General features: G+C 45.8%; 2 protein-coding genes across 2 annotated transcripts; one reads left to right on the top strand and one right to left on the bottom strand.

The window, feature by feature from the left end:
- Positions 1 to 9001: 9001 nt before the first annotated feature.
- On the bottom strand, positions 9002 to 23805 carry LOC115476901 (C3a anaphylatoxin chemotactic receptor-like). Its single transcript, XM_030213475.1, has 2 exons — positions 23779 to 23805; positions 9002 to 10233 (listed from the first exon to the last, which is right to left on the bottom strand). Exons 1-2 carry the CDS (start codon positions 23803 to 23805, stop codon positions 9124 to 9126), a joined length of 1137 nt encoding a protein of 378 aa, XP_030069335.1. The 3' UTR covers positions 9002 to 9123.
- Positions 23806 to 27925: 4120 nt separating this feature from the next.
- Positions 27926 to 91636, top strand: CDK5RAP1 (CDK5 regulatory subunit associated protein 1). Its single transcript, XM_030211185.1, is given in 15 exon segments — positions 27926 to 27998; positions 37728 to 38072; positions 38580 to 38683; positions 41192 to 41226; positions 43632 to 43729; positions 56844 to 57054; positions 59165 to 59285; positions 61083 to 61313; positions 65362 to 65459; positions 70458 to 70513; positions 73955 to 74085; positions 78784 to 78933; positions 91349 to 91445; positions 91448 to 91482; positions 91580 to 91636. Coding segments are annotated over 14 exon segments (1731 nt in total). The 5' UTR covers positions 27926 to 27998; positions 37728 to 37765.
- Positions 91637 to 105895: the final 14259 nt, after the last annotated feature.

Raw genomic sequence — 105895 nt, 5'->3', positions numbered from 1 at the left:
AGTGGCCTAGCCAGTCACCAGACCTTAATCCCATTGAAAACTTATGGAGGGAGCTGAAGCTGCGAGTTGCCAAGCGACAGCCCAGAACTCTTAATGATTTAGAGATGATCTGCAAAGAGGAGTGGACCAAAATTCCTCCTGACATGTGTGCAAACCTCATCATCAACTACAGAAGACGTCTGACCGCTGTGCTTGCCAACAAGGGTTTTGCCACCAAGTATTAGGTCTTGTTTGCCAGAGGGATTAAATACTTATTTCCCTCTGCAGAATGCAAATAAATTCATATACTTTCCACAATGTGATTTTCCGGATTTAATTTGTGATGTGCTATCTCTCACTGTTACCAATAACCTACCCTTCAATTATGGGCTGCTCATGTCTTTGTCAGTGGGCAAACTTACAAAATCAGCAAGGGATCAAATACTTATTTCCCCCACTGTATAGACAATTGAAATTGCGGATGTTCCTGGAATTGGCATTGATTGTGCTCTTATTATCTTAGATCCAGAGACGCCGAGAGAGGGGGGGCAGGGGGGACAAAATTCCCCGGGCCCGGGCCTCCAAGGAGGGCCCAGCGCCGGGGTCAGACCGCCAGTGCTGCAGTCCACAGTCTCACCTGCCTGCCTCCTCGGCTCCGGGCCCCCTGCATTCGAAGCGGCAGTCACAGATCGCCTCCCTTCGGGCCTTCCCTCCCTGTGACCCGCCCTCGCGGAAACCGGAAGTTACATCAGATGAGGGCACAGGGAGGGAAGGCCAGAAGAGAGGCGATCTGCGACTGCCGCTTCGAATGCAGGGGGCCCAGAGCCGTGGAGGCAGGCAGGTGAGACTGGGGACTGCAGCGGCAGGGGGAGCGACGGGGGGGGGGGGGGGGGGGCGGCAGCAGCAGGGGGAACGACAGGGGACGGCAGCGGTAGGATGGGAGCGATGGGAACGGAGGCGGCAGCGTCGGGGCAGGGTGGCTTTGCCCCGGGCCTGGCCTAGTCTCTCGGTGGCCCTGCTTAGATCCTCTGGATAGGGGATTGACAGGGACCAGGAGAAGACTGGAAGGCATTTGGGGGGGGGGGGGGGTTGATGGGGCAGGGTGTGAGTGGAATTTTGTTTGTTTTCATTTTATTTCATTTTTAAAAAGAAATGGAGGAGTGTGGTAGCCGTGTTAGTCCACTCTTAAGGTTATCAATAGAAATCAAACAAAATAAAACATGGAAAACAAAATAAGATGATACCTTTTTTATTGGACATAACTTAATACATTTCTTGATTAGCTTTCGAAGGTTGCCCTTCTTCCTCAGATCGGAAAAAAGCAAATGTGCTAGCTGACAGTGTATATAAGTGAAAACATTCAAGCATTACTATGACAGTCTGACAGGGTGGGAGGATGGGGGTGGGTCGGAGGTATGCATGGGGACATCAAAGCATATCATTGATATTCTAACAGGATGGGTGTGGATAGGTGAGGGGTGGGGTGATCAACAGAGACATACAGCTTTATGGTTTATAATGGGCCAGGAACCCCAGATCCTTGTTAAGTCCTTTCTGTTGGGTGTTAAAATATTCAATCATTCTGACTTCAAAGGTCTTAGGTCTTGTATGGTTTTAAAGTTACCTTTCAGGATTCTCACTGTGAAGTCACTGGTACAGTGTCCTGGTCCTGTAAAATGCTGACCAACAGGGGTGGGAGCCCTACTGGCACCAGTATTGTTCATGTGATGTCTATGTAAATTGAAGCATCTGGCCTGTTTCTCCAATATAGCATGTGTGTTGATCACCCTCCCCTCACCTATCCACACCCATCCTGTTAGAATATCAATGATATGCTTTGATGTCCCCATGCATACCTCCTACCCACCCCCATCCTCCCACCCTGTCAGACTGTCATAGTAATGCTTGAATGTTTTCACTTATATACACTGTCAGCTAGCACATTTGCTTATTTCCGATCTGAGGAAGAAGGGCAACCTTCAAAAGCTAATCAAGAAATGTATTATGTCCAATAAAAAAGGTATCATCTTATTTTCTTTTCCATGTTTTATTTTGTTTGATTTCTATTGATAAACTTAAAAAGAAATGAAACAAAAGAAGAAATGCTAAGATTTCCTGCTTCGTTTCCAACAAAACTAAACCGTAGCAAGAACCCTGATTCTTATCCTTTATGGGAAATTAACTTTCTGAAGTTTCTTTCAGAGGAAATTCACAGGTGTACTTTTCCAATGGGGAGGGGCAAGGCAAACAGAAGCTTTCTGTGGTCCCTGCCAGCTCCGATTGCATATTGATGTGCAGAGCTTTTCACCCCAAAAATAGCTAACTTTTCTGCATATACCGTGTTTCCCCGAAAATAAGACACTGTCTTATATTAATTTTTGCCCCCCAAAATGCGCTAGGTCTTATTTTCAGGGGCTGTCTTATTTTTTGGGGAAACATCGAGGTTGGATCAGGGTTGGCCCGCCCGCTCTCCGTCGCTCCCGGAACTAACCTTAAACACCTCCTTTCACCTTTGCAGCAAGCAGCAGCAGGGCAGGCCACTCCTTCCTTCCATGTCCCGCCCTGGCCTGATGTAACGTCCGTGAGGGCGGGGCACGGAAGGAAGGAGAGATCTGCAGTGCTGCTGCTTGCTGTGAAGGTGAAAGGAGGCATTTAAGGTTAGTTCTGGGAGCGATGGAGGGTGGGTGGAGGGGGGGGCCTGGCGACCTCGGGTGGGGGGGGGCGGCCTGGGGGTGGCCTTGTCCGGCTCTCGGCGGCCCTGCTTTCAAACAAAAATTTGCTAGGTCTTACTTTCGGGGGAGGTCTTATATCTAGCAATTCAGGAAAACCTTTACTAGGTCTTATTTTCGGGGGATGTCTTACTTTCAGGGAAACAGGGTATTAGCTGTTATAAACCTTAGCTAATCTTTGTGCGAGTACTGCCATGTGCTTGTGGACTTCCTTTTCACTGTCCAAGCCTCAACAACTGACATGCACTATCTCTCTCTGCACGTTTGCAATCTTACTGGTTTTCTTTCCCCAGCAGGTCATGCTTGACCGTTTGAGCAGTCACAAGCTCTTGCTCAATATTAGGTCATCATTATTTTATTTCATTCAATTTCTGCAGTTGACCGACCATTGCATGCGTCAAATGACTTACAGTCGTCATAACAACATAATTATTAAACTATGTAAAACACGTAAATGGGGTTTATGTGCTCAATAGCACAAAGGCTTTGCATAAAATACTAAAGCATTGATAGCCAAAGGTAAAGCGTGTTAAACGCAAAACCTTGCGCCAGGGGTGTAGCCAGACTTCGGCGGGAGGGGGGGTCCAGAGCCCGAGGTGAGGGTGCACATTTTAGCCCCCCCCCCCGGCGCCATGACCCCCCGCAACTTTTGACACCCCCTCCAGCACCGCCGTCGCCCCTCCCCCATCCCTTTCGACCATCCCCCGCCGCCGCCAACCCTCCCCCGCCACCGCCAGGTACCTTTGCTGGTGGAGGTCCCCAACCCCTGCCAGCCGAAGTCCCCTTCAGCGCCGGTCTCCGAGTCCGGCGCGTTCGCTGACCTGGTTTCTGAGAGTCCTGATGTCCTGCACGTTCAGGACTCGCAGAAACAGAATCCAGATCAGCAATGCGCCGGAGACCAGTGCTGAAGAGAACTTCGGCTGGCGGGGGTTGGGGAACCCCCACCAGCAAAGGTACCTGATGGCGGCGGCGGGGGAGGGTTGGCGCCGGCGGGAGGGGGGGTCTAATGTGGCGGAGGAGGGTCAGTGGCTGGGGGAGGGTTGGCGGTGGGCGGGTGAAAGCAGGGGGGCCAGGGCTAAATCTACGGGGGCTCATGCCCCCGTGGCCCCACCTAGCTACATCCCTGCCTTGCACAAACAGAAGAAAGAAACCTCTACGGATAGGATGCACAAGGTGAAAAACAGTAAAGGAACAAAAAGGAAAACCTCTCGCAGATGGTGTCCAAAAAACTGCTTTATTTCAGTAAACTTCAAGAGCAATAAAGGAGTCCCAGCACGACTCATGTTTCGGCCCTACTGGCCTGCATCAGGGGTCTAGGAATTTGTCATATCATACATATTCCCAGAAAGATCATCGGAAAAAAGTCTCCACTTGGTAATTTCTGAATGCAGATGAGCAAATTGTGTAGAAACCCTACTGAAATGAGATGCACTAAGGTTTTCCGCTTGCCCTAACGCTGGAAAACGCCAGAAAAGCTAACGAGAGGTCTGTACCTCTTGTTAGCTTAAATGTTAAAAAACTTAGATGTCAATAAACTTAAATGTCGAAAACAAATATAGGGAGGGGGCAAAAACGCTCGTCAGGAGCGTCCTTTATAGACGGCCTTGCCCCCCCCCCCACCCGAGGTGGTTTTATTGACAGCCTTGCCCCCCCCCCTTGAGGTCGCCGCTGCTCCCCGCTCCCCCCTGAATTGAAATCATAACTTTAGGCAGCCCCGGCCCCCCTCCCTTCCTTGAAATGACAGCTCCCGCCAGATGAGGGCAGGCCCAGGAGGAAAGGAGGGAAGTCCGAAGAGGCGATCAGCTGTTCTTGCCGGTGCAGCGCCTTCACACAGAGGTGAGAGGCGCTGTGAGGGCCCGGTATCAGACGGAGGGGGGACCGGTGGAGGGGGGGAGTGGCGGTGACGACCTCAGGGGGGGCGGTGGGGGCAGGGCCACAGGGGCGGAGGATGGCGGGAGCTGTCATTTAAAGGAAGGGAGGGGGGCCGGGGCTGGCCAAAGTTATGATTGCAAAGCAGGGGGCAGCGGCGAGTGGCGACCTCAGGCGGGGGGGGGGGGGGCAAGGCCGTCAATAAAGGACTTTTAGGCATATTTTCAAAGCACTTAGCCTTCCAAAGTTCCATAGAAACATAGTAGATGACGGCAGAAAAAGACCTGCACGGTCCATCCAGTCTGCCCAACAAGACAACTCATGTGTGCTACTTTTTGTGTATACCCTACTTTGATTTGTACCTGTGCTCTTCAGGGCACAGACCGGAAAAGTCTGCCCAGCACTATCCCCGCCTCCCAACCACCAGCCCCGCCTCCCAACCACCGGCTCTGGCACAGACCGTATAAGTCTGCCCAGCACTATCCCCGCCTCCCACCACCGGCTCTGGTACAGACCGTATAAGTCTGCCCAGCACTATCCTTGCCTCCCAACCTCCAGTCCCGCCTCCCACCACCGGCTCTGGCACAGACCGTATAAGTCTGCCCAGCACTATCCCCGCCTCCCAACCACCAGCCCCGCCTCCCACCACCGGCTCTGGCACAGACCGTATAAGTCTGCCCAGCACTATCCCCGCCTCCCACCACCGGCTCTGGCACAGACCGTATAAATCTGCCCAGCACTATCCCTGCCTCCCAACCTCCAGTCCCGCCTCCCACCACTGGCTCTGGCACAGACCGTATAAGTCTGCCCAGCACTATCCCTGCCTCCCAACCTCCAGTCCCGCCTCCCACCACCGGCTCTGGCACAGACCGTATAAGTCTGCCCAGCACTATCCCCGCCTCCCAACCACCAGCCCCGCCTCCCAACCACCGGCTCTGGCACAGACCGTATAAGTCTGCCCAGCACTATCCCCGCCTCCCAACCTCCAGCCCCGCCTCCCAACCACCGGCTCTGGCACAGACCGTATAAGTCTGTCCAGCACTATCCCCGCCTCCCAACCACCAGCCCCGCCTCCCAACCACCGGCTCTGGCACAGACCGTATAAGTCTGTCCAGCACTATCCCCGCCTCCCAACCTCCAGCCCCGCCTCCCAAGGGCGTGTTTTTTTTCTGACATCCTTGGCATGCGCAGAGCAGCCAGCATAACGCTTGGCTGCCCTGCGCATGCTCTACCGTCCGATTATCCGACGGTTTTACGAAGGGTTAGAGAATGCAAGTGAGCTGCAACGAGCAGCTCATTTGCATTCCCTTTCCTTCGTGCATAGCCGTTCCGTACCGATTCGCTATGGAATTCGGTACGGAAAGGCTCTAACCACAACTTTTGTGCATCCCCCCCCCCCCGAGAGTAATTCTCTGAAAAGCTGCCCAGATTTAGGCTTCAAGAATATGTTTATTTATTTACACATTTATGTACCACACAATCCATAAGTTCTCAGCGGTTAACAAATTCACATACATAAAAATAACTGTTCATAAAAACATACATTTCGAACAAACTAAAACAGGATAAAAATCAAATAGGAATCTCATGATCTCTGCCAACTCAATTTTGATCTTCTGCCACTCCAAAGCCTTTGATCTTCTGCCACTCCAAAGCCTGCATAAAAAGATGAGTTGCCAGCTCTCGTTTAAATTATTTTACTTCCTGCTTTTTTTTTTTTGAGCTGCCATGGTAAACTATTCCACATAACAGGACCTGCTACAGAACAAACAGTAGCTCTGTACTCATTCAGTCTCACAACCCCCTATGATGGTACATCTAGCTACAGTTGCTGTGCAGATCTTAAAGATCTCGAGGGATGATACACACGCAGTTTTGCAGCCAATACTTCTGATCCCTGACCGGTCAAGATTTGAAATACTAAGAGCAAGATTGTGAATTTAATATTATCAATAGAAATCAAACAAAATAAAACATGGAAAAGAAAATAAGATGATACCTTTTTTATTGGACATAACTTAATACATTTCTTGATTAGCTTTCGAAGGTTGCCCTTCTTCCTCAGATCGGAAATAAGCAAATGTGCTAGCTGACAGTGTATATAAGTGAAAACATTCAAGCATTACTATGACAGTCTGACAGGGTGGGAGGATGGGTGTGGATAGGTGAGGGGTGGGGTGATCAACAGAGAAATACAGCTTCTGCTGGCGGGGGTTTGGGTGGAAGGGGCCTGGCCCGGAGGCGGGTGGAACTATGGCGCTGGGCCCCCCTTAGGGGGGGGGGTGATGACAACCTGGGGCGTGGCAGTGGGGCGGGGCCCGGGGCGGGGACGGGGGCCCGGGTGCAGCCTTGTCCCGGGCCCGGCCCAGCCTCTCGGCGGCCCTGCCTATACACTGTTCCTCTGTGCGAACCATCATTACTTGTACACTGAGCACCTGTACCCGTTGTCTACTTACGGGTAGCGTACGAATACTTCCCCCCCCCCCGCAGTTACTTAAGCTATTCCCATACAAAAATAAGTATCTGCCAGTTTCATTTATGCGCCAATCTGTGGTACAAAAACTTTAAACATTTAACTATGTAACCATATCACAAAACAATCAAAACTCGCCACCCGCCCAAACTAATATACCAACACTGCACCCAGTGAACTACAAAGTGCAGAACCAGATGTTCCCCATCCCCCCCTCCATCCCCCCCCCCCATCCCTACCCCTCACCCTCCCTCCCCGCCTTCCCTAGCTAAGCAGGAGTCTCGAACAAACCTCTGGGCCCCTCAACTGGTGTTAACGAGCAAGCTTCTCCCTCTCGGACTCAGTATTTGCAGATAAGGGGCCCATACTTGAAGGAATTGCTTTCTGCGTTTGTACCGGCACCTTTTATTGTCTGATAAAATTGAGCCATGGACCTCAAGTTTTAATGAAAGAGCTTAGGCTCTACACATGAATTCTGCCTTGCCATAGATTCTGTGACTGGTTACAGAGGGCCTGGCTATTATGGGATGGGTCCCTTAGTGATCACCTCACCCCTGAAGGGTGGCCTAGCATTTAAGTACCAGAACCTTTTTTGTTAGAAAACAATGCACTGGGAGCATACATGGAGGGGCATAATGGAACAGAAACGCCTATCTCCATGGGCGTTAATCTCCGAGAACGGGTCCGTGAAGGGGCGGGGCGGATCGTATTTTTTAAAAGAAAAAGACGCCCATGTTTTATTCGTCAAGGTGTGAGCTGGGCGATTTTGCTTTTCAGCGATAATGGAAAATGAAATCGCCCAGCTCAAAAACGAATAAATCCAAGGCATTTGTTCGTGGGAGGGGCCAGGATTCATAGTGCACTGGTCCCCCTCACATGGCAGGACACCAACCGGGCACCCTAGGGGGCACTTTTACAAAAAACAAATAAAAGGTAAAAGAGCTCCCAGGTGCATAGCACCCTTCCCTTGGGTGTTGAGCCCCCCAAATCCCCCTCAAAACCCACTGCCCACAAGTCTACATCATTACTATAGCCCTAAGAGGTGAAGGGGGGCACCTACATGTGGGTACAGTGGGTTTGGGGGGGGTTGGACGACTAATAGCATTAAGCAGCACAATTGTAACAGGTAGGGGGGGGGATGGGCCTGGGTCCACCTGCCTGACGTCCACTGCACCCCCTAACAACTGCTCCAGGGACCTGCATACTGCTGCTTGGGAGGAGGGTATGACATTTGAGGGTGAAAGTAAAAAGTTGTGAAACATCATTTGTTGTGGTGGGAGGGGGTTAGTGACCACTGGGGGAGTCAGGGGAGGTCATCCCCGACTCCCTCTGGGGGTCATCTGGTAATTTAGGGCACTTTTGGGGGCCTTATTCGTAAAAAAACAGGGTCCAGGAAAAGTGTCCTAAATTCTAGCTCAAAACTGTTCCATTATCGGCGAAGGGCGCCCATCTCTGTTCGCCCGATAACCACGCCCCAGTTCCTCCTTCGACACGCCTTCGACACGCCCCCGTCCACTTTGTCCGCATCCGCGACGGAGTGCAGTTGAAAGCGACCCAAATTCGGCTTTTGATTATACCGCGTTATTCGTTTTTGTGAGATAAACGCCCATCTCCCGATTTAGGTCGGAACTTGGGCGTTATTCTCGTTCGATTATAAGCTGGATAGTAACATAGTAGATGACGGCAGAAAAAGACCTGCATGGTCCATCCAGTCTGCCCAAGACAAACTCATATGTGTATACCTTACCTTGAATTGAATTTGTACCTGTCCTTTTCAGGGCACAGACCATATAAGTCTGCCCAGCAGTATTTCCCGCCTCCCAACCACCAGTCCCGCCTCCCATCACCGGCTCTGGTACAGACCGTATAAGTCTGCCCTCCCCTATCCTCGCCTCCCAACCACCAACCCCTCTTCCCCCCACCTGCTCCGCCACCCAATTTCAGCTAAGCTTCTGAGGATCCATTCCTTCTGCACAGGATTCCTCTATGCATATCCCCTAACCTTACATTACAGGGTCTGGCATCTCTGTTCAATACGTTGCAATATAATATCTACAGTGAGTAAGTATGGATTTATTGGGGTGATAACGTTTTGGCGTGCCAAAACTTTCGAAATTCTCTTCTGACATTCTGACCAACTAGTACATACAGAATGGGGTTTAGGCAGCTGTGGAAGTAGGTGATGCTGACAATCAAAGGAATGACGGCAAGCAGGTTGAACATCATGTTAAAATCCATCTTACGAAATGCTATCATGAATGCAATTACCAGAACATTGGCTGGCGTCCAGGCGAGGAAATATGCAGTCACCATTGCCACAATGACCTTGTACAGGTTAGAAGATTTTCTGGACTTCATAAACTTGGATTGTTTCACATACAGAGTCATAATGATATTGGATGTTATGATAATGATTAATGGAATGAAGTAGCCCACAATGATTAGTGTGATACAGATGAATTCTGATGAAAATACCGTAGCGTTCCAATTATCAATGTCTTCATCGGTCATTTTGTCTTCAATTAGGCTTTGGACGTTCTTGCTCTTACAATCCCGACGCTGAAATTCTACTGTTTCAGAAGCAATCGCGTCAGTGTTTTTCACTATTCTGTTCTGATTTTGGTTTAGCATTCCTATAGGAGCTGTGCGAAATTGGACCTCTTCTGAAGTCTGTGTTGCCATGGGTTTGAAAAAGACAGGAAGGATGTTGGTGATGTTCAATGAATTCTCCAGTTGGAAGCCCACAAGGCAATATGATGCGTTACCATAGTTTCCTACAAAAGCATGAATTAATATGGGAATGCTCAGTAATCCTGTCAGTATCCACAGCACTAAGCAGACCCAGAAGGAAAAGCGTCTGGTCATATTCTGGTGATGCCAGAGAGGTGTAACTACCGAGATACAGCGATCGACAGTCAGGGCCATGAGGGTGAAAATACTGACATACATATTTACAGTAGAAAAAAACATGAAGAGTTTACAGAGGTATTCCCCAAAAGGAAAGCTGTCCAGGTAGAAGGAAATCGCCTGAAATGGCAAACACAGCAGGAAAATAAAGTCAGCTACCGCTAAGTTTAACACCCATATGCCAATTTCAGACCCTTCAGTTTCAGGCCAACAATAATAATAACGAGAAGGTTGCCCACGAGCCCCACAAGAAAAGCTATTGTCGATAGGATGAGGCTGCTGTATTTAATAATCTCAGCGGATCTGGCGTGCCTGGTCCGATCATGAGTCTCAACGAATTTTATCAGATTCCAGATGTAGTTGCATAGATGCTCAAGACCTATCTCCATCTCCAACACTTTAAATAAAAACAAAATGTCAGTTAGAAACAAATCAAACAGACGTTAGAAGCCAAGGGGCCCTTTTACTAAGCTGCGTAGGTGCCCTACGTATGCCCGATGCGCACCAAATTGTACTTACCGCCCGGTTAGCGCATGGCCCTTGCGTTAATTTCGATTTTGGCGCATGTCCGCTATGTGCGTCCGAAAAATATTTTTTTGTTTTCTGGCGCATGGCAGCTACGCACGCCAAGTGGCATTTGACGTGCGTAGACCATTACCGTCTGCTTAGCGCGTGAGACCTTACCACTAGGTGGTCAATGGCTTGCGGTAAAAGGTCTCAGACCCAAAATGGACGTGCGGCAATTTTCATTTTGCAGGTCCATTTTCGGCAAACATTTTAAAAAAAAAAAGGCATTTTTGTAGGTGCGCTAAAAATTAATTCTGCGCGCACTCAAATTACATGTCTACACTACCACAGGCCATTTTTCAGCGCACCTTAGTAAAAGGACCCCTAAATGTGCCATCATATTCGTGCATTTTGTATTCTTTTCAAGAAAACTCAAACTGAAAGCAACAGTGTTAAAGGAGCCCTTTTGCTCTGTTGTGGGTGCTCCAATACAGTTACCACACAAAAAAGTTCTTTACCATGTGAGAAGTGTATTGATAATTAGTGTGGATCACTTACCATCTCCCCCCTAACTGCAGTACTTCCAGTACACAGTAACATACATAGAGGGGCATAATCGAACAAAAACGTCTATCTCCATGGGCGTTTATCTCCAAGAACGGGTCCGTGAAGGGGCGGACCGAACCGTATTTTGGGAAAAAATAGACGTCCATGTTTTATTTGATAATTTGTGAGCTGGGCGTTTTTGTTTTTCAGCGATAATGGAAAATGAAAGCGCCCAGCTCAAAAACGAATAAATCCAAGGCATTTGTTCGTGGGAGGGGCCAGGAGTCGTAGTGCACTTGTCCCCCTCACATGCCAGGACACCAACCGGGCACCCTAGGGGGCACTTTTACAAAAAAAAAAAAAAAAAGGTAAAAGAGCTCCCAGGTGCATAGCACCCTTCCCTTGTGTGTTGAGCCCCCCAAATCCCCCTCAAAACCCACCACCCACAAGTCTACACCATTACTATAGCCCTAAGGGGTGAAGGGGGGCACCTACATGTGGGTACAGTGGGTTTGGGGGGCGGTGTGGAGGGCTCCCATTTACCAGCACAAGTGTAACAGGTGGGGGGGGGGGGATGGGCCTGGGTCTACCTGCCTGACGTCCACTGCACCCCCTAGTAACTGCTTCAGTGACCTGCATACTGCTGCCAGGGAGGTGGGTATGACATTTGAGGGTGAACATAAAAAGTTGTGAAACGGCATATGTTTGTGGTGGGAGGGGGTTTGTGACCACTGGGGGAGTCAGGGGAGGTCATCCCTGACTCCCTCCAGTGGTCATCTGGTCATTTAGGGCACTTTTTGGGGCCCTATTCATGGAAAAACAGGGTCCAGGAAAAGTGCCCTAAATTCTCGCTAAAAACGCATATTTTTTTCCATTATCGGCGAATGGCGCCTATCTCTGATCGGCCGATAACCACGCCCCAGTTCCGCCTTCACCACGCCTTTGACACGCCCCCATCAACTTTGTCCGCATCCGCGATGGAGTGCAGTTGAAAACATCCAAATTCGGCTTTCGATTATACCGCTTTATTCGTTTTTGTGAGATAAACGTCTATCTCCCGATTTGGGTCGCAATATAGGCGCTTTTCTTTTTCAATTATAAACTGGATAGTAACATAGTAAATGATGGCAGATAAAGATCTGAACGGTCCATCCAGTCCGCCCAACAAGATAAACTTATTTTACATGGTATGTGATGCTTTATATATATACCCGAGTTTGATTTGTCCTTGTCATTCTCAGGGCACAGACCGTACAAGTCTGCCCAGCACTGTTCTTGTACTAAGTTCTGAAGATTCTGGAATCCTAAAGAGTTACAAGATTCCGGAATCCCAATTAGTAGCAACATTCCATGTAGAACCCCAAAGAGTAACATAGTAAATGACGACAGATAAAGACCTGAACAGTCCATCCAGTCTGCCCAACAAGGCAAATTCATTTTACTTGATATGCGATACTTTATATATATACACCCGAGTTTGATTTGTCCTTGCCAATCTCAGGGCACAGACCGTAGAAGTCTGCCCAGCACTGTTCTTGTACTAAGTTCTGAAGCTAACGTCGAAGCCCCTTAAAATTTACACTCCAGCCCATCCCTATCTATTCAGTCACAATCAGGGCGTAAACTGTAGAAGTCTGCCCAGCTCCCATTTTGTTTCCTCAATTACTTAGCCACCCAATCTCTGCTAAGATTTCATGGAACCATTCCTTCTAAACCGGATTCCTTTGTGTTTATCCCACGCATGTTTGATTACTTGCCTATTCATATAAACTTACATAAACACATATAAACTTAAGATAAGCACCGGTGCATTCTCACTGCAGCTTTAAAGTGGCAGTAAGGGCTCACCCACTGATTTTGCTCACACATGCATTCTCAAGTTTTATTAAAGGCTTACTATCCCACCTACGACAGAAAAATGTCTAGGCGCCTTACACACTAATGTTACATCAAAACAGTATAAACACATATGCATGGATAAAACAAGACACAGTTGCTTTGTGTACTAAGCAGGGCAGCCGAGAGACTGGGCTGGGCCCGGGGCAAGGCCGCCCCCGGGGCCCCGCCCCCAAGGTCGTAACCACTGCCACCCCCTGAGGTCGCCTCGCCGCAGTCCCCACCCTCCCCCCCTCCGTCCGCAACAGGGACGGGCCCCCTGCATTGAAATCATCACAGCGCCTCAACTGCCACCTCTGTGACTGAAAGCGCAGCAGCGCGGCAGATCAGATACGCCTCCCTTCGGGCTTTCCCTCCCTGTGTCCCGCCCTCGTGGAAGTTACATCAGATGAGGGACAGACACAGGGAGGGAATGATGATCTTAATGTTCTTGGATTGCAATATGGGATTAAAAGATGAGAAAGGTACAGTCAGTGACGATCCTAGGTTGGCTGCCACCTGGGGCGGATCGCCGATGCGCACCCCCCCTCCCGGGTGCAGCACGACACCCCCCCCCCCCCCCGGGTGCACGCCGCTGGAGGGGTGCAGAGAGCAGCCGTGCGCCTGCCGGCTCCGCTGGCTCCCTGCTCCCTCTGCCCCGGAACAGGAAGTAACCTGTTCCGGGGCAGAGGGAGCATGGAACGAACGACGGACAGGAGCGCGCCGCACTCCCCCCCCCCAGCGGCGTGCACCCGAGGCGGACTGCCCCCCCGCCCCCCCTAGGAACGCCACTGAGGCAGAGGAAGCCAATGAGCCATTTTCAAAGGCGGAGTTTACGTGGTTGAGTTTCTTTTTTTTTTTGAGTATTAATTTTGATGGCAGTATTTTGTATGTTGAACATTAGGGTGTTGTTCTGTGCTGTTGTAGTGGTATTTTTATGGTGCTATTCGGAACAGTGCCAGAGTTTTGAGCATCGAGGCCTAACTGCATTGCAAAGTACATGCCCATTTTCCACCCATGATCCATTGTTTTCCACTTCATAACTCGCTGTGCAGTTAGCATATGAATTAGTGCATGTATCATGCCAGCAGGGAGATGTTTACTGCATTCATGTGCTAACTGTTCACTAAACCAAGGGGAGCGAAATGGGGGGGGGGGGGGGGTCCACGCCTTCCACAAAGAAAGTACACTAAGCAGTTAGGTCATGAATTAGCAAAAAGCACAACACACAAGGGTGGAGGCAAAACCAAGTCCAAATGACCAGCCCAAACAGGAAGTAAGCGCGTCAAAACTTCCTGACCAGCCCAAACAGGAAGTTTTGACGCTCTTACTTCCTGTTTGGGCTGGTCATTTGGACTTGGTTTTGCCTCCACCCTTGTGTGTTGTGCTAACTGTTTGCTAATTCATGACCTAACTGTAGCTTCCTCGTCCAAGAAGGCCCTGCAAGCTCTACTATTGCCCGTGGCCGAATACCTCAAGCCTGCAGTTCACCTCTGAGCTCGGAGACAATTAAACTAACCTCGCCTCCAAAGTACTAGACCATGGAAGGGAAAGAAAACTAAAAGGATTTTAAGACCCAGTAACCAGACAGATGGTAAGTACAAGTTACTGGTTGTTTATTTAAACCCAATTTGGGGTACGGAAAAATGGTGTTAACACATTAGGTTCTTTTGTAACATAAAAATACATCCTATATAATAAAACGCACCTCCAACATTCTGAAGCTGACTGCATGGCTGAGGCATTTCTGCTCTCTGTATCCATCTCCTGAATTGACATCACGTACTTCCGGGTTCGTCACAAGCAGAAGTGACCAACCACACGAGGTTTCTCGGCCTCAGAATGTTGGAGGTGCATTCTATTAAATAGGATTGGTCAGTTCCTTGAAGCACAGCCAGAGCTCAGAGTCCTGCACAGTAATGCTCAGACACCAGAGAGAGGGGGGGGGGGGGGGCCTGACACCAGAGAGAGGGAAGGGTGAGGTATCTCTCTCACACACACACTCTCTCTCACACACACTCTCTCTCTCTCTCTCTCTCTCTCTCTCTCTCAGTCAATGTCTTTCTCTCACTCTCACACACTGTCTCTCACACACTCTATGTCTCACACTGTATCACATTCACTCTCTATGTGTCACACAGTCACTCACACACTCTCTTGGTCTCATACACTCAGTCTCACAGAGAGTCTGTGTCTCACACACACACTCTCTCTTGCACACACTGTATCTGTGTGAAACACACTCTCTCTCTCACACTGTGTCTCACATACGCACTTGCACACACTCTCATTCTCACACACACACACACTCTCTCTCTCACAGACACACTCGCACCCAGACTCACTCTCTCTCTCACACACACACACACTCGCATATTCACTCTCTCTCTCTCTCACACACAGTCACTCTGACATACACTCTCTCAAACATACATACTCCGAGGAAAACCTTGCTAGCGCCCGTTTCATTTGTGTCAGAAATGGGCCTTTTTTACTAGTTTATACATAAACTAATAGCATAATTTTTTCCTTACAGGTGCAGCAGTAGAACAACAACAACAGTGAAACCAACAGATAAGTATTAACCAAAGTATAGGGTTACCATACGTCCGGATTTACCCGGACATGTCCGGACGGATTTGGCCAGCCTGCCCGTTTGTCCGGATTTCTGGACAAACGGGCTGGCTGGCAGGCGCGGGACTCCTCTCCCCTACTCTACTCTACTATCCCTGGTGGTCTAGAGGTACCTCTTCGTCTTCGGGGCAGGAAAGAGCCCCCTCTTTCCTGCCCGGAGTGCTTCTGCTAGCTGCCTTGCATACTGTGAGTCCGGCTCTCGGCGTTTCAAAATGGCCGCCAAGAGTTGAAGTAGCCACGCGAGACTTCAACTCTCGGCGGCCAAGGGACACTGGGTCTCTGAATCCCCAGCTGACCTCTGCTGGCCAATAAAGTGTCAAAACACAGGGTGTTTTCCTCATGGACACTAATTAACATTTTTTCACAATCTCCATTTTGGAAAATAAATTTCCATAGGAAATAATAGAAAAAAGTTATATTTTTAGACAATCAGATCAAACTATCTTACAATCATTGGTGCCATCAAACTATATATACAGTGCATTGTTTATATGTTTAAACACACATTTCAATATATTTACAAATCTCTTATAAAACTAGAAATGTTCACTCAAAAAAACCCCCCAAATCCAACACTCAGAGCAACAATCTCTGGGAGCCCAGGTAAAAATTAAAAAAGTAAATATAACCAGTGATGTGCTGGAGCCAGCTCGCAAGAGCCGGTTGTTAAATTTTCTTCCGACTTGCGAGCCGGTTGTTAAAAAGCACTAGCCGGCTCTGGCTCTCCTCCCTCCCTCCTCTCTCCCTCCGGATCCGGTCCCTCACCGACTCCTTGTCCTTTGAATTCTTCAGGGCAGGCAGTCTTGCCTGCCCGCTGCCAGAGCTGACTCTCCCCCGCTGCCGGTTCGCGCTTTAAAAATGGCCGCCGAGACTTCCAGAGGCGGCCTCGCGAGACTTCTGCTGAAGTCTCGGCGGCTACTTTCAAGCGCGATCCGGCAGCGGGGGAGAGTCAGCACTGGCAGCAGGCAGGCAAGACTGCCTGCCCCGAAGAATTCGAAGGACAAGGAGTCAGTGAGGGACCGGATCCGGAGGGAGGGAGGAGAGCCAGAGCCGGCTCGCGCTTTTTAACAACCGGCTCGCAATTAGATTGGAACCTGAGATCATTTAATTTTTTTTTCTTGGAGTAATGCATTGCCATCCCCCCCCCCAGGCTCTCTCCCCGGCTATAGCCAGCTCTGCAATTTGGGGGGGCGCAGAGGGGGATTGGGGGGGCGCAGAGGGGGACCGGGGAGAGAGCCTGTTGTTAAACATTTACCAGCACACCACTGAATATAACCCACTGAGTTACATAACTACTTAGTGTACTTTCTTAAGGCCCTTAAATGATTGCATGATTTGAATTGGGGAATGATCAGGTGTGCTCTGATCAGTCTGTCACAAGGGGTGGGCAATCAAAATGAGAACTCTGGCTGCCAAGCTGGTGGGGTGGGGGGACTCATGCTACTCTGAGACAATCGGTGAGTCTACAAACACCTGAGCCCAAAAGGAAAATGAAAAGAGAATATTTGCATATGTGTTGGTTATAAAATTACCCCATACGCAGAGGTGAGATTGAAGCATGGTTAGCATTTAGCTGGGCAGTGCAAAATATCAACACTGGAAGGGGTAAGAAAAGCAATACTCCACTGACTAGCAACTACTGTAATGTACTTTTCTGTCACAATGGCATAAGCATCGAAACGGGGGGGGGGGGGGGGGGGGGGGTGCAGAGGTGCCATGGCACTCATAAACTTTCCTTCCCTCCCTTTCCCATGAGGTGTTCAGCTTCTTAATACCCTTCTCCTGGAGGGGGGGGGGGGGGGCAGTGACTCAACACTCAACATTTATGAAGGACACGGAGAGAGTAGTGGATGCTTGGAATGCTCTCCCGCGGGAGGTGGTGAAAATGAAAACGGTAACGGAATTCAAACATGCGTGGGATAAGCATAAAGGAATCCTGTACAGAAGGAATGGATCCTCAGGAGCTTAGTCAAGATCGGGAGGCGGGGCTGGTGGTTGGGAGGCGGGGATAGTGCTGGGCAGACTTATACGGTCTGTGCCAGAGCCGGTGGTGGGAGGCGGGGCTGGTGGTTGGGAGGTGGGGATAGTGCTGGGCAGACTTATACGGTCTGTGCCAGGGCCGGTGGTTGGGAGGCGGGGCTGGTGGTTGAGAGGCGGGGCTAGTGCTGGGCAGACTTATACGGTCTGTGCCCTGAAGAACATAGATACAAATCAAAGTAGGGTATACACAAAAAGTAGCACATATGAGTTATCTTGTAGGGTAGACTGGATGGACCGTGCAGGTCTTTTTCTGCTGTCATCAATTATGTACTATGTTACTATGTTACATTGCAGATGGCAGATCCATACATGCTCAAAGCCTGCCAGCTTCTGCTCTCTCCAAAATTCAGAGGGGGTGGGAGCTGCAGGCCTTTAGCATGTGCAGAAGCTCAAAGACCCATGTTGGCCAGCTAGCCATAATGCATCACTTAATTGCCCTGGGGGAAGGCAGATAAGTAGCTGAGCACCTCTTAGGAGAGAAGGGAGGTGAGAGGAAAGACTTGCTGGAGACCATGAGGGGGAGGGGGAAGGAGAGAGATCCTGGATACCATGGGGAGAAGGGGGCAGAATGGAGGTAGAAAAGGAGAGAAATGCTAGGGGTGGAGGTGGGGGGGGGGGGATACAGCGTGAGATTTTGACAATAACTCATAAAGTTCTTCACAGAGGGATCCTCTCCTATCTCTCATCACTGATCAACCTAGATAGACCTACGTCTGCCCTGTCTCCAGCCACAGACTGCGCCAGCGCTAAACGGACTGCACCACCGCAGCCAGAAGGGATATTCAGCAGTATTGCCCAGTTAAATGCCGCTGAATATCCCCTCCTGGCTCGCTGACTGGGGTTTAAATGGGCAGGAACTTCTCCTACCCAGTTCAACCCCTTTGAATATACAACTAGATGGAGCCTGATTGCTGAAAAAAGTAATAAATAAGCGTTCAGTGCGCCAAAACGCATACGCAAATGCTGGAGAACTTTGCAATTCATTGAGATAACTAGGATCATTCATTTAAAAAGAGCTTTGAACTGATCATTCATGTTTATCTTAAGCTGTTTGTTATTGCACCATCTGTTCTAGCCCAAGTGCTTTAAAAATGTTCAGGTCAATATATTAAACCCAAGTCATAAGTACATAAGTACAAAAGTAATACCATACTGGGAAAAGACCAAGGGTCCATCGAGCCCAGCATCCTGTCCACGACAGCGGCCAATCCAGGCCAAGGGCACCTGGCGAGCTTCCCAAACGTACAAACATTCTATACAATCAAGCCATTGTGACATCACTAATGAGGTTGGCTCTTATTGGTGGAATGAGCCACTATGACATCACAATAGGTTAAATCACTGCTCTATGTAATAAAAGTGAGCCAAGTAGAGGACATAAGTACATAAGTAATGCCACACTGGGAAAAGACCAAGGGTCCATCGAGCCCAGCATCCTGTCCACGACAGCGGCCAATCCAGGCCAAGGGCACCTGGCGAGCTTCCCAAACATACAAACATTCTATACATGTTATTCTTGGGATTTTGGATTTTTCCAAGTCCGTTTAGTAGCGGTTTATGGACTTGTCCTTTAGGAAACCGTCTAACCCCTTTTTAAACTCTGCCAAGCTAACCGCCTTCACCATATTTTCCGGCAATGAATTCCAGAGTTTAATTACACATTGGGTGAAGAAATATTTTCTCCGGTTTGTTTTAAATTTACTACACTGTAGTTTAATCGCATGCCCCCTAGTCCTAGTATTTTTGGAAAGCGTGAACAGACACTTCACATCCACCTGTTCCACTCCACTCATTATTTTATATACCTCTATCATGTCTCCCCTCAGCCGTCTCTTCTCCAAGCTGAAAAGCCCTAGCCTCCTTAATCTTTCTTCATAGGGAAGTCGTCCCATCCCCGCTATCATTTTAGTCGCCCTTCGCTGCACCATTTCCAATTCTACTATATCTTTCTTGAGATACAGCGACCAGAATTGAACACAATACTCAAGGTGCGGTCGCACCATGGAGCGATACAACGGCATTTATAACATCCTCACACCTGTTTTTCATACCTTTCCTAATAATACCCAACATTCTATTTGCTTTCCTAGCCGCAGCAGCACACTGAGCAGAAGGTTTCAGTGTATTATCGACGACGACACCCAGATCCCTTTCTTGGTCCGTTTTGTAAAACACTAGCAACCAGCAGTATCTGGATACCGGCTGGTGCTGAATATTCAAGCTTCATCAGCGCTATTTATCTGTGTATCGTCAATAATCAGCTCAATACTAGGACAGGTAACTGGATAAAGTTAGGACACCTGCCAGCTTATTTTCAAAAGTGATGGGCGCCCATATTTTGACCCAAATCGGGAGATGGGCGCCCATCTCGCAAAAACGCCCAAATCGTTATAATCGAAAGCCGATTTTGGGCGCCTTCAACTGCAGTCCATCGTGGAAACGGCCAAAGTTGACGGGGGCGTGTCGGAGGCATGGTGAAGGCGGGACTGGGGCATGTTTATCGGCCAAGGAGAGATGGGCGCCTTCGGCCGATAATCGAAAAAAAAGGGCGGCAGAAGCGAGAATTTGGGTCGCTTTTGCTGGACCCTTTTTTTTCCACAACCCAAGTCCCAAAAAAGTGCCCCAACTGGCCAGATGACCACTGGAGGGAATCGGGGATGACCTCCCTTGACTCCCCCAGTGGTCACTAACCCCCTCCCACCACAAAACAAGAACTTTAAAAACTTTTTTTTGACAGCCTGTATGTGAGCCTCAAATGTCATACCCAGCTCCCTGACAGCAGTATGCAGGTCCCTGGAGCAGTTGTTAGTGGGTGCGGTGGACATCAGGCAGGCAGACCCAGGCCCATCCCCTCCTACCTGTTCCAATTGTGCTGGTTAATGTTGAGCCCTCCAACCCCCCCCCCCAAACCCACTGCACCCACTTGTAGGTGCTCCCCTTCACCCCTTAGGGCTATGGTAATGGTGTAGACTTGTAGGCAGTGGGTTTTGAGGGTGATTTGGGGGGGCTCAGCACACAAGGGAAGGGTGCTATGCACCTGGGAGCTATTTTAATTTTTTTTTTAATTTGTAAAAGTGCCCCCTAGGGTGCCCAGCTGGTGTCCTGGCATGTGAGGGGGACCAGTGCACTACGAATCCTGGCCCCTCCCACGACCCATTTTTGAGCTGGGCGCCTTCGGTTTCCATTATCGCTGAAAACCGATAGCACCCAGCTGAAAAACGCCCAAATCCTAGGCATTTGCCCCGCACAACCCGTATTATCGAGAAAAGATGGGCGCCCATCTTTTTTCCAAAATACGGTTTGTCCCTCCCCTTCGCATGGCCGCCCACCGAGATGGGCACCCACTTTCGATTATGCCCCTCCTGGGGACCCTTTCACAATACCGTGACATTGTCATGCACCAGTGCAGTACTACCGCTGGCCCACTGGGGGAGCTGGCGCTGTGGGGCTGGCTAGTGCCGCTCACTGCAGGAGCTGGGGCTGGGGGCTAGCTAAAGCCACCCCCAGCATGTGCCGTTGGCGGCCCGACTGGAAATATTAGCATGGGAGCCCTTAGGAGACGGGAAGGGCTCCTCCGGGAAATGCCTGCGTGGCAAGTTTGTAGTTACTGTGCAGTCATTTCCTTTTAAAAAAAAAAAGAGCCTGCTGCAGTGAAAAGGGCCTCGGTGTGCGGCAAATCCACATGCCGATAAAATCACGGCTTTGTAAAAAGGGCCCTTAGTTTTCTGTCCTACCTTCACCCCCTAATTCTACAATTTTTCATGTGCATTCAAATTGCACGCAAAAGTTATAGAATACTGCCAGTTTCATGCATAAATTAATACATAAATTAGGTTCTAAAAAAACGCTAATTGCTGATAATTGGGGTTAATTGGTAGTAATTAGCACAAATATGCAGTTATGCGTGTAACTGCACTTAGTCACTATTTTAGAAAATAAGCATGCTTGCTCTGGCATTACCTGGATGGTCTGACTGGATTTTCAGAGGCATTAAGTATGGACCTGGTCAGAGGAACGTTTTCCAGGTAGAAGCTGCTCCCACCCAGTATATCAACCCTGTTAATTAGGAAAAGTGTGCAAGGTACAAAAGCATAGGATACAGTTTAACATAAGAACAGCCATACTGGGTCGGACCCGTAGTCCATCAAGCCCAGAGAATCCTGTTTCCAACAGTGACCAAGTACCTGGCAGAAACCCAAATCGTAGCAACACTCCATACTACAAATCCCAGGGCAAGCAGTTGCCTCCCCATGTCTGTCTCAATAGCAGACTATGGACTTTCCCTCCAGGAACTTGTCCAAACCTTTTTAAAACCCAGATACGTTAACTGCTGTTACCAGGAGCAGAAAATATGAAGCAGTGTGCAAATGAAGATCAGCTGCCCCGTCCCTCCTCAGCTGAAATTCTTACCTGGAAGCTCTTGACGTTAAAGGCTACAGATGTTGCTCTGGCTGCCAACTTTGCAATGCTAGCTAAGAAGATGAGTACTTTATTTTCTGCACGATCTGAGCATCCTTAAATCTTTATGCCTGCTTTCTTCATGGTACAGGACGTCAAAGACCATCAGCAGATAGGATTATCATTACCCCAGAAGGACAAAAATATGATCATTATCTTTAACTGCAATATTTTTGTAATGCAACAAAGTTCCGTTGACCATCTGCATGACTACTGATAACGAAAGAAAGCCTCAGCTAAGCGCAGTGCTGGCTGAAGTGTTGCAAGCTCCTTATAGTAAGGATATAAACACAATTTCTTGAGAAAAGTTGTAATAATCCTAGATCGTTTATTTAATCTGATATACCACCCACCTTGTAAACAAATTGAGGCGGTTTACAATAAAATCTAAAAATTTAAGGTAGGAGAGGAACTGAAATAAAATGACAGGAAAGATTCGCCAGCCACACCCTGCACTCAAACGAAAGGTAAAACGCTAGAATAAACCAACCAAGCTGCATACTACCACAGAGGCACACACACATAAACTTAAAATCTTAGGGGTCCTTTTACTAAGGCACGCCGAAAAATGGCCTGCGCTAGTGTAGGTGCGTGTTTTGGACTCGCGCAGGTTCATTTTTCAAGGCGCCTATAAAAAAGGCCTTTGGGGGGGGAGGTCCCGAATATGGACATGCAGCAAAATAAAAATCGGCACGCATCCATTTTGTGCCTGAGACCTTATCGCCACCCATTGACTTGGCAGTAAAGTCTCACGCGTTAACCGGGAGGTAATTGTCAGCGCTCCACTGCCAATTACCACCCAGTTAGTGCCGCATAACAGAAAATAAAACCTTTTTTTTTGCTGCGCGTATTGAATGTGCGTAAAAAATGGAATTACCGCCCGGGGTACGCGGTAGCCAGGCGGTAGTTCCAAATTGACGCATGTTGGACACGCGTAGGTGCCTACACGCCTTTGTAGAAGGGTCCCTTTATGCACCAAAAGGTCGATTATACCAACAGAGCTAACTTACCCGATTACAGGAGACAACCCACTGAACTAGCCATCAAAAGCTAACTGAAGGAGATGGGTTTTGAGGGCCGCACAAAATGAACGATCAAGCCAAAGATACTGTAGAACAGAATTCCACACTGCAGCAGAAAGTGAGTTAAAGTAAGGACCTTGGAATTTAACTCAGAATTCTATGGGCAGCCAATGCAAATGTTTAAGGAGAGGTGTTACATTATCATAGCAGTATGCCTGACAGATGAAGCGAACAGGGAGAAGGGAGGAAAGGCTAAAGCGGCTCGTGCTCTTCAGCTTGGAGAAAAGGCAGCTGAGGGGAGATTTGATAGAGGTCTATAAAATAATGAGTGGAGTTGAACGGGTAGATGTGAAGTATCTGTTCACGCTTTCCAAAAATACTAGGACTAGGGGGCATGCGATGAAGCTACAATGTAGTAAATTTAAAAAGAATCTGAGAACATTTTTCTTCACTCAACATGTAATTAAACTCCGGAATTCGTTGCCAGAGAATGTGGTAAAGGTGGTTAACTTAGCGGACTTTAAAAAAGGTTTGGACGACTTCCTAAAGGAAAAGTCCATAGGCCGTTATTAAATGGACTTGGGAAAAATCCACTATTTCTTGGATAAGCAGTATAAAATGTTTTGTACTTTTGGGATCTTGCCAGGTATTTGTGATCTGGATTGGCCACTGTTGGAAACAGGATGCTGGGCTCGATGGACCTTTGTCTTTCCAAGTATGGCAATACTTATGTACTTACGTAAGGGATGCTAATAGGTCTGGTCATGCTTGAAAGAATAAGGGTGATTTTATGAAAACATTTTTGTATGTACATTGCCGGCATATGTGGGTAAAAGGCCTCATGTGAAATTTCATTGTGCGGATATGCACGTTTGTAGCTGTGTTCTGGGGGTGGAGATTGAGTGGAGTGTGGTTGGAGTCACGGTTTAGGTTATATAGAGGGGCATTTTCGAAAGAAACGTCCAAGTTGCGATTTGGACATCTTTGCAAAACGTCCAAATCCAGGGGTGGGGAAACCTGTATTTTTGAAAAAAGATGGATGTCCATCTTTCTGGACGTCCCTAGACATGGACATTTCTTACTTTCGAAACCAAAGTTGTCCATGTCAAAAACAGCCAAATGCAAGCCATTTGGTCATGGGAGGAGCCAGTATTTCTAGTGAACTGATCCCCTGACATGCCAGGACACTAACCGGGCACCCTAGGGGGCACTGCGGTGGACTTCATAAAATGCTCCCAGGAACATAGCTCCCTTACCTTGTGTGTTGAGCCCCCCAATCCCCCCCCCCAAAAAAACACACTCCCCACAACTGTATACCACTACCATAGCCCTTACGGGTGAAGGGGGCACCTATATGTGGGTAGAGTGGGTTTCTGGTGGGTTTTGGAGGGCTCACTGTTTCCTCCACAAATGTAAGAGGTAGGGGGGGGGGGGGGATGGACCTGGGTCCGCCTGTCTAAAGTGTACTGCAGTACCCACTAAAACTGCTCCAGGGACCTTCATGCGTTGTCATGGACCTGAGTATGACATCTGAGGCTGGCATAGAGGCCCATATGTTTTAAAGATGTGTTTTGAGGTTGGGAGGGGGTTAGCGACCACTAGGGGAGTAACGGGGGGTCATCCCCAATTTTCTCCAGTGGTCATGTGGTCATTTCAGGCACCTTTTTGTGCCTTATTCATAAGAAAAACACATCCAGGTGAAAATGTCCAAGTGTTCGTCAGGGACGTCCTTGTTTTTTTGATTATGGGTCAAAGACGTCTAAGTGTTAGGCATGCCCAAGTCCCACCTTTGCTACGCCTCCGAAACGCCCCCTTGAAATTTGGACGTCCTTGCGACGGACTGCAGTTGGAGACGTGCAAAATCGGGTTTCGATTATAACGATTTGGACGTCTCTGGGAGAAGGACGTCCATCTTCCGATTTATGTCGAAAGATGGACGTCCTTTTCTTTTGAAAATGAGCCCAATAGTCAAAGTTTGTGGACATCTACATGATTAGCGCACACCTTTGTAAACAGGGGCCATAGTTAGATTTATTGTAATAAAGGTCATTCAGAAAAAGTTCTTGTTATTTGTGGACATATTAACAAATATGTTGTCTAACAGACCTAAAGGACACACCCCTTTGGAGCACCTTGGAGTACTTTGGAAATTTTTGGAGTGACTTGGAGGTGTTGTGGTCAGATTTATCTTTGCTTTGGTTGTTTCCAGCATAATGGTGAAACGAAAGACTAAATCTAAGACTGAGAAGATTATTGCTTCTACTGCCATAAGTAAAGGTCCCATGGACAAACTCTTAGTTCGACTGTAGGGGCATCTTTGCCCTCCCCGCGAGGGTGTCTCCCTCGGCTCCAGTGGCAGAACCCCTCCCCTACCTCCTGCAGCTATCACTCAGAGCCTGCTACTGAAGTGTTGCAAGGGCTGAGCCAGCGACCATCCTCCCCTTCTGCCTCAGTCCTGGAACCCCCCCCCCCCTCCAAGCTGCAACCTGTTCAATTTGATCAAGCTGTTGATTTATCTTCTGGGTTTATAGTTAAAGAAAATATTTCATTACTGGACATTTGGAGGGTGGTTTCAAGGTTTGAGGGATTATTGACAGGAAAAGTAGTACAAATCGGTGATTTTTCATCTAAAGTGGTAGATAATTTTAGGTCACAGAAATAGAAACATCAGTTTCAGAGATACCACCCCAGGTTCAAACTCTGCAGGTAGTTAGTGGTTCTTTGGGCAGAGGACATCTGGGTGTGTACAATGAGACTGGGTTATTGGAAAACTGATTATGCATTAACAATTAAGAAGTTTGAATTTTCTTTTTACTTACTTAATTTCTCCTGAAATATTTTTTATGGAAGTATTTCGCTGAGGCTTTACACCTGGAGAATAGGAACATTTTTCTATCTTCTTAATTCATCCTCTGCCCTTTGTGGTGGGGATGGTGAGAGGCAGCCAGGCTACAACTGAGGTGGGTCAACTGACGGCCTACCTTGAGGACTCACAGGATGTAATTTTCTCTCAGGCTACTTTGACTGTGACCATTATTGCTAAAAATAAAGATAAATTATTGTAAAGATAAATTATTGATTACAAAAGCAGACGTGTAGCCTGGGCAGTGGGTCGAGAACATGTGGAACTGGGTTCATTTCTCATTGCTGCTCCTTGTGAGTCCGAGCAAGTCATTTAATCCTTCAATACGCCAGGTACAAATAAAACTTAGATTGAGTCCATTAGGGACAGTAGAGTACTTGCAAGAATAGTATATGTAAACCACTTTGATTGTACCTACAGAAAGGCAGTATATGAATTGTAGAATAAACAGAAACATATTTTAAAGTTCAAAATGTTCATTTGGGGCTGGGGCAAAGGGGGCTTTGCTCTTGCCCACTAGGACCACCAGGGAGCTAAGATATGCCTGGGGAAGGGGGGCCCACCTGGACCACAGCAGGGTTGATGTTGGGGGGGGGGGGGAGAGTGGAGGGGATTGCTTTCTTGTGGGCTGGGGGAGAGGGGGCTATTAGGAGGCTGGGAAGGGGATTGGGGGGGGGGGGCTCTAAAAACATTTAAAAGTTATGTAGTCCTAGCAGATAGTCAACTGGGGCCTGCATAACTGTTCGATATCGGCAGGGAGCTGCATAGGTTCCAGCAGCCACACTACCCACAATATTCAGTGCTGGTGCCCAGACAGGGCCTGGCATTGAATACTAGGGGCTACATTAGCCGGCGACTGTTACCATTTAAAACAAACACTGACCACCACCGGCTGAATATCAGGGCTGAGTTTCTAAATTTATGCTCCAAAAGTTAGAGGTCCTTTTACTATGCTGTGGTAAATAGCACCCTTAGCTCATTCTTGTGAAGGTTTATTCTGTGGGCTAAGGCTATTTTTATTGCAGCTGTCCACCTGTTAGTATCACAGACTACACAGATATGGACAGATTTACATACCCACAATGAAAAAGTAGCTACAAAGAAAAAATATCTTGGGATTTTCAGATTAAGGTGTTGGTTTGTGATAGGCATTGTTGTTAGGAAAGTGAAGTGTATTAGACATCCTATGCCAATCTTAAGCCCCCCCCCCCCTTTTCAATTAACTAACACACACACTTTCCAGAGAACAGACAGACTCAAAAACCTGCTTCCCAGCTACTAAAAAAGCAAAGAAGTGCTCATGCTCTCCAGCAGAGTCTCTTTTCAAGCTGAAAAAAAGGCTGGTGAGAGCTTTTGCAGGAGCAGCTAGTGTAAGGCTGCCAATTGGATCCACATTTGCAGGACAAGGTTGAGCCAAGGGTTTACCCTAGTGCATGGGACTCGTAATCTTGCTTTTCTTAGGGAATGTAATGGAGAAATCAGAACTATAAGTCTCAGCATGCAATAAACCCAGGACTGGATCAACTCTGTCCTACAAATCTGGATCCAGTTGGCAGCCTTAAGCAAGCGTCAAGCAAAACCCTATCCTTTTCCTAGTCTTGCTACTCTAATAGTGTGTATTAAAAAAAAAAAGCCAGCCTTGTGCTTTCCAATACTTGCTTTTATGAAATAATTAAAGCAAATAAAGATGTGCATAAAATAAATCTATATACAAAGAAGATCCAGCTTCAGGTTTTTTTTTTTTTTTTTCCAGACTTATGGAGCCAGCAACATAAGATAGTTTCTTCTTTACATTTTGTTCTCTTGCTTCAAAACTCCGCCACCTCTGGGAGGCGCTGGCTGCAGTCATCACGATATCAAAGGAAAGCAGTCACCCAAGGAGCAATTTCCTTGCATTCACCATGTTCAAGAAGGAGGCCACTCCAGAGTGAGGCTTGGAACGCACTACTGCAGTAAAAGAAGTTATTGGCGCAGCGGAGGCTTGATTTGAACCGAGAAAGGCTATTGGAGCACCAGAGCGAGGCTAGAATTGCTGTACGAGAAGCTATTGAAACACGTTGGGGCGCGCGCTGGTCCTACTTCTCGTCGGCTGCAAGGTGAGGGGAAATGACCTCCAGCAGGCGCTTGTTGCTCTTTTGGGCTAAATTGTTGGTGTCACTTGCATGCTTTAGTCCCAGCGCGGAACTTACATCTGCAGGGCGCTATGCAATTCTGTCCCTGAGTCACCTGGTTTTCTCAGTCTGGGGGTTAGAGCCTGGGCCAGTTCATAAAAGCAAGCTGTGAGGCTGTTATTGTAAGAAAAGCGTGCTAGTTCTGCTTTAGTGCAGTGCAATTTAATAGCCGCATTTCTTCCTTAACATATATAACCTTTCACTGTTCAGCTCCTGCGCTTTTATAATGGGCCAGTTTTTGTACAGCAGATAATATTGTATCACAGCTCTGCATCCATGTTATGCTACTTTGTTTAAACTGTAGGATTTGTAAGCCGCATTGAACCTGCTAATGAGTGGGAAAGCGCGGGGTATAAATGTTACAAATAAATAAATGCAAATAAATTATTGCTTGGTTTCTTTTTTTTATTATTTTATATTTACTAGTTTAAATTTTTTTTACCAAGTACAAAACTTGGGTAAGGTAATACAGGAACAAAAAATATAAAGCATTATTATAATTAAGAAAAACATACCTTCTTTAGACCACAAAAAATATTATTGCTTGGTTTCTGATGATCACCTCAGCTAGATAGCTTTTGTTTTGTTTTGAAAAGCAGGTGTTTTGATAACAATTTTTGGTGTTTTCAAAAGTTGAGGAAAAACAGCAACATGTTTGGTCAGAGGTATCACCTGCAGAAGGTTAACAAGTGTTTGGAGCTGACAGATTTGGGGTAGTGAAATCCTTTCCATAGGCAACTTCTGTACAACATGTTATAAAGTTATTAGGAGCTCCTTGTGACTCTGGGCAAGTCACTTAACCCTCCATTGCCTGCCGCATTGAGTCTGCCATGAGTGGGAAAGCGAGGGGTACAAATGTAACAAAAATAAAATAGATACTATTGGAGATTCTACATGGAATGTTGCTACTATTGGAGATAGGCTTCTGTTTCTGTGAGTCGTACGTGCAGGACGTCAGACTCACAGAAGCAGAAGCCTGCGCGGCCACATTGGTGATCTGCAAGGGCCGACTTCTACATGGAATGTTGTCTCAAATAGTAGCAACAGTGGAGGAGTGGCCTAGTGGTTAGGGTGGTGGACTTTGGTCCTGGGGAACTGAGTTGGATTCCCACTTCAGGCACAGGCAGCTCCTTGGGACTCTGGGCAAGTCACTTAACCCTCCATTGCCCCATGTAAGCCGCATTGAGCCTGCCATGAGTGGGAAAGCGCAGGGTACAAATGTAACAAAAATAAAATAGATACTATTGGAGATTCCACATGGAATGTTGCTACTATTGGAGATTCTACATGGAATGTTGCTATTCCACTAGCAACATTCCATGTAGAAGGCTGTGCAGGCTTCTGCTTCTGTGAGTCTGACGCAGGACGTCAGACTCACAGAAGCAGAAGCCTGCGCGGCCACATTGGTGACCTGCAAGGGCCGACTTCTACATGGAATGTTGCTAGTGGAATAGCAACTTCCATATCATCATGCTGATCAATCCATAGACTGGTGGGTTGTGTCCATCTACCAGCAGGTGGAGATAGAGAGCAATCCTTTTGCCTCCCTATATGTGGTCATGTGCTGCCGGAAACTCCTGTATGTTCTCTATCTCAGCAGGTGGTGGTCACACACAGCAGCAGCTCTGGCTAGGCCTCCAAGCCTAATTTTTAGGTTTTGTTGAGTGCCTGGGGTTGAGGGCTCTTCTTGAGCAAGTGCAAACCTGGTGGCGCCAGGTTCCTCCTTTTCTCCCCCCTCCCGCTGGCTCCGTTAAAAAAAAAAAAAAAAAAATTTGGACGTCCTTAAAGGCGTTTATTTCGACGTTTATTTAAACGTTTATTGTAGCTACACACTGGGACACCAGGTCGTTACAGCTCGGAGCGAGAAGCAGGTAATTTTTACCTTTTTTATAGCGGGCAGGGGGTTCCCCGATTGATCTCCACGTGGCCTATGGCGTCGGAGGGCGAGGGCGCGAAGAATCGCTCCCCGGACCGCGTGTGCGCTCATAGCGGGGATGCGGGGGTATTAAAGTCTGATTCGCCCTTGTTGGGTGTCAGTTCGGAGGCCGGTCAGTGTCCCGGGTCTTCCTCCGGTGCGGCGGTTTTTCCCGCCATAAACGCCCATCCCCCGCTGCTCGCCTCCGCCATCTTGGCCGGCCACTCTGTTCGGACGGCTTCTTCTTGGGCCGCCCTTGAGCTGGGAGACGTTCATGCCATGGCCGCCCTTGATTTGGGCGACGGCAAAAAAGCGGCTAAAGTTAAGCGCCGTTCTTCCCGCGCGGCTCCTTCGCGGAGTGTCGCGCCGGACGCCATCTTGGATGCGCAGCATGTTTCTCCCCCGCTCTTACGAGCGCCGGTTGAGGGTGTGTCTAGGGCTGTGGCCCAGGCTGCTGAAGTGCACAGTCTGGGGGGTTTCTCCCCCGAGTTTATTTTGCTGCTGCATCAGGCCTTCCTTATGCAAAACGCTGCCCCTTCTCCCTTGTCTGATAACGGGGTTGAGGCCCCCGGAAGTAAACGCCCTCGGGTGGATTCCCAGGCCTTAGAGGACGCTGTTTCCTCTGATGTAGATGAGGGCAGCGTATCTGAGTTCTCCCAACGGTCCTTTGGGGATTCCTTGGAGGAGACGGATTCCCGCTCAGATGGAGCGGATGACCCCTCTGCAGCATGGATCTTTCGCTCAGAGGATTTGCCCAACCTGTTAATGCAGGCCATGAGCATTTTAAAGATTTCCTCACCGGAGGACGTCTCTCCCTCAGCCCCTGTTGGCTCCGCCATTATGCTGGGGACGAAGCGCCCGCCTAGAACCTTCCACGTGCATGATGCCATGCACACCTTAATTTCGGCTCAATGGGATGTCCCGGAAGCGAGCCTCAAAGTGGCTAGGGCTATGTCCCGCCTCTATCCTTTGCCTGAAAGTGAATGTGAGGCCTTTCTTTGGCCTACCATGGATTCTTTAATCACTGCAGTGACTAAGAAAACGGCGTTGCCGGTGGAAGGTGGCACGGCCCTAAAGGACGCCCAAGACAGAAGATTGGAGGCGGCCTTAAGGTTGTCCTTCGAGGCGGCTGCCTTAAGTTTGCAGGCCTCAGTTTGTGGCTCCTACGTGGCCAGGGCGTGCCTGACGATTGTGCAGCGGGCTTCCCCCTCGGATCCTTCCTTGAGGGCTGATTGGCCGGCCCTGGAATCGGGCTTGGCTTATTTGGCAGACTTGCTGTATGATGTCTTGAGAGCCTCAGCTAAAGGTATGGCTCAGACAGTCTCTGCGCGGCGGTGGCTTTGGCTGAAACATTGGTCTGCGGACCACGCTAAGTCCCGCCTGGCTAAGTTGCCTTTTAAAGGCAAGCTGCTCTTTGGGGTCGAGCTGGACAAAATTGTGACCGATCTCGGCACGTCTGAGGGCAAGAGGTTACCAGAGGTCAGGGCTCGGGCCAGTGCTCGCCCCGGTATCTCCAGAGGACAGTTTCAGGAAGCCCGTCGGTACCGCCCGGGCAAGTCGGGCTCCTCTGCCCCCTCTTCCTTCAAGAGGAACTTCTCCCCCAAGCAGCATTCCTTTCGCAGAGACCGCCGTCCCGGAGGTGCGCCCTCCGGTCCTCCCCCAGGGTCTCGTACCCAATGACGGGGTCCTGGTCCATGGCCCAGTGCAAATTGGAGGACGCCTGTCCTCGTTTCTGGGCGAGTGGACCAGGGTAACTTCAGACGCTTGGGTGCTGGAAGTCATCAGAGACGGCTACAAGCTAGAGTTCTGTCGACCCTTAAGAGACGGGTTTGTACTCTCTCCCTGCAAGTCTCCGGTCAAAGCTGTGGCAGTGCAGCAGACCTTGGACAATCTGATCCGCCTGGGTGCGGTCGTTCCGGTGCCAGAAAATCAGCTTGGCAAGGGACGTTACTCCATTTACTTTGTGGTACCAAAGAAAGGAGGTTCTGTACGGCCTATCCTCGACCTCAAAGGGGTCAATCGGGCCTTGAAAGTTCGGCACTTTCGCATGGAGACCCTCCGCTCTGTTATAGCGGCAGTGAAGGCAGGGGAGTTCCTGGCATCCTTGGACATCAAGGAAGCGTACTTGCATATTCCCATCTGGCCTCCTCATCAACGCTTTCTGCGTTTTGCAGTCCTGGGCCGACACTTCCAGTTCAGAGCCCTCCCGTTCGGGTTGGCTACTGCTCCGCGGACCTTCTCCAAAGTAATGGTGGTCATCGCGGCCTTCCTGAGAAAGGAAGGAGTACAAGTCCATCCTTATCTGGACGACTGGTTGATCCGAGCCCCCTCTTATGCAGAGTGCGGCAAAGCTGTGGACCGGGTGATTGCTCTTTTGAGCTCCCTGGGGTGGATCATCAACTAGGAGAAAAGCCAGCTGCGCCCGACTCAGTCCCTGGAGTATCTGGGAGTTCGATTCGACACCCAATTAGGCAGAGTGTTCCTGCCGGACAATCGGATTGTCAAACTTCAGGCTCAGGTGGACCAGTTCCTAGTAGCCTCTCCGCTCCGGGCTTGGGACTATGTGCAGCTGTTGGGCTCTATGACGGCCACGATGGAAGTAGTGCCCTGGGCCAGGGCTCATATGAGACCACTACAACACTCTCTGCTGCAGCGCTGGACTCCGGTGTCGGAGGATTATGCTGTGCGCCTTCCCTTGGACCCAGCAGTGCGCAAGGCGCTGAGCTGGTGGCTGCAGACAGACAAGTTGTCTGCAGGGATGCCTCTTGTGACCCTGGAGTGGATTGTCGTCACGACGGACGCCTCTTTGACGGGCTGGGGAGCCCACTGCTTGGGAAGGACAGCGCAGGGGCTCTGGTCTCCTGCAGAGGCAAAGTGGTCTATCAACCTCCTGGAACTCAGAGCCATTCGGTTGGCGCTTTTGGAGTTCCTCCCGGTACTGGCGTTGAAACCAGTACGGGTCCTGTCGGACAATGCCACGGCTGTGGCATATGTCAACCGCCAGGGAGGTACCAAGAGCGCCCCTCTAGCCAAGGAGGCCATGAATCTATGCCAGTGGGCGGAAGCGAACCTGGAACAGCTGTCAGTGGCCCACATTGCCGGAGTCATGAATGTCAAGGCGGACTTTCTCAGTCGCCATACCTTGGATCCCGGAGAGTGGCAGCTATCTGCTCAGGCGTTCTTGGACATCACGAAGCGCTGGGGCCAGCCGAGCCTAGATCTGATGGCGTCATCGGCCAATTGCCAAGTGCTGCGCTTTTTCAGCAGAGGATGGGACCCTCGATCCCTGGGAGTAGATGCTCTTCTCCAACAGTGGCCGACACAGGAGCTTCTCTATGTGTTCCCGCCCTGGCCCATGTTGGGCAGGGTGCTAGACCGGGTGGCAAAGCATCCGGGCCGGATAATCCTGGTGGGTCCGGACTGGCCCAGACGTCCCTGGTATGCGGACTTGATCAGGCTCTCAGTGGACGATCCTCTGCGGCTGCCAGTGGTGCAGGGCCTGTTGCATCAGGGTCCCTTGGTGATGGAGGATCCCTCCCCCTTTGGTCTTACGGCCTGGCTATTGAGCGGCAGCGTCTGAGAAAGAAGGGCTTCTCAGACAAGGTCATCGCCACTATGCTAAGAGCGAGGAAGCGCTCTACTTCTACTGCTTATGCCAGGGTTTGGCGTACCTTTGCAGCATGGTGTGAAGCAGGCTCACTTTCTCCCTTCACTGCTCCAATTTCTTCAGTGTTGGCGTTCCTGCAAGAAGGTCTGGAGAAAGGCCTGTCGCTCAGTTCCCTTAAAGTCCAGGTAGCGGCTCTGGCTTGCTTCAGGGGCCGCCTGAAGGGTGCTTCCCTGGCTTCGCAGCCAGATGTGGTGCGCTTTCTCAAGGGAGTTAATCACCTGCGCCCTCCTCTGCACTCAGTGGTGCCTGCGTGGAATCTCAACCTGGTGCTAAGAGCCTTGCAGAAGCCGCCTTTGAACCCTTGTCAAGGGCATCTCTGAAAGACCTGACGTTGAAAGCAGTCTTTTTGGTGGCTATCACTTCAGCCAGAAGAGTTTCCGAGCTCCAGGCACTCTCATGTCGAGAGCCCTTTCTGCAGTTCACTGAGGCAGGAGTGTCTATTCGCACAGTGCCTTCCTTCCTGCCCAAGGTTGTTTCTCGCTTCCATGTGAATCAGCAGCTCTGTCTCCCTTCCTTTCGTAGGGAGGACTACCCAGAGGAATACTCTGCTCTCAAATATCTGGATGTGAGACGAGTCATCATCAGATACTTGGAAGTGACCAATGATTTCCGGAAGTCGGATCATCTGTTTGTCCTGTTTGCAGGTCCTCGTAAGGGTCTGCAGGCTGCTAAGCCTACAGTGGCAAGATGGGTCAAGGAAGCTATTGCAGCGGCTTATGTGGCCGCGGGGAAGGTGCCGCCTATCCAGCTGAAGGCTCACTCCACTAGAGCTCAGTCGGCCTCGATGGCAGAGGCCGGGTCCGTCTCCTTGGAGGAGATTTGCAAGGCGGCAACTTGGGCATCAGCCCATACCTTCTCCAGGCATTACCGCTTGACTGTGGCTGCTCGGGCGGAGGCCCGGTTTGGAGCTTCAGTGTTGCGGTCAGGGATTTCTATGTCCCGCCATGGTTGAGTACTGCTTCGGTACATCCCACCAGTCTATGGATTGATCAGCATGATGATATGGAAGGTAAAATTATGTATCATACCTGATAATTTTCTTTCCATTAATCATAGCTGATCAATCCATAGCCCCTCCCAGATATCTGTATTGTTTATATTCTGGTTGCATTTCAGGTTCAAGTTTAGTCTTCAGTTCCTGTTCAGGAGGACTTCGTGTTCAAGTTTTTCAATGGATTCTTCAAGTGTTGAGACGAATTTGTGTTACAGTGAGCTGCTGCATTCCTCTCCCCTCCGTTTTACGGGGCTGGATTGAGACTTAAATTCTGCCGGCGCTCCCTCCCGCTTCGTGCGGCAGTAGGGCAGCTTTGTACCCCTCCCGCTTCGGCGGTGTTAGGGTCAGTCAGCTCCTCCCGCGGTTGCGGTTGCAGGATAAGCCAGATCCCCCCGCATCGGCGGGTGTGGTGTCCCTCCCCCGCTCCGCGGGGATGAGCTGGACGGATTCCCCTCCCCCACTTGTGTGGGGATGAGCTGGGTTAATTCCCCTCCCCCGTTTCGGCGGTGGTGAGCTGGGCAGAGTGTCCCTTTGTGGGTGTAATTCTCTAAGTGCTGAGTCCTGCGGATGGAGCTTGGATATCGACATACTGAGGAGTTTCCGGCAGCACATGACCACATATAGGGAGGCAAAAGGATTGCTCTCTATCTCCACCTGCTGGTAGATGGACACAACCCACCAGTCTATGGATTGATCAGCTATGATTAATGGAAAGAAAATTATCAGGTATGATACATAATTTTACCATTCCATGTAGAATCTCAAATAGTAGCAACAGTGGAGGAGTGGCCTAGTGGTTAGGGTGGTGGACTTTGGTCCTGGGGAACTGAGTTCAATTCCCAGTTCAGGCACAGGCAGCTCCTTGTGACTCTGGGCAAGTCACTTAACCCTCCATTGCCCCATGTAAGCCACATTGAGCCTGCCATGAGTGGGAAAGCACGGGGTACAAATGTAACTAAAAAAAAAAAAATGGTTGTATATGACTATTTTTTTGTATTTTATTGATTTTATTGTTGGTGGTGTATTGCTTTGTATGGTTTTCTGTAAACCATTTTGATTTAAGTGGTCTATAAATGTGTAAAATAAATAAATAACTGATGACATTGTATAGCAACCCTCTTGCCTCTAAAGGGAAGCTAAACAAAACAGAAGACTGAAAGAGAGCCCTTCTGGCAAAGGAAAAACACTTCACAGAGTTCAGTTTTTATCTTCTTTTATAATAATTTTAAAATGTATAAGCGTAAATAAATGGTTACAATAAAAATTATTTTATCCCAGTGTTACAGAAAATTGAATTCTAATTTATATCAGTCTAAATTTCAGTATAAGGAAAATAAAATCTCTCTCTCTCTGTGTTTCCTTTGGAAGCTATCAGAATCTGACTAGTACAAGATGTGCTTAGGCAGAATACTGAAGCTTAATTTTGTCCAATCATTTAATGCCTTATATTTTCTCTTTTACTTATCTGGTATTCTTCAACTCTGACGTGTCCTTAAACAAATATGTGTTTTTTGACCCGGATCAGTTAACAGTATTTCTAGCTTCAAGGCAAAATAGGGGTCCATAAAATATCAATTCCCCTTTAATTGAAATAAATAATACTGTGTAATGTTAACCTGCTATCTTTCTATTGCTCTATTTTTGATAATTTTTGTTATGAAAATATATTTCATTTCTTAACATCCTGCCCCAATATGAGGACTTGAGCAAGAAATCCCGATTTTTCTTTTTCTTATGTTTGTATTCTTCTAAAAAGTATGAGAAATGTATTGCTTTTCAAAACAAGCTTTGCTTGATTTAAATGTAAAATTGTAATAAATAAAAAAAACGAAAAAAAAAACAAACTCTGATGTGTCCTTCACTGGAAAAGTTTCTGTGTTATGTTTAGAGCCTGTTTGAAACAAACATACAGACACATGTTAAAGGTTATGGCCCATTACTAGGGCTAAGCAAGCCTGTCTGTGCTCTGTGAGAAAACCAAGAAGACACAAGCTAATTGCCCTACTAAATCAGCAAAATTCGCCCTTTCCTCTCTGAACACACCACCCGAACTCTCGTCCACGCTCTCATTACCTCTCGCCTGGACTACTGCAACTTACTCCTCACCGGCCTCCCACTTAGCCATCTATCCCCCCTTCAATCTGTTCAGAACTCTGCTGCACGTCTCATATTCCGCCAGAACCGATATACTCATATCACCCCTCTCCTCAGGTCACTTCACTGGCTTCCGATCAGATACCGCATTCAATTCAAGCTTCTTCTTCTTACCTACAAATGCCCCTCACTATCTTTCTACCCTCATCTCCCCTTACGTTCCCGCCCGTAACCTCCGTTCACAGGACAAATCCCTCCTCTCAGTACCCTTCTCCACCACCGCCAACTCCAGGCTCCGCTCATTCTGTCTCGCCTCACCCTATGCTTGGAACAACCTTCCCGAGCCCTTACGCCAAGCCCCCTCCCTGCCCGTCTTCAGGTCTTTGCTTAAAGCCCACCTCTTCAATGCTGCGTTTGGCACCTAACTCTTACCGTTCAGTGAATCCAGACTGCCCCTATCAGACCGACCGTTCGCTTGTCTATTAGATTGTAAGCTCTTTGAGCAGGGACTGTCTCTCTGTGTTAAATTGTACAGCGCTGCGTAACCCTAGTAGCGCTCTAGAAATGTTAAGTAGTAGTAGTAGTATTACATATAGCAGTGATTTAACCAGAGCTGACATTGTGATGGCATAATGCCTCATTCCACCAATGCCTAAGAGCCAACCTCATCAGTGATGTCACAATGGCTTGATTGTCCTATATTTGTCTCACTCTTATCTATTAGATTGTAAGCTCCTTCGAGCAGGGACTCTCCTTCTTTGTTAAATTGTACAGCGCTGCGTAACCCTAGTAGCGCTCTAGAAATGTTAAGTAGTAGTAAATCATAAATAAAGGGAATAAGTTGTATATACAAAGTTGGCTGTTCTACAAAACCAGACAGCTTTATACTAAACAACAGGATTTTTCAGAGAGGAAAGTCTTATCGCTATTATTTCATGTGTGCATTAAACAAATACTAAAATACTGTCTTCTCTTAAATTACAGGTTTTTAAATATTTTTCTTTATTTAATTGCACTACGCCATGCACCCTTTAAAATGTCTGACGCTACTATTAAGAGAGAGAAACTTGTGGAGGAAGAGGAAGCTGGTGTTCTGTACAGTATGTTTACAACGCAGAACCTGTTCAGGCCACACAGCGAGTCCTGGTTCTCTTCCTGATGCACAGAAAAAGGGACTGGATTTCGCTTCTAGACTCGCCGAGGGCCCTGTGTTTCAGGACTTTTTGAAAGGCGGCTCTCCACCACGAGAGAGCCCATTCGAAGTGGGTGAAGAGGAGCGCTCGCCTTCTTACCTCGCTGAGGAAGCATTTGCAGGAGGGAAGAGTAAAGGTTAGTTTAACCGTCCCTGGCTGGTTTAAATAGTTTTGAATATCAAGTGCAAGTGTTTATAAAACTCCCATCTATACCGCTACAGATCAGATCTTGTCATTTTTCATTTTATGGTTGTCCCTGCAGTGATAAAAATGCATCCTTCTCTTCCTATATAATAATTCTCACCTCCAACATTCTGAGGCTGCCTGGAACCGTGGATCATGTTGGAGTAGATAATAGTGATGTCACACAACCCACATCAGATTGGCCAGTAGAAGGGAGAGGGGCGGAGCCACGATACAGGGAGCAGCGAATCAGCACAACACGGGGAATGCACAGAGCAGGAACAGAAGCCTCTCTCAGTCACTCTCTCAAACATACACACTCGGAGGAAAACCTTGCTAGCGCCCGTTTCCTTTCAAACGGAAACGGGTCTTTTTTTACTAGTTATACAATAAGCTTAAAATAGAAGCCATAATCTCTGCTGTTTTTTCTTCCCCCCCCCCCCCCCCCCCCCCATTTCAGTGTATTTTGAGACCTATGGCTGCCAAATGAATGTGGCCGACACAGAGATAGCCTGGTCCGTCCTGCAGAAGAATGGCTACTTGAGAACTGATTCTGCCTACGAGGTGCACTTGAGTTCCCCTACTATCGTACTTATGGTTGCTTTATTTATGATTACATTTGTACCCCGCGCTTTCCCAACATACAGCAGGTTCAGTGCGGCTTACGTAGTAAATAGAATTACAAAGTATTTTAAGGAGAATATTACAAACTGTAATAAACATAGTAATGGTAATGTTTTAAGAATAGGTGAATTGAACATGGAAAGGTAAACGAGGTATGATATGAAAAAAGGAAAGAGATTGGGAGGGGGATGGCGTAGGGAAGATGGGGAAAAGAAAACTTGGGGGATAAGTATAAGGAGTTTGGGAGTTTTTAGAATACGCTTAGCTTTTCTGGAAACAGGACACTGGGCTTGGTGGACTGTAATTGACTTAACCATGTAACAAAACAGAATAGAAAATGTAAACTGCTTTACTACTACTACTTAACATTTCTAGAGCGCTACTAGGGTTACGCAGCGCTGTACAGTTTAACAAAGAAGGACAGTCCCTGCTCGAAGGAGCTTACAATCTAAAGGACGAAATGTCAAGTTGGGGCAGTCTAGATTTCCTGAATAGAGGTAAGTGGTTAGGTGCCGAAGGCGACATTGAAGAGGTGGGCTTTGAGCAAGGATTTGAAGATGGGCAGGGAGGGGGCCTGGCGTATGGGCTCAGGGAGTTTATTCCAAGCATGGGGTGAGGCGAGGCAGAAAGAGCGGAGCCTGGAGTTGGCGGTGGTGGAGAAGGGTACTGAGAGGAGGGATTTGTCTTGAGAGCGGAGGTTACTGCTTTAGTAACTGCTTTAGTAAAGGTATAAGTAATCCTATATAATAATTCTCACCTCCAACGTTCCATGCTTGGGACCGTGGGTCCCTGGCTGCAAGTGGTCTGCGAGGCAGACACGCAGGACGTCACTGACGTCAACACAGCTGATTGCAAGGCAAGGGGAGGAGTACTCCTCCTACTGCCTCAGAATCAGCTGTCACCCCCCCCCCCCCGCGCTATGGCCCCCTCGAAACCCACCCCCTCCCGCGAACCTGTCGATCCCCCCCCCCCCCCCCCCCGCCGGAACGCCGAAAACTGCCGCCGCCGTTGTTGTGCTACCTTCCCTTCCCGTAGGTTGTTCAATCATCTTCTTAGAAAGTTTAACTCCGTGTGTCTGACGTCAGACGCACGGAGTTAAACTTTCTAAGATGATTGAACAACCTACGGGAAGGGAAGGTAGCACAACAACAGCGGCGACGGTGGCGGCAGTTTTCGGCGTTCCGGGGTGGTGGTGGGGGATCGACAGGTTCGCGGGAGGGGGTGGGTTCGAGGGGGCCGTAGCACGGGGGGGGGGGGGGGGGGGATTGCCTGCCTAAGGCCCGTTTCCTTGCCTACAGAAACGGGCCTTTTTTACTAGTTTATCATATTACCGTATGGTTCACAGGACTGTTGTCTCTTCTGTATTTCCTGTTACTGATAATAGGCTTGATCTCTCTTGCATTGTTCTAAGTCATGTAATCTAATTGATGTAAACTGCACTGAACCCTGGAAAGGGGATTTTAGCTGTATATAAGACCTAAATTGAATTGAATATTCTGAAAACTGTCCCATTTGTGCTAATGCCGATTACTGAATGTCAGCAGTTGAATAGAAAGCTTGAACTTATATTAAAATGTTGAGTATGAACAGTTCTTTGCAGCAGGAGTGGTGAAATCGTATAACTGGTCTGGGCCACACACTGCCGTGGAAGAAGTTTTGTCTCTGTTCCTAAGCCCTTTTTCTGGCCCTAGGGATGGGATGGAAACCTCAGTTAATTTACAACAGTTAGACCAGAACCAAGTTGCATGCATGCTGGTTGTCAGAGAGGGTACTTGGTTTGTTTGCTTTAATAGCTGGAATATGTGTTGGGAGATTTAAACTCTGGGGAACTGCAAATAAAGTTTCATTGTGCCATAGCCCAGCATCAGCCAGTTCCAGGGACGGTGTTAAGGGTATTAGGAGCCCTAGTTAACCCATTAGTGCCCAGCGTTTCCATATGGGATTTTATTATGGGAACATTGGGCGCTAAAGGGTTAATATTCAGACTTGCACTCTCCTCGATTTAACTTCAAGACACCTAGTCACGCCCCTAAGTTTTTGGTAAATCCAACAATCTTGGGCACCTCAGTGTCGCCCCTACTGGGATAATCCTATAAAAATGTATAATTGGACGTCATACATTTGAATATTAAACTTTATTTTGTATATATATAACTATGGCAAATTTCAAAAAATGGGTTGTTTGAAAATTGCTTTTCTCCCTGTGCAATGAAAGTCCAGACTGATGTTTCTTTTGAGTCTGGCTATGAGTCTCTGTCGGTTTCCTTTGACTGCAGCTGCTCTTTGCTTTCCCTCGCAAAGCAGCTGCCCTAGGTAACCGCCTAGTCTTTCCTAATGGCAGAAGCTCAAAACGCCAGGTGAAACTGCTAAACCAAAAGAATAAAATGTGTAAAACAGAAATCCCAACAGTAACCTTTTTTTTTTTTTTATTTTTTTTTTATTTTCAAGGCAGATGTGATTCTTCTGATCACTTGCGCTATCAGGTAAAGTTTTGAGATCTTTGCTTGTGCTTGGAATACGTTTGGGAGCATTAAGGGTGGCAGGGGAGCTGAATGAATGAGTAAGTGGAAGGGAAAGTTAATAAGCAGGAGTTTGGGAGTGTTGTGGTTTGGTGACCAAGAGGGAGTATTTTTTGTTTAAGATTTGAGGACTGTGGATGTGGGGCACGTCTATGGGGGGTGGGGTGGGGTAGTGGTGAATGAGGAGTGTGGCCTATGGATAGAGTTGGGCCCTGTGTGCTCTTGGGTCCCTTGCATTCACATGGGGATTTAGGGTGTGCCTGTGAGTACATGAGTTAGTTCCTATGAATTCTGGGGCATAGGGGGATGTGCCATTGAGAGCAGAGCAGGAGGAATATGAATTCAGATCAGATCAGTCCAGCCGGCATCTGAAACTGAACATGGCAAAGACTGAGCTCCTTGTCTTCCCACCCAAACCCTCTTCTCCTCTTCCCCCACTTTCCGTCTCTGTTGACAACGCCCTCATCCTCCCCGTCTCTTCAGCCCGCAATCTCGGAGTCATTTTCGACTCCTCCCTCTCCTTCTCTGCCCATATCCAGCAGACAGCTAAGACCTGTCGCTTCTTCCTCTATAATATTAGCAAAATTCGCCCATTCCTCTCTGAACAGACCACCCGAACCCTCGTCCACTCGCTCGTTACCTCTCGTCTTGACTATTGCAACCTTCTCCTTGCTGGTCTCCCGCTCAGCCACCTATCCCCCCTTCAATCTGTCCAAAATTCCGCCGCACGTCTTATCTACCGCGTGAACCGTTACTCTCATATCACCCCTCTCCTCAAGTCACTTCACTGGCTCCCAATCTGCTACCGTATACAGTTCAAGCTTCTCCTATTGACCTTCAAGTGCACTCAATCCGCAGCCCCCCATTACCTCTCTACCCTCCTCTCCCCCTATGTTCCCACCCGTAACCTCCGCTCTCAGGACAAATCACTCCTATCTGTACCCTTTTCCACCACCGCTAACTCCAGACTCCGCCCCCTTCTGCTTCGCATCACCTTATGCCTGGAACAGACTTCCCGAGCCCATACGCCATGCGCCCTCCCTGCCCATTTTCAAGTCCTTACTCAAAGCCCATCTCTTCTCCCTTGCTTTTGGCGCCTACCACCTTCCCCATTCATGATACCTACACTGACTACATAGTTTGTTACCTTTAGATTGTAAGCTCTCTCAAGCAGGGACTGTCCTTCCCCATGTTTAAACTTGTACAGCGCTGCGTAACCCTAGCAGCGCTATAGAAATGCTAAGTAGTAGTAGTAGTAGCTTCTTTCTTCCTTCCTTTCTTTCCAGACCTCTCTCAGCCATCCTTTTTATCCCTTCTCACCCTACACATTCTCTTCTGCCTCGCTCCCTTCCATCTCTACCTACCTTTGTCATGACCAACAATCTTCGCCAGTTGGAGGTGGGGATTCCTACTACTACTACTATTAAACATTTCTATAGCGCTACTAGACTTACGCAGCACTGTACAAATTAACATGAAAAGACAGTCCCTGCTCAACAGAGCTTACAATCTAAACTGGACAGACGAACAGACAGCTAGGGGTGGGGAAATTGCAGTGGTAGGGGTGATAAGTGAGGGTGTTGAGTAAGAGAGTCATGGTTAAGAGTCGAAAGCAGTAGCAAAGAGGTGGGCTTTAAGCCTAGAAAACAGCCAGAGACTGAGCCTGACGTACTGGATCAGGGAGTCTATTCCAGGCATAGGGAGCAGCGAGATAGAAGGAACGGAGCCGGGAGTTAGCAGTGGGGGAGAAGGGGGACGACAGGAGACATTTAACCAGCGAACGGAGTTCACGGGGAGGAGTGTAGGGAGAGATAAGAGCGGAAAGGTACTGAGGAACTGCGGTGATTTAACCAGAGCTGACATTGTGATGTCATAATGCCTCAGTCCATCAATGCCTAAGAGCCAACCTCATCAGTGATGTCACAATGGCTTGACTGTCCTATACTTGGCTCATACTACTACTACTACTATTAAACATTTCTATAGCGCTACTAGACTTACGCAGCGCTGTACAAATGAACATGAAAAGACAGTCCCTGCTCAACAGAGCTTACAATCTAAATTGGACAGACCGACAGCTAGGGGTGTGGAAATTGCAGTGGTGGGGGTGATAAGTGAGGGTGTTGAGTAAGAGAGTCATGGTTAGGACATTCCACGGACATTTCAGTTCATGCCACTGGGCTCATCTTTAGTAACAGGGATTGAGGATCTGCTGGCACTTCACTCTAGTTTCCTGATGTTTAAACATTAATGTACAGATAGCCTGGAAGTTAAGTGCTTATCTAGAGGGCTGGTAACTAATTTAGTGGACAGTATGTTTTCTCTTTGTCAGAATGTGTAGAGCCATGATTATGATTTATTTCTGCCAGGGAGAACGCGGAGAAGAAAATATGGAATCGATTGCAGGAAATCGCTGCTCTGAAACGCAAATGCTTGATTTCTCAGACTCTTCGAGTGGGGATTTTAGGTATAGTATGATATCTAATACAAAATCAAGTACGGCGTAGTCCCAGGAAACGTGACAGACCTTATAGACTTACCAATAAGAAACAAAGTCAGATCGTCAAGATCCTACCTAAACCTACACTACCCAAATTGCAAAGGACTGAAATACAAAACAACTTATGCAGCCGGCTTCTCCTACATAAGCGCACAACTATGGAATGGGCTCCCAAAAGCTGTGAAAACAATCCACAACCACTTGAACTTCAGGAAATCACTAAAAACCTACCTCTTCAAAAAGGCCTACCCCAACGACCCCACCTAACCCTCTTCACCTACCAACACAGCATTTTCCCCCCCCCAAACCCACCTCCCCGCTCCCCCCGTTTTCTATTTCTGTTGATGGCTCTCTCATTCTCCCTGTCTCCTCAGCTCGAAACCTTGGGGTCATCTTTGACTCTTCTCTCTCCTTCTCTGCTCATATCCAGCAGATTGCCAAGACCTGTCGTTTCTTTCTTTACAACATCCGTAAAATCCGCCCCTTCCTTTCCGAGCACTCTACCAAAACCCTCATCCACACCCTTGTCACCTCTCGTTTAGACTACTGCAATCTGCTTTTTGCTGGCCTCCCACTTAGTCACCTCTCCCCTCTCCAGTCGGTTCAAAACTCTGCTGCCCGTCTCATCTTCCGCCAGGGTCGCTTTACTCATACTACCCCTCTCCTCAAGACCCTTCACTGGCTCCCTATCTGTTTTCGCATCCTGTTCAAACTTCTTCTACTAACCTATAAATGTACTCACTCTGCTGCTCCCCAGTATCTCTCCACACTCGTCCTTCCCTACACCCCTTCCCGTGCACTCCGCTCCATGGATAAATTCTTCTTATCTGTTCCCTTCTCCACTACTGCCAACTCCAGACTTCGCGCCTTCTGTCTCGCTGCACCCTATGCCGGAATAAACTTCCTGAGCCCCTACGTCTTGCCCCATCCTTGGCCACCTTTAAATCTAGACTGAAAGCCCACCTCTTTAACATTGCTTTTGACGCGTAACCACTTGTAACCACTCGCCTCCACCTACCCTCTCCTCCTTCCTGTACACATTAATTGATTTGCTTACTTTATTTTTTGTCTATTAGATTGTAAGCTCTTTGAGCAGGGACTGTCTTTCTTCTATGTTTGTGCAGCGCTGCGTACGCCTTGTAGCGCTATAGAAATGCTAAATAGTAGTAGTAGTAGCATGACTATGATCGAACAGGACATCACGCAATCTGCATCCATTCCGACCCTCCACTTATACCTCATACGATCACTATTCAACTTTGTTTTTGTTATCCACCGACTGGGCAAATGCCTTTGATGGTACTATGTAAGCCACATTTAGCCTGCAAATAGGTGGGAAAATGTGGGGAACAAATGCAACAAATAAAAATATGTGTGTAATTTTTTTTTTTTTTTAAATGTGGGTGACCGGGACAGAAGGACATAACCTTTTAGCTAACACAATGCGATATAGGGATGCACCTTAAATTTAGGGGGTAATTCTTGAAGGAGCCGCTTAATTTTAGGAAGGAAAAAAAGTGCACAAGTGGTGACATAAGCACATAAGCACTGCCTCGCCTGGGAAAAGACCCAAGGTCCATCAAGCCCAGCAATCCATCTCCGACAGCGGCCGATCCAGGCCCCAAGAACCTGGCAAAAACCCCAAATTTAATAACGATCAATGGACCTTTCCTTCAGGAATCTGTCCAGACCCCCTTTAAACTCAGCAAGGCCAGCTGCTGTCACTACCTTCTCCTGCAGTGAGTTCCAGAGTCTAACTACGCGCCGAGTAAAGAAAAACTTTCTCCGATTCGTTTTAAACCTACCACGTTCTAATTTCATCTTGTGTCCCCTGGTTCTATTATTGTTAGAAAGTGTAAACAAACGCTTCACATCTGTCCGCTCTACCCCACTCATTATCTTGTAAACCTCTATCCTATCACCCCTCAGCCGCACCCCTCAGCCGCCTTTTCTCCAGGCTAAAGAGTTATTTACACATGTAAGTGATGCCTTAATTTGATACATTCACTTAGGGTGCCAAATGCTGTCACTATATATTGTTCATATGTAATGTCATCAAGAGCAAAAAAACCCAATAGACTCCAGGAATACTGAGCTTTTAAATATGTCGTATCTTCGGGTTTTGCACGTTTTGAAATCTAATTACCATTTTGAGAATTTTGTTCCGTTTTTGATAAATACTGAAGAAGGTTTTTTTTTTTTTTCTTTTAAAGCCGATGATGAGCTTTCAGCTCTATAGATTTGTTTGATCTGGACCTCTGTGAGGCTTTTTCCTTCCTCGTAGTGTAACGTGCTTTACCTTCACGTATTTTTTGCCATAATAACGAGTCAGTTTTGGATATTTGTTTTCTGTTGTTGAGTTGAGTGACTTGACATCCATTTAAGTAAGTCTATAGAGTAATTCTAGGATAAGCAGCATAAAATGTACTGTTTTGGGATCTTGCCAGGTACTTGTGACGTGGATTGGCCAGTGCTGGAAACAGGATGTTGGGCTTGATGGACCTTTGCTCTGTCCCAGTGTGGGAGTACTTATGTACTTATAAACTTAATCTCTAGTCTTTCTCTGCGTCTCGTGATGGGCATGGTGAATATGGAGACCGATTTTTCTCTTTTTTTTCTTTTTTGTTGTTGTCCAAATAGGATTATTAGATTTTAAAGATACAGCCACACAAAAAGGCAATACAACAAAATAAAAACGCACACTACAACCCACAGAGCCGAGTTCTAAACCTAAAATTAGTCCGTATTGGATAGAAAAAGGTCCAAAGACTTTCATTTTTGAATAGCTGATGTATGACCAAACAAGGAAAATACTGTGGCTTGCTCATATTTCTTGTAAAGCAGAATCCAATTCCACCAAACCACCACATTGACGTGGGGATTATCTTTCCAATGCGAGGCCGATTATTCTTAGCAAAAATTGGATAGATCTGGGAGAGTGGACTCTGGCACATGCCACTTTTTAGGCAGCAGTTGATCGGTAGGGAGCCCTGATCATGGATCTCGTGGCCACCGCCACCAGTGCAAAGATCCCACGCTTTTTCAGCAGGAAACCATTATCTGAGGGAATGGATGCCCATGCTTGTCTTCTGTGGCCCCTTTTGGAACATCTGGTTCAGAGGATGGAGCACCAGCGGTCTCAGGTACTGCTTGTAGCTTTCAATTGGCCACGTCATCCGTGGTATGGAAACCTAATTCTCTTACAGATTGCAACTCCTTACTGCCTGTCCGTCTCACATGCCCTGCTTCTTCATGTTGGATTATTTGTAGTAAATAATTAGCAGATTTTAGTACACACAGCTTCAGCTTTAGAAATGTTAATTTCTTTCTTCATCTCTCTCTCATTCACCCCTGAATAATTCACTGCTGAGTCACTTTAAAGTTGAAGTAACAAAACATCTGTTTACTCACAGTTTGTAGTTAGATTATAATCAGACAGGCTTATATATACATATTACTATACATTTGTATTATCAGCTCCTTCCATGTGCTTAGATGGTAATGGATGCTCACACCACCATAGATCCTCTCAGGTTAGGAGAGATCATGAGCTCCATGTGCTCCATGTGCTGCATCTGCTGTGTCTAACCCCCACAGGAAGTTGCATAGCTGTGTGACCTCTCTAAGTAATTCACATCAGAGGTCACAGAGTAATCACAGAGAAATAATAGGTGACAGGCAATGCATGTAAAATACAATTACATTCCAACAAACCCCTTCTCATGCATAACTGTCATGCAATTATTTATTCATACAAAGTCCAAGCTTTATACGCAGATTCACAAAATGTTCTCTGGGTAACGGTTTGGTCATGATGTCAGCTGTCATCTCACTGGTGTGACAATAGTGTAGACTGATGACCCCTTCTTTCGCCAACTCTCGCACGTTGTGGTATTTCGTTGCGATGTGCTTGGTGCGTGACTGAACCTTGTCATTCTGTGACAGTCGGATGCAGCTCTGATTATCTTCCATTATCTGGATTGGTCTCTGTTCAGCTATTCCGAAATCCAGCAAAAGTTTTTCAATCCACATCAGTTCTCTGCACGCTTCCGATACAGCCACATATTCAGCTTCTGTAGAAGACAGACTCACAATACTTTGTTTATGACTGGCCCATGAAATTTGTACATTTCCATACATAAACACATATCCACTTGTGGATTTATAATTAGAATGATCCCCTGCCCAATCTGAATCACAGTAACATATTAGTTTTGGATTACTATTGGCTGAAATCTTTAATTTACAATCAATGGTACCCTTTAAATACCTTACCATCCTTTTAACTGCAGTCCAATCTGATTTGGTAGGTGAGCTGACCCTTCTGCTCAAAATTCCTACTGCATTTGCTATATCAGCCCTGTATGTGGTAGCTAGATATAAAAGCTTACCTATGGCTGATCTATATTGGATGTTATCTGGTAAAGGTTCTCTTACTGTTTCATCCTTCAGAAAATCAGTGATCATGGGAGTGCTTACAACTTGGGCATCTTGCATACCTAAACTTTCAATAAGCTCATTTATTTTCTGCTTCTGGCTTAGAAGATAAGAACCATCATTTTGTTTCTCAATTTCTATACCAAGATAGTATGACACATTACCAAGTTCTTTTATCTCAACATTGAGGTTTAAACACTTTACAATGTCCTTGTACTCTTGCTCACTTTTGCTTGCAATGAGCAGATCATCAACAAAAGCTAAAATGTATGCATATTGTCCATTTGTGCACCTAGTGTACAAGCATTTATCTGCTTCACCTTGCTTAAATCCTAAATTTGTCAATATTTCATGCAATTTTTCATTCCAACATTTTGCACTTTGCTTTAATCCATAAAGACCTTTGTTTAATTTACACACTAGCTGTCTTTGTTTTGTATTTATGAAACCTGTTGGCTGTTCCATGTACAAATCTTCAGTTATATCTCCGTGAAGAAACGCTGTTTTCACATCAATGTGGTTGACTTGCATGCCTTTTGAGACTGCAATGCTCAGAAGTGTTCTGATTGTCGTGTGTTTCACTACAGGTGCAAACACTTCATCAAAATCTTCTCCATAATTTTGAAGATATCCCTTTGCGACTAATCTGGCTTTATACCTTTCCACTTTTCCTTGTGCATTCCTTTTTAACTTGAATACCCATTTGCATCCTATAGCTTTCTTGCCAGGAGGTAATTTTGTAAGAATCCAAGTATTATTTTTATTCAATGCATCAATTTCTTCTTGTGCAGCTTTATGCCATTCAGCAGCTTCTTCTGCTGGCATTTTCTCAATCTCATCCCATGTTAAGGGCTCTTGAGCTTCTGCTGACTTTGTTAGGTAAGACAGTCTTGGGGGTGGAACACCTTTGTTTTCCCTGGATGAGCGTCTGACAACAGGTTGGTCTGACCTTTCCGCATCCTCTAAATCTGAGAGTCCTTCTCCAATTGATTCCCCTTCTCCAACTGTACTGTCTTCTTCAATGATCCTTTCTGTGTCTGCTTCCTCTGCCTGTTCCTCGTTAGATACAGGTGAGTTGCTTTCAGACATCTGCCTTGGTATGGCATTTATATACACTGGCATGTCTATTATGGTTCTAGTTTCATATTCTGGATGATAAGGCTCATCTGGGATAATCCAGCCTTTATCAACCCTTTTGTTTTCATCAAAATATGTAACATGTCTTATGCCAACAATGCCAGTTTTCAGATTCAAAATTCTATATCCTTTGTGTCCTGGAGCATAGCCAACTAAAATGCCCCTTTCTGTTGTGGAATCCAGCTTATGCCTTCTTTGCTTTGGTACATGAGCATATGCTGTACTTCCAAATGTTCTTATGTGTGACAGGTTTGGCTTCCTACCATGCCATGTCTCATGTGGTGTGCGCTCAGCGCCTTTAGTTGGCATTCTGTTTTGTAGGTACACTGCTGTGAGAATGGCTTCCCCCCATAGTTTTTTAGGGAGATTGCTATCTGACAGCATACATCTGGTCATTTCCACAATTGACCTAAATTTTCTCTCTGCAACAGAATTTTGCTCTGGTGTATAAGCTACTGTTGTGATATGTTGAATGCCTTCTTGTTCTAGAAATGTGCGCATGCTTTGTGAAGTGAACTCACCACCATTGTCGGTCTGAAGAACCTTTGGTTTTCTTTCAAATTTATTGCTCACCATGGCTACGTATTTCTTCAGCATGTCTGTGACTTGACTTTTCTCTTTCAGCAAATAGGCCACACAATATCTAGAGAAATCATCCAAGAATATTAGCACAAATCTGTTATTTCCCAATGATGGGATATTAAACGGTCCACATAAGTCACTGTGTATTAAGTCCAGCACTTTATTACTCCTATTTCCTGTGTATGCAGGAAATGAGGGTCTCACACCTTTTTGAGTAACACAGTCTATGCATTTCTCAATTTTACCAGCATCTGCACTTATCTGAATGCCGGTGGCCAGTTGCTTACTGTAAAGATCCTGGATCACCTTAGAATCACGATGTCCCAGGCGGCGGTGCCAGATTTCCAGACTACATTTTCCATCATTCTTCCTTACTTGCGCCATATGTGAGGCTTCACCTGAAATGTTCAGCTTATAAACATCATTATGCATAAAAGCTTCAGCATACACTTCATCATTTTTAGAGATTGTGCACTTACTGTTTTCAAAATGAATCACAAATCCCTTCTTATCTAATGTAGATACACTAAGCATATTGCAAACTGCTTGGGGAATATACAAGACATCACTTACAGGAATTTCTTTAACTTCATTAGACACTTTGCATTTTAAGAATCCAATACCTTTTGCTTGGATCTTAGCAGTCCCTGCGTTTGCAGTTTTAAGAATACCTTCCTCTGGACACATTTCCTGAAAGAAATCTTTACAATTGGTTAAATGGCATGTGCTCCCTGAATCCAAAATCCAAGTACTTTCATTTGAATTATTATTTACCATAGTCAAAGATTTTTCTGCCATTAGAAAGCCCTTGTGTTTATCTTTGTCCTTCATACATTTCCTGGTTTGAAAATTCTTTAGTTCCATTGGCTTAGGTGAGCTAGAGGGAGTGTTTTGTGTTTCCTTACACCATTTAGATACATGTCCCTCCTTTCCACATGAGTAGCAAATCAGCTTGCCCTTGGGTGGAGTTTTCCCATAGCTCCGCCTTCCTCTGTTCTTTGCCAAGAAATTTGTTTCATTTCTCTCTGACTGACTTTGAGAACACATCTCCTCAGAATCATTTATTATGCATTCCTGCCTTAGTTTTGATGTTGCCTGTTCAAAAGATTGCCCTTCAATGGCCTCATTTACAGACCTAAAAACATCAAACTTCTTTGATAGTGAGGTAAAAAGAAATGCTCTTTTCAATGCATCACACATGGGAATTCCAGAAAGTTCTAGCTTTTGAAATGAAGACATAAGATACATAATGTGATCATTACATTTACTTTTATCCCTTAATTTGGTTTCATTCAACTCTGCCAACCAAATTGGTTGCTGCTTTGCATATGTAGTTGCATACATAGTTCTCAGTTTATATAAAATGTCCTTTGGTGTATCTTTTCCCTCCACTAATATGGCTTGTTTCTCTGAGAGAGCTTCCAAAAACATGCACTTCACATAATAGTTTGCATTGTCCCATTCAGCCATATTTTCAGCTGTTCTGTCTTGATCTAAGCATATATATAATCCTTTTGCTCGAAGGAGACATATGAATCTTAATTCCCATTGCTGATAATTAAACTCAGTTAATTTAGGCACCTTGAGAGAATAGAACAATGGTGAATTTCTTCCCTCAGCCATTTTCTTAGCCTTCTGTCTGCTGTGTGGGGGGAGAGAGAGACAGACTGAATCTTTCCTTTAAAACTTAAGAGAAAAATGTGGCCTTTTTTTCTGCCTGGTAATATTTCTCTTCTTTTTCAATTCCTGAGCCCTGGGCCCATAACCCTTTTGTTGGATTATTTGTAGTAAATAATTAGCAGATTTTAGTACACACAGCTTCAGCTTTAGAAATGTTAATTTCTTTCTTCATCTCTCTCTCATTCACCCCTGAATAATTCACTGCTGAGTCACTTTAAAGTTGAAGTAACAAAACATCTGTTTACTCACAGTTTGTAGTTAGATTATAATCAGACAGGCTTATATATACATATTACTATACATTTGTATTATCAGCTCCTTCCATGTGCTTAGATGGTAATGGATGCTCACACCACCATAGATCCTCTCAGGTTAGGAGAGATCATGAGCTCCATGTGCTCCATGTGCTGCATCTGCTGTGTCTAACCCCCACAGGAAGTTGCATAGCTGTGTGACCTCTCTAAGTAATTCACATCAGAGGTCACAGAGTAATCACAGAGAAATAATAGGTGACAGGCAATGCATGTAAAATACAATTACATTCCAACACTTCAGGGGCCTGTTTGGATGCTGGATGTGGCTTGCTTCTTGCTTATGGCCTGGTTATTGAGCGGGCGAGGCTGAAGTGGAAAGGGTATTCTTAAGGAGTGATTTCCATCTTGCTGTGTTCCTGGAAGTGATTCACATTGGTGGTGTATGTCCAAGTTAGGCAAATCTTTGAAGACTAGTGTAGAAACGGGCATCGTTCCCCTCTGGGCCTCAGTAGCCTTGGAATAATAACAGCCGGGCTCCCTTATACTCCCATCACACGTTTTTTTTAAATAACTCCAGTATCTTAGCTTTTATTGCATAATTTAGATATCTAGCAATAACTGGTCTCGCCTTTCCAGATTCCTCTCTGCGTACTCTGATTCTGTGCACCCGTTCTACGAGCACACGGCCTAGCTCCAGGGGTAGCCCCAGGGCCTTCGGGATCCAGCTCTCCGCCAACTCTCGTAACTCACTCTCTGGCACGCTTTCAGGGACCCCTATGATGCGCAAATTGTTTCTGTGTCCCCTGTTATCTTGATCTTCTACTCTCTCAATTAAAGTTTGAACCTGGGACTCCAGTACTCCTATCCGGGCTTCGGCTGCTGTTAATAAACCTTCATGCACCGAGATGCGCTCCTCCGCGTGTTGGATCCGCACCGCATGCCCCCGCCACGCTTTCTTTAATTTCCTCCACTCCCTCATGGAGTTTAGCCAGTTTATCATCCAGTAGCTGGGACAAATTTCGCATGGACACATGCACTGTGTCCTCCTGCAGTCCCGTCGATGCCAGAGGGATCCTCGGCGAGGAAGCTGGAGTGGAGGTAGAGGCCGGCGACGCCATTTTTTTTTACAGCCACGTTCGACTTGTCTCATCCGTGGCGCAGCGATTTCACCGGCATCCCCTCTCCTCCGCTATCGTAATCGTCAGTTCCAGCCTTGCCGCACTCCTCATGCACAACTTAGCCTTGCCGCACTCCTCACGCACAACTTAGATTCTTTGCAGCGCGGAAAATCAACGAAAAAGACGTGCTATTGAGAAAAGGGGAGAGGAGCTGAGCCAACAGACGTCCGCTCAGGCTCTAACCATCATGTGACCCCCTCTGGGCCTCAGTAGCAGTGATCTTACATTTTCTTCAAGCCGGAATGGAGAAAGGTCTGTTTCTGCTCCTTGAGAGTTCAGTTGATGGCCTTGTCGTCTCCTTCTGGGCCCAGTGAAGGGCAAATCTTTGGCTCTCTATTTGAATGTTTCCTGCTTTTTTTTTTTCCCAAAGGATGAACTGCTTGAAACCTCCTTTTAAAACAATTGGTCCCCTGTGGAATTTGAACCTGGTGTCCAGAAGCCCTGTCTAGGGCGTTCTTTTGAGCCTTTGCATTCTGCGTCCTTCAAGGATCTCTGTTTGAAGGTGGTCTTCTTGGTAGCGATCACTTTGGCTCTGCATATTTCAGAGCTTCAGGCTCTTTTCTTGACGAGAACCCTTTCTTCTCTTTCTTTAAGGAGAAGGTAGTTCTTCGGCTAGTTCCATCCTTTTTGCTGATGGTTGTATCTTCATTTCACCTCAATCGGGCTGTGGCCCTTCCAGCCTTTTCTCGCCAGGTGATTCCGGATTCTCTATATTGCTTGGAGAATCGGAGAGCATTGTGCTGTTATTTGAAGAGAAGTGAGGTGTTTTGTAGGACAGAGAGGTTTTGTTTTTTTTTTGTCCTCTTTGAATATCGGCGGATAACCAGTTAATCGTTATTTAACCATTCAGCAGCCGTTCTGACCGGTTAAATAGCGCTGAATATCGGGCGGTATGTATTCATGTACAAAAGGAGGCACACTTCAATGTGATCTTCTCATAAAAAAAAAAAATTAAGAAAATCAGGCCGATATTCAGACCGTGGGAGTTGTTGTTGTTGTTATTATTATTATTATTATTGGTTACATTTGTGTCCCACGTTTTCCCACCTTTTTGCAGGCTCAATGTGGTTTACATAGTACCGTAAATGACGTTAGCCGATTCCGGTATGAACAAATACAGGTTTGAACAATACAAGGTGAAATTGTGGTAGAATGGGTTACATATATGGTAAATGTAATTGGAGGAACTTAGATAAGGAGAGGAAGAGTTGGGATATGTCCATTACGGTCTTTGGTTACATTGTGTCGCAGGTATCCAGGTTTTTTATGTTGGGTCGGTGGAGTATGCTTTTCTGAACAGGTCTGTCTTTAGTACTTTCCGGAAATTTAGGTGATCGAACGTAGTTTTTACTACTTTTGGTAGTGCGTTCCATAGTTGTGCGCTTAAGTAGGAAAAGCTAGATGCGTAAGTGGATTTGTATTTGAGTCCTTTGTTGCTTGGGTAGTGGGGGTTTAGGTATGATCGTGCTGATTTTATGGTGTTTCTGGTTGGCAGGTCGATGAGGTCTGTCATGTACTTCGGTGCTTCGCCATAGATGATTTTGTGAACTGTCGTGCAGATTTTGAAAGCGATACGTTCCTTAATTGGAAGCCAGTGCAAGTTTTCTCGGAGTGGTTTGGCGCTGTGAAAACGCGTTTTTTTTTCCTAAATATAAGCCTAGCTGCTGTGTTTTGGGCGGTCTGAAGTTTCTTTATAATTTGTTCTTTACATCCTGCATGGATTCCATTACAATAGTCTGTGTGACTTAGTGCCATTGACTGTATCAGGTTTGCGATACAGCTGTCTCCTTCGAGCCTGGATATTCAGTGCCGGGTCGTTTCCGGAGACCGGCATTGAATATTCAGAGTTTTTTTGGCCAGTTTGAAAATAACCAGTTTAAGTTGATATTCAGACGTAGCTGGTTATCCTCAAACTGGCCAAAGATATACCAAGGTTTTATGCGGCCAAAGACGGCCGCTAAACCCACTTTAAAAATCAGCGGATAGCTGGTTAGATCACACGATATAACTGAATAACTGGCTGTTCGCTAGCCGCTAACCGGGAGTATTCAGTGGGGGTAGCCAAGTATCCCCGCTGTATATTTTGTGGATAACCAGTTAAGCACTGTTTAACCGGTCAGCGACCATTCCGACCAGTTAAAGAGCACTAAATGTCGGGCGGCATACGTTTAGGTTGCAGATCCGAGAATGATTCTTTAGGAGTGGTTATCATTCAACGTTAAGAGGGCATTAGTCAGTGGTGCCTAATATTTATGTTTAAATCTGTTTATTGACTTAACATACAGAATAAAATGCTTTCATCACCTGTGCCAGAGCCGGGGTTGGGAGGCAGGACAGACTTGTACGGTCTGTGCCAGAGCCGGGGTTGGGAGGCGGGGCTGGGGAGGTGAGGATAGTGCTGGGCAGACTTATATGGTCTGCCTGTGCCAGAGCCGGTGGGTGGGAGGTGGGGCTGGTGGTTGGGAGGCGGGGATAGTGCTGGGCAGACTTATACGGTCTGTGTCAGAGCCGGTGGGTGGGAGGTGGGGCTGGTGGTTGGGAGGCGGGGATAGTGCTGGGCAGACTTATACGGTCTGTGTCAGAGCCGGTGGTTGGGAGGCGGGGCTGGTGGTTGGGAGGCGGGGATAGTGCTGGGCAGACTTATACGGTCTGTGCCCTGAAGAGGACAGGTACAAATCAAAGTAGGGTATACACAAAAAGCAGCAAATATGAGTTATCTTGTTGGGCAGACTGGATGGACTGTGCAGGTCTTTTTCTGCCGTCAACTACTATGTTACTATGTTCAGTCAATAACAGCACATCAATAACAGAACTAGTACAACAGACAACTGTCGGTGTTTCTTCTGACGTCAAATAGTTTTCGGTTTTCTCCCCAGACAACCCCCCCTCCCCCTCCCTCCCCACCCCTTTCAAGAAACATTTATACATACATGGGGTACAGACAAATATAAACTTACATGTGAATAATTAAGAATACATACCCCATACCCCCTGAATATCACCTTTTATCACTTAAAACTGTGACATGCCCAACCTACCCCTCCCCCATTAAGACAAACTTCCCTGACAGGTACTTCACCCCACAAGCCCCCAAACCTTATCTTCCCAATCTACCCTCCCTCCCCCTCCCCCCGAACCACAAAGGATAAATAAGACAAAGTTGAGAGAGAAAAAAAAAACAACTTAAAATGCGATTCAAAATGAAGCTGCGAGCTTTGGCTGACAGAGATTGAATACACTGCTCCCAAATCCTCAAAAACGCTTTCCGTCTTCTAGGGGAGCATCCCACCATCCTACGTTCCTGCATCCTCAGCTCATGTGTGCGGTTCCTCCAGTGCCAACAGTCCGGCGGTTCCTCCTGCATCCACGCCTCCATAATAAGCTTCTTCCCTATAATTCCCGCCTTTCGAATGAACTGCCGAGCCCCCCCCCCCTTATGCTGCCCAAAGACTTCGTATCTATCAAGCAGAAAAGTGGTGCCTACTATTTAAATATCTCATGTCACAGTGCAATTTTTTTTGTGCTGTTTAATAATCAAGTCGGGGGAGGGGAGGGGGGTGCCAAGACGGAGCAGAGTGCGACCCAGGGAAATTGTGAACGAGTGAATGCCAGGAAGAATGGAGCAGGAGAGAGGGGGTGTATACCTGGAGGGAGAGAAAGGGAAGAGAGGGCAAGATAGATGGGAGAGCGGAAAGAGAAGAGGGAGGACCTAATTGACTGTGTAGTTAGATTATGCTTTTTTATTTTTTTTTGTTAATTTGTTATGATAATGCAGGGTCAATTGTGTTTATGGTCTGGTTGCATTTACTCTAGGTTGCATGGCGGAGAGGCTGAAGAAGGAGATCCTGGACAGGGAAAAGCTGGTGGATGTTGTAGCAGGCCCTGATGCTTACCGTGATCTCCCTCGGCTGTTGGCCGTAGCTGAATCTGGTCAGCAGGCTGCCAATGTCTTGCTTTCCCTAGAGGAGACTTATGCAGACATTATGCCCGTCCATACAAGTTCAAATAGAGTGACGGCATTTGTGTGAGTTGCTTTAACTTCAGCAATCAGACAGTATCGTCTATTAAGGAGCCACTTCAGTTTCTTTTGTGATGTCGGATCTACGGAGCTGAAAAATTGTGCATGCAAAGTTTTTGTTTCTAACATTTGCTGGATGTTCAGATAAGCCATAGTGCTTGACATGAGCTAGAAACGGAGGCAAAAGTAGTCTCAGCTTGCTTGGAGGAATGTTACTTACAACCCTTTTACCCACCCCTCAGAAAATTAGAAGGCAAATTTAACAGGCAAATTTTTCTTTTAGAAGAGTGTTTTAATAAATTTTAATGCCAAAACCATACAGGGAAAATTTGGACTTACTTGCTAATTTTCTTTCCTTCCTGACCAGTCCAGAACAAACAGGTTTTGCCCCCTCAGCCAGCAAATGAAAACGGAGAACAAAGTACCTTTGAGTTGTACCATTTATATGACCCTAGTAAAAAAAAAAAAGCCCATTTCTCATTTAAATGAAACGGGCGCTAGCAAGGTAATCACCTTCTGCCATTAATGTTTTTAAGGGAAGTTCCAGCGTTTCCCCCCCTCCCCCCCCAATTCCAGGGTCCCCCCTCCCTCCCAGTTCCAGGGTCGTCCCTCCCGCCCTTCCAGTTCCAGGCCCCCTCCCTCTGAATTTTAAAAGTCATCCTGACTTACCTCGTCGGGGTTACGGCGGCTGGCAGCAGCGGTAAAAAGCGTGCAGGCTCGGCACTTCAGTTTTCCCTTCTCTGTCTCTCAGCTCTGGTCCCGCCCTCATTTCCTGGTTCCGCATGGGTGGGACCAGAGCTGAGAGACAGAAGTGAAAACCGAAGTAAGTGCAGAGGGTTCCCTCGAGGGCGGGGCAGTGATCCGGAGTGCGATTATGAACCCTGCGAACACTACACGGCTTCACTGCCATGCTGCCACGGAGTCAGCTTCAGAACGTCGGAGGTGCGAATTATTATATTAGATTATTCAGCTACTGCTTTTCTATTTTTCTGTAGAAAAGCAACTGGAACAATAGTAACATTTTCTAAACCTCTGTGGGGGAGGGGATACCTTAACAGAACCCCCCCAGTAATTCCACAATCATGTTGCAGATGTGTCTAGAATATCTGTTGTAGAAAATAAGACACTGGACTGGTGTGATAGGACTTAAGGAAAGAAAATGATTAAGTATGACTGTGGGTGATAGCAGATAGATATCCCTCTAGCAAGAGGCTGATCCTAGTAGGACCTTTGTTACCCCCCCCCCCCCATTTTGATGCCTAGGCTCAACTGTGTTGCCAGTTCTCTAACTGGGCCCGAGTGAAGCCACCAAATCCAGTCCTCAGCTGCACAGTATATGTCCCATCACCATCTGCTGGAGGTAGAGAAAACTGAAGAGCAGTGTAGGGTAACGTTTACTAGACTTCGTTCTCTGTCTTCATGTGCATGGCTGAGGTGCAAAACCCGTCAGTTCTGAACTAGCTTTCTAAAAGGTACTAAGTCTAGTGGACACACCCTGATGTTAAATAGTAATACTTTTAAAACAAATGAGAGAAAATTATTTTTTTTTTTCACTAAATACATAGATAAGCTCCAAAACTCATTGCTGGAGGATGTGGTAAAAACAGTTAATGTAGCAGGGTGTAAAAAATAAGGTTTGGACAAATTCCTGGAGGTAAAGTCCATAAACCATTGTTAAGTTAGACCTAAGGAAAGCCACTGCTTATCCTGGGGGTAGGTAGCGTGGGATTTCCCTGTTTTTAGGGATTCTGCCAAATACTTGTGACCTGGCTTGTCTACTATTAGAAACAGGTTAGTGGGCTAGATGGAGCAATTTTTATAATTTAATTCATAACTTTTGACTTCAGAATTAATTTACTGATTAGGAATTAGTGACCTGATAAGGTTTGGATATTTTTCTGCTAAAATGCAGATTAAACATTGCATGTGTCCTGAATCAGTTTGATGAAATGAGCCACTTTTTGGGAAATAAAGACTGCATGCATCAGCCAATGAAATTCCAAGCAGACTGGGCATCCCTTAACCAAACGCTTTCACGATCCTGCCGGTCTTACGTTGGAACTCAGGTGCCATTGTCATGAATTTTTTTAGCTGTGACAGGTTGCTTGCATTCCAGCTCCATTACGCGTGGCTGTGACAACATGTGCAGTTACTGCATCGTTCCGTTCACCCGTGGCCGGGAGAGGAGTCGTCCCATCGCCTCCATTCTGCAGGAAGTCAGGATGCTTGCAGATCAGGTGACTTGAGCGTGTCTTTTCACTTCCCTTTTACTGCAGTTCCTGCTCTCTTTCTGCTTGTGTCCAGCCACCGTAGTTTGTATTTATTTCAACTGATGAGTACACGCCCTACATTTAAGAGTTTAGACTCGACAAGATCCCGCACCAGGCCAGAAAGTTGCAGCATGGTCCACTTCTCATCACATATGCAGGTCTTGGGTTTCAGAGTCTGGTAGAACATCATCGTTTCTTCATGTTGACTCTTTGTTCATTAGATTCTTGGTTTACAGCTTTTCTGTCGTACACCCAAAATGGTTTACATATTAGATTTTTTTTTGTTACATTTGTACCCTGCGCTTTCCCACTCATGGCAGGCTCAATGCGGCTTACATGGGGCAATGGAGGGTTAAGTGACTTGCCCAGAGTCACAAGGAGCTGCCTGTGCCTGAAGTGGGAATCGAACTCAGTTCCTCAGTTCCCCAGGTCCAGAGTCCACCACCCTAACCACTAGGCCACTCCTCCACTGTTGCTACTATTTGAGATTCTACATGGAATGTTGCTATTCCACTAGCAACATTCCATGTAGAAGTCGGCCCTTGCAGATCACCAGTGTGGCCGCGCAGGCTTCTGCTTCTGTGAGTCTGACGTCCTGCAGACTCACAGAAACAGAAGCCTGCGCAGCCTTCTACATGGAATGTTGCTAGTGGAATAGCAACGTTCCATGTAGAATCTCCAATAGTAGCAACATTCCATGTAGAATCTCCAATAGTATCTATTTTATTTTTGTTACATTTGTACCCCGCGCTTTCCCACTCATGGCAGGCTCAATGCGGCTTACATGTGGCAATGGAGGGTTAAGTGACTTGCCCAGAGTCACAAGGAGCTGCCTGTGCCTGAAGTGGGAATCGAACTCAGTTCCTCAGTTGCCCAGGAACAAAGTCCATCACCCTAACCACTAATCCACACAATCTACAGCAATACAGATAGCGTTCTGTGTCTGTAGTGGGGAAATGGAGAGTTAAGTAGCTTGCCCGGGGTCACAAGGAGCCTCGGTGGGAATCGAACCTTGTTCCCCTGGTTTTCAGCCCACTAACCATTAGGTATTAGTTTGTGTACAGAAGCAGTTCAGGTCCTCCCAGATGGTTCCTTCCCCTGTATAAAGTTACTCAGTTACTTTGACACACTTGCTAATGACAATAAGCAAATCTTTGAAGCTGTGAATGCTACATTTCAAGTGTGTAATCACCAGGCAATACTTCTATTAACTGAAGGGAGCTAAAACATATATGCTCACAATGTACTCAGCTTCAGACATAACTCTATATACACTCACATTCTTAATAGTCTAGTATAATACCTTTTATAGGATCCTCAGATCCGCGTATCTACCCCTGTTATGGCTAAAAATGAGCCAAGCATATCTTGGGGGTAGTGACGTAATCCTCATCGATCCTCTTTTTCAGTTTTTTCAAAAACAGGTTTTTTTTGTTTAGACTTTTTTCAATATTTTAATTATTTAACGTTTACTTAGCTTTTTTGTAACTCAGTTACTCATTCACTTCAGTACACATAACGGAGACCCGGTTAGACCGACATGGTGCCATGTTTCTGCTTAAGTCTAGTAGCGCTATAGAAGTGTTTAATAGTAGATTCACTGACTTGGATAGTATAATCATATAAAATGAACATCTTATTTTTTAAAATACTATATTCAGGCTTGCATTTGCTTTCTCTTAAAAAAAAAAAAATCACCATTATTTCTTTAAAGAGTGGTTTATAGGTTGCTGGGTTAATCTTGTTATTTCTTGTAATCTTTAGGGCGTGAAAGAGGTGACTCTTCTGGGCCAGAACGTAAACAGCTACCAGGACACCTCTGAGGCTCAGTTCAGCACAGCAGAGGACACTCGCCTGAGCCGCGGCTTCAGCACCATCTACAAAGCCAAGCGAGGGGGACTGCGTTTTGGACATCTTCTAGACCAGGTCTCCAGAGTCGACCCCGAGATGAGAATCCGCTTCACTTCTCCGCACCCCAAAGATTTTCCGGATGAGGTTAGTTCTGTACTCCTGAGCCTGAAAATCTCAGGGCTAGATCCTAAAGAAGTTGTTATGAATTTAAGTGACGCATTCTCAGTCTCCAAATGAAGCTGTATGGGATTTTCCTGATGTTGAATGTTGGTGAGAAATACAGAATAGAATCTTGCCTTCAGGTAGCATTAATTAAGTGATAAATTAATGCTTCCTGCAGGTAGATTTTATTCTGTATTTCTCAGCAACTTTTGAAGGAGGTTAGTGAGACTTTGTCATTGACTTCTCTGTTTTTAGAGTCATCCAGTAACGTTTTGTTGTGGGACTTTACGCAAACAGTTCTTTGTGTTATAAAGCACTGATTTTAAAGCTCTAAATTGTGGTGGAGGCCAGAATGAATATTATGGAGTCAAACAAAGGAGATCAAGGCACTTAACTTATAATAAACTTTTATTTGAGCCAGGGGCGTAGCTACGTGGGGCCACAGGGGCATGGGCCCCCACAGATTAAGCCCTGGCCCCCTCTACATTTGACCCCCTCCCCCGGCCACCACCCGCCTTGCTGCCGCATCAGGTACCTTGTTTGCTGGCGGGGGTCCACGCTAGCCGAAGAGTCTTCAGCGCCGGTCGACTCTGGCACCTTCATTGTGTGATAATCTGTTTCTGACGCCTTATGTCCTGCACGGGGCTACATACAGGACGTGCACGGTGCAGGACGTCAGGAGTTCGAAACAGATCATCACACAGCGAAGGCGCCAGAGTTGACCGGCGTTGAAGAAGACTCTTCGGCTGGCGAGGGTACCTGGCTGGCGAGGGTACCTGGTAGCGGCGACAGGGGAGGGTTTTGGAGATGGCGGGGGGGGGGGGGTCCAAAGTGGCGGCGGGGGGAGGCGGCTAAACAGTGCCCCCCCTCCCGCCGAGGTCTGGCTACGCCCCTGAGCCATTTACTGTTCTGCTTTGTTTGTATCCAAGTTAGACTTTGCAGATCGTCTGCCTTGCTATTTTTTGGGATATTACTGAGTCAGGTCATAATTGTGCCATATGTTTCCGGGGCATATTGAAAGGTAGTCTTGGGATCCAGATTTAATTTTTCTTGTAATGCTCAGTAGCACAAGGCACCGAGACCTCCACTACTGTCAGCTATATAGTGACTATAGAAGGTCTACACCCCCTTGTAACCTGAAAGCAAAATCCATTAAGACGTGTTTGTTCCATGTATCCACAGCACCTACTGCACAAGAGCAAAAATATATTGAAATGTATTCAGAAAATGAAAGAGAAACAAGCCTTGCATAGTTCTTTATTAATCATAAACACTTAAGCACTGGTGTAACTTGTTGCTTTCAAAACCACATACCGAGGGGCCCTTTTGCTAAGCTGCTTAGGCGCCTATGCGCGCCCAATGTGTGTCAAATTGCAGTTACCGCGTGGCCCTTGTGGTAATTTCAATTTTGGTGTGCGTCTGAAAAATATTTTTTGTTTTCTTACGCGCGTCAAGTGGCATTTGATGCGCGTAGACCATTACCCGCCCAGTTACCGCGTGAGACTTTACCGCTAGGTCAGTGGCTTGCGGTAAGGTCTCGGAGCCAAAATTGACGCGCTGCAATTTTCATTTTTACCACACGTCCGTTTTCGGCAAAAATGTTTAAAAAAGGCATTTTTTTTTTTTTGTAGGTGCGCTGAAAAATAATTCTGCGGGTGCCCAGAACACACGTCTACCGCAGGCCATTTTTCAGTGCACCTTAGTTAAAGGACCCCCAAGGGGCTCATTTTCAAAGCACTTAGACTTACAAATACTATGGAACTTTGTAAGTCTAAGTGCTTCAAAAATACACCTCCAAGTGAACTAGCTCCATCTGTGCTAAATTGTACTGATTCACCTCATGACAGGATAATTCAGTAGTTCCTGCTGGCGCCCTCTGCTGGCTACTGAATGCATTTCAAAACAAAAACTCAACCATGAACACCGAGGACCTGGTAAACGTTGTGAAAAGGCACAAATCGGGGAATGGGTATGAATGAGTTCTGGAATAGTTCTTAAATATCCCTTGTACCACAGTCAGGGTGATTTATTAAGAGGCGGATGACTGAATATGAAGGAGACTGAGAAGGGAGGAGACCAAGGGTATCTGGGGAAAGAGCTACAAGCTTCCCTGCCAAGAATGGTCAAAGTGTGCATATGATCCCGCCTGTGTGCTAGAGTGGCAGAGCTGCCAAGTTACCCATTCCAGGAGGGAGACCTTCTTGTCTGGTCCTGGTTTTAAACTTATATCCTTATCAATAGAAATCAAACAAAATAAAACATGGAAAAGAAAATAAGATGATACCTTTTTTATTGGACATAACTTAATACATTTCTTGATTAGCTTTTGAAGGTTGCCCTTCTTCCTCAGATCGGAAATAAGCAAATGTGCTAGCTGACAGTGTATATAAGTGAAAACATTCAAGCATTACTATGACAGTCTGACAGGGTGGGAGGATGGGGGTGGGTAGGAGGTATCCTGTTAGAATATCAATGATATGCTTTGATGTCCCCATGCATACCATGGGGACATCAAAGCATATCATTGATATTCTAACAGGATGGGTGTGAATAGGTGAGGGTTGGGGTGATCAACAGAGACATACAGCTTTATGGTTTATAATGGGCTAGGAACCCCAGATCCTTGTTAAGTCCTTTCTGTTGGGTGTTAAAATATTCAATCATTCTGACTTCAAAGGTCTTACGTTCTTGTATGGTTTTAAAGTTACCTTTCAGGATTCTCACTGTGAAGTCACTGGTACAGTGTCCTGGTCCTGTAAAATGTTGACCAACAGGTGTGGGAACCCTGCTGGCACCAGTATTGTTCATATGATGTCTATGTAAATTGAATCTTGTCTTAAGCATCTGGCCTGTTTCTCCAATATAGCATCCTTCGTTACATTTTTTACACTGAATGATATATACCACATTGGAAGATGAGCAAGTGAAAGATCCCTTTATGCCACCCTGTCAGACTGTCATAGTAATGCTTGAATGTTTTCACTTATATACACTGTCAGCTAGCACATTTGCTTATTTCCGATCTGACGAAGAAGGGCAACCTTCGAAAGCTAATCAAGAAATGTATTAAGTTATGTCCAATAAAAAAGGTATCATCTTATTTTCTTTTCCATGTTTTATTTTGTTTGATTTCTATTGATAACCTTAAAAGTGGACTAACACGGCTACCACACTCCTAAACTTATATCCCAAAGCAGTGTGGGACTTGTAGTCCATGATTCTATCTGTTGAAATCAGTGCTGCAGGACCCATAATGCACAGTTAGGGGTAGTGGGTTTTGGGGGGGCTCAGCACACAAGGTAAGGGAGCAATGGTGAGTTGTGTACCTGGGAGCATTTTATGAAGTCCTCTGCAGTGCCCCCTAGGGTGCCCTTTTGCTTTCCTGGGATGTCAGGGGGACCAGTCTACTAAAAATGCTGGCTCCTCCTACATCCCAATGGCATGATTTTGTTGCACTTGGACTTTTTTTTTTTTTTTTTTCGGAAAATGGACCAAAAACTAAAACGTCCAACTCACAAAACCTTCTATTTTCGAAAACAAAAGATAGACCTTTTTCTTTTTTTGAAAATGCCCTTCTTTGCTATTCAGTTTTGGACGTTTTTTGCAAAACGTCCAAAATCGGACTTAGACGTCATATCGAAAATGCCCCTCCACGTATGTTAACGTGTAAAAGTACACCTGGAGACATGAAGGCATGCACTTCTATGTGGTCTGTGTGTAGGCGTGTTCAGGGGCGGAGTTAATGGACTTAAAGTAGTATCATGTTTTACGCTTTGAACTTTTGACTGATTTGAAGCAGGCACAGATGTCCGCATTTACTATCTAGGTGTGAATTTCTGCTGGTTTTCCCATAGCATTTTATAAAGACACACGTTCATCTATAAGTCGTTATAAAACTAAAAATAGTGACCTGGTAGGAAATTGCATTCAATATGCAAAAGTAAAATGTCTGTTAGAAGGCAGTAATATTTTGCAGCGCAGTAAAAGTTTTTTTTTTTTTTTTTTTAAATCTGATGTTTGATCTGGTCAGGTCCTCCAGTTAATCCGGGAAAGGCACAACATCTGCAAACAGGTCCATCTGCCAGCCCAGAGCGGAAGCAGTCGTATGCTGCAAGCCATGAGACGTGGGTGAGTGCAGCCTTGTTCATTCTCCAGTGAGCCATTCTGTACCTTTTGCGGATAAAGTTAACAAGAAAACCATAATACAGTCTGTAATGTGATGTTTTATTGAAAAAGCATATAGTATGGGAGATAATAAAGAGGGGATTAGCACTGTAGTTATTAGAGAGTTGTTTTATTGTTTTATAGGTGGCAGCCAAGTAAATATTTCTATAAGCATATAATCAACATTTTGCTTTCTAACCATGCCTTTCATTTTCAGTTCTGTATTGGTATCCACATACAATGATTCCCAAACCTATCCTTCAGCCCCCCCGCCCAACCCATGTGGTTTTCAGGATATCCCCTAATGAATATGCACGAAACATGTGCCTAAGAACGAGCATAGGGTATGCAAATATCTCATCAATATTCATTACCACACATAAAACTCAAGGTTCACATTCAATAACTAGTTGTGTCAATATAATCTCAAAATTAACAACTGTGATATATTTGGTGAAAAATTTCAGGTATTATTTAATTGAACTAATAAAGGAAACTAATTTTTAATGCATATACAGTTGTTAATAATTTTGAGATCAATATTCATGAGAGGCATCCTGAAAACCAGAATGTCTAGGGGCATAGGCGCCCCGTATAAGAGGCTTGGGGAGGCTAAGCCTCCCCAGCCCAACCCTGACCATCTTGTGTTTCTTCTGCTGCCGGCCGTCTCCATTGTCATTTTTACTGCACTGAAGAGTTCTGCCTCGGCACTGGCAATTCAGAGTCAGCCTTCTGCCAGCATCGGGGCTTTCTCTTCAGGCATGTCTCACTCCCTCCCAGCTCTGCAGAAAAGAGGAAGTTAGGTTAGAGTCCTGGACGCCCCTGAGGAGAAGCCCCAACGTTGGCAGAAGGCTGACTCAGTCTGAGTCTCTGAATTGCCGGTGCCGAGGCAGAACTCTTCAGTGCGAGACAGCAGGCAGCAGAAGAAACAGGGAGAAAGATGCAAGACTCCCAAAACGAGTGGAAGTGAGCCTTTGTAGCCCAGTAAGTAAACAAGGAAGCCAATTTGGTTAATGTGTTTCCCCAGCATGACATCCTCACTGCCTTCAGCCCAAACAAAACAAACAAACTTTTGAGCTGCTGCATCCAGGTTGTTCTTGATTGTTGATCGTAACAAGGCTAAAGCTGGGGCACATGGAATCACATTTTAATGTCATCTCATTTGTAGGAATTTGTATTTTAGATACACAACTGGATTATTCTGTTTTTAGGCATGTTTCAGGGACAAGTGGTTTTATAGGTCAAAATAAAAATAAATATTTTTTTAATGCAGATCTCTTTTGTTTAAACATAACTAAATGGGCTATAAGCCCCTAATGGTGTATTAGGTTCTGCCCAGTGTAATATTTTTGGTACAGTAAAGTTCTGAGTGTGTTTTTGCACAAAGATGTGCATAGTGTTTTGCAGTTGAGCGATTATGGTTAGTATATGCTTTGAGCAATCACTTTATTCTTTGACATATGATACATATTTAATATCTAAATTTAATAAAAGTATTGTGACTTTTATTTTTATTTATTTTTTTTCTGTGTGTTATCAGACAGTTATGGATTTAAGCTCCACCCCTGGCCCCATCCCTATCTCCACCCCCTTTAGCCTCCCCAAACAGTTGGGCCACCGACCGCCTATGTCTAGGGGGTTCCAGAACCACTGAAAGAATTGAATCCAAAAGTTCAGCCTTGTAAAGTAACTCATTTGCAGATGTACATGTAGTAGGTGTGATCTGCTGGTGAGTAGCGACCTCTGGAACCAGGTTCTGCTGCTTTCATAGTCTAACGTTTTTTTTAATTCATGTGGAAGAGGTGGTAAATTCCCCCCCCCCCCCCCCCCCACTGTCGAGAGGTAGACCCCACAAAATCATGGGGTGTATTTGCATTTATTTGGACTCTGTTCCTGATTTAGCAGTGGCACTGTATGGCATTCCGTTGAGGAGAAGAATAAGGCGTCTATAGCTGACAGTGGCAAAGGCATCCTGCATTGCTATCCATTGTCCAGTTGTGGCTACTAGTGGGGTTGAATTTTGCAAGCTGTGTAAGACGGGGAGAGGCAGTGGTCCACAGAAGTAACCAACCAGCACACTCTCTCTCAACTTTCTTTGCAGGCTCTTGAGTAACCCCTTTTTGGAATCTGTGATTCAGATTTTAAGGGGGAAATATTGGAAAAGATTTAACCAGGCCAGAGAGGCTCCTGCCCAGTTAAATATGCACTGACCAGTCCCAGAGCAGATATTCATAAAATTGTCCGTGGCGAGGCCCCGGTTTATATGTTAGACCTCATAGACCTACCAGCAAGGAATTAAAAAAAAAATCATCACATATTTATTTATTTATTTATTTATTTATTGCATTTGTATCCCACATTTTCCCACCTATTTGCGGGCTCAGTGTGGCTTACAATACATTGTGAATGATGGAGATACAATTTGTTACAGTACGATTATGGGTTACATTATGAAGAGTTATGGGGAGACAAGGTCAAAATATCATTAGGGGAATAGAGCAGTGGAATGTAACAATGGGAAAATGATAGGGAGATAGAACAATAGCGAGAGAACATTCGGGTATAACAATTTTATCTGTGGGTAGAGTTTTAAGTGTGGTGAAAATATGGGGGAAGAGAATTCAGAAGAGAGTGTATTGATGCATTTCTATTAGTGTGTATGGAATTCATGTGTTTTGATCCTTGTGATATGTTTTATCAAAGAGATGAGTCTTCAATAGTTTGCGGAAGTCGGTTAATTCGTAGATCGTTTTTAGGTTGCGTGGTAGTGTATTCCAGAGTTGCGTGCTCATATAAGAGAAGGTTGAAGTGTGCAGTACTTTGTATTTTATGCCTTTGCACTTAGGGAAGTGGAGATTGAGGAACGTTCTGGATGATCTTTTAGCGTTTCTGGGTGGCAGGTCTATTAAGTCAGACATGTATGCAGGGGCTTCCCCGTGAATGATTTTATGAACTAGGGTGCATACTTTAAAAGTGATACGTTCCTTGAGTGGGAGCCAGTGTCGTTTCTCATGTAAGGGTTTTGCACTTTTGTATTTTGGTTTTCCGAAGATGAGTCTGGCTGCTGTGTTCTGGGCTGTTTGACGTTTCCTCAGTATTTGCTCTTTGCAGCCTGCGTATAGTGAATTGCAGTAGTCCAGATGGCTGAGTACGAGTGATTGCACTAGGCTGCGGAAGACAGATCTTGGAAAGAATGGTCTTATTCGTTTCAGTTTCCACAGGGAGTAGAACATCTTTTTGGTTGTGTTGTTCGCGTGAGTCTCAAGTGTTAGGTGGCAGTCAATCGTGACTCCAAGGATTTTTAAAGTTTCTGAGATCGGCAGATTTAGTTTAGGTGTGTTAATAGCGATAAATTTCTTCGTGTTGTATTGGGAGGTAAGTATGAGGCATTGAGTTTTTTCTGCGTTCAGTTTCAATCGAAATGCATCTGCCCAGGTGTTCATGATGTGTGGACTTTGGTTGATTTCGTTGGAGATTTCTTTAATGTCTTGTTTGAAAGGAATATATATCGTTACATCATCGGCATATATGTATGGGTTATGGTTTGATAGAGGTTTTGCCAAGGGGATCATCATTAGGTTGAAAATAGTTGGTGAGAGGGGGGATCCTTGCGGTACTCCGCATTCAGGTGTCCATGCAGCAGACGTAGTTGAATCTTGAATCTCCGTTACCCCAACTGCAAAGGCCTCGAATATAAATCAATTTATGCATCTAGCTTCTCCTATATCTGCTCGCAACTTTGGAATGCATTACCAAGTTCCATAAAAACAACGCACGATTTGGTAGCCTTCCGGAAACTATTAAAGACTAACCTGTTCAAAGAGACTTATCATTTGGACACGTCTCAATGAACTATCATCACAACTTTACCAGAGCAAGCTAACATAGAACTTTTTCTATTTGTTTACTTTAATCTCATTGATATTATTGAATGTTATACTTTATCTTTGTTCTCAAATATCTGAAATGAATTGTATATCTACTCGCTTCTAATTTCTACTACGTTTTCTGTACCTTAAATGTAATAATATTCTGTATTTCTCATTCCGATAATGGCGATCGCCATTGCGGCATAATGTAAGCCACATTGAGCCTGCAAAGAGGTGGGAAGATATGGGATACAAATGCAACAAATAAATAAATTCAGCAGCAAATACTACTACTACTACTACTATTTATCATTTCTATAGCGCTACAAGGCATAAGCAGCGCTGTACACCATACACAAAAAGACAGTCCCTACTCAGAGCTTACAATCTAAAAATGGAATGTTGCTAGTAGAATAGCAACATTCCATGTAGAATCTCCAATAGTAGCAACATTCCATGTAGAATCTCAAGTAATAGCAACATTCCAGAATCTCAAATAGTAACAACATCCCATGTTCCACTGCACTAACCACTAGGCTACTCCTCCATTAGCAACATTCCATGTAGAAGCCTGCCCTTGCTGATCACCAATGCGGCCACGCAGGCTTCTGTTTCTGTGAGTCTGACGTCCTGTACAGAAACAGAAGCCTGCGCGGTCGTGTTGCTGATCTGCAAGGGCAGGCTTCTACATTACTACTTATCACTTCTATAGCGCTACAAGGCATACGCAGCGCTGTACACCATACACAAAAAGACAGTCCCTGCTCAGAGAGCTTACAATCTAGATAAATAACTCTCCAATTAGTGCTGGGGGCTGTCTGGGGTGGAGTTATTCAGTGCTGTGTCTGGATTACTCTCCAGGTAGATACAGCGGCAGGAAGAGCTGTCCTCACTCGCCCAGATTACTGCATAACGGCCAGTGGAAAGGCAAGACCTTGATATCCAATTCTGGTGCCCAGATTAAGACCAGCGCTTTAAAAATCGCTGACTGCCAGCGCCTGAATATCGGCCCTTAATTGATAACCTTCCTGTTTATGTACTTAGTTATAAATATGTCCCTATTGATTCCATCATTGTTTGTTTTTCATTTTAGATACACCAGAGAGGCTTATATAGAGTTGGCTCACCATATTCGGGAGTCCATTCCAGGTAACATCTATTCCTTTCAATAAGCCATTTATTACACTGCACACCATTATTTGCAGTTCACAGATAGGGTACGTCTGTTATTTCCGCTGCATTGCTTTGTCACTTGAGTTATTGAGATTTCTGTTGTGCTTTCTTACTTTCTCAGATGTAATATTATGTTCTTTAATTGAAAGTGTAGTTCCTGACCTTTTCTTGTCTCTTCGTTTTTGTTTTTTTGTATACGGCATTATATGGTTCACTGTTATAACACCTGTTCAGTGAATTCCTACATAGAGATGAGTCCTGTTAGGCAGTAGTCTCTTTACATAATAAATGACTCAACGTGTAATTTAATTTTGGAGTTCATTGCCAGAGAATGTGGTAAAGGTGGTTAGCTCAGCAGGGTTTAAAAAAGGTCTGGACGGCTTCCTAAAGGAAAAGTCCATAGACCATTATTAAATTGACTTAGGGAAAATCCACTGCTTATTTCTGGGATAAGCAGCATAAAATGTATTGAGCTTTTTTGGGATCTTGCCAGGTACTTGTAACCTGGATTGGCCACTGTTGGAAACAGGATGCTGGGCTTGATGGACCTTTGGTCTGTCCCAGTGTGGCAATACTTAAGTACTAGAGACATTCATAGAAATATATGGACGTCTCTAACGTTTAGCGTGTGCTAAAAATGCTAGTGTGTCTTTGTGAAAGGACCCCTTAAATGCACAGGTGCCAGTAAATGTTGTCAACATGCATTGGAGTATAATATTGAGTCCCCTTTATTCTCTTTAAACATGCCACACTGTGTTTCCTAAGTTCTGGAAGAACCAGGTCACCACATCCCAAAGGCAGGGAGAGCTGCGGCAAAGCAGCTCGAGGTTTCTTGCTCTGCCAAATAATTAAGATCCTTATTAGTCAAATACATGGGGAAAAGCCTGGAGTACATATAACCATTTGGGGAATAAAGTGCTGTACAACCCCTCAGGTTTAGAGTTAAGGATGACCACAAACGCAACAGATCTTATGACATTTTCAGCAATACAGTGAAATTTTCAAAATACACCCCTGCTACAGAGGACGTTAGATGAATACCTAAGTATTTCAATTTACAATACACTTTCTTAAGGGGAAACTTCTCATTCCAGTCTTCATATTTATACTCTCCTAAAGGCATAGCCTCCGATTAAGTTTAAACAAAAACCAGACACAAGACCATGTTGTTGTATCAAGGCCAATGCATTTGTCAAGGAATCCTTGGGGTGGGTTAAAATCCTGTATAATAATTCTCACCTCCAACGTTCTATTGGTCTTGCTGCCTGTGTTCGTGACTTCTTCGGAGTTGGTCTGCTAGGCTCCGTAGCACAGGCTGACGTCACCGCGAAAAAAGGCGCCCATTGGTGACGATGGATGGGCAAAGGAAGAAGATGAGCGCCGTCAGCAGCGAGTAGGGAGAAGTAGACACGGATCACGGCGCCGCTGGGGATGGCGATGGGAAAGAGCAGGGCGGGCGGCAGCAGCCAGGCCACGGCGATCAGGAGCCGCATCCGCCACTGGCTCATCAGGCACCCGTAGCGCAGTAGGAAGAACACTCAGAGGGAGGGACCCTGAACCTCGGAGGGAGGGGGGACCCTGGAACTGGGAGGGAGGGAGGGGACGACCCTGGGACTGGGGGGGGGGGGCCCTGGCACACACTCTCATTCTCACACACACACGCACTGTCTCACAGACACACTCGCACCCTGTCTCACTCTCTTCTGTCACACACACACACTCTCACATTCACTCTCTATCTCTATCTCACACACTCTCTCAAACATACACACTCCGAGGAAAACCTTGCTAGCGCCCGTTTCATTTGTGTCAGAAACGGGCCTTTTTTACTAGTTAATAAACAAATCATCAGCAAATAGCATACACCTTACCTCCTCTCTCCTTATACGGAGACCATGAACTGACTCCGCGATGTGTAAAGTGGAGAGTAGAGGTTCCAAAGAGAGAATAAATAGCGGGGGGAGGGGGGGGGGGAGGATAATGGGCAACCCTGCCTCATTCCCCAGCCAAGGTAGAAGAAATCTGAAATTTGTCCATTTCCTAGCACAGCTGACATAGGGTTTGTATATAGCATCTTTATCATATCCAAATAATAATTCCCCCAAACTATATTTCCTCAATATTTGAAAAAGGAAATCCCAGTCTACATACTCAAAAGCTTTTTAGGGCATCTAAACTCACAAATAAGGCTGGAAAATTATAAGTTGCACAATGTCCCATGGCAGCTACCATCCTCCGAACATTCCTAACGCTTGTGTGCCCTGTGAAAAAAACCCAACCTGATTGGCTTCTTTGTTACCCGGCCTAATCTGCATGCCAAGATCTTGGCCATTAATTTTTGCTCAAAATTAAAGATATTGGCCTATATGAATCTAACAGGGAAGGATTTCTGCCAGGCTTAGGTAAGACTACAATTAAGAATCAGTTAGCATGAGGCGGTAAAATCCGTTGTGTATGCCGGTAGATTATTTTAACAATGTTGTATGCTATAGTAGAATTTTCTGCTAGAAATCATAAAATACCGAAGGATTATTGCGGAAAGCGTATTGTCTGGTAACAGCCAAAGTGGTGATAAAATACGAGCATGCTTTGAGCTGATATAGGGGTTCTTTTACTAACTCCTTTCCATCTGAATTCCTCTTTCACCTCAGCTTATGATTGACTGTTTTTTTTTTCTTTTTTTTTTTTTTCAAATCATGTAACGACGTTTTCATTTCCATACTCTGTAAGCCACATTGAGCCTGCAAAAAGGTGGGAAAATGTGGGATACAAATACAATAAATAAATCAATAAATAAAGGTGTTGTGAAAAATGGCTTGCGGTTGTGTAGGCGCGGGTTTTGGGCGCGTGCCTGTAAAAAAGACCTTTTTTTTTTCTTTTCTTGACGAAAATGGACGTGTGTCAAAATCAAAATTGCTGTGTGTCCATTTTGGGTCTGAGACCTTACTGCCGGCCATTGACCTAGCGGTAAAGAATCCGGGCGGTAATATCTACCCGCATCAAATGCCAGTTGGCTTGCATCCGTTACGTGCGCCCGAAAATAAAAAAAATATTTTTCATGACGTGCGTATCGCACGCTTGCCAAAAATGAAATTACTGCAAGAGCCATGCGTTAACTCCATTTTGGCGCACGTTGGGCGCGCATAGACGCTTAGTGAAAAGGCCCTATAGAGGGAGATAAATTCAGTGACACTATATGTAGGGGTGGGTGGGTCAAGGTTATCCTCCTCTGCTGCAGTGTAACGAAGTTTGCAATAATTACCACATCTCGAGCCCTTTACGTTAAAGAAATTCAGATTCTTTTGCTCTAATACGCAAAGTAGCACAGCGTAACCCTTTTTATCCATCCACTACCATCGTTCCCTAGTTTTTGCAGCTGGGTGGTTGCACCGTAACAGTTGTGTGGTTATGTGACAGGAGTCAGCATCGGTAGCGATTTCATTGCTGGGTTCTGTGGCGAGACGGAGGAAGACCACCAACAGACCGCGTCGTTGATCCGGGAAGTTCCCTTTACTATGGCCTACATATTCGCCTACAGTATGAGGAAGGTGAGTCCTGGATTAGAATGAAAAGTGGCAAATCATTCCTTATCCTTCAGTGTCTGTATTAGTTCTTCTTAATTTTGTTCTACGTATTACCACACGCCGTGAAAACAATGTATGACCACCTAAACTTCCGGAAATCACTAAAAACTAACCTGTTCAAAAAGGCATACCCTACCGGTCCAACTTAAATGCCTGAACCCTCCAACACAATGAAGCCAAAGCTTGTACTGGACGTAACTTAACTCTTCCTCCCTACGATTCCCCAAGGTGTTTGTTACACATTAACTTTTTTTTTTTTTTTTGTTACATTTGTACCCTGCGCTTTCCCACTCATGGCAGGCTCAATGCGGCTTACATGGGGCAATGGAGAGTTAAGTAACTTGCCCAGAGTCACAAGGAGCTGCCTGTGCCGGGAATCGAACTCAGTTCCTCAGTTCCCCAGGACCAAAGTCCACCACCCTAACCACTAGGCCACTCCTCCACTGTTGCTACTATTTGAGATTCTACATGGAATGTTGCTATTCCACTAGCAACATTTTATGTAGAAGTCGGCCCTTGCAGATCACCAATGTGGCCGCGCAGGCTTCTGCTTCTGTGAGTCTGACGTCCTGCATGTACGTGCAGGACGTCAGACTCACAGAAACAGAAGCCTGTGCAGCCTTCTACATGGAATGTTGCTAGTGGAATAGCAACATTCCATGTAGAATCTCCAATAGTAGCAACATTCCATGTAGAATCTCCAATAGTAGCAACGTTCCATGTAGAATCTCCAATAGAATCTATTTTATTTTTGTTACATTTGTACCCTGCGCTTTCCCACTCATGGCAGGCTCAATGCGGCTTACATGGGGCAATGGAAGGTTAAGTGACTTGCCAGAGTCACAAGGATCTGCCTGTGCCTGAATTGGGAATCGAACTCAGTTCCTCAGTTCCCCAAGACCAAAGTCCACCACCCTAACCACTAGGCCACTCCTAGACCACAACATCACTTTGTATTTGTTCATACCGTAATTGGCGATCGCCTTTTCGGTACTATGTAAGCCACATTGAGCCTGCAAAAAGGTGGGGAAAATGTGGGATACAAATGTAACAAATAATTTTTGCACGAAAGCGTTGATTATGGAGTGGAGGAGTAGCCTAGTGGTTAGTGCAGTGGACTTTGATCCTGGGGAACTGAGTTCAATTCCCACTGCAGCTCCTTGTGACTCTGGGCAAGTCACTTAACCCTCCATTGCCCCTGGTATAAAATAAGTACCTGAATATATGTAAACCGCTTTGAATATAGTTGCAAAAACCTCAGAAAGGCGGTATATCAAGTCCCATTTCCCTATTTGAGATTCTACATGGAATGTTGCTGTTGCAACTATTTGAGATTCTGGAATGTTGCTACTGTTTGAAGATTCTACTTGGAATGTTGAGATTCTGTTGCTACTATTGGAGATTCTACATGGAATGTTGCTAGTGGAGGAGTAGCCTAGTGGTTAGTGCAGTAGACTTTGATCCTGGGGAACTGCGTTCGATTCCCACTGCAGCTCCTTGTGACTCTGGGCAAGTCACTTAACCCTCCATTGCCCCTGGTACCTGAATATATGTAAACCGCTTTGAATGTGGTTGCAAAAACCTCAGAAAGGCGGTATATCACGTCCCATTTCCCTTTCCCTTCCCATTATGGTACCTTCTGGACCTGGAGAGAGGCTAGTGGTTTTCATACCTGTCTTCTCCGGGGACCAAGTGCATCTCCAGTATTGGTGTATCAGTAGCATCATACACATCCTTCTCTCTTCTCAACATTTAGTTTTGAGATTATAGGCACACAGTGGATTGCTAATTTTTTTTTTTTTCCGTCGGTTTCCTTCATCCGCTTTTTGCAACCTTTTTTAAAATTATCACACCTGCTTTCGTATCATTTTTGTACCCTCCACAATACATTAGTGCTGTAATGTAGTTTGCCGTTTTGACCTTTGTAAGTCACTTTGTAGGTCCAATGTGCTCTGAAAAGTTTGCAACCTGCTGGGCATTTTGTCAGGAATAACAGTAACCAGATTCATGTACTACAGATATGGTTTTAACTTGTGGATTAAATGTAATTAGGTCTTCTGATTTTTTTTTTAGGTTTTAATCAATTTTATCAATATTTTATGGCTTCAAAATGTCTTTCAAAGTAAGATAAACATCAGTACAAGATACCAGATGCAAAATAGTTATTCCTTTTTCATCCCACCAGACCAGTCCAGCCATCAGAGCGGCCCAGTCATATGGAGGCCCCATTAGAGATGGTCAAGAGATGCTCACGATATGGAAGCTGGCACAACATTTCTCCGGGCAGTCTGATACTTGCCACAAGGAACTGCTTAGAAAGAAATACTTGGTCTTACCTGCTAATTTTCTTTCCTGAGTCCCAGGGGCATAGCCAGACCTCGCCAGGAGGGGAGTCCAGAGCCCGAGGTGGGGGGGCACTGTTTAGCCGCCACCGCCTCCCCGCCCGCGTGCCACCGCCACCACCACATTGGACCCCCCTGCCGACGATCCCCTTGAATCCCCCTCCCGCCACCAACTCTCCCCCGCCGTCACCGCCCGCCCCACCGCCGCATCGGATATCTTTTTGCTGGCGGGGGTCCCCGAACCCCGGCAGCCGAAGAGAGACTTCTTCAGCACCAGAGTAGCGTCTTCGTTCAACGAAGTTCCTGCGATCAGCTGTTTCGACGCCTTACGTCCTGCACCGTGCATGTAGCCCCGTGCAGGACGTAAGGCGTCGAAACAGCTGATCGCACCAGGAACTTCGTTGAATGAAGGCGCTACTCCGGCGCTTACGAAGACTCTCTTCGGCTGGCGGGGTTTGGGGACCCCCGCCCGCAAAAAAGGTATCTGATGCGGTAGGGGAGAGTTGGTGGCGGGAGGGGGGTTCAAGGGGATCGTCAGCAGGGGGCCAGGGCCAAATCTACGGGGGCCCAGGCTCCCTCAGGCCCCACACAGCTACGCCACTGCTGAGTCCAACCAGACAAGTCCTGTTAACTTCCTTGTGGCCTGAAGTCAATAATGTTTCTCTCAGTTTTTTTCTCAGTGTGACCTCTGAGAGGGCGCTAGAATCTCTGAAGGGCTTCTCAAGTGGAATTATTTGTGGAGAAGAACCCTAGATTCCTTCCTTTTGGTGACTTATCTTTTGGAAAGAGGTTTGGTTAGTCAGCAGTTACTTTGTTACAGGAACAATAGTGAGATGTGCCTTCACCCTGCTTCGTATTGGACAGATCTCGCAGCTCTTTTGAAGTCCGTTTCCACCTTTTGGCGTCTGGCATAACCCATGTGTTCTGGGCTGGGCTGCTTGGACTCAAAGCAATGAAATAAGCAGGCAAGACCAAATTTTTCCAAATAGATGTTTGTTTGATAAAGACCAGAAAAAAAAAAACAACAACACATCACTTCCCTTGCTACTGTCAGCCCTCTACTGCCTGGTGCCTTTTCTGCGCTAAACACTCCTAAGTGACGCAAATATACATTTCCACTGGAAAAGGTACCCAGGATTAGTACATGCTGTTTTTGGTTTCTTCGAAGAACCAGGAGTGTGGTAGCCGTGTTAGTCCACTCTTAAGGTTATCAATAGAAATCAAACAAAATAAAACATGGAAAAGAAAATAAGATGATACCTTTTTTATTGGACATAACTTAATACATTTCTTGATTAGCTTTCGAAGGTTGCCCTTCTTCCTCAGATCGGAAATAAGCAAATGTGCTAGCTGACAGTGTATATAAGTGAAAACATTCAAGCATTACTATGACAGTAAAATAGATACTATTGGAGATTCTACATGGAATGTTGCTACTATTGGAGATTCTACATGGAATGTTGCTACTATTGGAGATTCTACATGGAATGTTGCTATTCCACTAGCAACATTCCATGTAGAAGGCTGCGCAGGCTTCTGTTTCTGTGAGTCTGACGTCCTGCACGTACGTGCAGGACGTCAGACTCACAGAAGCAGAAGCCTGCGCGGCCACATTGGTGATCTGCAAGGGCCGACTTCTACATGGAATGTTGCTAGTGGAATAGCAACATTCCATGTAGAATCTATAGAAATCAAACAAAATAAAACATGGAAAAGAAAATAAGATGATACCTTTTTTATTGGACATAACTTAATACATTTCTTGATTAGCTTTCGAAGGTTGCCCTTCTTCCTAACTCATTATAAACCATAAAGTTGTATTTCTCTGTTTATCACCATCCTCTCACCAACCCACACCCATCCTGTTAGACTATCAATGAAATGCTTTGATGTCCCCATGCATACCTCCTACCCACCCCCACCCTCCCACTCTGTCAGACTGTCAAAGTAATGCTTTGATGTTTCTCTTATATATACTATCTGCTACCACATTTGCTTATTTCCGATCTGACGAAGAAGGGCAACCTTCGAAAGCTAATCAAGAAATGTATTAAGTTATGTCCAATAAAAAAGGTATCATCTTATTTTCTTTTCCATGTTTTATTTTGTTTGATTTCTATTGATAACCTTCGAAGAACCATTAATCAGCCAGGAAATAAATACCTAAATTTACAATGTATAAACACCTAAGGATAGAAGCCTTAAATTCAGTGGAGTTTTCTAGTGAAAGGTGATCAGTATTTACTTTTGTTTTTTCCCAAAATTCTGACACTGTTTCTTAAAAAAAAAAATCTATATATTTTTCATTTCTGTGTTTTAGAAAACACAAGCTTATCACAGACTGCAAGATGATGTCCCGGCGGAAGAGAAACACAGGCGACTGCTGGAACTTATCGCTGTCTTCCGAACAGAGGCCACCAGGTTGAACAAAATGGCCGTCGGAAGCACTCAGCTTGTTCTTGTGGAAGGAGTGAGTTTAGTTATAACATGAAATTGGGGAAAAAAAAATCCTTACTTCTAAGGGCAGGATCATAATCCAGCTCATTTTCGAAAGAGAGCCCCGGCCATCTTCCGACACAAATCGGGCGATGGCCGGCGATCTCCTGGGCTGGGTTCAACTGCTTTCCGTCACGGAGCCGGCGAAACATCAAGGGGGTGTGTCGGTAGGGTAGTGAAGGCGGGACTGGTACGTGCTCACGAGATGGGCGTTTTCGCCTAATAATGGAAAAAATAAAGTCAGGCTTGACAAGCATTTCGCCGGCTGTACTTGGTCCCTTTTTTCTCACGATTAAGCTTCAAAAAGGTGCCCCAACTGACCAAAAGACCACTGGAGGGAATCGGGGATGACCTCCCCTTACTCCCCCAGTGGTCACCAACCCCCTCCCACCCAAAAAAAAAAAAAAAATTAAAAACATTTTTTTGCCAGCCTGTATGCCAGCCTCAAATGTCATACCCAGCTCCATGACAGCAGTATGCAGGTCCCTGGAGCAGTTTTTAGTGGGTGCAGTGCACTTCAAACAGGTGGACCCAGGTCCGTCCCCCCCTACCTGTTACACTTGTGGTGGTAAATGGGAGCCCTCCAAAACCCACCCAAAACCCACTGTACCCACATGTGGGTGCCCCCCTTCACCCATAAGGGCTATGGTAATGTTGTAGAGTTGTGGGGAGTGGGTTTTGGGGGGGATTTGTGGGGCTCAGCACACAAGGTACGGGAGCTATGCACCTGGGAGCTATTTTAATGTTTTTTTGTTTATTATTATTATTATTATTATTTGTAGCATTTGTATCCCACATTTTCCCACCAGTTTGCAGGCTCAATGTGGCTTACATTATGCTTTAATTTTTAAAAGTACCCCCTAGGGTGCCCGGTTGGTGTCCTGGCATGTGAGGGGGACCAGAGCACTACAAAGGCTGGCTCCTTCCACGACCAAATGCCTTGGATTTTGCCAGGTTTGAGATCACCGGCGTTATTTTCCATTATGGCCGAAATCAGATGCCGGCCATCTCAAACCCGGCGAAATCTGACATTTGGCCGGGCCTAACCGTATTAGCAAAGAAAAAGATGGCCGACTCCGCCTGCTCCGAAGATGGCCGGCCAACTATTTTGCCGGCGCTGTTCGATTATGCCCCTCAATGTGATCCTTTGTCCTGGCGGAGTACCGGTAAGGGACAGATGGAGTTCCTGCATGAGCAGATTGCTAGCAATGGAAAGACAGAATCTCTTCAGGACAAAATCCATACTGGTCCTCAAAGGTTCCCACTTGCCAGAAATCAGAGCCAGTATTTGTCAAAGCAGATCCTCCGTTTTGGAAAAGATCTAACCGTGCAAAAGTAAATTATTTTTGATTAGCAAAGAGCCTCGGCGAGGAAACAAATCATCTCATAATGGCATGCCATTGCTAATCATTAACAGTACATTAAACATGGATGTCCAAGATTGCATACCCTGTTCCTTAACAGGATTGTGGATTCCAGAGATGGGTAGTACCCAGGGGCGTAGCCAGACTTCCGTGGGAGGGGAGTCCAAAGCCCGAGGGGAGGGGGCACATTTTAGCCCCTCCACCGGCGCCGCCCCCCCCCGCCGCCATTGCCGCCCCCCCCCCCACGTCTTTTCCGACCCCCCCTCCCGCCGCGAACCCTCCCCCGCCGCCGCCTACCTTCACTTTTGCAGGCGGGGGACCCCACTCCCCGCCAGCCGACGTCCTCTCCGTCCTGTTCCTGCTCTTGTTGCATGCATTGCTGACGTCCTGCACCCAGCCCACCCTTGGCTACGCCACTGCTAGAAACTCCCTTCCCTGAGCCTACCTTACAGCGCTGGTGGGTCCAGTGGTGAACTGCAGCAGAAGCCGACCCTCCTACGCTCCTGCCCGTGCGGTCTCCATACTGAAAATGGCTGCTCTAAGTTTCAACTCACCACTGGACCACCAGGACTGTAAGATAGGCCTGGGGAGGGGCCTACAGTGGGTCCGAGAGGGAGGGTTTCCTCTTTACAACAGAGGGAGTGAGTGAGTGGGAGTTTCCAATTGGTGGGGGGTCTAGGGGCAGAGCTGGCCATGGCAGGATACCTAGGGAAAGGGAGGGAATGGCAGGAATGCCAGATGGGGGGGGGGGGGGGGGGGGGGGGGGGAGGGCAGGAGGAGTATTTGGGCTCTCTTGTGCTCATACTTGGCACATATTGTCAAACTTGTGATGTCTACATTTGCTTTTGTGCAGGAAATTCAAATAAGAAACAAGCCCTGAAATGGGATCTTGGTGGATACCCCAACAGTCACAATTTAAAAAAAAGAGAGAGTTAAATGCTAGGTGAGGCTCAAATCTTCCGCTTTTCAAAGCAGAGATTGGTTAAACTGGCCAGTGTCTGCCCACTGTGGCTTTGGGGATTTTTGGGAGGTTGTTTCCACTTAATCCCTAGTGTTTTCTTTTATTTGCTGTTGGCTGTTTCTGGATCGTGAGTTGCACGGTCACTTCTTACCATAGAAACACACCTTTTAAGGGGCCTATTTTGAGCAGCCCACAGTTCTGTCAGTGTGCACTGACACACGAAGCTAATTTTTTAAGAGGAACTACTCAGATGGATAACGGGGGTGGGGGGGGGGGGAGAGACAGAGGCTATGGGCTGGGGAGAGTGAGAGAAATTGGGCAAGACTGGACAGGTGGGGACATAGGAGTCAACTTTTCAAAATGATTGGGGTTGCTAAACCCAATAGAAATGAGCCTCCCCCCCTGGACACAGTCAAAGGGTTTGCTCAATATTGGTGGCTCTGAAGCAATTGGAATATGTAAGTTTTTTTTTTTTTTTTTTGAAATTTACATCGGTCACCATTTCTGTTTCTTTGGTTTTGCACTGTATACAGAGTGAGTCTTCTTGGGGGGGGGGGGGGGGGGGGGGGGGGGTTAGTTTAATTTTTGTCTGCCTATTTCTATTTTTAGTTTGTGGTTACTTATTCTGTACTTCATGAGGGGTTACCTCTGTTCGTGTATGAGAAAGGGCCGGGTATTCTGTTAGCATCAAGCGTCTGTGTAGGACTGTTTTTGTTTTCCAGTAGGTGAATTAATGTTTTTCTGCCCACTGCAATGTTTTAGGGTGTTGGTTTTGTTGTTGTTTAAATCTAGGAAGGACCTTGTGTGACTCTGGAAGTTAACTTGTAAGCATACTAGATTCTGTGGTCGAACTGAATACTTTTTTAGTTTGTAGTAAAAAGAAATGTAGAAAAAGTAGTTTTAAAAGCTGTGATTTGTTACTTTTACTTGAGTATTTTTTTTATTTTTTTGGATGAGACTTTCTACTTTTTTTTTTAAATTACATTTGTACCCTGCGCTCTCCCACTCATGGCAGGCTCAATGCAGCTTACATGGGGCAATGGAGGGTTAAGTGACTTGCCCAGAGTCACAAGGAGCTGCCTGTGCCTGAAGTGGGAATCGAACTCAGTTCCTCAGTTCCCCAAGACCAAAGTCCACCACCCTAATCACTAGGCCACTCCTCCACTGTTGCTACTATTTGAGATTCTACATGGAATGTTGTTATTCCACTAGCAACATTCCATGTAGAAGTCGGCCCTTGCAGATCACCAATGTGGCCGCGCAGGCTTCTGCTTCTGTGAGTCTGACATGTCAGACGCACAGAAACAGAAGCCTGCGCAGCCTTTTACATGGAATGTTGCTAGTGGAATAGCAACATTCCATGTAGAATCTCCAGTAGTAGCAACATTCCATGTAGAATCTCCAATAGCATCTATTTTATTTTTGTTACATTTGTACCCTGCGCTTTCCCGCTCATGGCAGGCTCAATGCAGCTTACATGGGGCAATGGAGAGTTAAGTGACTTGGCCAGAGTCACAAGGAGCTGCCTGTGCCTGAAGTGGGAATCGAACTCAGTTCCTCAGTTCCCCAGGACCAAAGTCCACCACTCTAACCACTAGGCCACTCCTCCACTGTTGCTACTATTTGAGATTCTACATGGAATGTTGCTATTCCGCTAGCAACATTCCATGTAGAAGTTGGCCCTTGCAGATCACCAATGTGGCCGCGCAGGCTTCTGCTTCTGTGATGACGTCAGATTCACAGAAACAGAAGCCTGTGCAGCCTTCTACATGGAATGTTGCTAGAATAGCAACATTCCATGTAGAATCTCCAATAGTAGCAACATTCCATGTAGAATCTCCAATAGTATCTATTTTATTTTTGTTACATTTGTACCCCGCGCTTTCCCACTCATGGCAGGCTCGATGCGGCTTACATATTATATACAGGTACTTATTTGTACCTGGGGAAGTGGAGAGTTAAGTGACTTGCCCAGAGTCACAAGGAGCTGCCTCTGCCTGACGTGGGAATCAAACTCAGTTCCTCAGTTCCCCAGGACCAAAGTCCACCACTCTAACCACTAGGCCACTCCTCCACTGTTGCTACTATTTGAGATTCTACATGGAATGTTGCTATTCCGCTAGCAACATTCCATGTAGAAGTTGGCCCTTGCAGATCACCAATGTGGCCGCACAGGCTTCTGCTTCTGTGAGTCTGACGTCCTGCACGTACGTGCAGGACGTCAGATTCACAGAAACAGAAGCCTGTGCAGCCTTCTACATGGAATGTTGCTAGTGGAATAACAACATTCCATGTAGAATCTCCATAGTAGCAACATTCCATGTAGAATCTCCAATAGTATCTATTTTATTTTTGTTACATTTGTACCCCGCACTTTCCCACTCATGGCAGGCTCGATGCGGCTTACATATTATATACAGGTACTTATTTGTACCTGGGGCAGTGGAGGGTTAAGTGACTTGCCCAGAGTCACAAGGAGCTGCCTCTGCCTGACGTGGGAATCAAACTCAGTTCCTCAGTTCCCCAGGACCAAAGTCCACCACTCTAACCACTAGGCCACTCCTCCACTGTTGCTACTATTTGAGATTCTACATGGAATGTTGCTATTCCGCTAGCAACATTCCATGTAGAAGTTGGCCCTTGCAGATCACCAATGTGGCCGCGCAGGCTTCTGCTTCTGTGAGTCTGACGTCCTGCACGTACGTGCAGGACGTCAGATTCACAGAAACAGAAGCCTGTGCAGCCTTCTACATGGAATGTTGCTAGTGGAATAGCAACATTCCATGTAGAATCTCCAATAGTAGCAACATTCCATGTAGAATCTCCACTAGTAGCAACATTCCATGTAGAATCTCCAATAGTATCTATTTTATTTTTGTTACATTTGTACCCTGCGCTTTCCCACTCTTGGCAGGCTGAATGCGGCTTACATGGGGCAATGGAGGGTTAAGTGACTTGCCCAGAGTCACAAGGAGCTGCCTGTGCCTGCACTGAGAGTCGAACCCAGTTCCCCAGGACCAAAGTCCACCACGCTAACCACTAGGCCACTCCTCCACTGTTGCTACTATTTGAGATTCTACATGGAATGTTGCTATTCTGCTAGCAACATTCCATGTAGAAGTTGGCCCTTGCAGATCACCAATGTGGCCGCGCAGGCTTCTGCTTCTGTGAGTCTGACGTCCTGCACGTACGTGCAGGACGTCAGATTCACAGAAACAGAAGCCTGTGCAGCCTTCTACATGGAATGTTGCTAGTGGAATAGCAACATTCCATGTAGAATCTCCAATAGTAGCAACATTCCATGTAGAATCTCCACTAGTAGCAACATTCCATGTAGAATCTCCAATAGTATCTATTTTATTTTTGTTACATTTGTACCCTGCGCTTTCCCACTCTTGGCAGGCTGAATGCGGCTTACATGGGGCAATGGAGGGTTAAGTGACTTGCCCAGAGTCACAAGGAGCTGCCTGTGCCTACACTGAGAGTCGAACCCAGTTCCCCAGGACCAAAGGCCACCACGCTAACCACTAGGCCACTCCTCCAATCAAGTAAAGTACTTTTGAAGCCAGTGCTTTTACTTAAGTAACGACCCCATCTCTGGTGATTTTCTTATTTATTTATTTATTTATTTATTTATTTATAGTTTTAATCAAATTAAACAAATCATTAAATTTGAACAGGTAATACAGATATGAAAAAATAATAAGGAAAATGAATTTTCTTCCTAAAAGAGGAGGAAATTTAACAAAAGAGGAAAATTCTTAAATCTTCTTTAGACCACAAAAAGGAGGGGGTAGGGTATAAACCATTATTATCAGGTAATTAAATAACAAAATATGCATAGCATGCAACCTAACTCAGACATTTACTTTATTTTCAAGGGATTAACGGCTGGCCAATTTCTTTGCACTTATAAATGCCTTCAATTGTTCTGGTTGATGGAAGATATACTTTAAACCTAAATATTTTACAGCGCATTTACAGGGGTAGTTGAGGTAAAAGGAGGCCCCTAAGATACAACCTCTGTTCTCAATAATAAGAACAATTTTCTCCTTTCTTGAGTTTGTTTGGTTATATCGGGGTATATCCATACTTTCTTGCCCCTGAACAATGCTTGCATTTTTTAAAAATATAAACGTAGTACAGCATCCAAGTCCTGCTGGAATATGAACGAAACTAATCTCTGGTGATTTTCTGACATTTTGTGTCTGCTGATGAGTCATAGACAGGAAACCTGGCACAAAAGGTCTGGCTGACATAGTGAATTGTAATAAAGAATTTATCAATGAGTGTATTTGTTAGTACAGTTTGGCTCCTGCCAAGGGTGCCTCCTGTTCCTGTAAAAGGCACTATTATGAAGTGAATGGCGAAACTGAGGCTGAGAGCCAAAGATATTTGTTGATGCTGGGGAGCAACATGGTGAAAGCCAAAAAGAAAACCCTGCTAGTTCATGCTTGAAAAGTATTAGTAGCTGCTTTTATACTGATGCACTGTAACTCTTTAGCAGGTGCGTGCTGAAGTAACTGTGTCCTGGGTCTAACGCTGTGGTGATGCTTTAGTGTTGTACTAGAGGAAACAAAGAAATCGTGGACTTGACTCTGCAGTGGTAGCACAGAGGTTAAACTGACGTACATTAGAAAGCAGTATCCGGTCCCAGAGTCACAATGATCAGACCTGCACATTCCTGGTATTGGAGCACTGCAGAATGGTCTGGTTTTCAGGATGTGTACAAAGGCTATTCAGCTGAGAAACAGATTAATTTGGTAGCTTGGTTACTTGGCAAAGCCCAGGGTCCTGTACCTCTAAATGAGAGCCTGCAAATAGACCAGAGTATGCATCAGAACGTTGTACCAAAATTTATTTGTTGCATTTGTATCCCACCTTTCGCAGGCTCAATGCGGCTTACATGGTACCGTAATCGGCGTTAACCGATTTCGGTATGAACAAATGCAAGTTGCGATTAATATCAAGGTGATATTATGGTAGAGAGATACATGTATGGTAAAGACAATTGGGGAGAACTTAGAGAGGGAAAGAAAAGGGTTAGGGTATGTCCGTTACGTTCTTTGGTTACGTTGTGTCGCAGATGTCCAGGTTTTTTATGTTGGGTCGGTGGGGTATGCCCTTCTGAACAGTTCTGTTTTTAGTGCTTTCCCGGAAATCGTGTGGTTTTTACTGCTTTTAGTAGTGCGTTCCACAATTGTGCGCTCAGGTAGGAAAAGCTGGACGCATAGGTGGATTTGTATTTGAGTCCTTTGCTGCTTGGGCAATGGAGGTTTAGGTATGATCTTGCTGATTTTATGGTGTTTCTGAGTGGTAGGTCGATGAGGTCTGTCATGTATCCCGGTGCCTCGCCGTAGATGATTTTGTGAACTGTCGTACAGATTTGAATGTGATACGCTCCTTAATTGGAAGCCTGCGCAGTTTTTCTCGGAGTGGTTTGGCGCTGTCAAAACGTGTTTTTCCATATATAAGCCGTGATGCTGTGTTTTGGGCGGTTTGAAGTTTCTTTTATGATTTGTTCTTTGCATCCCGCATAGATTCCATTACAATAGTCTGCGTGGCTTAGCACCATTGATTGTACAAGGTTGCGAAAAATTTCCTCGTGAGAATGGTTTCACGCTTTTTAGTTTCCACATCACGCACCTCATAAAGAGTACAGTGCATCAGTATAAAAGCAGCTACTAATACTTCTCCGAGGACAAGCAGGCTGCTTGTTCTCACTTGTGGGTCGGCGGCCCCAGGCACGGAAAGATTTTCCAGTAAAATCCAGAAGCTTTGCGACAGCCCGTAGGACGCTGAGGCCGACGCCCGCGCGGCCATCTTCCCGCCCACACGCGTCCGTTCCCGATTTGGGCGTCCCCAACTGCTTTCCGTCGCGGGGACGACCAAAGTTCCCGGGGGCGTGTCGGAGGCGTAGCGAAGGTGGGACTGGGACTTGCCTAACAGATGGGCGTCCTCGAGCGATAATGGGGAAAAAGAAGGGGCATCCCTGAGGAGCACTTGGGCGACTTTACTTGGTCCATTCTTTTCTTACGACCAAGCCTCAAAAAGGTGCCCGAACTGACCAGATGACCACCAGAGGTAATTGGGAATGACCTTCCCCTGACTCCTCCAGTGGACACTAACTACCTCTCACCCTGAAAAAAACAACTTTAAAAACTTGTTTTGCCAGCCTGAAATGTCATACTCAGGTCCATCGCAGCAGTATGCAGGTCCCTGGGGGGGGGGGGGGGGGAGGTACGTGTGTGTCAGCAGAGGCATAGTGAAGGCGTGGATATCCTTCTTTCAAACATTTTGGGACGTTGGAAACAGGATGCTGGGCTTGATGGACCTTTGGTCTGTCCCAGTATGGCAGTACTTATGTACTTAACATAACCCTGCTCAGCAACAAGCAGGTCAAACAGCCTTGGACACTTTTCTTGTTTGTTTTTTGAGAAAAGTCAAGTTTTTCTGCTATCAGTCTCCCAGCTCTTTCTGTTTTTTTTTTTTTAAATTAAATAATCAAAGTTAACCATTGGGTCAGTATTCAGACTCCGCAGTCAGCGGTTCATTTAAATGCCGGCTGTGGTATATGAGTGTTGAGCCAAAGTATTCAGCTCTGGCTGCTGTCCAGGTATTGGAGCTGTTATCTGGATAACTTAGGGCTGCTTTAACACCTTCATGTATTTCACCACCATGTAACACAAAACCCTCTGTAAACCAAATGTAATTCACTGCTATTTCCAGTATCCACGACGAATTGTAAGCCACATTGAGCCGGCAAAGAGGTGGGATAATGTGGGATACAAATGCCATAAATAATAATAATAATAGCCTTGCATAGTTCCCAATATATTATTCATATTGGCTAAATAGTGATTTAAAATTGAATACGAGTAACCCAGGCCTCTTCTGTGCTAAATTCTACTGAAATAAGCATTTTGATCTCTGATTTCATGTTGCTCTTCGTTTATTATTTGTTATTGTTAAAGCTCAGTGCCCGGTATCCGTATTCAGCCAAATAATATGTTTCAATTACTCCTATTCAGATGAATAGTAAAATATGTTATTCGGTACAGCTCTAAACAAACAACCAAAAAAAAACCTTGTTGAAAAGATGCTGTGCCCTGCCCATGTGTATCAGTTCACCAAGTCCCTTTGGTGAGTTTTAAGGAGAAATAGTGATAACTTTATGTGTATGTGTGTGTGTGTGTGTGGGGGGGGGGGGTTATATCACTGGCACTTTTCCAGCTGTTTCACATAGGTAGAATGGATGGATCATATAGAACATTGCTGCTATATGAAAAAAAAAAAAAAGAATATTACATAAGTAATGCTATACTGGGAGGAGTGGCCTAGTGGTTAGGGTGGTGGACTTTGGTCCTGGGGAACTCAGGAACTGAGTTCGATTCCCACTTCAGGCACAGGCAGCTCCTTGTGACTCTGGGCAAGTCACTTAACCCTCCATTGCCCCATGTAAGCCGCATTGAGCCTGCCATGAGTGGAAAGCGCAGGGTACAAATGTAACAAAAATAAAATAGATACTATTGGAAATTCTACATGGGAATGTTGCTGACTATGGAGATTCTACATGGAATGTTGCTATTCCACTAGCAACATTCCATGTAGAAGGCTGCGCAGGCTTCTGTTTCTGTGAGTCTGACGTCCTGCACGTACGTGCAGGACGTCAGACTCGCAGAAGCCTGCGCGATTGGTGATCTGCAAGGGCCGACTTCTACATGGAATATGCAACATTCCATGTAGAATCTCAAATAGTAGCACAGTGGAGGAGTGGCCTAGTGGTTAGGGGTGGTGGACTTTGGTCCTGGGGACTGAGTTCGATTCCCACTTCAGGCACAGGCAGCTCCTTGTGACTCTGGGCAAGTCACTTAATTAACCCTCCATTGCCCCATGTAAGCCGCATTGAGGCTGCCTGATGGTAAAGCGCAGGGTACAAATGTAACAAAATAAAATAGATACTATTGGAGATTCTACATGGAATGTTGCTACTATTGGAGATTCTACATGGAATGTTGCTATTCCACTAGCAACATTCCATGTAGAAGGCTGCGCAGCTTCTGTCTTCTGCGAGTCTGACGTCCTGCACGTACGGTGCAGGACGTCAGACTCGCAGAAGCCTGCCGATTGGTGATCTGCAAGGGCCGACTTCTACATGGAATAGCAACATTCCATGTAGAATCTCAAATAGTAGCAACAGTGGAGGAGTGGCCTAGTGGTTAGGGTGGTGGCTTTGGTCCTGGGAACTGAGTTCGATTCCCACTTCAGGCACAGGCAGCTCCTTGTGACTCTTGGGCAAGCCACTTAACCCTCCATTGCCCCATGTAAGCCGCATTGAGCCTGCCATGAGTGGGAAAGCGCGGGGTAGAAATGTATCAAAAAAAAACAAAAAACGACCAAAGGTCCATCGAGCCCAGCATCCTGTCCCCGACAGCGGCCAATCCAGGTCAAGGGCATAGTAGATTAATCATGGCATTTTGCTTGTACACAATGAGATTAAACAGGTGGGGGGGCTTCCATTTTTATTTCTAAATCTGGACATGACCAGAAAGGGAATTCTAGACAAGGCTGAAGCGACTAGGGCTCTTGTAAGGAGAAAGATCAACCTAGGCTGACAGACAGCCCAGATGGTATAGAACTACCCTACCTACAAGGGCCATAGAGAAAAAAGGGAAGACAGTCCACTTAAAACCCAGACATGGAGTTTACCTAAGAGAAGGAGGGGAAGGGTTGGTGGGAAAGAAGCAATACCCGAGAATGGCCAGTAGAGGGAGTAGCAATGTTAAAACTTGGTTTCCGTGGGTAACAGAATCAGTATAGGATTCCACCCACCTGTGGGGAGAGGGAGGCTAAGGGAAACCCAGCTGTGAGGAATTTTGGGAGCAGGGTGGAGAGGGAGCTTGATTGGATGGAAGTCCTAGAAGGAGAGCAAAGAGCCAGGAGACCAGAGTCTGCCAAGTGTAAGAGGGCAGCGTGGGCGGACACAGGAGTAAAGTATCTGTGAAGAGGGAGGTGAGCTGCCCAGCCTGCATTTTTTCTGATTAAAGTGAGGATCAGGAGCAGGCTAACCTTTGTTTTTCTGACATTTTTGTGAATCAGTTTTGTTTCTTTCCTTATGTACTGTGGATTGCTGAAACTGAAAACTGACAACCTGTTGAATAAGGATTATAAAGTGAACTATGTATTTTGGTTCTGAATTCAAAGAGACCAGTTGATTAGGTCTCTGGATTAAAAAACAACCTGTGGTTCACAAGAGGAGTTTATTTTTGGACTTTGCTGCCAGTTGTGCTGAAAGACCAGGGCTACTATTGAGGGCAGTAGCCAGGGATTCGCCTCCACAGACCCCAGACAACAGGGAAGTTTATGCTCTTCAGCTTGGAGAAAAGACGGCTGAGGGGGGAGATATGATAGAGACCTGTAAATATGAGTGGAGTGGAACGGGTAGACGTGAATCGTTTGTTTACCCTTTCCAAAAATACTAGGACTAAGGGGCATGCGACGAAGCTACAAAGTAGTAAATTTAAAACGAATCGGAGAAAATTTTTTTCACTCAACCGTAATTAAACTCTGGAATTCGTTGCCAGAGAATGTGGTAAAGGCGGTTAGCTTAGCGGGGTTTAAAAAAAAACTTTGGACGGCTTCCTAAAGGAAAAGGCCATAGACCATTATTAAAATGACTTGGGGAAACTCCACTGCTTATTTCTGGGATAAGCAGCATAAAATGTATTGAACTGTTTGGGGATTTTGCCAGGGTATTTGTGACCTGGATTGGCCACTGTTGGAAACAGGATGCTGGGCTTGGTGGACCTTTGGTCTGTGCCAGTATGGCAACACTTATGTACTCACGTCTTTAGAATAATCTGAGGCGCCTTTTTTAGAGCCGTGTCACTCATCCCCTACTTCCTGCAACACCCATGCATGTAGAGTTATTTAGATGTGTAATCCTTAGTTAACTAATCCAAATACAGCACAGTATTTACTCTTGCAAACCTAAAATTCATTCATAGTCCTGCATAAAGAAGGAGCCATTAGATGAATTCTTAGTCACCACTCGTTCCTTCCAGCCCAGTAAACGTTCCTTGCCAGATTTGTGTGGGAGGAATGATGGCAATATTAAGGTGATCTTCCCTGACGTGGATCTGAAGGAAGAATGTCGACAGGGCTCCGAGCCAAACCGGGAGACTACGTGCTGGTCGAGGTGAATAATTCAGATCTGCTTCTGGAATTCTGCACAGGCGTTTCAGTTGTTATAGATGTCCGTCATTTCATGCCGATTTATTTTTTTTCCCTTTTAGATAACCTCTTCCAGCTCACAGACCCTGAAGGGAGTTCCCCTTCGCCTTGCTCACTGAAAGAGACTTCTGAATATAGCGGAGCATGAAAGAAAGTTTCATACACACAGACAGACGCAAACGATTCCTCTACGTCCTTTTAATGTGATGGAACTGGTCTGGAGTTAATTTGCGTGTACACAAAGGATTTGGTAGCCAGCAGGCATCATGGTCCGAGGCTTAGGATTAGAGTTTTAATCTTGAATATGACAGCATAAGTGTGCTAGCAGTGAACCGTGGAACAGACAAACTGAACTTCTGAAATCCTGAAAAGAAATTATTTTATATCAGCTATGTCAGGCGTTTTGAAGGCGAAGAAACTAAACTGGTACTACAGATTTTTCTTTTATTCAATATTTTTTTCAGATGTACTGAAAGGAAGAGTGCAGGGGACCTCGGAAGGATATTTGGGTGCTCCATTTTCAAAGCACTTAAGACTTACAAAGTTGCATAGTAACCTATGCAACTTTGTAAGTCTGTGCACTTTGAAAATGAGCTTCTTGATGTATTGTATCAGTTAAGATTTTATAACACACAGGCTGAGAAGTCTTAACTCCCAAATCAGCAGTTTAAAATTGATTACAAAAGCAGGAAGATATGTTTGTATGTGCAGAGGACAAAAAACAGAATCCTTCAATGAAAGAGAACTGGATAAGATACAGGACACCATCTGGTCTATTCAAAACAATTTCGCCAGCCAGAAGCAGCCGCTGACCATTTAAATTGCTTTTTCGGGGCTTTCCACCCATTTTCAGAGTACTTAAGGGGTTATCTCCGCTGAAAATGAACAGTTAGTGCCTATGTGAAAGCCGGTTATTTGGGGGCTGTTCCGGGGTCAGAGTTGGCAACTTGGCCGCTTAAGTGCCGGCGTTCAGCACTTAAGTGGCCAGGGTAACTGCATTAAATTACACCACATAAGTCAATCCTATCTGTACGCGGCAACCCATGGCTAATTAAGTTGTGAATATCAACTCAACCGGCCAATGCGTTTAGCCGGCGCTGCATAAACCTGATATTCAGTGTGAGGTTCGGACATGGCTGAATATCTGGGAGATACTACTATATAAACTATAAATCATTTCTATAGCGCTACCAGTCTTACGCAGCGCTTCACAATTGAACATGAAAGAAAAGACAGTCCCTGCTCAAAAAGAGCTTACAATCTAATCAGGACAGACGGACAAGACCAATAGGATAAGGTTTAGAAGGACACATAGGAATGATTCTACATGGAATGTTAATGTTGCTATTCTGCTAGCAGCATTCCATGTAGAAGCCTGCCCTTGCAGATCAGCAACGCGGCTGCGCAGGCTTCTGTTTCTGTGAGTCTGATCAGACTCACAGAAACAGAAGCCTGCAGCGGCCGCGTTGCTGATCTGCAAGGGCAGGCTTCTACTACTGCTACAAATCATTTCTATAGCGCTACCAGTCGTACGCAGCGCTTCACAATTGAACATGAAGAAAAGACAGTCCCTGCTCAAAAAGAGCTTACAATCTAAATCAGGACAGACAGACAGGGCAAATAAGGGATAAGGGTAGGACAGACAGATAGGACACATAGGGAAAAGGGACTAGAACAGGCAACCATCCTTTCAGACGCAATGGTAAATTTCTCACCTTGCGCTTTCTTTGAAATAGCCAGTGCACTTCACTGCAAACTTCTACCACACAAATTAAGGTGCTGAACCCCTTTCTGTATCATTCATCTGCTAATGTGTACGTATTGAGCTCTCAACTGCCCCAGTACTTCAAATTTGCATATGCTTAGCTCGCAGCACAGGCAGGCAAAACTTTCTCTTAGTACTGTACCTTGTACCACTCTCCATCAAGAGGCCACCCTACTTGCAAAAACTTAACTGTAATATCCAATAAGATAATGGGATGGCGCCAGCGGCTGTCAGCAAAACACTCACTGCCGCTGGCTGAATACTGACCCCCATGTGCCTAGCAGGGCCTTCACTTAGGCCCTGTAAAAATCAGCTGGCGGTAAACGCTGAGACACCCGTAGGAATATAATAAGCGTCTAAACGTTTGCTGCCAGCTGATTTTTACAGCGAGCTAAAAGCGCTAATGTGGCTTTATGAAAAGACCCCCTTAAGTTGGCCCAGGCACTGTTTCCTTGAAATGGGCAACAGTACTTGATTCCATACAGGCTAACAGATAATGCATAAAAATGTCTTTTCTCAGTGTTAAATCCACTTTAGAAAAATGAATTGATAATAATGTAACTGAGGATGTCACACTTTCACCTAATTCTGAGCTCTCTGTGTAGTTATTTCAGATCAGTTGATTGCCTGAAAACAAATTTAAAAATGTTACTCATTTTTTCTGCTAAAATAAACTATATTCTTTAAACTTGTCTATTAAAACTGAAGTTTGATTTATATTTTTGATGCCATGTTGTTATAATATTCTAATTTGTAATGGGTTTCTTTTTTTTTTTTCCTTTTTGATTGTTTACTGTATAATGTATTGGTCCCAGTTTTCTCTGCACTGGTTCTAGTTTCTCTTCTCTAGCTTGGGAATTCTGTGATCAGCTTTTCTGACATACCCTGCAGTTGGGTGAGTTTCTTTCCTTTCTTGCTAACTTTGGTGAGTGCAGGACGTCAGACTCACAGAAACAGAAGCCTGTGCGGCCGCATTGCTGATCTGCAAGGGCAGGCTTCTACATGGAATGTTGCTAGTGGAGAAGTAGCCTAGTGGTTAGTGCAGCGGACTCTGATTCTGGGGAACTGGGTTCGATTCCCACTGCAGGTCCTTGTGACTCTGGGCAAGTCACTTAACCCTCCATTGCCCCTGGCACAAAATAAGTACTTGAATATATGTAAACCGCTTTGAATGTAGTTCCAAAAACCTCAGAAAGGTGGTATATTAAGTCCCATTTCCCTTTCCCCTTTCCCTTATGACATCACAATATCAGAAGTGAGCCAAGTATCAGGCAATCAAGCCATTGTGACATCACTGAGGAAGTTGGCTCTTATTGATGGAATGAGTTGAGGAGTATCCTAGTGGTTAGTGCAGTGGACTTTGATCCTGGGGAACTGAGTTCGATTCCCACTGCAGCTCCTTGTGACTCTGGGCAAGTCACTTAACCCTCCATTGCCCCTGGTACAAAATAAGTACCTGAATATATGTGAACTGCTTTGAATGTAGGTGCAAAAACCTCAGAAAGGCAGTATATCAAGTCCTATTAACAAGATTCCATTCACAATCGCAAAAGAGTAGCAACATTCCATGTAGAACCCCAAAGAATAGCAAGATTCCAGAATCCCAGCCTATTTGAGATTCTACATGGAATGTTGCTCGTGGAGGAGTAGCCTAGTGGTTAGTGCAGCGGACTCTGATTCTGGGGAACTGGGTTCGATTCCCACTGCAGCTCCTTGTGACTGTGGGCAAGTCATTTAACCCTCCATTGCCCCTGGTGCAAAATAAGTACCTGAATATATGTAAACTGCTTTGAATGTAGGTGCAAAAACCTCAGAAAAGCAGTATATCAAGTCCCATTTCCCTTCTGCAAACCACTAGGCTACTCCTCCACTATGAACATTCCATGTAGAATTTCCAATAGTTGCAACAGAATCTCAACATTCCATGTACAATCTCAAATAGGGAAAGGGAAATGGGACTTGATATACAGAATTTCTGTGGTTTTTGCAACTACATTCAAAGCAGTTTACATAGTATATACAGGTACTTGTACCTGGGGCAATGAAGGGTTAAGTGACTTGCCCAGAGTCACAAGGAGCTGCAGTGGGAATTGAACCCAGTTCCCCAGGATCAAAGTCCACTGTAGTGGAGGAGTAGCCTAGTGGTTAGTGCAGTGGACTTTGATCCTGGGGAACTGGGTTCGATTCCCACTGCAGCTCCTGTGATTCTGGGCAAGTCACTTAACCCTTCATTGCCCTGGTACAAAAATAAGTACCTGAATAGATGTAAACCGCTTTGAATGTCGTTGCAAAAACCTCAGAAAGGCGGTATATCAAGTCCCATTTCCCTTTCCGTTTCTGAGCAATTTGATAATATAGCCGTTGATGTGAAAAGGTAGAATTGGAAGTACAGGCAAATTGTGAAGTGTAGCAGGTAGTTAACTGTATAAAGGTGAAGGGAGGGATGGGGTGAATGTCCTAGTGGTGCATAGCTTATTGCAGGCTTGGGGTACTGCTTTCACTAGACACGTATCCTCAGATAGGTTTAAATGGACTGGGCATATCTGAGTCATACAAGTTTGGAATCTTTAGAGGAGTGGTGGGTTGGAGATGTGGTAATAAAATGGATTTTGTGATATGGAGTTAATTGAACAGGTTGAAATATATATATTTGCAGGGCCGGTGAAACCCAGTAAGCGGGGTAAGCACCGCAGGGGGGGCGCCTGCCTTCAAGGGCGCCGCCATACCACGCCACCCTTGGGGATTTAAATCTTTTATTTACCTCCGTCCCAGCGTCCGCGTCATTCAAAGGCCTGCCCGTCTCTAGCCCTTCCCTCCCTTCGTGAGTTCATTCCCGCAGAGTCCCGCCTCTGACGTCATTTCCTTGAGGGCGGGACTCTGCGGGAACGAAGGGAGGGAAGGCTAGAGACAGGCAGGGCTTTGAAATGACGCGGCTGCTGGGACGGAGGTAAATTTTAAAAAAGACTTAAACCACGCAGGGTGGCAAGAAGAAAAAGGGGGGTGTTGGGGGGAGAAGAGGGCAGGCAGGTGGCAAAAAAATGGGAGGGGTATGGGGCGAAGGAGAATCGCTGGACGGTGGGCAGGGTGGGAGAAGAGAGAAAGGAGATGGGGGGGGGGGGGCCCAACTGATAGTCTGCAGGGGGGCTCCAGAGACCCTAGGACCGGCCCTGTATATTTGAAACAATGTTCTACATTGAGGGGCCCTTTTATTAAACCGCGTAAGCGTCTATGCTTACCCAAATGGAGTTACCGCCCGACTACTGCATGCCACGCGTCTGATACGTTTCTGTGAAAAATATTTTTTTTTATTTTCGGGAGCGTTACATACGCGTGCAGGCCGTTACCACCCGTATTCTTTACCACTAGGTCAGTGATGGCTTGCGGTAGTGTAGGCGCAGGTTTTGGGCACGCACCGAACCATTTTTCAGCGCGCCTGTAAAAAAAAAAAAAAAAAGACCTTTAAAAAATGTTTTTGCCGAAAATGGATGTGTGGCAAAATCAAAATTACCGTGCATCCATTTTGGATCTGCGACCTTACCGCCAGTCACTGACCTAGCGGTAAAGGCCTCGCACGGTAACCGGGTGGTGGTAATCTACGGCGTCAAATGCCGCTTCATTTTGGTGCGCATTGGGCGCACATAGACGCTTACGCAGCTTAGTAAAAGGGCCCCCGAATGCTCTATTTCAAGAAAATTATAAGATGTGTACGAATTTTATCATGCCTAGTTTCTTCGTTTGTTGCAGGCATTTACATACGTTATGGCAATGTTTGTTCCGTGGATTTCTGTGTGATAAAGTACGTTAAATATTAGAAGTTTTTTTCCATATAGGAAACTTGGCAAAAAAAATCAAAGGCCCTGTTTACTAAGCAGTTCCTGTAGGTACGCTAGTATTTTTAGCGCACAATAAAAATTAACGCATGCTAATGCTAGAGACGCCCCATAGGAATATATGAGCGTCTCTAGTGTTTAGTGTGTGCTAATAATGCTAGCGCATCAAATTTGTTGGCACTAGCCAATGGCAAAGCAGCTTTCAAACATTTGATGTTTCACCGATAGATCAATTTTGAAAATTCTTGATGACATAAATTTTGTCTGATAGTACTTAGATTTTCAGCTAACTTGGTCTGTTTTCCTATTGCGTGGCACGCGTCCGATTACGTTTCTCTGAAAAATATTTTTTTTATTTTGGGGCGCGCGTAACATAACCACGCAGGTCATTACCACCTGTATTCTTTACCGCTGGGTTAATGGCTGGCGGTAAGGTCTCAGACCCAAAATGGACGTGTGGCAATTTTCATTTTGCCGCACTTCTGTTTTTTGACAAAAAAAAGTCATTTTTTTTGTAGGTCCGCTGAAAAATAATTCTGCGCTCGCCCAAAACACGCATCTACACTACCGCAGCCATTTGTCAGCGCACCTTAGTAAACTTGGTCTATTTTCCTTTTAAGACGTAATAGGTAGGGATTCAGAATAGTGGTTAGGTGTTATTTCAAGAGCACATGCAAGGTATGAGCCAGGGATAGCACACGTTTCATATTGGATGAATGGCTCGAAAGATATGGCGGGACAGACAGACGGTGACTTTGAGGCTGGTTTCCTTGAAGGGAAGTACTCTAAACACAATTATATTGTAATAAAAAGCAGGAAATATTTCCAAATGCCTTACCTGATAGGAGATTTACTGGGAACCACTTGTGAACTCAGTGGGCCGAGAGTGTTTTAAATGTTACGGGGCACAAACCCTCTGTTGGTAGAAAAAAATAAACCATCTCCTTGTCAGTATAGCATATATATCCATGCAAGTTGACAGTAATTGCTTTACCATATGGCATATATAAGGTTGAATAATTGCTTTTTTTTATTGTAAACAGTGTAGTTCTTTGCAAACTGTGCTATCATGGATAAATTATGTTATATTAAAATCTTTACTTAAGGGTTTTTTTATTAAGCTGTGGTTAAAAAGTGGCATTTATTGCACATTTGCATGGGATCCACTAAATAGTGGAATTCTATCCCAAGGGAAATATAAGTACACTAGTAAAAAAAAATCCCGTTTCTGATGCAAATGAAACGGGGGCTAGCAAGGTTTTCTTCAGAGTGTGCATGTGGGAGTGTGTGTCCCTGCCCTCTGCCCTCTCTCCCTCCCCCTCCCCCCTTGGAGTCCAGTCCTTCAGTGTTAAGTTTCCTGCTGTTCTGCGTTACAGAGAGAGTGAGGGCATCATCTCTCCCCTCCCCCTCTGAGTCCTTCACTGTTACAGAGAGAGGGATTTCGTGCTGTGCTGTTTTCCTTCACTCGTGGGGAAACCGGATATCTCTGGCGCTTCACACTTCCAGCTGGAGGCTTCATAGAACGTTGGTCTTGCCTTTTATACATATAGATAAGTAATGCCACACTGGGAAAAGACCAAGGGTCCATCGAGCCCAGCATCCTGTCCCCGACAGCGGCCAATCCAGGCCAAGGGCACCTGACAAGCTTCCCAAACGTACAAACATTCTATACATGTTATTCCTGGAATTGTGGATTTTTCCCAAGTCCATTTCGTAGTGCTTTATGGACTTGTCCTTTAGGAAACCGTCCAACCCCTTTTTAAACTCTGCCAAGCTAACCGCCTTCACCACGTTCTCTGGCAACGAATTCCAGAGTTTAATTATGCATTGGGTGAAGAAACCTTTTCTCCGATTTGTTTTAAATTTACTACACTGTAGTTTCATCGCATGCCCCCTAGTCCTAGTATTTTTGGAAAGCATGAACAGACGCTTCACATCCACCTGTTCCACTCCACTCATTATTTTATATACCTCTATCATGTCTCCCCTCAGCCGTCTCTTCTCCAAACTGAAAAACCCTGGCCTCCTTAGTCTTTCTTCATAGGGAAGTCGTCCCATCCCCGCTATCATTTTAGTCGCCCTTCACTGCACCTTTTCCAATTCCACTATATCTTTCTTGAGATGAGGCGACCAGAATTGAACACAATACTCAAGGTGCGGTCGCACCATGGAGCGATACAACGACATAACATCCTCACACCTGTTTTCCATACCTTTCCTAATAATACCCAACATTCTATTCACTTTCCGAGCCGCAGCAGCACACTGAACAGAAGGTTTCATTGTATTGTCAACGATGACACCCAGATCCCTTTCTTGGTCCGTAACGCCTAACGTGGAACCTTGCATGACGTAGCTATAATTCGGGTTCTTTTTTCCCCACATGCATCACCTTGCACTTGCTCACATTAAACGTCATCTGCCATTTAGCCGTCCAGTCTCCCAGCATAAAACGTACTGTTTTGGGATCTTGCCAGGTAATTGTGACCTGGATTGGCCACTGTTGGAAACAGGATACTGGGACTTGATAGACTTTCGATCTTTCCCAGTATGGCAACACTTTTATGTACTTGTCTAATAACTATCTGACCTTTTCACAAATTCTTGAAGGCTTTTCTGTTCAATAAATTCCTTCACTAAATGTTTGAAATTGGTTATCGCCAAGATCTTTCTCCTCACTGCTACTTTTTTTTCAAGAATGTTCCTTTAACATTTTTCATAATATGTATTATACATTAACTTATACTGTTTTACTTATGTAAGCCACATAGAGCTGAATAATTTGTATTTGGATAATGTGGGATACAAGTATTAAATAAATAACATTTTCTCGTGCCCACAGGCCATTTTTACCGTAGCAGTAAAATGTCTGAGTTCCATTTTTTTAATTAATTGGTATGTGCTAATGTTGCTATTGGCACATGGCCATTAAAAGAAAGTACAGCATGAGCAGTTACCAACTCCTATTTTGAAGCAGAAAGGGCTTACGTGGTAATCCTACACTAACCAGTTAATGCCTGGTAATGTAACTGCGCTAACTGGTCAGCACAGGAACGCCCACCCTCTGCCCTCCTGACATTCCACTTTAACAAATATTTTAAAATATTTGTAGCGCACAAAAGACATCATAAACAAATAGGTTTTGAGCTAAGGTAGATTAAATTGAGGATATTAATCGAGTTTTAGGAAATCTGTTGCGGCTATTAAGTATTTAAGGAGTGACCTTAATAAGGCGAGTTTTATAGACAAGTAACATAGTAAATGACGGCAGAAAAAGACCTGCATGATCCATCCAGTCTGCCCTACAAGATAAACTCATATGTGTTACTTTTGTGTATACCTTACCTTGATTTGTACCTGTCCTTTTCAGGGCACAGACCGTATAAGTCTGCCCAGCACTATCCCCGCCTCCCTCCACCGGCTCTGCCACCCAATCTCGGCTAAGCTCCTTAGGATCCATTCCTTCTGAACAGGATTCCTTTATGTTTATCCCACGCGTGTTTGAATTCCGTTACCGTTTTCATTTTCACCACCTCCCGCGGGAGGGCATTCCAAGCATCCACTACTCTCTCCGTGAAAAAATACTTCCTGACATTTTTCTTGAGTCTGCCCCCCCTTCAATCTCGTTTCATGTCCTCTCGTTTTACCGCCTTTGCACCTCCGGAGAAGGTTCGTTTGCGGATTAATACTTTTCAAATATTTGATCGTCTGTATCATATCACCCCTGTTTCTCCTTTCTTCCAGAGTATACATGTTCAGGTCATCAAGTCTCTGCTCATACGTCTTGTAACGCAAATCCCTTACCATTCTCGTGGTAGTAGTTGCAGTCTTACGCTTATATACCACTCTTCACAGCCATACCTAAAAACTCTGCATATTCTTTCCTCTTTTTAGGCCTGTTACTAAGGGCTAGGCCTAAGGCCTGTACTGTCAGTTTGGTTCTCACAAGATGGCCTAACAAGTTATCTTTGCAACATACAGTACTTTTCTCAGGAGCTGGGAGCTGAGATCATGCCTTTCATATAAGGTAACCTTGGCAGTTGCTGACAGGCTGAGGACACAGTGTGAGGGCTAAGGGAGATAGACAGAGAGAGGACACAAGGGTATTGTTCTATGAATTTTTTGCTCTGTGACTAACTGCACGCTATACTGATAACTGACAAACCAATGGCCACAGACTGTTCACGGGCAAACACATCAGGAGAGACTGATTGATAGAATACAGGAACAATCCATACATGGTATAAGGCAACCTAATGGTGCTAGTTTATGGGAAATCAAATGATTTATGAGAAATGGAATTTGCAACAGTATATGTATGTGATGTCCGGGAGTTGTTAGAAGAGCAGTGCTTGTCTTTCAGGATGCACATTTGCTGACTGACAACCTGCTTCAGGGAGAGAACTATTGTTTGTATTTTTTTTGGCTCTGTGAGATGCTAATGAAAGGTATTTTACTGGCTGCGCCTAATGGAGTCTAAGTTCTCTTCCTTATCTGTGTTTTCCCTCCCCGGGGGGGGGGGGGGGGGGGGGTTAAGGGATGGAAATACACAACTCTTTACAGGAATTTTGGAAACATTAACTTTATTGTATGCACTCGCTTCAATACAATCTGTGTCCAAAACTTCATCTTTTGACAAAAGGGTAAAACATGTAGAGGCTGAAACTGGTGGTCTTGGGCCAGAACTGTAACTGTGTCCCCGCCCCCGCCTGGGCCACCCACCACTCTGCCCACTTTCTCCCCTTCCCACATCGGCCTTGCTTGGACCTATCTTGTGAAGGCTCTGGTGGTCTAGTGGTGTCTTCGGAGCAGGAGCATCCCGAGTTGCTCCTGCCCCCGTCAGCTGCCATTTTGGAATTGGGAATGGACCAAGCAGCGGTGACTTACCCCTGCTCAGGTCATTCCTAATTCTGAGATGGTGGTCGTAACCTCTTGCGCCAGTCTCAGCTGCCATTTTGGAATTGGGAGTGGCCTGAGCAGGAGCAAGTTGCTGCTGCTGAGACCCTTCCCAATTCCAAAATGGTGGCTGTGACCTCTCGTGGTAGTATTGCGAAGCTACTGCGGCTTCCATTTTTACAGCACAGCCGACGGGCCAGGAGCAACTTGGGCTGGTCCTGCCATGAAGACACCAATAGACCAGGGCACTTACAGTGTAGGCTCAGATGGGAGGAGGAGGGCGGAGTGGTGGCTATCCCGGGGGGGGGGGGGGGGGGCTACATTTTCAGGTTTCTGATGAAAGAACCCAGATTTTGGATCGGTTTTGGTTCTGACACCGAAATTTGGAAGAACAAGTATCCTCTATCGACTTAAATCAAGCCCTACACAGTCTCCCCAACACTGGCATGGCATGAAGTCAGACAGAAGGATAGGTTAGGTGCTGCTCATCTTTTTTTCTTAAGAGCATGCTTGGCCTTATTGAAGCTTCGTTTTTTTTGTTACGTAGCTGCCCACTGTTCCAGAACCTGTGGGATGGTTGTGTCCATCAATCAGCAGGTAGAGAGAGAGAACTGAAAACTGAGCGGATACGTCTCCTTTCTTGGGATCCATAAAGCCCTGTCCTGCCAAAACAGATGTTAACCACTGTGCGGCTCCTTTTACATTCCCCATCCTCCCAGCTATCCCAAGGCCCTTAAGATATCCGCCTAGTGACTTTCCGGCCCTTCCAGTCCTAGGCTCTAGTGCTGTGCTGCCTCTATGCCTGCCTGCGGTCCGCAGGCTGCCCTGCACCTAACTTGCGCTGTGTTGTCTGACAGACTTTCTCGGACTGCAGTCTGCCCCTGCTGAACTGAGGAGAAGAGGGCAAGCTGACAAATTAAAAGAAAAAAAAAAGAAGTACATACTGAAAGCCCCAGTCTGAGAGGGAGAAGCAGAGAGCCTCATCTGCCCTCTCCTGAAGGTCTAAACGAGATCTCTAAGGAGCCGGACTGGCAGTGGGGTAAGAAACTGAAGCACATTGCAGCAACTCCAACTGTCTCTGCTTCCGTCAATAGACCTGGTGCAAGAGCAATAATGACTCCAGAGAAAACAAAGATTCCAATGCATTTGAATGCTCTGTTGGGCCCTGCAGTTGTAGGCACAGGCAACCCCTTGTGACTCTGGGCAAGTCACTTAACCCTCCATTGCCCCATGTAAGCCGCATTGAGCCTGCCATGAGTGGGAAAGCACAGGGTACAAATGTAACAAAAATAAAATAGATACTATTGGAGATTCTACATGGAATGTTGCTACCATTGGAGATTGTAGATGGAATGTTGCTACTATTGGAGATTCTACATGGAATGTCGCTATTCCACTAGCAACATTCCATGTAGAAGGCTGCGCAGGCTTCTGTTTCTGTGAGTCTGACGTCCTGCACGTACTCATAGAAGCAGAAGCCTGCGCGGCCACATTGGTGATCTGCAAGGGCCGACTTCTACATGGAATGTTGCTAGTGGAATAGCAACATTCCATGTACAATCTCAAACAATAGCAACAGTGGAGGAGTGGCCTAGTGGTTAGGGTGGTGGATTTTGGTCCTGGGGAACTGAGGAACTGAGTTCGATTCCCACTTCAGGCACAACTCCTTGTGACTCTGGGCAAGTCACTTAACCCTCCATTGCCCCATGTAAGCCGCATTGAGCCTGCCATGAGTGGGAAAGCGCAGGGTACAAATGTAACAAAAATAAAATAGATACTATTCGAGATTCTACATGGAATGTTGCTACCATTGGAGATTCTAGATGGAATGTTGCTACTATTGGAGTTTCTACATGGAATGTCGCTATTCCACTAGCAACATTCCATGTAGAAGCCTGCGCGGCCACATTGGTGATCTGCAAGGGCCGACTTCTACATGGAATGTTGCTAGTGGAATAGCAACATTCCATGTAGAATCGCCAACAGTAGCAACAGTGGAGGAGTGGCCTAGTGGTTAGGGTGGTGGACTTTGGTCCTGAGGAGCTGAGTTTGATTCCCACCAGGCACAGGCAGCTCCTTGTGACTCTGGGCAAGTCACTTAACCCTCCATTGCCCCATGTAAGCCGCATTGAGCCTGCCATGAGTGGGAAAGCGCAGGGTACAAATGTAACAAATAAATAAAATGGCGGCTGTGCTTCACACGTGATCAGAGGCTGTTTCTCACTGCCAGTCAGCCCTGAAAAAAAATGGCACCTGTTCCTGCATCAAACTGCACACGGGCACTGCCGAAGAGCCTGAAAACCCCTGCTACATTCAGATGTGCCAGATCCAAAGAGCTGCTGCCACCACCAATCGTTTTCTCCGCATCCTCCAGGATTCCAAGCTTGCACACACTGCAACGCCAGCCGGCAGGTCCCACAGCGGGATCATCACTTAACTGTCTCCTTGGGAGCTGCCATTCATACCGACTGTCAGAAGCACCGCACTACGTAGTCCCAAGCATGTTATAATGCCGTTGTATCGCTCCATGGTGCGACCGCACCTTGAGTATTGTGTTCAATTCTGGCCGCCGCATCTCAAGAAAGATATAGTAGAATTGGAAAAGGTGCAGCGAAGGGTGACTAAAATGATAGCGGGGATGGGACGACTTCCCTATGAAGAAAGATTAAGGAGGTTAGGGCTATTCAGCTTGGAGAAGAGACGGCTGAGGGGAGACATGATAGAGGTATATAAAATAATGAGTGGCGTGGATCAGGTGGATGTGAAGCGTCTGTTCAAGCTTTCCAAAAATACTAGGACTAGGGGGCATGCGATGAAACTACAGTGTAGTAAATTTAAAACAAATCGGAGAAAATGTTTCTTCACCCAACTTATAATTAAACTGTGGAATTCGTTGCCGGAGAAAGTGGTGAAGGCGGTCAGCTTAGCAGAGTTTAAAAAGGGGTTGGACAGTTTCCTAAAAGACAAGTCCATAAACCACTACTAAATGGACTTGGGAAAAATCCACAATTCCGGGAATAACATGTATAGAATGTTTGTACGTTGGGAAGCTTGCCAGGTGCCCTTGGCCTGGATTGGCCGCTGTCGTGGACAGGATGCTGGGCTCGAAGGACCCTTGGTCTTTTCCCAGTATGGCATTACTTATGTACTTATGTAATGACTCAGGATCCCTCCCTTTCACCAAGTAGAACTTGCAGCCCTCCAAATGGTTCTGATTTAAACTTTATTCACACCACTGTCGGCTGCTCCTCCGAAACTCAGTCTCCACAAGTCTTACCTTAGATGAGACAGAATCAGGACTGGTACTCTGTCCCATGCTCTCTTTCCTGCTCCTCTCTGGGTTTTTTTTTTTAATTTCATGGATGTTGTGCTGGAAAAGGAGAGCTCCACAGGAATTAGGTGAGAGGTGAAGGGAGGGAGGGAAGAAGTAAATTAGAAGGGCACCACAGCCATGGATCTGAAGACCTCCAGATATGACTCTGTAGATTCAAGCCACCCACAAAGCTCAACTGGGGACCAGCTGACCAACTGGACCAGGAATAAATCACTCCAAAGCAGAGAAAGTTTTTCCATCTACCTGCTGGAGACAGAAAATACTGAAGAGTTGGTTTTACCTGCCCAAGGTTTCTGAGTTGTTTAGTCAGTGCAAAATAATTGGCCAAATAACAGCTGTCACTTTGCATGGTGCTTCCTACCTATCTCTTGATCTCTACAGGCTGTCTGGTGCTGAGAGAGGTCCACACATTTGCCCATCTGGTTAGTGTTAGGTTTGCGAGTTGTTTAAGGTGGTTTGTTTATTTTGAGTTTATCCTTACTGCTTGTCTACTAAATACAGAGGAGCTGGATTGGATTCCAAGAGAGAGATGTCTTAGCTCAGTTTTCACTTC

Source organism: Microcaecilia unicolor, chromosome 8 (genome assembly GCF_901765095.1).
Source record: "Microcaecilia unicolor chromosome 8, aMicUni1.1, whole genome shotgun sequence".
NCBI classification, from domain to species: Eukaryota; Metazoa; Chordata; class Amphibia; order Gymnophiona; family Siphonopidae; genus Microcaecilia; species Microcaecilia unicolor.
The sequence above is the reverse complement of the archived record's forward strand: the minus strand, read 5'-3'. Positions and strand labels throughout refer to the sequence as shown.

Coding starts and splice junctions, on each gene's coding strand:
- LOC115476901 (XM_030213475.1), bottom strand. CDS start 23,805: ATGACCAGACCTATTAGCATCCCTTAC. Junction 10,234..23,778: donor GACCTATTAGCATCCCTTAC/GTAAGTACATAA, acceptor TAAATACAGCAG/CCTCATCCTATCGACAATAG.